The 133,830-nt window shown below is 47.9% G+C and overlaps 3 protein-coding genes across 5 annotated transcripts; 1 reads left to right on the forward strand and 2 right to left on the reverse strand.

The window, feature by feature from the left end:
* Positions 1 to 1,846: 1,846 nt before the first annotated feature.
* Positions 1,847 to 76,208, reverse strand: KCNAB1 (potassium voltage-gated channel subfamily A regulatory beta subunit 1). The gene is given in 15 exon segments (XM_050902452.1): positions 1,847 to 3,331; positions 3,985 to 4,073; positions 5,244 to 5,364; positions 6,921 to 7,015; positions 7,719 to 7,839; positions 8,984 to 9,069; positions 14,159 to 14,245; positions 17,931 to 17,974; positions 18,623 to 18,667; positions 19,887 to 19,931; positions 20,803 to 20,882; positions 22,359 to 22,396; positions 28,766 to 28,809; positions 75,938 to 76,127; positions 76,130 to 76,208. Coding segments are annotated over 15 exon segments (1,254 nt in total). The 3' UTR covers positions 1,847 to 3,241.
* A 14,694-nt stretch (positions 76,209 to 90,902) lies between these two features.
* Positions 90,903 to 119,518, reverse strand: GMPS (guanine monophosphate synthase). 2 transcript variants are annotated; one of them, XM_050902506.1, is made up of 16 exons: positions 119,441 to 119,518; positions 113,377 to 113,558; positions 109,646 to 109,760; positions 107,925 to 108,022; positions 106,795 to 106,898; positions 104,891 to 105,084; positions 104,418 to 104,583; positions 102,707 to 102,858; positions 101,881 to 102,054; positions 100,166 to 100,271; positions 99,006 to 99,121; positions 97,925 to 98,050; positions 96,671 to 96,786; positions 94,861 to 94,991; positions 93,079 to 93,251; positions 90,903 to 91,455 (listed from the first exon to the last, which is right to left on the reverse strand). In XM_050902506.1, the coding sequence occupies exons 1-16, from the start codon at positions 119,465 to 119,467 to the stop codon at positions 91,354 to 91,356; spliced, it is 2,082 nt and encodes a 693-aa protein (XP_050758463.1). In that variant the 5' UTR covers positions 119,468 to 119,518; the 3' UTR covers positions 90,903 to 91,353. The 2 variants fall into 2 exon arrangements, with proteins under 2 accessions (XP_050758463.1, XP_050758465.1); XM_050902508.1 differs by lacking the exons at positions 109,646 to 109,760; positions 113,377 to 113,558; positions 119,441 to 119,518 and adding an exon at positions 109,092 to 109,153.
* A 1,754-nt stretch (positions 119,519 to 121,272) lies between these two features.
* SLC33A1 (solute carrier family 33 member 1) lies at positions 121,273 to 133,428 on the forward strand. Of its 2 annotated transcripts, XM_050902455.1 has the most exons (6): positions 121,273 to 122,027; positions 126,725 to 126,915; positions 128,021 to 128,205; positions 129,175 to 129,292; positions 130,165 to 130,380; positions 132,065 to 133,428. In XM_050902455.1, the coding sequence occupies exons 1-6, from the start codon at positions 121,274 to 121,276 to the stop codon at positions 132,230 to 132,232; spliced, it is 1,632 nt and encodes a 543-aa protein (XP_050758412.1). In that variant the 5' UTR covers position 121,273; the 3' UTR covers positions 132,233 to 133,428. The 2 variants fall into 2 exon arrangements, with proteins under 2 accessions (XP_050758412.1, XP_050758413.1); XM_050902456.1 differs by lacking the exons at positions 126,725 to 126,915; positions 129,175 to 129,292.
* The last annotated feature ends 402 nt before the right edge of the window (positions 133,429 to 133,830 follow it).

A 133,830-nucleotide genomic window follows, 5' to 3' on the forward strand; every position in this document is an offset into this window, starting at 1 on the left:
ACCTAATTACCCAGCGCCTGCTGACTATTACACTGCTGCTCTCTTCAGCATCCTTTGGGACTGGGGTTGGATGAGGATCTTCAGTCTCAACTCTCCACTGCATAATTTCCTTTTACTTTGCTTCCCAGTACTGGTAATACTATTCATGTGCTTACATCATGAAAATTCCAGTGGTTTTGGTGCACTTCAGAGCTGCCATTAACTTTTCTGTTCAGTCGTTTAACACTCTTCAAATTAACTTGATTGTTTTCCCTCAAAATAATACGTGGATTTTTCTTTATTGCTTCTGCCTGCTTATTTGCTACTGAAAGGAGCCTTTCCATATTGCTTGCATAATTTTACTTTCCTTGGCCTATCCTTTATTATAAAGGATGTAATTTGTATGTATTTCAGTCTAAGTATTTAACACATGTAAAACAAATTTCTAACAAACTTCTATAAATGGTCAGAATCAAACATGAGGCCAAGTGGACCGCTCTGTAAGCAACAGGACTTCAACATTGCTGTTTTGCTGGTCACTGGTGACTTGCTCAGCTCCTGCCAAAAGTACACAGTTCTTTAATTCAGGCACATGAACAGATGACACGAACATACTCATTTTACTTGTCAGCGTTGGTAGGGATAAGAGTGCCCTACCGGGCATTGTAGAAGGCGGCAGGCGTATTTTCCGGGAAATCTGCCATCTAGAGAAAAGTGATTTGAAGCAGCGCTTTCTTCTGCTATTGCTGTCAGTTCGCTGAGTCTTTTATTAACAGCTTTTCATCTTTCTCACCTTAGTTTTTTGGTATTGACAGTTGCTGAGCCCTGGAGCATAGCATGTGTCAGAATTTTTCTGGAGAGAGAGCTTTGCAGCACTGACAGCCTGAAACAAAAGCGGGTGGGTGGGTGGGTGGGTTGGGTGGGTTGTTTTCTACAGAAAGCCTCGTCTTTTCTGTAGAATTCTTCACAGAGAAGCGCTGGGGGTTTTTTTTGGTTGTTGCTGTTTTGGATTTTTGTTTGCTTTTGAGGTTGGTTGTGTGTTGGTTTTTTCCCTTGCAATCCCCACTACAAGCTGCACCCAGTTTCTTCAGTGCAATGCTGAAGGTTAGCCTAAAGCTAGGCTGCTGCTTGGCATCCCATTGCCCTCGGTACTAGGCAAGCTGACTTCTAAGCTTTTGCCCTAAGGAAGGGATAATGCCATCTCCTTTTCAATTAAAAAAAAAAAAAAAAGGTTGGGAATTAATATATTTTTAATACATTGTTGGATTCCCGTGTGTCTGAGAAGGGGAAGAGAGAACATGAAATTGTACCTTCAGAGGTAAGAAAAGGAACTAGTCTGCTACTGGGAAAATAATTACACTGTTAAAATAATAAAGCTGTTCACTGTATAATGGTCAAAGCCTTTGTGCTGCCCGTGAAGCAGATTTTAAAATACTTAAATAGTTAATTTTCACAGCTAATACTGCAGCGTTAGGGGATGTGGCCCAGGGCAGTGAAAATAAGTAAGAGCGGGGAGGCGAGAAGCGCTTTGGCGGATTTCAGCGAACTGTCAGGAGGACATTCACGCTGTGTTTGTTTCAGGCCAAAATGTTGTATAGGACTGATGTCTGCCTTAGGAGACTTAACTTCTAGAAGTACCTTCTCCGAGATGCGCAGCCAGCCCAGCCCAGCCCTTCGCTCCCCGGCTGTACCCACTGCTCTGGCCCGACGTCGTCGTCCCTCGCCCGACACGGGTACAGCTGCAGATTAGTGTTTCCCTGTGGAACGATACACATCCATTTTCAACGTAAACCATCGCTGTTTCAAAATCAGTCTCGCTCTTAGTAACGGGTCTCTTAAGTAGAAATTAGATGCACAAAATGCTTTTTATTGTGTCTGAGCAGAAGTCAAAGTCAGACTGCGTTTCTGGATATACAGCAGCTAAGTTCGTTTACACATACCATAGCTCATTGGATTAAATACAGCAGACAACTCAAGTATTAGTATCTGTTCACGTGGCCCATGTGAACACTGCACACGCTCTGCAGAAATCCTGGAGTTAAGGGGACTAGAATACAAGGGTCCTACAAATACTGTACAATACTGTACATACCCCCTAGGAAGTATGTATGTGCCCAAAGTACACGATTCAATACGAGTGAGAAATACTTACTGAAATCATCGGCGCGTTTTACAAAGCAAACTCATGGTAAAATATGACGTGGTTCTTAAGATGGGCAAATTAATATGTAAGTGCTTGCTATCAACTCCTGTAGAGGGATGAAATGCTCACAAAAAACTACCTATTTAAAAGGTGTCTTAAAAATACTATGCATTTACTTATGCCCGATTCCAGAACAAGTTAAAGCAAATGTGACCTTCCACCAAAGTACGCACCTGATTTTTTTCTGGTATTTTTCAGCAGCTATATATGATATATAAGTATCTATATCCTTAAAAGCTCATGAATATTGAAATTTGCAATAGCTATGTCTACAAGCAGGCAGAAGTAGAGGCAAGTTTCTATAGATGCAAAACCCAATATTTTATCATGGATTTCTTGGTTTAAAGTTTATGTAGAATTAGAATTTTGCAAACAGCCGTTGTTTTTATTAACCTGACATGCGTGTTTGGGTTTTCTAACTGTGCTCTTCTGGCTTATACTCAGAAATACTTCCCAGGAGCACTCCACAGCTGAAATAATTGTATAGTTAGGAGTTGAGCTATCTAATTTCTAACTAATTCTCTGTCTTACATCCTTTATTCAACTACAAATGAAATCTGAAGCATATATTCAGCATAGAAAAGAAAACAGAAAATTTGAGCTCGCCCTTCTATCTGTTAACCTGAAGAAACTTTATAGTTGAGATTTCCCAAATGTGGTTTTATTAAAACCTTAAGTTGTATCTGGCTTTTCGTCATTGAAAAAATAGATCTGTACATCCTTCTTTAATTACCAAGTACCTGAAGGTTATAAATTATTTTTTGCTTTACGAGTGTTTTTCACAGCACAAGCATGAGGTGCTAAGAGTAAAGTAAAAATTAATGAATTCGGTCGAAGGTAAGAAAATACAAGATTATTCTTGGTTAGAAGAGAGATCAACTGTGCTTTTAAATTTCACTGCAGATTAGTAGCAACAGCACACATCTCGAAGGATCCAGTGACAGCAGACACCGAGCAGCAAGCTGCTGAATGATTCTCATAACCGGATTTTAATTCGGGGCTGTACTTCTGTACAGAGCACTTCTTAAACCATGCAGTCCAGGGAATTCATGCATTGCATTATGATCTGTAGTCCTTCTTGCTGTAGGGCTTATTTCCCAGAATATTATCTATTTCGTTTACGATATGGGATGTCATCTTTGGAAGGACCTAGGGTAGAAGAAAACTGATGTTTAATGGAGCTTCCGTTAAAGGTTTTTCCAAATTTAAATCTAGATTTTATCAAATAATGTTTCCTCTGGTTTTTTGTGTGGCAGATGTTTAAACATTCATCTAATACCTTTCTCCTTTAAAGGAAAAACTACTGTAGTATCTTTATCCTGTGAGAGAATCACAGAAGTGCTCCTAAACTTTATGTGCACAATATTGCTCAGCTGCAGCGGAAAGCGAGCTGGCGGCAAGAACATCAGAGGAAGCTCTTCTCGTGAAAAGAGAAGAATTAAGGTGGGTGCAAGTGCCGTGTGCCCTGCGGAAGACTTAGCGCAGAACATATCACAACATGTCCTGGAATCAGGTTGCTTGCTTTTTCAGGTACATTAAACCTGCTGATGCCACCGTCTTGTTGCTGGATACGGCTGTAACTACCACAAATGGTGGTAAGTCATGGTGACGGCACCGTAGGTTTGCCTAACGAACGTGCATGACTAGAACTGGAAGGCGCCTGAAACAAAATACAAAGTATTAAAACTATATTAAGAGGAGGAAGGCGCTAGTCTCAAGGTATGCTGGTGTTACCCCCACAGAGGGCTGGACGGTAGCTGACCCCCCACCTCCGTTGAGGTGCCACCACCACCTACACTTGCCTGTATGGCTCCAAGGTTCTCTATCAGCTGCTCTGGGTTGGAAGATCCTAGAAGAACGGAGCTCACCCCCTCGTTTCTCAGGCACCATGCTGCGAATAAAGTCACAAGATGGTCAGGAACATAGGCTTCACGACAGGGCATTACTCCAGATCCTAGTGTTTGTCAGAGCTTCTATCTCTATTTGCAAAATAATGACAACATTATTTGTCTCAACCTCCACTTTCCTCCTCCGGCACTACCAGGCGGAAGATGCACAGGTCAGATAATGAACCGTATAGCAGATCTCCAGTATCCCGTCTGACGCTGGTCCCTGGCCCAGCAGTTGTCTTAATTGCGGGGTTTGGTTTTTCCCTATCACGAGTCACAAGGATTCACCTCTTAGCTATTTGAACTGGGGATCACTTTTCTAACAAACAGACGTGTGGTATTTTTCAGCCTTGGCTCTCAGCAGCACAAAGATAATTATCAAAAAAAAACCCCAAAACCTCTCTTTTTAAAAAAAGTAGCATTCTCTCGTGTCTGTCAGCCCAGCGTGCTGAACAACTGATGGCTTCCACCCGGGGAGGGACCGTTCAGAGAAACAAGCAGGTCGGGGTTGGACCTCTGAGGATGGCCCAAGATACACTAGCCCTCTTGTCAATCAAAGCCTGATGCTGATGCTGGAAACGATCTTATTTTAAGTAATTTTTAACTTTACTGCTCAAAAAAAAAAAGTTATTTTTGTGTGAGACTAACGGACCAGGGTTGCCTCAAAAGCAATACATGGCATTTTAATATCCTACAGCATGTTTTGGTTTGTTCTTCTACTGTGTTCCTTGAAATGCGTTAGCCTTCTCCTAATGAGATGTTGCATTGCCCATCTTCAGTCTTTCCGTGTTTCTGGCGTTTTGTTCCATAACTCCTGATAGTAAATGATCATTTAAACTTTTAAAATAATAAATAGATCTATAGATACTGCAAAGACAAAGCCATCCTTTGTCCTATCTGAAAGACGACGCGTCTTCTTCTGTGTTACCATTTACCTAACCATCACTGATACTTAAACAGACGATGGGAGCACTAACAGGGTACCTGCAGCTTTAGGGGTTTGTACAAGATTTCACCCGCACCCGTCTCTCGACAGCCCGTAAGGCACAGACTTTCTGCCTGCACCTCCGAGCGTTGCCCTTCGCGCTACGGGGATGGGAGCTAGGCGATGCATTTGTGACAGCAGCGAAGGGCGAAGGCGCAGTGACGTTCGTCCCCGTCCCCTCACCTACCGACGGCCAGCTGAGGCAGCGTGCACCCGAGGCGCTCGGCGATGGGCGACAGGTCTTTCAGCTTCACCTGCTGCTTTCTGCCTTCCTCGCTTATGATTTTCTCTTTCAGCCACTGGTAGCACTGGAGATGAATTACATTGCAGCCGACTGTTAGCTTTAATCTTCCGCAATGGAAAGTTCAAGGCAATTGTAAACAGCTCTTAAAAAGCCATATCCAACCCAGGAGGTAATGGAGGCTGAATAACACAATGCTTTGCTATCCGAAGCAATTACGACAGAGCCAGGATGTCTCCTGTCAGAGCCTATGCCTGTATCTCTCTGGCTTTATGCAACTGATGGACTCAGTCCGGAACCTGGAACCTCCTCGGTTTTATTTTTGGACCGCTGGATCCCATCACAGAGCAGAAAAAAGTGAAATATTAGTCAACTTGAGAAGATTTTGACACAGACTCCCCCCAAAAATTGTGAGAGAACATCTGATCTTGTTCAAGATTTAATATTACCATTCAAGATTAGAAAATTAATTAAGTGGAGCTGAGATTTCAGTTCTCCCAGCTCCAGATTTAAAACTTGATTCTGCTTCACTCTCATCAATTTAATTTGGATGCCTCTCTGCAATGCTACCTGCTTAGCTAGCTTTTGCCAAATATTAATAATATATTTTATTTTGGGAAAAAATCACAAAAGGAATGAAATACCACATTTGAAAATGCTGCCCTTTGTAAGCAAGTCAGCGTAGACTGCATCTTTCCTTTAAAAAGCACCAAGCTGAGCAAAAACCAGCACAGGGATGTACGTCAGCCTGCTGGCACTTGTCAGGCGGCATTGGCTTTTGCCCATCAGCTGACACAGAGGCTCAAATACCGTTTTGGTTGGGTTTTTTCCCAAATCCGTGACATTTTAGCACTCTGCCATTTTTCAAACTATAAAATAATATGCCTGCCACAGGCACAGTATGGGAGGAGACCCCATAACCCCCAATAAGAATAAAATCAGGATAATCATGGGAGAAACCAAGCGCTGTGGTAACACCGCAATGCTAGAACCTGTTAGAGAGGGCTGCTGCCCTGCCCGGCAAAGGGCAGGACCACCGAGGACCCACAGGTTTCATGGGGTGCTGGGGTCTGCCCTGCCTGCGGGGCTCCCTGGAGGGATGCTGCGGGGCTGAGCTCCCACCACTGCTCACCCCTTGCACTCGCTGCCTGGTAGGCTGGTGCCCAGGGAAAGGTGGGCAGGAAAGTAATGTCCAAGTCTGTTTTACCCGCTCCGCATGGTTCAGAGGGTTTGAAAGTCACAGCAGCTGTATGGATTCATGGCAGCTGGGGGCATCAAGCACAACAGAAACCCTGAGCTTGTGCCTTCTCGTTGACTACATCTTGTCAATGTAAAGGTGGCAATAGCATCCTTCTGCAGACCCCCCCAGAGCCTGGCTCCAGTCGCATGCTGCCCCACAACCAGCTCGCAGCCATCAGCTCGCTGCACTGGGGAACCTGAGCGTCTTCATAACCCAGATTCTCCCGCACTTCGGAGTATGGTTGCCAGAGAAACCAAGCTGGTCTATCAATACAGCAGCACACAGGCCAGCCTTCTCATGAGGGATCTATTTTCCCTTTGCTATTTTCCTGCCCTCACAAAAGCAGCACGTCTACTTTTCTCAAACATGCGACAAAAAAATACCTTTAGCGCAGCCCTTGAGCTTTCAGGGACCCCGTTGCCGTATTTCCCTGAGATGATCCCACAGGCTAGTGGAGACCACGTCATCGCTCCGACCCCTGCAGAGAAAACAGAGGAGAAGATTTTAGAGGACTGGGAGAAATCAGAGTTGTATCAAGAATAGGACTTCCAGTTAAAAAAAATAAAAGCAAAACAATTGCTGCTTGTTTCTGTTGCCGCTGGCAGTGATGTTCAGCCGGTGTCTTCCAGGAAGATGCCCTTAAGGGCATCAGCAGCATCTTCCTGGAAGACACCGACTAGGTTATTCATCCAAAACCTTATTGTGAGAGCTTACAGCCCCATCCCGGCTCCTGCTGCAGCAAAGTACCTGAACTCCTGACCAGGTATCTCCTATGCCCGCCCTGCTTTACACCATCACATCCTTCCTGCATTGGTCCCGCTTGGCAGGGGCACCAGCTCCCACCCCAGCCCCCCTCAGCCTGGTCCTCGGTGCCACTGCTCTGGACACCACAGCAAGAGATGCACAAGGAGGCATCAGTGCCTTCTGCTGCAGGGGAGAGGTGGCACCCACGCGGTCCGTGTGAGGTTCAAAGAGTAAGCAGCAGCCATGGCAATTAACACCTATTTCTATCAGAGGCACAGTAAGCTGGTTTTTCTTTTAGGTCATTAGATAGATACTTGTCTGTCCCCTTCAGATCCAGGGAAGGGGCGTGCTGTTCCCGTCTAGAGCCCCGGGTCAGCCTGCTCTGTATTTCTTTCTGGAAATGAAATAGCCGAAAGGCACAGCAGTCTCAGACTCACCGATTTTGTGATATAATTCCGGCAGCTGAACTTCCACTTTCTCTCTTTGGAAAAGATGGTATTCAGCTTGCTCACACACGGGCGGTATCATGTTAAACTGCCTGGCTACGGAGTAGGCTTCCTGGAGAAAAGAAATCAGTGGATAAAATACTTCATTAAGTAAAAGCATCTTGCGGGACATAACCTACCAGCCAACACTCCTTGAGCGCGCGGGTGCCAACAAACTCAAGTTTCGCTATCCCTTAGCAAGGCCACGCACATCCCCGTGAACGCCGCCGTGCCGAGGCAGAAATGCAGCCCCATCCCTGCCTGCGCTGCTTCCCCCGCTGCAGGGCACGTGCCCACCTTCTGCCTCCTCCAGCCCCGAGCTGCTTCAGCGCCAGCGCAGCGACAAGCCAAATGACTTCCCAGCCGAGATGGTTGGTGCCGAGCTTGTTTCTCGCGTTTTGACCCCACCGCAAGAAGCAGAGCCCAGCAGGATGCTCCTGGCATCTCTCAGAATCACAGAATGGTTTGGGTTGGAAGGGACCTTTCAATGCCATCTCGTCCAACCCCCCTGCAACGAGCAGGGACATCTTCAACTAGCTCAGGTTGCTCAGAGCCCCGTCCAACCTGATGTTGAATGTTTCCAGGGATGGGGCATCTCCCACCTCTCTGGGCAACAACAAATGCTTCTGACAAAGCATTAAGGATGAGCTGTCAGGACGCTGGTTCCCCCAGTCTAGGGTTTTCCAGGTAAAGCCAGTTACGAGGTCCCTGCGGCCGAGCAGGGATATTTCCCATCTGCACCTCTGGACGTGACACGCACAGAGCAGTGCCGCCCGCGGGGGCTTCTCCCCTGTGCAGGGACCGTTCCCACCGCAGCAGCAGCTCCGACGGCCCCGCGGGTCACGGAGCTGCTGCCCGGAGCCCCGTCTTAAACGGGGCATCAGTGGCCACGGGCACGGACATCAAACAGGCACTTTACCAAAAGTCTTGAAGTCAGCCGAATAAAACCAAAATGAAACAAACCCCAATTAAATGAGCCGAGACACCCAAACCCCCAAACCACTAGATCAGCCCATCTTCTCCTGATGAACATTGGGCTCATTCTGGAACAGGTTTTAAAGTTATTTTAGGTGAAAAGGTGCTGGATGGAGTAAAAGACAAACATCCCCAGCCCAGACACACGTTTGTGGTTCAGCTCCCAGCGTGGCTTTCAGCAGACTCTGCAGCCTGGATGGAGAATTACCAAGTGTCAACGCTTTCCTAAAAATCAGCTTTACCATGATCTCCATAGCGCTCCAGCGTGACGTTCCCCAGTACATCGCCATGCCTTGATTTATTACATGTGTCATCGCTCGGACAATTTCTGAAGGAGGGAAAAAAAGAAGGATGAGAACTGCACAGAGGCCAATTTTTCAGCACCAAATCCTCCCAAAGCCACATATAAATGCCAAGTACACCGACAAGCCTGAGCAGCTTTGCATTAAACACTACTGCTGCTGTGTTCTCTTGCTCGAGCAAGAGAAAAAGCATTGATGGTGCGAATGTAAAGACATTTATCCTGCAGTTGTTTAAAAACTGCTTTTACCAACTGGCTATTGCCTACCACCGCCTTACGATAATATTTCTTTTAAAACTTAACACAAGAGGGCAGCACAGTCGAAAAATAAAAGATAAATTTATTTTAAAATCTGTTTACTAAGAGCAGACATCTGGTCCTGCTTCTTTTCACTAGGAATGTCAGGATGCTGGGGATAAAGCCGCAAAACTGGGTGACTGAACCCCGCTCCGCCGAGGGCCCCCCGCCCGCGGGATGAGCAGGCGGCACGCTGCAAAACCCGGTGCAGCAGTCCCATGGTCCTCGCTTTTCTTTGGGAAGACAGAAGCCTGCAAAGCTACACACGCCGGGACAGGATCTCTAATTTCCATCCATCAGACCTTTGCTGAGCAGCCCTGCCTTCTTGCGGGGGGAAAAAACCCATCGTAAACTTCAGTTTGCAAGAAAAGGAGAAAAAATTGTCTATCCCTCATGGTTGCCCAGGAGGTTACAGAGCCTGGTAGGACGCCTCGCTAATGCTATAAAGAAAATAACCCGGCTTACTGTTTGCAACTCATTTTAAAGCCTGATTTCTCCCTGGGAGCAGCCTGCTGGGTACGCGGCATTGCGGGGGGCCCAGGCAGTGCCCATCGCATCGCTGCTGCAGAGGAGCCGGGGACTGAGCAGTGTCCCCAGGACTGAGCAGTGTCCCAGGCGAGAGGTCCCAGGGCAGGAGGCTCTGGGGACTGGCGGGGTCTGCAGCCCCAGGGACACAGTCCCCGCGGGCAACCATGAGATCATAAGTAACTGCCCCGGCTGCAGTAATAAATTCATATTTCTTACTGAGCTTCGGCACTCCCTGCCCTTTGGAGCCGAGCAGCGACTGCCAGGGCACTGGCAGTACACCGGCCGCTAACAGCACGTCATTTAAATGGACAAAAATGGGCTAAACTGGCTCCGAGAGGCAAAAAAAAATGGTACTTAGTCACCACTCCCAGTGCTGCCCAAGGCACCTCGCAGACAGCGCGCGCTGCCACATCTCAGTGCGCTCTTCCCTTGGGAAAGCGGCAGGGAACCGATACTCTACACCTGCACCATGAATTTTTGACCCATCAAACTACGGTGAAGCAGCTCCGGTCGGAGGCAGGGCTGTGCGGAGAAGCCCTGTGTGTTTATTGCATCCCTTGGCACATCTGCTGTTACTTGGACAATGACTCCGGGCATCGCTGCCTCAAGATCAAGATGAGCTGCCTTTTATATCATGAGGATTCTGATCCTATTTATGGGAAAAAAAAAAAAAAGCTTGGCAGAGGGGAGATTACACTGCCAATCTTGACGTTATTGTGAGATTTCTTCCGCAGGCGGCGACAAGCAGCTAAAGATGATGAAGTCTCCATTTATAACCTCGGAGGGCTGTACAAGAGACACCGTGCCTCTTGCGCCGGGTTTCTGCCTTCCCACTGAAAAGGCAGATTTCCTCTCGAGAGAAACATTGGCTTGAGGAGTTTTCTCCCTGATGAAGAGTAAGATGCAAATGCCAGATATTTTCTTTTTTTGCCCCTTCTTCGTTTTGGCCAAAGCCACGCTTTTGTCTATTTCTAAGTATTTTATTCTCAGGCATGTACTCGTCCAACAAAATGCCCTGCGTGCTGCATGTGACGGGCAGCTGTACGGCAACCCCTCCTTCCTCGGCAGCGCCCGCTTCTCACTGGGTTTAGTTTTCTATTTTTGCCACACTACCGTTTAGGAATTTTGATAAGCATTTCATCATACGCCTCTTACACATTTCAGTCCATGGTTGTTTTCATTTCTCCCACCTCTACTCCTTTCAAGAAAAACTGAAGTCAGCTCAGAAAATATATGTGTATATATATATATATATTTATCTTCTTGTTTACCAGCGACTGCTCCCATGGGTATGGCGATGGGATGGTTTGTGTAGAGCACATGCCTGGATCGCTCGCTTTGCCAGCTGGATGGCACAAACGGCATCACTTGAGAAGGGGAGATTTTTTTGAAATATAAATGAATGTTTCAAAACCTGAAAAACAGCCTCCAGCAGTGCACTAATAATTTTGAAGTACCTTAAAATTCCCTGATAGGAACCATGTCACCTTCCCTCCCTGCTTGCCAGGGCTGCAGGCTGGGGGCTGGCCGTGCAGTGGGTGCCCGGTCCCCTGGCACGGTGACAACGGCGGGGGGGTCTCACCAGGGGACCCTCCTTCCCTGCAGCCGGAGCTGCCCTCCTCATCCGCTGGAAAACCCGCTCGGGATGAAAAAAAAAGCATCTGCTAACACACTTGGAGGATCAGATCTCCGGCCTGGCTAACGAGGCATGAGACTCGCAGAAATTCAGGAGAGAAGCACAGATCCTTCCCATCACCCATCTCCCGAGCTCCCCGTTCCGGGGCGACCGCACAACGGCGGAGCCGCCCGGGTGCCGGGGGCAGGATCGCTCCCGCACACGGCCGATGCCGGGGAAGATGGCCCACCCCAAGGAGGACAGCCCCTCGTCCTGCCTGCCCCGGCAAAGCCGATGACCGGGTCAGGGGCGAGGAGGGACACGGCTGTCCGGGCCAGGGAGCTGCCAAACCTGACTGCAGGGTTATGCAAAGAGCTTTGCGCAGGGTGCTCATCTCCAGATGTTCCTTGAAGCCAATATTGCATTGCTTTTACAACGAAAAGATATTTTCATTTGCTCTGAGACTTTTAAGAAAGGTAAATACATTTCTGATTTTTAGATTAAGCAAGCTTTGCCTGCCGCTTTGGGGACCAGAGTCACCTACAATAAAGAAATCTGTATTAAATGCTCATCTTCTCTTATTAGCTCTCTATTACCCACGCCTCCAAAGGCAGCCTGAGCTGGGCCGTGACCAGCCTGGGGGAGCGGGAAGTGATTCTGCTCTGGCTGGGTGGACCAGATGAGAGTTTTGAAATTGCTGATCCCTCGCCTGCTGATGCCCGCAGACACACACACGCCACAGCAGATGGAGGAGCCGGAGTGACAGCAGAGAAACCTCACCTGCCTGCATGCAGCAAGCGAAGAAAACAAAATGAACATTCAAAGTTTATCCTTTGATGTATTTGGTTGTACCTTACCGCATACAACCGCTTTATTTGCTCGAGCAGGACCCTCACGTATTGGCACGAGTAGCACAAGCAGGGAAGGTTTTAAGGTTACCTACAAATCACGCTCCATTGGAAGCAGCTATTCGCTCGTGGGAAAAGCATAGGCACATCAGGAGATGGAGCGGGGATTGTGTGTCTTATGAAGGTAGCTCAGCGCTTATTGTGCATGCCAGATAGTGCAGAACCGACAGATGGTTCAACAGATGCTCTGGGATAGAAGTGGCTTAGTAGGTGAACCATAAAAAAAGCATGAAGTACATAGAAAGAATCAACACCACACCATTCATAATAAAAATGTCCCTTTTTTCACCCTGCTCAAAATCGCACCAAGCACCACAGTTTATACCTTATTGCCAAGCTCCAGCGCTGCTAGCAGTAGCTGTAGCATCTTAAAAGCTGCAAACGCCTGAGATCAGCTGTGCTGTGTGGGCGTGGGAAATATATTCAGCACTGCCCCATTAGATGACAACTGACTGAGCAGAGAGGTCATTTCTCCCTCCAAGATACAACATGTCATCTTCCTTCACCTCATCAGCTACTGCAAAATCTGCACTGCTCCTAAAATCCCAGGCCAGTTCCCTGAACCCGTAGCTGCTGGCACTGGTCGGCCGGGGCAGCGGTGCTGCCATCCATCCAAGGTTCGTGGCAGGTCGCACAGCCCCGCGTTCGTTAAGAAAATAGGTGTCATGACCGCTGAAAGTCAAGCCAGGAGCTTCGAAGGGGCCTGTCAAGCTCCAGGTTTGTTTGATTTACATGTACTCATCTATGACAGCTTCTGCAGCCTGCAAGTCTTTCTTCTTGCTATTTTTTATTTAGCTGTGAAGCTAATCTTCTGCCACACTGTGAAGGGTTGTGTTAACTCCGATGGGAAAAGAGAAGGAACGGGAGCTGGTGCCCATTAAATAGGGCACTAACCTCGAAACGTATTGATGAAGGTTCCTGGATAACTGGGCTATACGGCCACGTACTAAATGCGCATATATGGTTCTCAGCAATTATGAACCATAATTAAAGCGCACAGATACTCACAGGTCTTGCAAGTTCCTAAATCCATTCCCTGAATTTAACAGCCTGGATTTAACAAGGACCGTTCCCCGCCAGGACCGAGGGGCGGGCGGCTGCGGGGCCGAGCCTGAGCCCAGCCCTGGGCAGAGCATCGCTGCTCTCCGTGCCCGGGGGGACCCCGCCGTGCCCCGGGGCGGCCGCGTCCTCGCACGGCCCCTCGGCCGAGCCCACCAGAGGCTCGGCTTGTGCTGCTCATGCACTGGGGGCAGTGAACCCTAAAGCTTGCCGGTTGTTTCTTGTTTCGGACCATGCATTGGATCGCACCCCTGGTTTTAGCTCCGGGAGAAGCACGTGCTATCCGGGCAGCCCAGGGGACGTGGACAAGGATGGGGCAGCAGTGCTGGCACGCTCCCCTCTCTAGAGCTGACCGCACCAGGGGCAGGGATATACAGGTTTCATTTGACACAAAGAAGACCTGCCTTAAATGCAAACACAAATTCACTTTGTCTGAAGGAATCAGGAAAAGGAAATAAAAACCGAAACAACGTTAAAGCCACCACTGGGACATAAAGGAAACTTCAATTTCCTTCCAAGAGATACAAATTCATTTCATTGAAGTGTAAATATATAGGACTCCAGGATATCATGAATGAGGTATTTCATATTTAAGCTGCCCCACCTGAATATTTAATAAAAAAATGTTTTTCATTTCCTACCCTCATCGGTCGAAGCTTGTAAGCCAGGATCCGTCACGTTAAAACCTTTAATTCAAGCTTCCACTAACCTTCCATGGGGGTATTATTGTCTGGCCGGTTGGCGAAGACGACGTCCACGTACTCCAGCTGCAGCCTCTGGAGAGAAGCCTTTAGCCCTGGAAACAGCAAAGCAGAGACAAGAACCTGCACGGTCAGAGTGCGGCGGCACAGAGCTGACAGGTACAAAACAGCGCCGCATTAGGACGAAAACAGAGCTCGTTGTATTTTTATATAGGTATTTTTTATATATATATATACAATCATGTAGCATATGAGAAGGATGCTGCATAATGTTGTCCCATATCTATGCAGCCATATTAAGAAGAAAAGACCAGTTTGGCCACATGCAGAGTCCCCCCTTCCACGAGAACTTGCTTTATTTTTTAATTACGCTGAGATTGGGATTGGAACAGACACGGTTACCACGCAGTGTTGATGGCCAGCCCGTCAGGAGGCAGCTGCCAGGGACCCACTTCAGCGCTCCGCTTCTCTTCAGAGTTAATTTAATGTAAATTATATCACAGAGCCTTTCCGTGCAAGCCCGGGGCATGCCGCCTCCGTCCTGTCCCACCTAACGAAGCCCTGCCCCAGGGGGGCCTTCCAGAAATGCAAGCCCGGGTGGGAGGACGGCGGCACTCGGTTAGATATTATCGGTGAGCCGATAAAGCACCACGGAGGGCTTTACCCTCTCTGCAGGGAAAGCGAGCTGTGCCCGGCAGCACGTTGCATAGGGCAGAAAGAGTTTTGCAGAGCAAGACAAGGCACTGTTTTGCAGCTACAGTCCAGAACTGCCCAGGCTTCGACAGCTTCTCTATGAGGAGCTGATGGGAGATGGCATCAAGAGCCTACATATATATATATGTGTGTGTGTGTGTGTACGTGAGAGAGAGCAGAGGATTTCTAACACTTATTTTCTATGAATCTTCCCAGGAACAAAATGTTTTTATGAATGTTCATGAAGAATGAGCCAAAATAGAGCAGTCTGAAAATGTTCGCTGAATTTTGGGATGAAAAAAAAGGCCATTTTTGCCAAATGTATTTATAGAAAATAGCTAACATTGACCTTAACATTATTTGCTATGTGTTCTGTGAAGTTATTTCAACTGCTGCCAGTATTTTTCTACCATTTCGTGAAGTAGCTCCACAAGAAATGGAAAATGGATGGGTTTGGACCGCCTGTGACATGGCTGCAACTTCCCCTGGGTCTCGTGCCACCAGCAGCCGGGACACCACCTCATGGCGGGGTTATTCAAATGAAAGTTCAATAAAATGTTGCTAAAAAAAACCCAAACCAAAACAAAACAAAACAAAAATCCTTTCTCCAGCATTACCTTAATATGAAAGTCATATCCTAATGTAGCTGAATTCTGCAAATATTAAATAATGAAAGCTTTCCAGGACAATCCCAGACGTACGAGCTGGTTACTATGAGGCAAAACGGAGCGTGCTCCGGTGATGCTCCTGATCGCAGAGGAACAGCTCCTTTGAGATGGAAGACGACCAAACCTGCATCCCAGGGAGGAGGCTGCTCGGCTCACCCAGGCTGCTGCTGACCACGTTCATCCCACCTCACCCGCTTGCAACAGTATTAGCCAGGGTGTGATGCAGGTGGCAGTGACATCCCAGGCGAGGGGTGGATAATATAAATATGGTAATAACATTTTCCATACGATCTGTGTTTTAATGTATACAGAACAAATCCTGGTTGTTGACAGCCGTGACAAATGGGCCATTGCACATTCCGGTGATAAAACACGCGAATGGCCAAATGCAAGATAAAGCTGCCATTTCTGGCGGGCAAAACCCGATTCGCTGCAGACGGATGCGACCTTCTGATTAGCAAAGACCAAAGCATACCTCCCGCCTATTCTGCAGTGTGAACTGTGAACAGGCTGGTCACCCCCTGCGCCATCAAACTACCGATGCCACAGCACACTAGTAATGTAGATGAGCCTGAATTTTTCTTTTCTAATTTGTCTTGGCAGCAAACATTAGCTTAACCAACCACCACTGTAAACAATTAGGGCTTATCTCATAAATCAAAGAGGAGGCTAATTACCCCAGCATACACAGTGCAATAAAGACAATCACTTTTCATTGCTGCAGCCGTTGTGGCGTGTTGGTTTATGGAGGGTGCCGCTCCCCCGAGGCTTCAGCCCTGGATTACCCAGGCTGGCATCGCCCGGTGAGGAGGAGCGGCTCCCCGGGGAGCAGCGCTGCCCTGGGCTCCCCCAAGGACCTTGGCACAGAGCATATCATTTCCTAGTAACCCAAAGAACACATTTTGCGCATCCCTCCGTGGCCGCGGACAGAAGTGGGTCAAACAGCAGCAAGAGGCGGGCGGTGCGAATCCCTCTGCAGAGATCCGAAGCACAGGTACCAAGCCTGATGCTCCCCTTCTGCCCCGAAGGCTTCCCGGCCCCCGAGGAGCCGGACACCCCCAGTAACTCCCTTCCGCCGCTTTACACAGCTTTTCTCCAAACCCGTGCTAATTTTACTCCGGTTTTATATAGAAGACAGACCCAGGTCCCCGTGCTGCTGGTTGCTTTTCTGGGTCTGGGACCCACTCGTGATCTGCACGGGGGGGGCTGTCAGCCCCAGGGTCCTCCTGGGGGGGTTTTGGGAGTCTGCTCCAGCCCCTGTCGGGAGCCAGCCCAGGCTGGCATCTCTCACTGGGACAAGGTCATGGCTGACATTGCTGATCCTTAACATGACAGAAATGTGTCTTTTTATGGGCGCTGCTCTATTTGTGTCCTGCACGTAAAATCCTGTGCAAGTTATAATCATGCCGACGGTCACTGCGCCTGGGTGCCTGACCCGACACCCAACAGCCCTCCGGAAAGAGCCAGATCGGGTGAAACACACTATCCATATAGAAAAATGTATGTGCTCTCACTCCCTCTCCAACAATAATGTATCTGAGAGAACAAAAAAGCAATCAGAAGGAAGATGAGGAGCATGCATTAGACCCAGCAGAGACTCGGGTGAATAAATCCCGATGGATGAGTAAGGTAGCTCACAGCATCACTCAGCGGGATGCAGGACCGGATGCAAGGAGCCAGGCAAAGGAACATACAACAAAACTGAGGACCCGAGAAGAAACAGCACCGAGAGCAAACCGCAGCCGGCTGCTCGGCGGATGGGGCCTGGCACCCCTCCAGAGGCTATTTCTGCAGGCTGACATCATGCCCCGCATCCTCATCCCTCCCTGCTCCGCCAAGGGAGCCCACGCAGCCGCAGCCACGTCTGCCGACCACGCGCTGCTGCCGACCGCCCTGGCCCCTCCGGGAAAGAGCCGGGAGGTATCAGCAGAGCAGCTCCAGACCCACTGAGCCTTCCTGCCTCCTGTCATCTCACGGCAGCTGGGATCGGGGCCGTTCTTGAGGACAACGGTGCAAAGCTGCCGGGAACCCGTGCGAGGCAGCGAGTGATGAAACCCCGGCGTGGCAAACCCCGATTGCCGCAGATAAGCGATAAATCTGCAAGCGACGCACACACAGCCGGCCAAGGACAACACGCTTGCTTATTATAGCAAAAAACCAAAAGGTTATTGCTGCATAGAGGTGCGGTAAAGAAGGCTTCTTGTGTGCAATAAAAATCCTTTGGTGCATTTTGGGCACTTCACAGCCAAGCTTGGGAACTGCCCTGTGCAGGGCTGGCACGGAGGAGCAGTGAGCGCCGGGGTGAAGCAGATCTGGCTCATGGGAGAGCAATCGCCCTGGGCTCCAGCTGGCTGCATCCCACTGTGCCCATGCCAGGGCACTCGGGCACAGTCAGACCCCCGCCCTGTGCAAAACGTACCTTCAATGATGTGTTTTCTCGAAAGCCCTCTTTCCGTTTCAGCTCTGCAAAGGAAAAACAGGTACACGGCTGTTAGAGATCCAAGGTGCTAACAATCAGGGAGCACGAATTTTGTATTCTAGTTTAAACATCCCAAAAATGAAGTTGCAACTCATACAACAGAGAGACCCTGAACCTCATTTGGGTTCCCAGTCTCAAAGACAACAGCATCTGGGACGAGTAATACCCCTGTTAATTTAACAGGGTAACAGCCCTGCTATGGATATTGCCTGACTGTAAAGCTGCTGTCCGACGTTTCTAAGCAGAGAGGTAAGGATGCTGGCAGGGCGGCAGGGCCTGCCGGGGGCAGGCAGCGCGGGGATGGGGCTGTGCCCCGGCTGACCGCCCAGCGCTGAAGCTTCGTTGACACCCTCTGCAATTTCGCAGCGAAGGCAGCCTTCGCTCTGCTGGTTACAGCTCCCGGAGCCGCAGCGATGCTCGGGGCGGGAGCACACCCAGCACGGCACCCCGGCCTCTGTTGGGGGCTGCCGCCTCTGCTAAGCTCTGACACCTTAAAAAACTTGGCAAAATGAGGACAAAGAAAACGACAGCAACCAACCACCCCTCCAAGGTGCCATTAATCCTGGCTGTATGGCTGTAAAAGGGAAAAGCACGCAGCAGCAAATGCCATTACGAGTAACTGAGAGACTTACTTTCCACCCCAGTACAATTTTGTTGTTATGACCAGACTGGACCTCCTGCAAACAGAACAGAAAAATTATTGTTGTTAAAAGGAATTATAATATAAGTAACTAAGGAGGATGCTGCCCATCGAGAAGCAGCAGTACTCCGGGTTCCCGCAGCGGCGGCCGTGCCTGGTTTCGCAGCCCTGGGCTCAGAGCGGGTGCTCGCACATCACAGTAACCCTTTTTACGACAGGCCACTTCTCCTCCCACGCTCAGGTCCGCTGCGGGCAGGGAGTGACCATAGGCTGGTGTCCAGAAACCGAAGCTAATTCAAGTGAAGTGACCAAAGAAAAAGATACATTTTTAATCATGGAGTAAGCAATCTCCAGAGCCCTTAACCAAGGGCTACAGCACTATTCCTTCCTGGTATCCAAGTCCAGTGCTTCTCATTATCATGCAGTATTCCCAGAGTTATTAAAACTCCAAGAGTGATACATTCACTAAATTAATCTGTAAATTCCTATATGATATTAAATCAAAGATTTATCATTCGCAAACTACCTTGCTGCATAACTGTACGTGTACAACACACAATTTCTCCAGCTTTTGCTAGACAACTTTTTTTCTTCTGCAGGATCCAGAATATTTCTTACTGAATAATCATCCCCCTAACACAGGGAATACTGATTTTGGAGAGAGCACTGCTAGAACCCATTCTTCAGTTGAAGCCTGAATATGACACACACGGGAGGTCTTTAAAGATTATGTAAATGCTCTTGAAACTACACAACATATGCTAATGTGCATCATTTAAATTAGGTATCATCTCCTACCAGGCTACCCAAGATGAAGGCCCATCACAGCTTTGCATCCTTAATACACAGCCTTATGTACACAGATAAGGATGCCGACGCACAAATCATCTGTCTTGATACACCATGCATGGCAATGATGATGGATATGCTCAGAAGTTAACTGTGCCATGCACAGAGACGATGGTCTCGTGCAACGGTCGAGGCAGCACCGCAGGCTGATGATCGCAGCCTCATGAAGCCGGTGTGCACTCCCAAAAAACCAGGAGAGCCTTTTTATTTGGCGCTTGAAAGGTCTGGCTGCTCTGCGTGTGAGCATCGCGCGTGTGAGCTCCCGGCACCGCCTGGAAAGAGCAGCACTCGCTCCTGGGCCAGCATCACCTAACACGCATCATTTTTAAAAGCCAGAAGGATTCTCATATGCCCAGAGGTCCCACTGGTTTGCGGGTGGCAGGGAGCACCGTCCGGGGGTACAGTACCTCCAGCCCTTCTTCTTCAGGATGTTCCCCAGGATGACCTCAGCCCTGCGCAAGAGAGAGAGCCCCGCGTGAGGGGAGACAGGAGGATGCTCGGCTCCAGGTACACCGTCGCGGCTGCCATCTACCCCGGCTTCCCCGGACAGTGCCACCCAGACGCCAGCCTGCAGCACTGCTCTCAGCTGCGCTGCTCCCCCCTCCACGGGTGATGGTGACCTGGCACCGGCTGGGACAGGGTTGGCAGACAGCCCTGTCACAGGGGACGGTCCCCTCCATCGATACAAAGCATCTCGCCCACCCACTCCCGCGGGGACGGCCTCCAGCCCCGTGCCCTGCGTCCGCTTGAACCTGCTCTGGGAAGGCAGAGACGCTTTGTCCCCACACCAGGGACGCGATGTCCCAGTCCACCTTTTACACTAAATACAAAGCTGTATAAATCAGCCAAAGTCAAATATATTATGGATGGATATTTTTCCCCCCCCCCCAGTTCCACAGTGACACTAAGAACATTAGCTCTGCTGCAGCCAGAGCGGTTCCCCGTGCCAGGACCTGCGCCTGGGAGCTGTCACTGGCACAGGCCATTCATCACCATTAAGATGCACGCTGACTTTTCATTTATTCAGGACATTTTTCTCCCTGTGCCAACAGCAAGTGGCACGAGTGATACATTTCAGCCTTCAGCTGGGTACGAGAGGTTTTGGTTTAATTTTTTTGTTTGATTTTGGTTTTTTTGGTTTTTGGTTTTTTTTTAAAGAATGCTCCAAATACAAAGTTTTTTTGGTCCCCCCTTGGGGAGAAGGGGGCTTCCCAAGCACCACCAGAGCCAGAGCCCTATCCATCGTGAGTGACTGCCACACAGGGAGGAGCAGAGCCAGGCAGAGGGACCCCAGGGAAGCGGAGCAGGACGCTGAGCACTCACTTGCCGGCTGCGTACACCTCGGCCGTGTCGAACAGGTTGACGCCGCTCTCGTAGGCAATGGTCATCAGCTGCTCAGCCACCTCGGGAAAGCAGAGACGGAGAAGTGAGGGGCAGCAGACCGCATCCCGAGCGGCCAGCAGCTCGTCCCCCACCGGGAAAAGCCCCTGAAGATGCAGCAAAGGGGTTTCAGCGGGGCTGGGAGGGGTGCTAGCATCCCCTGCCCGGGGGCGAGACCCTTCGGCGAGGCACCCGGGGGTTCGTGTGCTGGCCTGAGAAGCACCAAAACACAGATTTACATCAACTTCCCTTTGACTCATCCTGGGAGGAATTAATCTCTTCCCATAGGAAAGTCTTGGGCTTTCTAATAGGAAAGCGGCCAAGAATTTAATAGGGTTATAGAAGATACTCTGCAAATCTGTGGAGTTTAATACGGAAAGGATATTTCCATGACAAGAGTTTAATTTTTTTTTTTGGCTACCCGACAGGCTGTCCTGCGGTTCTCCAGATGACTTCATGGGGTATTTAAACAGCCAAAGGTCATTTCGTGCAATCCCCATCAGAGCCCCAGGAGTTCCACTGCTCCCTGGGGGGATTCTGTACCCAGAGGGGGCTGGCAGCTCCGGGGGGGCCAGCACCCAGCCAGGGCACCCACGCACGGCCAACGTCCTTAGGGTGGCGTCCCTCAAGGACAGGGCTGTGTTTTAAGCCCTCTTTTTCCACACATGAACGCTTTGCATTGACTTATTCTAAGCGAGGAGGGCAGGAGAGCCAGGGAGCAAATTTATAATCGAAACAACTCATCTCGCTTCAGCCTGCAACGCCAAGAAACAGGAGTGAACTCAGTGATCCGCTGTCAGCAGAAGAAATCCCACCAAAGATCAAGTGACTTAAAAAGCAAAAAAACCTTTGAATTCAGACTCCTGGCTGTTTTCCTCCTGCCAAAGTTATTTTGGGGTTTCTGTCATGTACTAGAGGGAAGGCAGCCGGGAGGTTGCTCTCCTTTTGATGACTAGCATCTGCAGTGTACCTGAGACAGAGGGAAACCCACGTGCTGCCCGGCACTCGGGAGGATTATTAACCGAGATTAAGAGCCATCTGGTATGGGCAAGGGTGTGTAGGAAACCCAAGCTCATCTTCATTTGTTTCATCTTATTATGTAAAAAATAAATCATCAGGCAGCTCCTTGTAAGCCAAGCCCTGCCTGTATTTATGACTGCTGCCGATTGCATACATGATGCAAAAATACTTTCCAATTTCTGCTCCAGGAACGGTGCCACTGCCAATGGTAAGGAGGAAATATCGCTCCAAACAGCACGGAAAACAAGATCGCTTTAAGGGATAGATGGGTTTTTTTATTAAAGGTGATCTCTGGAAATGTCAGATTCATTAAGGTTTCTTGTAGCAGAAGCACAAGCTTTGTATTGCTTTGCATAGTAACTCTGCCATTTCCTCGTACAGAAACAGGCTCCTCTGATTTCGGTAGCCATGGTTTCATTTAAAAATATCTCATATTGGTTTTTACTTCATGCGTTATACTTACACCAAGCATTACTTACCTCGTCTGAGATTTGACCTCCAAAAGTGACCCATGTCCCTAGAAAGAACAAAATAATCTGTTACTACGAGAGGTTTTTACCAACAAAAAATTCGCTCCACCAAAATTCAGGGTCCTTGGGATTAAACGGGTTTAATTGGCTCAGAGGCTGCTGCATCCCTGAGCGAGAGCTCCTGCAGCCGGGCAGGATGGGCGCAGGCGCCGGAGCACCCTCTCCCAGGGGGACAGTGGGGTCGGGCGTGTGGACCCGGGACTGGCACATGAACCCCCTCAGGGAAGCGGCGGGAGGATGCTGTGCTGCCAAAATACACGGTTTTATTGAAATCCGAAGCTCTTTGCAAAACTGAGTTCGTTTTCCAAAGCTTCAATTTGACAAATTGGAAAAAATTTACGATGCTGCCGAAACATGTCATTTGGGGAATGAAACTCTTCCTACATTTGTGCTTCGGCATTTAGCATCACACAAGTCAAAATTAGGGGAAGAAAAAAAAAGAAAAGTATTTCTATTGACATGAAGTATTTAAAACCCAGAGTGACTTTTCCCCAGGAACTTTTCCATAAAGCCAATGTCCGACACCAGCGCAGCCGATGAGCAGCGCTTTCGCTAGCTGGCTCAAAAAGTAGCTGCTGTTCAGACTCAGTTGCAGACTCTGGTCTATTATTAGGAAAAACTTGGGGCATTATTTCTTTATGACCACTGCTTCAAAAAAAAAAAAAAAAGAATATCCTGTGGTGGAAGCAGCGTGTGGATTTAACTGGGTATTCCTAAGCTATAGGAATATTATTTCCTATATATATTTTATATGTATATATATCGGGAATATATATTTCCGAAGCCACTGGAAGCAAGAGACGGCAGCGAGCTGGAGAAGCGCCCGGTCCCATGTGGGACGCTGATCAGACGGCGCATACTCACCCTGGCAGACATCGCTCCTGCCCTGCTTATCTGACCTTACAAAACACGCCGTGGCAAGCGATGCCGAGACACAAGAGAGCAGGCTGCGACGTTACCTGTGCCTTTTGCCAGCTTGTCACAACGTCACTTTGATCTACAGCACAGCTTTTCCCCGCGCTTTTCAAGACCGACACGCCAGCTACGTACAAAACTACACATTACTCATGTAATGGATGCGTCAAAGCTCACGTGGCTCACAAAAAACTCTCCAGAATTTAAAATTCTGCCTTATATCATCCCTCCATAAGGAGGGCAGAGGGGTTCAGGCCCCGAGCTGGAAAATTCAGCGCGATTTGGGCAAGATGGAGGAGAGACTGCGGTGCCCGGGAGGGGTCGAGCTCTGATGCTGCTAAGGGGGGAAAAATTAAATGCTCCCTGCCTGCTTGCACTTGCAAAGGGCCTGGTGCAATAGATACGTCAGCGCTCCCACACCTTCATTAAAAATGTATTGGTTAGCTCATTGCTCACAGCAAGCGTGGAAGATGAACCTTGAGCAGGAGTCAGAAAGCAAAGAGCGTGCCTGCTGCTAAGGCTCGGGCTGCTTTGATCAGTCCCTGGTTAGAAACAGAACAAGAAGAGTCGGCCCCGGTAGGAGAATCTTGCTCTCTTTCCCTCAAAAAAGGTCAATCTGAATTTTTTTTATACATCAGGTTTCTCTGAGTAGGATTAAAGTTGTTTTTAAAGGCGTGTGTTTACTCTGTATTTAAACTGAAACTCTTGATTTCCTGCAGAACAACCCAAGCTCTGGAAAAGCCCGGTTTTCACGGATCAGAAACGCATAATGCAGCCAATGCTACCGAAAGAAACAGAACGAGCAAAGAGCGCGCGTCTTCCTGATTTTGCATTTCCTTCTGCTCTCTCTCAGGGCAAGAATCGGGCGCCAGCGGCGGCCGGCGAGCCCAGAGCAGCCCCCGCTGCCGGCAGCCCCCCCGCCTGCCCCTGCTGCCCCTTGCTGGCTATAGACCTGGGGAAAGGCACCTTCTCTTAGCGTTGGAGTAAAACGCTCTCGTCCTGCACAATGAAGACAAAAAAATGAAAATAGCTTTCTAGTTTATCATTAAGCTTCTTCGTGCAGACGAAAAAAATCCAAATGAAGCCCGATTTCCATGTTAAAGCCTCAGAAGTGTTATTTTTACAGGAATACATTAAAATGCATTTCTACTGAAAAAATGGGTTGAGATTGTTTATCCCAGAGTGATTTTTTTTTGCTTAAGTATGCAAACAGGTTCCCCAGCACAGGTGAGAAGAAAAGGAATTATTTATACAGCTGCTTCATTGCCCATCCTCTCTCGGATTTACGTGACTACGACCTTACCGCACAAACCGTGCCCCACCGAGCAGCAGAGCGTAACCCAGAGGCAAAGTGCTCATGCATTTGGGCACACGGAGAGCAGCCCGAGAGCTGGCAATGGCTCATGTAAGAATAACGAGCACTTTCTCTCTTTAAATACAAGTAGTAAATCTATGTAATGCTGGGTATACCTGCCCTGGATCTGCCTGTCTCCCCGCTGTGCTCCCAGACCCCGGCTGGGGGAATGCGAGGGGCCTGGGACCCCTGAACAGCGAGCATCATCGGGACCACATGGGTGGGGAATCCTTGGGGTATTTTTTTTCCTTGATAATTGCAAAAAGCAAGCAGGGAGGTGAGTTTTTGCTCAGCAAGGTCATCTCTAAAGCGTCAGATGCAGTCGGGAAAGCCAGATGCTCTGGTACAGTCCCGGCCAGAGCCAGGAGCAGGGAAGGCAGCGCACGAAGCCCCCTGCCACGACCACCCCCGGGCAGTCAGCGCGGGTGGTGGTGGGCACCCGCACCCAAAGCGGCCGGGGCAGCTGCCGGGGCTGCGGCATGGCATGGCACCCGCTGCTCAACTCGGATTAAAAAAAAAAAAAAAAAAAAGAAAAGAAAAAAAAAAACCACTCCAGAAAGCGCAAGGCGCACTTGGCATTTCAAAAAAAACAACTGAGGATGATTCACAACCACAGCCAACGGGAGTATTTTGGAAGAAAAATACACTAGAGAAAGGTATATATTTTTAAAATCATTACTTTTCCCCTTACCAAGTCACTGTCTTTCTCTTGTCTACCCCAATTCGCTGTTTATAAACGCATCCCCCCCACGACTCCGCGTGACAGTGGCAGATAGACCTCCCACTCCTGCCCCTTGCCCATCACGTTGTTCCCTTGCATTGGAAAGCAATTTCCCAGCTGGATATCCTCACCTTCAATGGAGGAATTTCTGTATTAAAACTGGATTTGGCTCCATTTCCATCGCATCCCAGAGCCTAGCAAGGTGTGATTATTAGTGGGTTATCTGCTGATGCAAAATTCACCACTCGATAATGTCATTGCCAGCAGATGTGTCACCTCTGCAGGAAAAAAACAAAAGTGTTCCTGCCTGGAAGCCAAAGCTTCGCCTCTTGCCAGTACAATTTTATCCCCGGCTTGCTCCTGGCGAGGACGATGCCACACGGAGATCTGGCACGTGGGGTCCGCTCTGGCGCTCGAGCGATGAGCAAACGCACAGCCCTGCATGCTGCAAGTTCCTGCGTGCAAATCGGACCCCTTCGCCACCGTCCCAGGCCAGCGGATATTTGGGGTTGGGTTTGCAAAAGCTTTTCCCCCGAGCAAAGCGCCAAGGGGCAGTGGCAGAAGCTGACCCTTTTCTGCTCACAAAACGTCTATTTTTGTACCCGCTTGTGAGCACAGAGTATCCCGCCGGTGGCTGCAGGAACCGCTCGTTTGGGAAGGTTTCTTCTGTGCTTTTGTACACTGAATTGGATTTGGGGGTTTGGGATGGCTGGTTTCATCCTGCTGCTCGTTTCCTTGGAGTCAGGGCTAATCACCTTGTTGGAGGCTGTCTCAACATTTTCTAAAAATCAACAGGCAGCCTCCACAGGCAGAATTCGCTCTGAATTAACTACAAGAAAAACGTGACCTTATTTTTTCCCCTGCATTGCAATCGCGTTTCAGAGCCAGCATCACAGAAAGGGCCTCGTGCCAGCCCGTGCATCTGCCGAGGGTTAGACTATTAAGATTCCTCAATTAAAGCCTCGCCTGGCCTTAACTTGCTCAAAGGAGGAGGTGAAAGCCCAGCCCAGCCGGGAGCAGGGCTCAGCACCGGGATGCTGCAGGAGCCGGGTCCCGGGGGAGCTCAGCCCGGCAGAGCGGTCCCGGCTCTGGTGGGAGGCTCCGCGACCCGGGAGCGATGCTCAGCCACCGTCACAGCAACCCTTCCCAAATGTCTTTGCTTGTGAAACACGCTGCTAACACGCCTGACCTCGTATGCTCACTCAACACTTCTCACACTGCAAGCAGCACCCAGCAAATGAATTAATTAGAGAGTGTGAGCTGTGAGAAGCAGGACGTAATTAAAGGGTACGCATTGCCTTAGCACTGCCTGCCTTTGATTTCTGTCCCACTTCACATTTTCCTCCACTTACTTTTTCATGCTACAGGATGAAGCACACTCCCACCTTGCTGAGATTTTGGAAGGCTTTTAAGGAAGATTGCTGAGCCTTCAGAAACTTTAGTAAACCTTAAATTAGGTGTTCATGCTGCAGAGAGTTTAGGGAAACACATTTATCTTTTAGGGAACTACGAAAGAGAAGCTATTTAGAAAAGTCATATAAGCCGGCACTCGAAGCAGACACCTGAAGGATCTGCGGTGGGAGGGGAGGATGAGCTGTGCCGCAGAAGAAATACCTGTACATTCAAGAGAAGGAGGCAACTGAACTTCAGGCTTTCCGCTTCTCCTCTCCTCTCCTCTCCTCTCCTCTCCTCTCCTCCCACGCACACAGCAAGGGCTGTAGGGCTCACTGCTCCTGGACCAGGCTGAGATGCTCAGCTCCGAGCTGATGCCCAGCAGCTCTCCCCCAGCTCTGCCCTTGCCCAGAGCAGCCACTTGCTCCCTCCTCAGCCCCCACTTATCCCGTGCAGCTGTGCTCACAAAGGCTCAATATATTTAGATGCTGCTGCAGTTCCACATGCTTGAAATTAAAGAAAAGCTCTGCAAAACATTTTTTCCTGCTGCTACTTCCTTCCCATAGCTTTTCTCCACCGCGACAACATTAGCTCTTCGTGAAACTGTAAGGATGATAAATAAAATCTCTGCACAGATAAGAAGACAACTCCTTTCAAAGCCTGAATCTATTTTAACCAGAAGAGCTCTTCTTGGCGGAATAGGCCTTATTTATATGACTTGTGATACAGGGTGACTTTCACATTTCACTCTATTTTAAAATAACCAAATCTCAAAGCGTGCTGGAGAAAATGAGGTAACCCCTCGGGCACCTGCCCGTGAGCACAACCGGCAGCAGCTGGGGATGGAGCAGGGAGCTGGAAGGGGATGCCCGTAGCCACAGCAGGCACCAAACGCAGGCAGAGTCCAGGTCCTTGCCCGCTCCTGCCTTCACCCACTCGCCCCTGAGGCAGCAGCACGGGAGCCCAGCACACCCAACCGCTTTCCTAAAGACATGCCGGTGCCTCCACCTCCCCGTGCCGGCACCTCTGACCCCCGGGGGAACAAGGACCCCCCTTTAACACAGGGCTGGAGAGGCCCCAGCAGAGCTAGGCATCCATCCCTGGGGAGTCTGTGCACGTCCCTGGGGCCTTCACGCTCCTGATGTCCCAGCCTTGCACCACGGGAAGGTGCTTGCAGCAAGAAAAACGGCCGCCTCCTTTCTACAGCGTTTAGGGGTTTTTTTAATATGTGTGTGTATATATATATATATATGTACTTTTAAGCATTCTTCACATGAGCAGTTCAACTGCCATCAAAGAAATTACTCGCATGAGTAAAGCCATCCGGAGCTGCTCCGTCCATCGCACACGCACTTACCGGGCTACTGAAGGCCAGCAGCAGCGTATCGAAGCCTGCAGGAACCGCAGCATCACTATAGGACCTGCGGGGCCCGCACGTATATGCCACAGTGCTTATAGATGCTCTTGTTGATAAAATATTGATAAGATAAAATATTGGTAAGACATTCTTTAGCTTTCAAATCAGTATGGAACAGAAAAAAACCAAGGTGCACACACTGGATAAAATAAAATAAAAATCTGCCCAGAGCCCAGGCAGATTGCTGTCCCCCAAGGCTGGAGCTCTGACACTTAACGCCCTTGGGGCATTCACAGACATCTCAGATGTGGTCTCTGTGGGCTGTCACTCACGGGGATCGGGTCATATTAGAAGGATTTTATGCCATAAACCCTCGTACAGTTCCACTCGAGCGCTATGGGTGGAAAGCGTCACCTCACGCCGTGGGCACGCGCCTCGGCTGATGCACAGAGCTGTTATTAACACACGTAAGGGCTTCTGCCACGAGCCATCTGCAAGCCTGAGCGCAGGCTGGGGCTCTGAGAGCACATTTTTTTTACTGAAATACAAGAGCAGCTACCGCTGCTCCAGGGCAGTGTGTGGCTGCAGTAAGTGCGGCGGCCGCGGAGGTTACTCACCCAGCCCCAGGCACGAGACTCTCAGTCCGGATTTTCCAAGGTTTCTAGAAGGAAAAGAAAATAATTAGAAAATATTGTTAAGTCCTGAAGGGACACACAACTTCAATGACCCCATGGGAAATGAGCGGCCAGGGCAGACACATCCCTGCTTTTGTCCAAATCATCCGTTTTCCTCTGAAAGGGGCAGACTCTCCCTCCGCTGGGATGCCGGCTGCCCGGTTTGGAGCAGGGTGGATGCGCTGCCATCATCCTTTGCCTCACTAGGCTGTGGGAGAAGCTCTGAGCGCTCACGGGGTGAGGTGGGGGAGCAGGCATGGGGCTGGGAATAAACCCAGATACATTCAGATGTAACTCACACCTGATGTGGTTAGGGGTCCCACGAAGAATTTCCTTTTGCTTATCAACATCGGTTAGCATTCATCGTAGTAACACTGATTAAAGCATTCGCCTTATTCAGCTTCGCGGGTTTTTTTATGCACCCTCACACTTGTCAAAAACATTCGCATCCATCACAGCAGAGCCCCGGTCCGGTTCCCACTGGGGCTCCCAAGCTTGTGGATTCCCCCTGAACGAAACACCCCGCGATGTCCCAGCCCGAGGGGAGGCACCGCCTTGATCCCTAACACCGGCTGCTTTTCAACATCGGCGAGATGAAGTTATTACCCTTCTCCCCACCTCCCAGAGCCGGGCTGGAGACAACATAATTAGCCCCGAGGCCATGAAATGTGCCATACATTAAACCCCTACCCTAACTTAAACGTATCGCTGCAGTACAAAATACCCTTTTAATTATACCCTCCTGCTTTAACCTTTATGTTACAGTGGATCTGTGCAATTTTTTTGCCAGATAAAGGTATAATTTAGGGACCATCTATCTACCTTCCACTGCAGAGCGCCGCAAACAGTCACTGCACTTTTTGCTGCTCCTGATGAATTATTTAAAGCCAAATAAAAACAAAAGAAAGTCCTGCTCACCCACGGGCAGGGGACAGCGAAAGGGGTCGGCCAAAACACCCAACATTAGCGCAGGTCGTGCCCTGCTCTTTCAGCTCTTTTTTACACGCTTGATTTTGTGGCCATTTCAGGTATTCACTCGTGTGGCACGATTTCCCACGTTGGAGAGCGACCGAAGGCATCCCCGGGGAGGTCAGCCTGACTGCAGCAGGCAGCCCTTGGGGCAGGAGCACCCACTCTCCCACCCGTCCCCACGGCCCCCCAACACCGCTGCTGTACCCAAAAATTGAGCGCTGCTGAAAGGAATTTAAAATTTTGGGAGAGACAGGAATTTGTCCTCGAGTAGCTATTTGAAAAGCTGGAGCCGCATTTCCAGCACCACAGGCCCGCCAGGCTCACAGCACTGACCTGATTTTTTTTTCTTTTCTATTTTTAATTCTTTTTTTTCTCTTTTTTTTATTATTTTTTTGAGCGAAAGCACAGCTGGACCCCTGCGTAACAAAACCCATCCATGCACAGAATAGCACAACTGACGCCAATCCTCCCCTGCTCACCAGCACAAAGTATCACTCTTAAAAAGTTCAAAGGCAAATACCCGGCAGCTGCCTGCGTGCTCCGGACAGAGCTGCAACACTTCTGGCAGGAAAGGGGAGCCCGGGCTCACGGGATTGGGATTTCCAGGCTACTTCTGGAGACAGCCCACCCGCTGCATAGTGCTCTTTGGAGAAGTCAGGTGCTACCATGCCTTTCCAAACAGTTTACGCTTATTTTGTAGGAGAGTTTTTTTACGTCCTGGTTCTCACCAAGCTATTCTTTGCCTTTCGAAGTCCGGCTCTGTCTCTGCACAGGCACACGGCTGTGAGGGCACAGCTTGGCCGTGGAGCTGCACCCCTCTCTCTACATGGATACAAATATATACACACATACATATACCCTTTATATGTACGCATATATAAATGCATATATATACACACATATACATATAGTGTGAGTGAAACCCTGTGGTGTTTGCATGCATTTATAGGGTACACCGGTCCCCCCAGCAGCGGGGTCTGTCTCAGGATCTCAGCCCAGGTACCGGCTGGCTGTCCTGTCCTCCTTCCCTGCAGGTCCCCTGTCCCCCCGTGCCACAAAGCCCCGTCAGGGCTTGTCCCTCTGCACGCTGGGGACCTGGGGGGTAAAGCACACACACAGAGAGGAGCCAGGCTTTGCTCAGGAGAGCGATAACCAGCTCTTTGCCGAGTCTGGTCCACTAACGAATCTGGACAGAAATACTGTGTTTGAATTTCCAAAGCTGTCTTTGCCATTTACTTAGCGTACGTGTGACCGGGGTGCTTGGAAAATTTTATGTCTATAGTCAACAGCCGACACTGAAAATGCCAAGTCTTTGCAGTGCAAGATCCCTCTTGCAAAATGAGCTCAGAAGCTGCTCGGGAGGAGGTCACTTCAGCCCGCGGTCCAGCCCGGAGAGCATCGCCAGGTCACAGCCCCCAGCTACTCCCACTGTTACCAGCCCTCCCTTTGCCTGCGAGCACTTCACTCAACTGCACGCTCTAATTAACGGGCGGGCAGCCTGAAGGCAAAGTGGCCACACCAACACATGGAACTGCAAAACCAGCTAAAAACTCGGCCCGCTCGGGATGGCTCGCCTCCCAGTGTGGACCTCGTGCTGCTTAAAAGCACACAGCCACTGATTTGGTTACTGGTCCTACGGCAGAGCAGTAGTCTGTCTGAAAGAGCAACAGTTCTTGAGACCTGGTTCTCCTCTACCCCCCTAAAAAATGGAACAACAAAAAAAAAACCCAAAACCACCAAACAAAAATATATGTATGTATACATTTGTATCTGTTTTGCAGCTTCCAGGTGTATGTGTAGATATATTACACACAGACATATATCTACACACAGACACATGCCTGGAAGCTGCAAAATTGCCAAGTAAAATCAATGGTCGGTTTCTAAGTAACTGGACAGTAAAAGCGCTTTGTGCTTCCGTTGCACTGATTCCCAAGTCTGAGACAATTAGCCAGCTCAGTCCCCAGAGCTGAACCGGCAGCAGCCCACGCAAACTGCCGAGGACGGCTGCACTGGCAGCGGTGGCCGGGATAGCAATTGGGATGGCAAGGCGAGCAAACCCTGACTCTGAGGAAGCCCGAGGTGCCCCGTCGGCATCGGCTGCTCTGGCCGTGCACGGGCTGAGCATCCTCCCTGGGCAAAGCTGCTGGAGTGCCTGTGCCCGCCGGTACCGGGGCAGAGTACCACCGAAGGGCTGCAGTTTCTTTCCGCAGGGAAGACCCCCGTGCACAGGGTGCGAGGGCTCCGGAGGGATGGCGTGGGATGGGGGGGATCAGCTGGGAAAGGGGGGGTCTGCCATTGCCCTCCTGAGCGATCATGGACAGCTGGGGTTTTCCTGGGCCGGTGGTGGAAGCTCTCAGCAGTATTTTCAAGGCCAGAAACTATCTTTTTATACAAAATAATTGCATGAATTGGCACTCAGCTGCTGCCGAGCTGACACTTGGCATGCTTTCCCTGGGGGATGCTGAAGCACCTGGCCAGTGCTGTACAGAGGCCATTGCCCCCGCAACCCAAGGCCCGTCTCACCCACCGCCCCGCTCGGGCCGGATCCAGCGAGGCTCTCTGCACGCCCTCAGGGCTTTGCTGCACGGGACGCGGTGGTCGGGCAAAGCCACGTCCCACCGGCAGCACTTGGCTCCAGGAGGAAAGGGGAAGACGGTGCCTTCGTGCACGTTTTTGTTAGCAATTATCAGTCAGTGCATCGGCGTTCTGGCCCTGGTCGTCCACCTTTATTCAGCATTTGCTAATGCCAGGAGGGGAGGAGACGGCGTTCCCCCATGGACAGCCATGAGCATCCGCGAGCGGTGGTATCCGACATCCCGCTTGCACCGCAGCCAGCGCCGGCAGTGCTATTCGCTGCCATTAAACAAAGTCCTGAGCGTGTCATTCCATCTCTGAGCCCCGACCTTTCCTGCCCGGAGCGGGCAGCCCAGCCCGCCTCCCAGATACCTGGCACCACCACCGCTCCCGGGGGTTTATGCTGACGCTATTTAATCACTCTTTCAGGAGGGAAAAAAAAACCTCTTCGAATTGGAAGTCAGAGCTGCTGAGGGATGAAGTAGCCATTAAAAAGGACATTGCAGGAGCCTCCAGTCTCTCAGGATCGCTCTGCCTAACCTAGAAGCAGCTGATTAAAAATCAGCTCTCTTACACACGCTTCCCCCCCCCATTAGCACAGCTATCTTGCTTCTCCTCTCACTGATATTCAGCTTCCCTTGCACTTTGCAGAACTGGAGCAATTGCACCGCTCCCCACAAATCACTGCCCAACCCCGCCATGCGCAGAGAAGCACCAAGAGTTTTATCTGCTGCTGTACCCGGCTGCCTGGGCGACCTGCAGCCGTGCAGCTTGGCACAGCCTCCTCCAGGACCGTGTCCCTGCAGCCTGCCGTGGCACCTTCCAGACGGCTTCTAGTTGCCAATCTGAAACCAGCTTCGTTTTATCCCAAACTTGCACCGCAAGCAAGACCCGAAGGTATTCAACAGCTCGCCCCTGAATTCTTTTAAAACCAAAGCCTAAAGCCAAACACTACTGCATGCTACGGCGTGCTGCCCAAAGGCAGCCAAGCCTGGCCGCTGGAGAAGCCTCCCAAGAGAATGGGATGGGGAAAGGCGCAGGGGAGCAGGGGCAGCCCCCGCTGTGCAAAGGATGCGGTTTTGTGGCGGGGGCATCGGGCAGCCCCGCTCAGTGCCCACGGCAGGAGCCGTGCAAACCTCACTGAAAGCACCCGGGTCACTGAAACCCTTAATAAAGGACATTGATAGCCACGCTCATCACATCGAAGGCCTTAGGGTGCTAACTTATTTTGTGAAGGGAAGGGACACACCATACTGTTTCTAGCTCTAAGAAAGATGCATTTTAAGTTTAACTTTAAATCTTTCCAGTTTCCTTCTCCAGGGAGCAGGATTGGGGCAGGCGAGCATACCACGGCGGTGTTGCCCTGTCCCGGTGCCTGGGATCGAACAGGGCAGGGGACAGCAGAAGATGTGGGGATGCAAAGCCCCCGAGAGCCCAGCCTTGCACGCTGATTTAACATAGCTGCTCTTTCCTGGCGTAAACCGAAGGTGACATTTTCCCTGCGCAGCCGGGAGTTTGAGCTAACACAACCGTCCCCGCAGCACCGGCGGCTTCGCCAGATTGCGCTGGCTTAACGAGCGCGGGAGATGAATGCCTGATTCATTGAAAACACAGCTTGCAACTCAGGGATGTTGTTAAAAATACACCGAGGTACCAAAACAGCGTGCGGGGAGGGATGACATTTCCCTTGACTAGGCTTTTCCAAGCAGAGGGCACATCCATTTCCCGAGGAAGCACGGGTTCTTGGCAGTGTTTGACGGGCAGCGCCGCTCTGAGACACCGGCATCCGCGGCAGCATCTGTGTACCGGCAGCCTCCAGGAGCGGCTGCTGCTGCTAAATGCCAGCCAACACCACGCGAACAACCGGGCAGCACGTGTGAACGGTCCTGGCGGGAAAAGGCTGGGAAGGAGGCGTTAGCCCAGCGCCTGCTGGGGCCGGGAGCCTGCGGACGGCAGGGAATGGCACCTTCCCGCTGGAAAGGAGCGACTCGAGCAGCAGGACCCAACCAGGCGGCACAGCCGCAGGGCTGGTTACCAATCCCTCTGCCACTTGGCAGGTCTTCACCAAGAAAAGCAAGTTCTCGTTTTCCTCTTGGCTGGTGGAGAGAGCTGCATGTACACCACATCTGTGCCTGCTCCTTCCTCATCCTCCTCCGTCATCCTCAGGCTCAGAGCCACAGTCCCCAGCGTTGTAGGGATTTTGAGCTCGGGTTTTTTGGCCGGTGGTCTGGCAGGCAGCACCCCAGCTGAGCAGGGATCAGGTCTGCAAGTGAAGGGTTATTTCAGCCGCACAGAGACCTGGAAAAATCTTTGCTCAACTGCTTGTGCCTCTTCCCAGCCTGCAGCAAAGAGCAGAGCCTCTGCCTGGGCAGCAGTTATCAGGTCCCTGTGACTCAAGGGCACAAAAGCGCTCTCAGATTCGCTTCTGTGACTAATTCCTATCTCCCTTGTTCCCAGCAGACACACTACTCCTTATCGGCGGCTCCAGCGCCGGCTGGGGACCAAGCGTGGCTCCCTGTGTCCCACCACAGCTGCTCATTTATAAATGGAGAGAAAAAACACGACCAAAACCCCATCACACAGCTTAGGTTTTACACACGGAAAAAATTATACTCAGAAAAGATACTTTGGTTCTGGACCTGCTGTGATGCTGAATTTTTCTTGCTTTGCTAGAAAAAGCGGCTCCGTGAGATGGGTGCTCACGTGCTGACACCAGTCCGTGCGGGGACGTGGAGACCAGCCGCCGTGAGCACAGCCTGGATCCAGCCCTGCGTACACGCTCGGGCTGCAAAAGCCTTCAGGTCCCCACAGCTCGGGGGGGGAAAAAGGCATTTTGCTTGTTAGCCACTTTGCTGTGAGCAAAGTTATGGGCAAAACCAAGGAAAATACTAGATAGAGAGATGTATCAGATTTGAACGATGGGTGAGAAGAGGTTGTTACACGTCTGAGGAGCCAGGGTTTGACAGGCACAAGAAAGACCAAGGCAGCAACTTTTGACTTCAAGAGCTCTTTGGTTCAGCATCAGGCAGTCAAAAAGTGACACAAAGGGAAAAAAGAGGACTAAAGCATTCTGCAGAAATACAGAGGGGCAATGAGAGCAACGAGAGGCATCTGGGATAAAGCCTGACACTAAAAAGGCAGGGGAAATATTACAGTTTTTCAAGAGTCTCAGGAGCAAAGGAAGGTGAAATCCATTCCCAGGGGATTTTTCCTTGTAATGTGGCCATGTAGGAAGATTAGATCGTGTCTGAAACGTTAATTTCAGTTAAAAAAGACAAGAACCCAAGGTTTAAAATTGAGATGAATATTTGGCAATGAAAAGTGAGAATAATTTCACTGTGCAGCAATTCTAAACCCATTTACCTCCTTCTCAGGAAGGATATTTGATGGGAATAATATTCTAGAGCATTGCTGGCTACCTGCAAGTCTGAAATCATTCTTCTAATGACGAAGGAAGGAGACTTGCAAGTCGGTTGGAAAGTTTTCCCCTAGTTGCCAGTTTTGCTTTTAAAAGCCTTATTCAAGCTACCCTGCAATCTTCCTAACCGCCCCATGCGGCGGCAGCACCCCAGGGCATGCATGGGTATCACTAGAAATGATTTAAAAATTCTTTCTTTGTCAACATAATTCTGCATATAGGAAGTTTCTGCAGTATTTAACCAAATTTATTTGTTAAACCAATTTTACTTCCTCAATTCCACTCCATTACACCGTTAGGAAAGCCTTTTCTCTGGAAGAGCTATTTGCAAGCCTCGTCCAGATCTCCTCTGCTTAAGCCAGCTTTTCAAGTGACACTAAACCATTTCTTGCTGAAAAAACCCTGTCTCTCCCTGTGCTGCTGCTGTCCCAATTAATTGACAGGGTAAGTGGGGGGCGGCCAATTATAATCCCGTGGTCGTTAGGGGCTTGCCTCACCAAGCTGAGGAAACCTTTTCAAGTGAAATTGCATGTAGATGAGAAGCACACAGTCCTTGCCTTAACCCAGCGGTGCCCAGCCTAGCTCCCGCCTAAACCTCCTTTAACATGGGACAGCAGCGAGGATTGTGAAAGACCTGCAAAATTCCCCCATCCTCATTTTGCCTCTTGCGCTCACCCGGTGCCTCCTTAATGGCTTTTACGGTAACTTTTAGTTTAATTGTTTCCTCGGAAGGGTAAGTGCTGACAGTGCAGTCAGAGCTGAACAAGACCAAAAGGAATATATAATTTATATATATACATATAGATATATATATCTTGCAGGCAGCGAGACCTGCGCAAGCCTGCGCAGCCCTGCCCCGTGCCCTCCTGCCTGCTTTTCTGAGGCGGGTTGCAGGCAGCATCGCAAGGCTGAGCCGGCTGCCCTTGCAGCAAAGTCCTGCTGTCAGGCTTGGGGCAGAGGCGAGTGTTAGGAGGGAGGTGAGCAGGGGGTGGGTGGGATGAGCCTGGAGCAGATTGCTCCCAGGAGGAGCGGGCACAGGGATCCCCGGGAGCCACGAGAAACGAGAGGAAAGCCAGAGAGCAGCGGGGTCATGGGGCCCTGGGGAGGATGAGGCTTGGCTCTAGTAGAAGGTATCCAGAGCGAGGATTTGGTAAAAAAACTCCACCACGGTGACATTTTTATGACTAGCCCCTGATGAGGCAGCACATAACAGCATGGCCTTGCACCCCTCGTGACACCCCCAGACCTTGCACCCCTCCAGCGAGGCACCTGGGTGTCAGCACAGGGGAAGGTCCCTGTTTCGTGGCCGAGCACTTCGGTCTCCCCCAGGCTGGGCAGTAGCTGAACCCACGCCAGGCCAGGCTCCGTGCACCCAGGCGGCTGCAGGACGGGGCTTTAATGAAGTGCCTAACTCAGCTCCTGCATTTGAAGCCCCACGTTTGGATGGGTGCCGGGTACCTCCCACAGGCATTGGGGTAGAGGGGCCCCCCAAAACCATGCACAGAGACACCCACGTCCTCCCACACTGCTGGCAGGGCTCCCATCCCCAGCAGCAAAGCATCGCCGTGGGCCACGGCCGGGTCTGCCAGCGGCACCGTGCGGGCAGTGGCGTGGCACACCAGCACCCGGTCGGGTCTGGGGGATTTCAGAGCTGACAGTCTCTTTAATTAAAAGAAAAGGGGGAGAAGGCAGGGGAGAAAACGTGTCTACAAAGCAGCCCATGCCATATGGCAGGAATGGTATTTGTCTCCTGTGGCACAGGGCAGAAAGCGATTGTAATTATTCACTTTTAATTAATTCTAGTGTAGGGGAATCGGTAAGAGAGCCCATCAATGGCAGCAAATGCTGCAGCACTGAAGGCAGCCGTAACGCTGGGCTACAAGGAGCCACGAGCAGCCACCAAGCTCGGTCCCCGTGCCCCTGCAGTGCTGAGCACCCTTCAGTCACCATTGGCAAGTGCTTTCCCCATCCCTCCAGAACATCCAGCAAGGGGGGACCCCAAAACCCCACAGACCCAGCTCCCCAGCTACCCCAACAGGAGAGAGCACCTACCCCCAGCGCCCAGCCCTGGTGTAAAGCAAACCCATTTCCCCTTGCACTTCAACAAGCAGTGGGGAAGAGTAATTCCCTTCTTTAAGACAACCTTCACCATTAATCTTCCAGCCCCACCACAGCATCACCCGGGTACCAGATGCTTCCCATCGCACACAGCTGGAAGAGCAGCAGCAGCAGCTGCTTGAGGAGCATCACAAGCCCCCTGCATGAGGGCACAGCCAGCCGAGCCAGCACCCACCACCCTCCCGGCAGGGATTTACGGTCTGAGCTACCTATGCTGCTTAATCAACTCATTAACCCACAAGTGGTTCCTCCTATCGTTAAGGGACAAAGCAATTACAAGAAAATACATCCTGGTTATCCAGGTAGGAGATTTGTTTCGCTGCTGCCCTTCATTGTTCAGAGCTGGGAGAGTTTGGGTTTGGTCGCTTCCATTAACACACACCTAAATCAGCCCAAATCTTCACTCCCCGGTGCCAGGCAGGGCTGCAGGGCTGCCGCACCGTCAGGTATCTGAACCTGCATCGGCCTCTGCCTCCATAACCCCACCGGGTCGCGGTTGGTTTGCAGAAGGGGACGTGGCTCCTGTTCAATCCAAAACCATCTGCCTCCACGTACCGGGTAAACTGACACCAGGCTGAGCTTACCTGCTGCATCATGCTTTAGCGAAGCTAAAGCTGATCCCAGCCAGGATTCCAGCCTGGATCAGGTGTGGGTGCTGACAGTTCCCCCTTGCCCTGCATCCAGCCAGCCTGGAAAGATCTCCAAAACAGCCCTGTGTTTGGTGGAGGCTAAAACCAAAAAGTTTAAGATTTTAAAGCAGTAAGTGACGGTCTGGCTGCTTGGAAGCCGAAGCTGCCAAGCAGCTTTGCCTCAGTCTGAGGTGTGCTGAGCAAACCCTGCTTTAAGCTTATCTACTTCCAATAGTCCCATCTGTACAATGGGATCAGGATAACCACCCTATCTGTCTGTCTATCCATCTGTCTATCTATCCATCTATCTGTCTGTCTATCCATCCATCTGTCTGTCTATCCATCCTTCTGTCTATCCATCTATCTGTCTATCCATCCTTCTGTCTATCCATCCTTCTATCTGTCTATCCATCTGTCTATCCATCCTTCTGTCTATCCATCCTTCTATCTGTCTATCTGTCTGTCTATCTATCTATCTATCTATCTGTCTATCTATCTATCAGGAATGAGAGAGAGAAAGAGTGAGAGGTTTTTCTAAGGAAAAACATAAGTTTTAAATAAAATCTCTGCAATAACACATACAATGACTAAAACATTTTCGACTCCACACCCACAGAAGAATCATCAGGCTTAGAAGAGCTCTACAGAAACCAGATAATGCTGGTTTTTGCTTGTTCCAACCCCAGTTTAATTGCCCTGTGTTGGTGGTTTTGCCCACAGAAGCCAACCTCTACCAGAAATGCAAAACCAAGGGGATGGATCCTGCATGGGTCGGTCCTACCGAAGCAGCCCCAGTGGCAGATGACCCCCAGGACCCCTTTTCACAAGACCTCGGGGGCTGCCAGGGAGGGAGGTGCCGGTGGGTGGGGGGTCCCGGGTCCGTGGGGGGATCGCTCGCCCCCCGTGCGGGGCACTGCGGCTCCCGGTGCCCACGCCGCGGTGCCCACGGCCACGCCGACAGCCTTGGCATCAGGGAAGCGTGCGGGGGAGGCAAAACCCGGCACTCCCCAGGCATTTCTAAGTATTCCGGCATGCGAAAAACATGCAGAGAGCAATAGATGGAGGGAAGGAGGCAGGAGGGGAGAGAGGGGCTTTGAACGGAGCAGGAGGAATCGGGAAGGGCACAAAGCCAGCCCCTGGGAGAGGCATCGGCATCTTCAGGTGCAGAGACCTGCACGCAGGTGTCTTCATGGACGTCCTCCATCTCTGCTACAGAAAGGAGGGGTTGGGGCACCCCGAGCACGGCGCAGCCCTCCTCGCACGCCTGCACGCACCCTCATGGCTGTGGGGAGAGCCCCAGGGCGGTGATACAGCCCCCCACCCATCTGATGAAGCAAAATTGGGGAGACCATGACACGGTTTTCCTGCATATAAACTGCAGATAGTTTGGCTTATTGCTACAAAAATGTAAAAAAAAAAAAGTCACTGTTCCTGAAGCTGGCGGTGGGAAAACAACGTTGCTTAGAAACATCCCCATTAGTGCTCCAGAACTGTTCCTTTCTGCACAGAAAATGAATAAAATATGTAATTTGTTCCCTGAAAAAAAGAGGCTGTTTCAAGTAACAACAAAAACCTGACAAAAGTAGAGACCCTTTCCAATTGCCCTCTCCCGCTGCAGCACATCTGACGTCCTTTGCCTGTGACCTGCAGAGTGGGGAACAACAAAGTGTAATCCCGGGCTTCGGAGCCGTGCTTAGCCTTAGTGCTTCTGCTTGCTTCGTACCGTACGAAACCCTCACCGGTTCGGCTGCTTCCCATGATGATGAACCCTCCTTATCACACCCTGCTTCTCTCCCCCCTCAAATGCCAGTGAGAGCCACCCTGCACCCCCTGAGCAAAGCGAGCTGGTGCCAATTGCAGACCCCGACCCCGTCCCTGGTGCCTGCATTAAAATGGGCAACAAGGGGCAGTTGTGGCTCCCCAAATTTCCCCGCTTGTACCCAGCAAGGCGGGGTGGGACCCCCCATCCCTGCCCCGTGGGGAAGAAGCTGCCCCTCACACCAGCAGAATGTGTGTGGGGTCCCCAGGACACGGGGTGCCCTGTGTAAACCAGCACGACGTGGCAGAGTGGGGAAGGGACAGGCAGGAGAGGGGCCATCCCTCTCCCGCCCGGTCGAGCTCTCCTCTCCACCATCACCGAGCCTTTCCCGAGCTTCCTGGTGCAAAACTGTTGGAAGTTTTGGGTGACATTTCTCTCGGATGCTCCCAGAGCTGTGACGTTGGAGAGACCTACCCTTCCAGCACCGACCACATCTGCAGGGCTTTTGCTCCCCTGAACTCCCAAGACACACACACAAACATCTCCTTAGCCTGGCAATGCCGAACCAGAGAGCAGCGTGGATACGTCACAGCTCGGGCTGAGCAAAGGCACTCCATATTTCTGAGTGCTCTGGGAAAACCCACCATCTCCATGTCTCCTCACAAGTTTCTAGGGTGACCTGTCAGCATCTGCTCGGGCTCCCGAGCTCCCTGCCTCCCCAGGGGAAGATGCTCAGCTCCTCCTAACACCTCAGAGCCATGTAAATGCTACTTTTCACGATTCATCGGGCTGCGACAGCCCTCCGTGTGGCTTAGTCTTGCTGTGAACCGAGGGCGAGGCAACACGGAGGTGTTAATTCTCTTCTTTAATTAACTTGAGTGGCTTCCTGCTTTTAAAGTTGGATTTCATTTTGCTTCATCAGCTCAAAAAGACCTGCAGATTTTAGACAATCAGTAGCTGCCCCTCTAGCAAGCTCCGATGGCAGGAGGTTGTCTCTAAGTGGTGTGGGTGAGAAGAAAGAAAAATAATGGTTTCTGTCTCCCATTTTGCGAATAAAACACTTCACAACACGCACAGCAGTTTCCACTAAATTACCGCCTATATTAGCAGCAATTGCAGTGATGCAGAATCCCGGCTTTCCACTGTTTTATGTATTTTGAACCCATCCACATGTGCAGAGATAACAAAGTGAGGGAGGTCTGTGTGCGGCTGGGACACCTGCACATCCTGGGCAAGCTTTGGTTACGGGCAGGTACAAATCACTGTACTCCACTTCGTCTTGGGTAATGCTACAAAAATCGGCGCAGTGCCTCCCCAGCCCCTTTCGCTGCTTTCTGTTGATGCTTTCAACCGCCTGTCAAGTCAGCACCGCATTCTACCTAGAAAATGGTTTATTACAGGATGGGTTTTAAAACCTTAGTCCTTGGAAAGCAAGAATGGGGATTTTTAACCAAAGTCCTACCGAGTATCTTTCCTTACTCTAATACAAACTACCTTCCTGCTTGTCCCTCAGAAATATTCCCCGTTTCTAAATGGAAATTGCTTCACCTTAATACGAGTTGAAAGGCCACCCTGCCCTGCGCTCCCTGCCACAGTAGAACGGGGAGTTGGTGACTATCCCCACTGCTGCAGCAGTGATGTTAAGTATTAGGTCAACGATACAAAATAGGAAAAAAACCCCTGCTACTAGTGGAATAGCTGTAGAGGTAAAACATGACAGTATTGATCGGCTGAAAAACAACAGCAGCAAAGCCAGGAGGTGGGTCCCAGGCAATGGAAACCCCAGCTCGGCGGCAGAAGGGGCAGCCAGCCCAGGGGCGGACGGCGCGAGGGGACAAGCAGGTGCCTAAATGGCATCTGGCCCCCGTTTCTTGGCTCTCCTCACGCTTTCCAACTCATCTCCCGTACTCGTAGGGCCACCGGGTGTGTAGGTGGTCGCTTCAGCTGAAATTCCCCAGAATTTTTTTTGGCTGCATCCTCCGAAAAGTTGCAGATGACGCATTAAAATGTAGATAAGGCAAAATAGATGGGCCGCAGCCAAGCGCAGGGGCTGCCGCGCGTGGCTCTGGCAGACGTGCCGGCGTGCTCAGCCTCCCCGCGTGGGATCCGTGCCATGAATGAGGCTCCCGCATGCGACGCTCCTGCCCACTCCCTCCCTCCTGCCCAAGCTCCCGGTGAGCCCGGGGAGCTTGACAGTCTGCCGGGCGACTGGGTGCCAGCACCGGAGTGAAGCCGCTTGCCACCCTGGGGTGCAGCTGGCCCCCCAGGGACACACGCTGCCCGGGTGGCCTCTCGCCCGCAGCCAGAACAGAAATGGTTGCGGAGAGTTTGCTGCGACGGCAGCAGCTGCGCATCTCTATTCCCAGAGCTGCCCCGGCGGGGAGCGTGGGGTGGGGATGCCGGAGCGGGGGCAGCGCTGGCACTGCCGTTCCCAGGGGAATAATTCCGCTGAGGGGGCCCCGATTCCAGCAATCGCATCCTGGAATGATGCGCAGCCCACGGCTCTCCTGCACCCACCGCGTTTCGTCAGCCCTTGGACCCGAGGATGACAGAGAGGAGAAGAAAAAATATTTGTCATTCGGCAGTGATGCTTTTAGAGTGCAGAATTTCAAATGCCTGAGGGAATTATGTTATCCTTGTAAAAAAAAAAAAAAAAAAGTTGTTCCTAAAGGATTTGAATGAATCAAGTCATTTCCAGAAATAAGGGAGGACCAGGGAGCTCTCCATCACACCTATGCATGGGCTAATCCACAGCTTCCCCATCACCCTTCAGTGGTACCCAGCCCCGCAGTGCTACAGATCTCGGAGAGCTGGACAAAGACCTGGCAAACCCGGAACACGTGCCTGACCCTGTTACACTGACCACATCGATTCCACTTTATACAGGTAGGAAATCAGTAAGCAAATCATACCTGTGTGCAGGGCGCTGACTATACTGTCACTAGTCAATACGTCCCATAGGGTTGTAAATAACAGATACCATTTTCTCTCATTTTGATGCTACTTCAGACTGAAAGAGGCAAAATAAAAAATGTAAAAGCCTGTCATTGGTTTTTCCTTCCCCTTCCCTTGACCCACCTTGGAAAGTATTAGTCATTAAGCTGACGTGATTGAATAAGCTGAAACTGGAAAACACGTATTTTCTCCACAGGCAGGAGAGGCTAATTTTGACAAAATCACAAGACTAACGAACGGGAAGGAATCTGAGCAGCCCTGGAGCAACGCTGGGCGCTCAGTGCAGCCGTAAGCAGCTCTGCCCCGTCTGCAGCCGGGAGCATCCGCAGCAGGGTCAGCCCGGGAAGGGGAGCCTTTCGCTTTGGAGGGGCAATTTATCCTTGCATAAATACTTAGGTAAAAGCTATTTGCATGAACCATTCTAAAAATAAGCAGGCTGAGGCAAGGAGACCACTGTGAAAAATAACTGAATTTTTGTTTTAATTACTGTGCAGGACTTTTACCCTTTCAGAGAGAAAGGACATTTTTGGCAGATTTTAAGTACTTCTGAAATCAGTTGCAGCACAGTTTCGCAGCCGGTGCACCTGAAGCTGTGACCAGGCAGTCCTTGTTTTTTCTGGCAAATGTAATGCCAACAGGAAAATATAGGTATGCCATGAAAGTTTTACAGCTCCATACCCAAAATATTTCTAAAGCAGCTTGTTTACATCCAGGGCACATTTTTTGTGATGACTTACACAACCCCTTCACGAGCAACGTGCAAGCTGGGCGTACGCACCGGCAATCCTAACAGCCTCAGCCCCGCTATCACCTCTCTCGTGCCCTCCCCGTGCAAGGCGGCCATCTCATTTATTGAATCTGAGGTTCTCCGGACGCCTTGCAGCCAGCTGCATTCAACCCGCCGGCAGGCCCTGCAATAGACTCTCACACCACTCTTGCACGCTAGGCATGTAAGCAAAAACCAGGCATCAAACACGCGCTAGCTTTTCTCTTTGGGAGCTGCCAGAGGCAAGGCACCAGGACCTCGTTGGGGTGCCACGTACAAAGGGCCTCCAGGAGCTTCAGGACCATATTTTTCAATAAGCTTACTGCTTCTCCTGCTTCTCAAGCCCTGTGTCCCATTGATTATTTCTGTTTGTTCTCCGAGCAGAGCTTTGCCAGAAAATAGCTCCCGAAACTCTTTAGCGTGGTGCCTGCAGAGCCCTGACCGAGCACCCGGCCACCCTGGGCAAGGCATCTCGGACACCAGGCACTGCTCCTCACTCCCACCCGCCTGCCGGGAGCTTTTATAGTGCTACAAAAATAGTTTGAGAAACATTTCTAATACATTCAGATACCGTGAGGAGCAAGTCTCGGTTTGCCAAAGGGACGATGCTGCATCTCCCGCAGGGGATGCTGCTGTGGCAGCGACTCGCTGGGGAGTAGTGGGAGGGCATCGCTGCGGGACGGCAGTGCTGTGTGTCCCACCAGCCACCCGGAGTGACCCCAGCACACAGCAGACAGGGCACAGCCTGCCCCAAAAAGCTGCGATCTCTCCTACACGCCCAGGGCCACCATGCTCTCACGGGGGCTGCTGTATTCCTTCATCCTCTCTGCCTCCTCCGGAGGCATACGCAGTGAGCACAACAGTGGAGGACACAGATAGAGAGCGGCTTCTGATCAGCTTCTAAACCGGGTTTGTTCAGGAGCAAACACCTTCGAACCCCTCCAGAGGCTCCCACCAAACACTGCTCTCACTCCCGCAGAGTGATGGGAAGCATCGCCCGGACCACCCCGAAGAACAGGGCTGGGATAAGGGACAGGACACAGCAGCCAAATCCCTCTGTGCATTAGCAAGATCCATCCAAACCATCCACTGATTTTACATCAGGTATCTACCCACCACTGAGTGCCACCAGACCTTGGCTTGTTGGATATTTTCCAAATACTGAAATGCAGGGAAGTTTCTCTAGAGCAGGAGCCGTAGAAACAGCTCCATGAAGCCGTCCCTCTCCCGCCACAGTGCTCAGCACACGCTGAACCCCAGGCGAAGGGGAGATGTCCACTGACTTGCAGCAGGGAAAACGTCACCCCAGCTTCAACCTCTGGGCTCACACCAAGTCTCATGCAGAGCGTTTTCTTTTGCTTGCTGAGAATTAATTTCTTAACAAACATGTTTTACAGAGGGCGGTTTATAATGGTAGTCTAAAATAAAAATAAGCGTGCTCAAAATTCAAATTGGATTTTGCCAAAGCAGCCATGCTAAAATAATACATTTTAAATATCTTAAACTGTGTGCTTCACAAGTAATTAAATTATCAGTGTTTCTGCATTACATCTTTTCTTCCATCCATTTAAGCATTAGATTAACGCTGTCATGCAGATTTTAAATGGAAAGTATCACGCTGCGGGGAATGGTTCGGGACGAGCAGAGCGGAGCAGGGTGAGATTTAGCAGCCGGTCGGTCAGGAACCTGCTTCAGCCACCGCCGCGAGCCAGGGAGCTGCCCCACGCTGCCTCGTGCCAGGGGGACAGCCACCAGCCGCCACTGCCCCGGGAGAGCGGGCCCCGGGTCCGGGTGGCACAGGGAGCAGCAGTGCTGGGACAGCCACCCACCAGTGACGGGGACAGCCACCCACTGGTGACAGGGACAGCTGCCCAGGCGGCTCCCGTGCCCTTGCACCGCTGCCCTGTGCCCTGCATGGCTCAGCCGCTGGCGAGCTTCGAGAGGCTGTGCAGCTCATCACCAGGATACGATTGCATTATTTAAAAGCTTCCTTAAAATATCATCGTTTTGCTTCTGCTTAACAAACCCCGCATGAAAAGCCTGCTCTTTAAAACACCATTTGTCCTTGAATTCAATCTTGTTCTCCTTAGCTCATCGCTCTCTCTTGGGATTAAAATGGGGGGCGGGAATCGACGGCAGACCAAGCCCTGGCTTGTTGCCATGCCCTCCCAGTGCCACCAGCATGGCAGGACAGCGTTCCTGTCCCCAGTGGGACACAGATGCCGGGACAGGCAATCCGGCATCCCCAGACCTTGCTCCGTGGGGTCCAGGACACCGCGCTGGGGGGATGAGAAACAGTTTGCATGCCACGCTCGCCGGGGAAGTGGCAACCATCACGGCATAGCTGGGCAGAGGAGATGTCAAATGGTGACACCGTCCTCTGTGTAACAGTCCCCCCTCTGCACTAACACACGAGCCAGCGCCACTCCAACCGGTTGCGTATTTGTCCCTGAGCGAGACCTCACTTGAGGAAATATAATTAAGATGGTGGACAGATGTTTCCAAAGTCCCTAATAAATTAGAAACATTTTTACGAAGAATATTAGAACACTTGGAAATAACACTAAAAATCCATTTTTCAATTAACTAAAGTGCATGTCGGAGCTTTTTGGCCTGGTTGGGTCTCTGGGAGAGAGAGGGGAGAAGGAGAAACCCTGAGCAGAAGAAAGCCCTTCGCTGTGCCCGGGGGAGCGGAGATGGGGGCAGAGCCTGCAGACACCGCAGGGCTGGCCATCGCTCCTCTGGCGGCAAAGCCACGCGGGGAGAGCCGGGAAGCAGCCACCCTGGCCTCTGCTCAGCCGGGCTGGCACCATCCTTGTAGTCTACTTCAAAAAAAAAAAAAGACGACTTTGCTCTATCATCTGAAACCTGGAAGAGGAGATACGTTTTCAGTGCTTACACTCAGCCCAGGCATCTGCAAAGTCTTGGTTTACTGAAGCCATGAAAGCCAGGGAGTGAGTACACCTTTGACAAACTCCATGCACTACCATATTTTTAGAGTTTGCACAGTAAACTGTTGGTTTTAACATCGCGATGTTAAACATGGCTTTTGCATCAATGTAATGAGATGAGAAAAATCCAGACCACACCGAACCCACAGCCTTACTTAGCAGCTACAAACTCCGGAGAGCCATTAGGAATTTGAGAGCAGCACAAATCAGCAGTTTTTGTTTACTCAACCGGTTCCTTTTTCTCCTTCTTTGAGTTATTCCTGCCTTCTTTGTAGCCATTATAAGCTACAGTCCTGGGGGAAAAACCATTGTGAATTCACTGTAAATCAATCCTGTTCACTGGATTAGTCTTAATTTACAGAAATAAAATGAAGATCAGATGATGAGCCATAAAAAACAACCTGATGTGGAGAGCTACCAAAATAATATGTAATTTCATATCAAAATAATTTTGCCATTTGCATGTGAGTGCTTAAAACTACTCATAATTGCAGCAAGACTTAAATAAATCATAGATTCCTAAATATATGAGGTAGTTATTACGGTTAATGCTTGTAGTATGATGCGAGGAAAAAGAAGACACAAGTCCTGAAATACTGCAAAGAAATACCTGCTTTCGCTTACACCCCTCGAAAAGCATAAGAGCTTTATCTTCTGTTTCCAAACTAGTCTTGCAGCCCAAACCGACCTGTGTGTTTTTCCAAACCTGGCAGGTTGGAAGTTTGCTTTTGACTCCCGTGAGCCCACACTTACACCGGCTGTACAGCCAGGCATGTTGCATGGGACCTGCATACAAAGTGTGCTTTACAATGCAGTTCTAGCGTTAATAATAGCACGCTTCTACATAAGAAATTTGCGCTTTAATTAAAGCATTGCAATTCTTGCTTCTAGCCCACGGGTCACCCGGGGAATGCTCAAGGGAGTGGAAGAAACCGCCGGCGATCAGGGAGGCGAAAGTCATTTTCCTGATGGTAATCGCACGTCTCAGACGTGGCTCTGGGTCTTTGCAGGGCTCCGTCCCCCCCAGGCAGCGGTTCCTCCGCCTCTGCAAGCACTCAGCAGCTGTGCCCAGGACCTCTCCAGGGAGGGGGAACGGCTGCGGGATGTTTTCCAGGAGCAGGTTTGCTCTTCTCCCTACCCTGATGACCCTGGGAGGGAAGGCGCTCCAGAGCATCGCTCCCCTCTGGGCTGGGACCTGCCAGCCCACAACACCGAAAAGGTTTGAGTTAACCATAGGATTTAGAGTTTTATACTTGTTATATACCTTAATTATGTTTGCCAGCGGATATTTATTGAGGCAGAAAAGTGGGATGAGGAATTCTTTGTGCTGTAGTATTTTTATTGTGCCTTTTAATGTCTGTAATTGGTGTGCAGAGCCAATGGAGCGCTGCTCTGACCCTGGCTAAGTCAAGCCCGCGGCCGCCTTTCCAGGAGAGGGAAGAGAGACATCCCACCGGAGCCATCGGAGAAACACACCCACCGCTGCGATGCAATGCATTAGCAGTTCTTTATTAATGCACTTCGACAATAACCCACAATTTCAGGCACACAGTGAAGAAAAACGCCTTCAAACTGCTGATGAATTTTTAGCCGGCGGGATGTGATGACCTCCGCTGGAATTTGGCCAGGGCACTGCCTCGGTGCCACCGGCGATGCCGGACGGTCCCGCAGCCTGCAGCCTGGCAAGCAGCGGCACCCAGGCAGCGAGCCAGAAAAAATCCCGAGTAAGAAAAGGATTGATCAGGTCACCCTGCACTGGGCTCGCTGTAAGGGCAGGCACCCACAATTTCGAGATGTACCCGTTGCTCCAGGAGAAGGGAGCAGACAGGCAGCAGCGCCGTGTGTCTGGCCAGCTTGGTCTCCTCCAGACCCTTTGTGCACATTCGGGTTCACACGGGTGCTTTGCCCTCCAGAGCAGCAGCTGGTGCTGAGCGGATGGCTGAGCACTGCAGCACCGGCTCCGTGGAGAGCTCGGCACCTCCCGGGTGGCCAGGAAAGGTCTTTGGTTGCTAAAGCTGCTCCAGACCTTGCAAAATGCGACGTGCAATCCTTGCATGCCCAGTGCTCAGTGACTGCAACAAACACCATTTCCCCCCCGGTGCCTGCAGCAGCAGGGCATGTCCCCTTGCAGACCTGAGCGAGCAGGGACGAGGTTTGCAGGCTGACCTCTCCGCACGGGCTGTAATTACCGCTGCCTCCTTTACAGCTCTGCTAGCCATTACTAACACCCATCCTCAGAGACCTCCACAGCGCAGGCAGGAGCCCCAGCGTTGCGGTGGCATGGGCATGGTGGCCATGAGCGGCTCGTGAGACGGGGCTGGGCATCCCACGTCGGGCGGGAGGGAAGGGTTTCCCCTCCGAGGGACGGTGCCCAGCCTCTCCGCACCTCGCCCCAGGCTCCGCGCCGGCTGCAGGGTGAGCACGGACTATTAACTCCACCAGCTTGCCTTTGCAGTTAAAAATTTTTTGTTAAGGCTCGCACTGGAGTTAATGGTCAAAGCTGCTGCCATCAATTATTTATGAACACAAACAGATAGATGAGCTTTGTAAACTGGGTCCCTCGTGCCCCTGCGTGGGCAGAGCTCTCATAAAGGGCTATTTTTGAACTGCTGATGGCCCCGAATCGGCAGCACAGCGGCTGGAGCTGGAGCTGAGCCCTGAGCCCCACACGGCTGAGCTCCCTGCCACGGAGCATGGACCAGGCTCGTGGGGAGCCGGGATGCTCTGGGGCAAGGCTTTGCCCTGCTGCATGCGTGATGGCAAGGCTGCCAGTACGAGCATGGGAAGGCTGGTACAAGTCTCAGTTTGAGAAGTTGTTCTCTGTAGTAGCCGTGGCACATCCCAAATAGCCCCGCGCACCAGGGTCAGGGCTGGACCCACTTTACTTGTGGGTCTTTATTGACAGCTTGAATTGGGCTGTCAATAAACTTAAAAAAAATAGGGCAAACAGGAGGGAGAAGAACCCAGGCTGTGACCTTCTGATGGTCCAAAGCAGGTGAAGACCCAGCCTGCCAGCCCTCCTCCCATGCTGCGCATCGGAGGGATGCAAAAATACGTCCTTTGTTTTCAGCAGCGGTGCGGCAGATTGCAATTTTCCAAGCCAAGCGCTGCAACTACATCATTTTCAAGGAAAGACTTGAAGTGATCCCAAATATTCTCCCCGAGCCTCTGGGCAGGCTCACCCGCGGGACTGAACTGGAGCATTACAAAGGATAAAAGGGAACAGCCCCTCTCCCTGTTTCCCTTCTGCACAGCGGAGGCGGCTGAGGCTGTCCCCGGCAGTGACAGCAGAGGTGATGTCTGGGGACGTCCCGTCCGGCTGATGCCACAGTCCCACAGGGAGGATACAAAACGAGATTTAGCAAGTGCAAAGCAGAGGTTCGCTCGACACGAACGCCGCAGGAATGCACCTGAGTCCTAATATTTGCAGATGTTCCCCGACAAACATATTTATGCCCGTAAACTTTGTCTTTTATATTCCAGTTCGGTCTCCGAGCTGGAACGCATCCAGAAACATGTCGTTCGATGAAAAGCCCCCGAGCTGGCTCCTCTCCCGCCCCCACCCCTGTCACAGGCGTAGTCGCTGTCTCTCCCTTTTACATAATCCCACGGGCATCAGGAGCGCCTGGCAGCCGGGGGAGGCAGCGCCGGGGTCGGGAAGCATCCCGGGAGCGGTGCGGGAGCTGCGGGGCAGCCCTGCCAGGGGGGCGGCAGCATCGCTTGGGGTCTAAGGGGGGAGCGGGTGTCAGTATTTTTAGCGTAAAACAAGGGGCAGCTTCGCTAGCGCTTAGTAATTTTAAGCAGCGCACACTGTATAGCTTAGCACCAGGGACCTGATTCAAGCAGAAAATGCATTGGGAAGGACTTCAGCTTCAAATGTAAGGGGGCTGAGGACTTTACAAGATTATTGCTGCAGCCGTTGGGAAAAGCCTTTGGCTTCTCTGGGCGCTGGATTTCCCTCGGACTGAGGAACCAGCCCCAGAGATGAACACGAAATATCAGCTCCATCGCCGCTGGTAGGCGTCTTCCCTAACTAAAGGTTATCTCATTTCAGCAGCATCACAGCTGAGCCTGGAGGTTTAGTCAGCTCTCCTCCAAATTCCCCTTCGCTGCTTCTCTTGGGGGAGAAATCAGCTCTAGATATGGAGAGATTTGGGAGCAGAAACAGGGATTAGTCATAAAGATAAAACATCAGCCTTGTCACCAACGAGATACTATTCCTGATGCAATTCCCCAGGTCTCGGGTAGCCAAAGCCAGGGAAGCCGTCAGGGCTGTGCTGAACATCAGCGGGAGAACTCAGCCCTCGATATTGAAACCGTATCTAGAAATAAGCCAGAGAGGATTTACAAAGGCCCAACTTTGGAGGCTGCAGGAGCGTTTGTGTCATGTGGGCAGCAAAGAATTGCAATTACCCGGCGTGTCGGTACACTGATAGCGCTGGGAGCCCGCGGGAAATCAGCAGAGATAACTGCTGATAATCAGTACATGGTCTATAAGCCTAAAGAGCAGAAGCCACGACTTGGTAACAGATCACGTCTCTGAACGACATGATCAAAGACACGTCTCCCATAGATGTGCTTACAGGGGAAACTGAGGCAGGGAGGTGCAATGGCTTGGACAGGGCTGCAGGAGGGCAGAGGGGTCACAGGGAGCTCCTGGCTGGCACCGCTCCACCGGCCCCTACTCCACGGGGAGGCTGTGGGCATCTGATTAAAGAACAAGTTATATTGATTTTTGAGAGTTGCCTCTCTTCGGGCAGGACCCGCCGCCATCCCCCAAACACTGCCTTCCCCGCAGCCAGTGCCAGCCCGCAGCACCCAGGACCCCCCCGGAGCACTGAGCCTGCCCCACCATGCCACCCCCCAGCACCCCGTCTGGCTGGGACCTGGCTCCGGGAGATATTAATCAGCATTTCTGCTCTCGCCACAGGCTCGCTACGGGAGCACCACCCGGACCGCTTCTCCTGCTGACACCGTGCCAGGGAGCAAGCGGCGGGAGCGTGCAATGCTCCTGCCAAAAGCTGGTCACGGCGGAATGACAGGAACAAGCAGTCAGAAAGGCCGGGCTTCCACTTGGGCAAAGCCTCCGTGTTATTTATCAACCATTCAAGCAACTCACAGCAAATTACACCTGAGCATCCCATTCACTCTGCTTCCATACGCCCCGTCTGTGCCGTTCCTGGAGAGTCAATATTGAAATTTTCAGAACTACAGGGCTGCCTAAACCAAGCCCTGTGCTGAGCTGCACGCACACTTGAATTTTGTGGAACGATGCTAAAGCCAGCTTGGCTTTGCATCAGTCCCAAGGACCATAAAATCAGTGTCATTGCAAAACTGCGTCCTCGCCCCGTGCCGCTCCCCCAGAGCGGGTACGGCTGGCTACGCAGGAGCGTAGGCCGTTATTCGATGGGCTTGGAACAAGCACGGCTAAAGTTATCCGGAGCCCTGCACCCCTCACCGCCCTCCCTGCCCGTGGAGACCCCCCCGTGCCGGCCGCCGGGCTGCTCTGCACAGGGCGGCTCACGGAGGCAGCAGCTCTGCCTCGGGCAAGGGGTGCAGAGCATCCCCAGGCTGTTCCCTTCTCCCAGTCCCAATAACGTCACCCATTAGCTGCTGAAAAGAACATCCTGAACAAGCAAAAGCCAACCGCCAAAGTCATAGAAATCCTTCTCATTTGCTGCTGAAGGCATGACAGAGAAGCTTATCAGCTGCCCACACCGAGCACTTCAGACTGAAGTCACAGCCGTTCATTATTTTTCCTGCCTGGGCTAGGAGGAATAAAAATCTGTAAGATGCATGAGGCATTTTATAAGAATGCCCATGATTTTTTTTTCTGCATTTCACCTAAAATTGGCTTTGATCTCATCTTCACCAAGTGAACCAGGTGAAAAGTCAGTAAGCGATCACCACGATGAAATGGTACCCAAGGCAGATGCTTCTTTTCGCTCCATACAACATACTGCAAATGAACTTTTCCTGTCCAGCCTCAAGCATGCTTCGCTAATTGATTTTTCTGCTCATTAGTACCCATATAAGTTATATTGAGATCTTAATAGAAACCATCTTAACACCGCTGTCGTCAATTCACAATGTTGTACACAATCTACCCAGCCAAGTGTTTTTTGTATAAAATCACAAATACATATGCCTGCAAAAACATTAACGCCCCAATGCTATTCGGTTACGTGCGAATTTAAAAATCTATTAATAACCTTAGTAGAGAGCTCCTCTGCAAAATCAGATGCATCCAGGCAGGCAATTCTTTAGAGGCAAAGTAAAGAGCTATTACACTGCAACGGAACAAAGAACGATACCGTGACCATACCTATATTTCATGCCCGTTTGCTTTGCGGTGGATTCTTTTAATGAAATGTGGTGCTGCGGGGTAAATGTCCCCAAACTGCGAGCAATAATAGCCACTGTCCGAAATTTTGCCCGGGCTGCATTCACTACGTTCGGGGTAGTGGTGTTCTGCTTGCTGATGAGTCTGTCTTCACCATTTCGACTCTTCAAGTTGTGCTCTGTGCAGGCGATGGACACTTGCATCGCGCCCTCGGTACACCTTCAGTCACCGTCCGGGTCGCAGCCAGAGCCCCCGGCCGCCCTGACGCGGGCCGCGGGCTGCCCAGCAGCGCGGGGCTCGGTCCCGAACGCCGCCGAGGAAGCCTGCCGACCTTGAACTCACAGAAGTAGCCGAGGCAGCGGGGGTCTCCGGGAGAGCCGGGCTGCCTCCCTGCGATGCCAGGAGGAGAGAAGCCCCGAACTTGACAAAGCAATCGCAAGAGCAGATTTCAGCTCGCCCTCAGATCTCCCCTTGCAATATTTGCCGCTGCTCAGACAAAAGCATCCATCCAGTCAGGTGCTTTCAGAGACATAAAGCTGTTCCTTCATGATGAACCGTCAGCAGCAGCCGCCGCTCTGTCTCGATGCAGGCTGGCTTCTGGTTGCCGGTTTTAAATCAATGCAGGCATGCTGCAAGCACTGGCTCCAGCACCCGCTGGACCACGAACTGCTGAACAGGCAGCCTTGCCGGCTGAAGCACCATCGACTCGCCAGCCCGTCTCTAAGGACCGGCAATATCCATCGGTTCTCCTTTGCCCAGACGCAGCAACCCGCTACATCCCACCCATCGCAGCCCGCCCGAGCGCCGGGGCTGGCAGCGGGCGCGGGGGGCGGCACGGCCACGGCTCTGCAGCGGCTCCCGGGATCGCCCCGTCAGGAGCCTGCGGGAAGCATGGGAACGGGCCTCCTTTGTGCTCAGAGGGAAGGCAGGCGCTTCAGGCAGATGCCTCCCGCAAAAATAGCTGCCGGCATCGCTAAGCAAGGAGATGACCTCTGAGAGCGGGGAAAAATGCGATGTTCAAATGGGCTAATTATGGGGGGGTGGGGAGGGGGAAGAAAAAAAGGGGGAGGGGGAGAAAAATCGCTCTGCTACTGTGTGCCAATGAGTTAACACGTTAATCCCGTGTTTCTGGCACCCGGAGCCGCTGCCTGCAGACCCACGCTCGCAGCAGTGCCAGGGTTAATCCCTTCTCCCCCCAGCATCGCCAGCCGAATAAGCCGCAGCGCAAAGTCTTTGAAGCAAACCATCCCCGTCCCTTGCTGCAGTCGGGGCTGCAGTCGAAGCAGGGAGCCCAGCTCTGAGCCGGCAGCTCGCCGGTGCCCACCGCCGTGTGCCGCCTCTCCCAGGGCGCCGGCTTTGGGTGCTGAGGGCAGGGGCAGCCCGGGGACCCCTGGGCTGGTGAGCGGCTCACCGGAGCAGTGGGAGGGGAAGGCAGGGATGGGGGGGGGTTGGAGTCACCCCCAGGACCCCTGCCCATCACTGCCACCCAGCAGAGCAGCCCTGGGGGAGGACGGGCGGTGGGGGGTGGTGAGGAGCGGTTTGGGCATGCCCTGGGTGCAGACCCACAGGAAAGGGTGCCCATGGGGTGTGCATGGGTGGCAGCGCAGAGCGGGCGGGTGGGCGAGGGCTGGGGCTGTGGTCAGCCGCTGTGGGAAATGGTCCACAGGGGTTCCCCACACCCCACTCCTGGATCTGCCCTCAGACTCCCAGGAGGGCTGGGGTGAGGGTGGGGGCACCTCCGAAGGTCCTCTCGCCCACCTCCTGCTCATTGCCCAGGACCCTGTCCCTTTGGGGTGCGAGTAGCTCCGAGGCTGGAGACCCCCCAGCCTCTCCGGTGACCTGCCAGGCCCTCTCCTGCTCAAGGCACGCAAAGGTGGAGCAGGAGCAGTGGCAAGAAGAGAGAAGCTGGATGTGCTGGTGTGGCGATGACGACTTCTTTTGAAGTCAGGATGCCAAACCTTTGATTTCCTCCCCTGCAGCGGGGGCACACCACAGTTCCCCCTCCCCCCCCATCCTGCTGAGGAGGGGGAGTGCAAGAGCGGCTGGGTGGGCAGCCGGCAGCCAGCCAAGGCCACCCACCACCCAGGGTGACAGGGTGACTCGCTTCTGACGACCTCTTTGCAGTTCGTTTATCTAATGCCTCATTAACGCTTATACAGGACATTTCTTTGAGAATGGAAGGCATTGTATCAGAATAAAGAAAATTACTTTATGATATTTTCCGAAAGATGATTAACAGTTAATCATGCAGCAGACCCACAAACTCCCAGCCGTGAGGGGCCCCCTTGGACTCGCCCTCAGGCGCGGGTTCGGGGCAGACAGACCCCTTGGCGCGAGGTTTGGATGGAGGGAGGGCAGGGCTGATCTGTGGGGTGGAAGTCAGAAAGCTAAGTAATAACTGGCTGAACTAACCGCTGCAAAACTCTGTCTCAGACACGAGATTTAGCTTTGAGACAGTTTCCAGATATCTAATCAGTGAGTTAGTATTACAGATCACAAATAAACGCTGTTAAATACCCAGAAAAGAGTGTGCCATCTGGGGGCACGAGCCATGGGGTCGCTGACACCAAGGTGCCCCACGGTGGGGCCTCGTCCAGGACATCCTCCGTGTCTCCATGGGGCTGGGGATGTGGCTGGAGCGTTGGTGGTGGCACCCACAGGGCTCTGCCTTGACAGCGCAGCCAGCCCCACACACGCTAAGCACCCGCTCGGCTTTTGGAGCCCAGCTTTGCATTTCAGAGCCCAAAGCAAGGTTGACAAAACTGGGATTATTTCTCTCTCTGATGGACATACAGCATCCTCTTGCTGGGCACAGATGTTTCAAGATGTATTTTTACATCTTGTTCTATATGTGTCTGGAAAGTTCCCGCTGTAGCCAGCAGCTGGCTCTGCCGGCGCTGCCGAATGGTGTGGCTTGGTCCTGGGGACATGCCGAGGTCACTGTCACCCAGGTCCTGGTCACTGTCCCCGCTGCCACGGCTGCCCATGCCCTCGGGTGCCAGGGGAGGGCCAGGGAGGGGACAGAAAGGGACAGTCACGTTCTGCACTGGCACATCCCACAGAGCATATTAACTCAAGCCGCTTAGCTTCGGAGGGGTTACAGTCTCTGCCAAATAAATATGTATTTAAATATGGGATTTATTTCATTTGCCTGAACAAGATAATCACTTCTAGACTAAAACATTAGAATAACATAATTTTGTATCATGAAAATCCTGAGCTTATAAAACAAGAGGAACGTGACAGCCTCGGCGGAGGACGGTGCTGGGGTGCGGTAGCAGCTCAGGCTCAGCCACCAGCCTCTGGCCAGGCTCTCCGTGCCGCTTCAGTGCCACCAAACCGCTACAGATGCAGCTACTTGCCAAGATGTACATATGCATTTCCCCCCTGAGGAAGATGACAATCGCTCGTTAAACAACTTGCTCAAAATGCTTTATCAAGCAAATCTGTTTTAACACAGACGCTCATGACCACGCTGGCTTTGCCTTTCCTGTGATCCCTGTTAGCCCCCGCCCCAGGAGCCACTGCATCTATGCGGGGGTTCAAAATAAAGACAAGAGCCAAACACAGACAGGCAGGATGCTCTAGGCAAGCGCAGAAGCCAGGAGATGTTTTGCTCCTACACAAATACACTTTTCAATGCCCTGGACAGTCTGTTTCTTTGCCCAGGACCTTGCAGGGGCGGGATGACGCGCATCGCTGCAGCGAGCGGAATGGAAACCTCTAAAAAGGAAAAAATACTTTATTCAGACCCGGTCTGGTCCCTGCGGAGGCACCGAGGGGAGCTGGGGCCATGCAGCTGAGCGGGTGATGGACAAGCCCTGCCCCGGTGCTCCCCGCACGGAGGGCTTGCAGTGCCGGCCGAGCCAGGGACGCAGGGGCTCTCCACTCCCCGGGGCCGGGCATCAGCATGGCTCTTGCTGTAATGAGCAGGAAAAAGATGCTTCTGCAGCCCAAAACGTAAAAATAAAATGAGGTCCTTCGGTCTGCGTTGGATGAAACATTTCAAGCTGATGCAGACTCGGCCCTGTGGCACGGCTCAAGCTGAACACGCTGCTTTCTTCATTCCTGTTTTTGTTTAAATTTCATCTTATAGTGAAGCAACTTTGAACCATTATGCCAAGTCTGGCTTGAGACTTTGCTTCTTGATGGCTGCAGTCATAGGCTATTTACACTAATTACTCTGCTGTGCCATTCTACCAAAGCAGAGCATTCCACTGGCCAAATATCAATTAGCATCTTATTCATTTCATTAAATTGAAGCTGATTGCCAGCTAAACCTGTGTTTTCGGCAATGCCAATATGCTGCATATAAATTCTGGCAGGCTCTGTCAATCTTTTAAGACGGCAGGTCTTAATTTCATGCCTTCCTTGTGCTCAGACCTCGGCAGCAGGCTGTACTTGCGATAGCCACGTATGTTAATTAAACAATACGCACTGCACAGGCAATGAGGCTATGTCGGCTGGTGAGCATGGGGTAAAAGGTAGAGCAGATTGCCTCTGCCTCCATCCTTGTGCTGTTCATGCTTTACCAAGTAAATACTTTCAGTGTTCTTTATAAAAGAAAATACTTTTTTTCATCACCAGCTGCAAAGTTCATGTTTCTACCTAAAAAAGTAAACTGCAAATTTTCATTGATCTATATAAAATCTTATCTTTTACATAAATAACCTGAGGATTTCTCGATCTTAACCTTAATTTCTTACAAAATTGTCTTTTAAATTTTGAGTGCTGATAAAATGAATCTGAAGAGCTGATAAAACAAATCCATCCCAGTTATCTCCCTGGGACGAGGTGATGCGGCTCCACGCCCGAGCGGGTGGGCACCCAGGAAGGCTGCCCCACATACATACACTCTCTGCACCACCCCTCACCGCTGCAGGGACCTCGGCAGCTACCCGGCTCCTCTTTAACCCAAATAACCCATTTTTGCTTTGTAAGGGAGGCAGGATTGGCACATCTGCAAGGACACATAGGGGCCGTGAGCCGGGCAGCGACCCCGGGATGTTCCCAATGAATCACAACGTAATTAGGGTATGTTTTCACCTTATTTCAGTCGGGGGTTTATGCGCCGTGGAAGGCACACCGTGCTGTTTGGCTGCAGGTTGCGATACGGAGGAAAGCTGGACACCAACCACATGCAGCCAGTTACATAAACCCACATCCCTGCATGCTAACCAGCAATCCAGGTCACCAAAAATGATGCCATCTCAGCAGGTTTAAGCTCTTTAACTCAAATTCTTCAACGTCGAGAGAAGACAGCAACTTAATACAGCAGCGAACATAGCACCCGTCAGCACCAATGTCAGATGAGCCCCTCTGCAAAGTTTCTTTGCTAGAAGCCTTCCTTTTTAGCAATGCATAATATTATTTTCAGTTTAGCTACTTTTTTAAGTTGTGTCTGCATATATGTCGCATAGTGGGGGGGGAAATGGTTAACAATACTTTCCAGTGCACTTGGGGGCTGTGCCGAGAGCACCGGCTGCTCACACCAGGTTACACTTGTGCAGCCGCAAGCCTCTCGCAAGGGCTCGTGGAGGGAATTTGCCAAGCCCCGTGGGTGGGCCGGTGTCCCTGCTGGGTGTTGGGGACCTCCTGGGAGCTGGGGACAGCGGGTGCCACCAAGCAAGGTGCCTGGGATGTGAATCTGGAGGAGCCGTGGGGTCCCAAGCACCCCATGCCTGCCTGCCAGGGGCTGTGTGCCTGTCCCCCTCAGCAGAAGCTTGTGCCGACCCTAGGGCAGCATTCAGACGGCAGCTCCTGGCAGGTAAAGGGCATTTACTCCACGGCACAAAGCAGCCGTGCGCTCTTTCTGCTGGGGGTTTCTGGTTGTCTGAGTCCCATCTCTTCCAGGGCACCCCTTAGGCCAGCGCATTTCGACGTCCCCACCAGCCCCGCGGATGCTCCCCGAGGTGCTGCGGGCAGGCACGCAGAGCTCTCGGAGGGGAAGCCGCTCAAGCTGCTTTTGTTCCCGATACCACCGCAATGCTATGCGTAAGCAGAAGTTTACGGTTATCGTTGCTCGCGATGGCAGTGCAAATGATCGGCTTTGCATCACCACTGCGTAATTGCACACAATGTTAACCGCAAAGGCTGAACCATTTTCCCGGTGCCGCAGACACAGCCTCTCCCCGCCGGCAGCCGCCCGGGGCCGGGCTGACAGCAACTCTCTGCGCTGCCTTACGGGACCTCAGCCGGGCATCTGCAGAGGAGATCCCACCAGCGCTCTGCACACCAGCAAAACCAGCACCTAACCTGGCTCTTGGGTGCAAAATGCAGCACAGCCCTGAAGTTCCAGCCGCTGCATCGCCCTGTGGCTGCCTCTGCCCCGGCAGCTTTCCCTCTGCTCCGTACGGGGAAGGGACCTGCCCTCTGCACCCATGGCCAGAGCAGCACCGGGGACCGGTGAGACGCAGCAGGACAGAAGTCGTCACCGCTTCCAGGCTAAAGGCACATTAAAAATATGATTTCAGCGTTCGTGACAGAGTTTTAACCACGTTGGACACTTTGACAGGTGCTCAGTGGGACTTCGCATGCAATGTAATCGGATCAGCCAAACTTCAGAAAGCTGCATGGAAGCGCTGAAAATGCAGCCGGCAGTGCTGTGACGGCAGGATCCCGCTCCACATGCGGGGCCTGAGGAATGCAGAGTTTTGCCCTTGGAGCTTTTCCACCCGAAAAATGCCCTCCTTTATTTTATCTAACAGAGCAGACCTCGCTACGGCCACCGCAGTCTGTCCACAGCTGCCTTTCCAAAATCCAGCGCAGACGTTTTAGGCAGTAATCTCCACGACTGGCCTTCATGAGAATTATCTTAATATACTGTCACAAATCCTTGATTTTCGGACTTCCACACGATAATTCTTCTGCAGCACAGCAGGACGCACTCAGGGAAATTCTGTGTTATGTCCCAATAAAAGTTTCATTGGGCCATAAAAGCTCACAGCCCGTGCACATCTCTCAGCCATTTCACTCCATCTCAATAGCTGTTTGAAAACGGGTTTCCTGCTGGGCTAATTACTTATGATTGCCGCAGTTCCGTTACATCTCCGTAAATTGGGCTGATATGGACACTGGCGAGATAACGAGCGCTGCCACCCAGGAGAGCGGGGAGAAGAGCCCGGGAGCGAGCTGGCCTTAGGATGCATCTCCCCAAAGGGCCTCCGTGGTATTAATTTCAATTAACAGCCGAGGGCCTGCTGCAGCGGGATGCTTACAAGCCCAGCTGAGGAGCGGTCCTGTCTGATGCAGCAGCGACGAGCCCCGCAGCTATTTGTAGCTCTTTTGGGTGTATCTAAAGCCACGAGGAACGTTTCTTTTTGATAACAACACTGGAAGCTGGGCCAGGAAATGAGCTGCAGAACAAAAGCACTGTGCTTATCTTGCAAACAGTCATCATATTTTCACTGGTTTCACATGAAAAACTTAATTTGCATTCGTAACTGCACTTGAGGAAGACCAATCAAAATTCCCATTAAATGTTGTTCAGTTAAAACACGTCGTTGTGGCAGGTTTTCAGCCAGGCTGGCTGCAGTGCCCAGCCCGGGCTGCCTCTGATAGCACACGAGATCTGTTATCAGCTCCAGCTCCGTGCCCGCCGGCCGGGCTCCGAGGGCTCCATCCTCCCAGAACGGGCCAAAACCACCAGCGTAACAGCACGGAGCAGCGTGGGCAAACGGAGCCAGGCTGCTGGCTCTGCTAACACATGCAATGTGTTAAGGCCGGGGTATAAATAAGGCAGCATTGTCCCAGCCCCAGGGAGGCACGCTGTACGAACTGTAAACGCTGCCCTGTTCTTCTGCAGGGATAGTCTTCACGTTTGCCTTACAGATCCTTCGTGATGTGATGAAACGATAAACAAATCAAAACTGGCATGAAAAATACACTAGCTTTGCTTAATTCTATTTAGGATTGAGCCAGATGCGAGCAGGGTAATAAATGTGCGAGATGGCTTCCCTGCGGGCAGCGCTGCCGAGGGTTTCTGCTCTGCCCGAGCGGGAGCTGAGCCCCCAGAGCAGAAACTCTGGGCTACGGCCTCGCCACGGCTGCACCAGGTCACCCTGCAGAAAAGGGGGTTTAAAAATAAGCAGCACCAAAGGTGAAAATTCGCCTGTTCCAACTTCCCAAACCCACCCAGTTTCAGAGCCCTCTTTTTTTTTTTTTTTTTGCATGCATTTCTATATGATGTATGCAATCTGTACATCATATAGAGATCTGCTCATGAGGAACTCATGAACAAACTCCCACCTAATTTTCAATCCCCCCAGGTATCCAAGATGCCCGCTCACCAGCCCTGCAGATGCTCATCGGCTGCACTGGGCGCCGGGAGCCGGCAGCCCCCCCAGTACAGCCCCCCCAGTACAGCCCCCAGGCACCGAGGGAGCCACCTGCTACCAAAGAGCTTTGCAATAGTTAGCCAGCTCTATGTAACGTTAAATAAATTGTCACTTAGTGTAATGTGAAAGAATCGATACTGAAACTGAGACCCAGAGCTTTCCGTGCCTTACGAAGAGGATGTAACTTACCAGGCGCCCAATTCAATTAATTAGTCACTTATCCCTGCGGATAGAGAACATCCACCAGCATATTGCCTGTCGCCCTATTAGCTGCACTACTCCCCACTCCAAACCAGGTAATTTAATTTTTCCATGTTATCTATTTCATTTCTCAGCTGACTGAAAGCCAGCAGCTTACAAGATGGGCTCCAGAAACGGCCATTATTTTAATGTATTGTAGTACATTGAACAGGATTAAACATGATTAAAACACTTAGAGCTGCATGAAGCTCCATTGCACAGTACAAGAGGTTTTCTTAGGTTTTTTTTCCCCTCAGACAAGGCTGGAGACCCTGACACCGGTATCCCGGTTACTGAGCAATCCATCCCGGGCCCAGAGGAGAGGAGCATCCCCGGCAGCAGCAGCGGGATCCTGGGGAGCCCAGCGACATCCCCAGGCATTCGGGGTTGCTGTGCCAGGCTTGGGGACACCGGACAGCACACGGCCGCAGGTTGCTCAACACTTTTGTCACTTTTGTGGTATTTCAGGGGTTTTCGAGGGAAGCGGCACCAGGCCCCGCACATCCCCTCCCGGCGCAGCGCGACGGGGCAGAGCCTGGACCAGGGCACTGAAGGAAGCGATGTCGGCCCCAATGCCTGCCCCGAGCACAGCCCGCGGCTGGCTGCCGGCCACAAACCAGCCTCCCTGCAGGAGGGGTTAAACAACAACTAAACGTTTTCAACTGCCACCAGGTTTTCTACCATAAAAATATAAAATAGCTAAAGGGAGGTGAAGAGTTAGAGAAACGCGCCGAGGTTGGCAGCTTACGGCGAACAAGTGGGTTTCCATTTTGCCACACTCATATTCTAGACTGCGCATACAGAAAGTGCAGATTTTTCCCAGGTGCTTTGCATAACCTGAATGATAAATATATTCCAAATAAAGCTCAGCCCAAGCTATGTTCTTCCTACTTGGCTGTGCTTGTTGAATAGTAGACTTTAGGCAATTACGTATATTACTCTGTTATCCATACACGTCAAATATCACCCAAGCATTACTTGTAACAGTTGTACTTGTAACTCTAAATTAACTTATATGAAGAAATATGTTGCTAAGGTCTCGGTCTTGGATGCTGAATAATACACAACTCCATTCTGCCCTTTTCCAGGATGCACTATAGCAGATGGATGACTAATTATCATGCAATAACTTCTGATTCTTTGAGATGAGCTGGCAGAGGGTCAGAATAAAGATGAGCTACAGCAGGCTGCATTGTTTGCAAAACTTTCTTCCAATGGATACCCCTTCGGCAAACGTCCCACTCACCCGGGAACCCTCAGCTTTCGCTTGAGCTGCATCCTTCTCCGGCCGGCATGGGGACCTGCACTCTTTTGTGAGCAAACTAAATGAAAGCTGAGTGTCTCCATCAGTGATTATCTTATATAAACCAATACTGAATAATAAGCACTACTAAAATATCATCTTCCCAAATAGTATTTTTTTAAAAAAGAATTTTAATTCTTCTCCTGAGAGTCTCTCTTTCAGCTGCAGCAACATTTCTAATTATTAAAGTGAGTGGCACAGGGTAAGAATCCCATCAGCTACATCCAGCAAAACTGGCACAAGACCTCCCTCCCTGCCTTGGAGAGAAAACTCTTCACATTGACCAGCACTCCCAAAATAATGAGCAACATCTGCTGGAATTAGTCATTGAGGACAATTATCACATCACCCAGAACAATGTCATTTGCTGAAATGCAGAGATTACTAAAAAATGATCTTCGGTCCAATTAATTTTATCATTGCCTTTTCACACTGCCAGGCTCCTCTTTGGGGAAAGCGATACAGCAAAAACGGTTCCGTCAGCACTTCCTCTGCCACTTCGTTACTAGCCTACATCGCCAGTTAAAAAAAAGAAAAAATTATCATTTCAGGACTTCTGGAATCTGCTTTTTACCTGAACAGGGCGACTTCTCCCACCAGGAGATCTTGCCGGAGCAGGCTTTGGGACCTTTTTGTGTCTGCCCAGGGGTGCAGGCAGAGCGTGCTGCTGCTGGGCAAAAGCCAGGGACTGAGGGAACTCTTTATCTCCCTAATTTTTCCTCCACTCCCTTTGGACTGAAAAGAGCAAAAATATTGCTCTTTTCACGTACAGACCGCTCTGCAAAGACTTGTTAATTCTTTTTTTTGCACGCGAGGCAGGAGCACGACATACCTCAGAAAGGCGTAATTTCATTTCAGTAAATTAAACACAAGGCGCTCGCAAGTCTTCAGGGGATCTCCAAGCACTGCCAAGCGCTTCCAAGCCAAGGATCCGCTGTACTGCCCAGGGCCAGTGCTGGCCAGGCAAGTGGTCCCTGATCTCCGAGCGCATCCCAAACAGTATTGAACAACAACTTTCATACTGGAATGGCGCCTATTTAATTAACAAAAGGATTTGCAAGAGGATCGTTACTTATTGCCAAACGCATAACCGCTCATTAAGTCCACAGGGGAAAAGAATAATTACTCTTGCAATCTACGGGGTGTCTTTTTTTCTGCAGTGCAAAAACGTGCATTTCATCACCCCAGCTGGGATGGGCAACCGAGGGCTGGCGGGGGGAGCTGCTTACCCTGCCTGCGGCCGGACAGCTGCAAGCAGCTCCCCCCAACAACCTCATCGTGCCTGTATGGACACGCTAAGGACCCCCACGTACTTCACAAACACCCCGGGGAAAAAATAGCAACCGTGCTACTGGAATTACGGAAACGCCGTGTTGTCTTCTGGAGTCTGTCTGGCACGGGGATGAAGCCAAGCAACTATGAAAATGCACACCGAAAACAAGGGGGAAAAAAAAAGGCTTATCAGGCAGCAGCAGGTCTGCAGCAGGCAGTTTAGCCGTGGGGAAAGCTGCCTTTCAAGTCAGCCTCCCCGGGCAGCAGCACACAGCAGAGCCGGGGGGAGCCCGGCTGCCGGCAGTGCCACCCGCGCATCCACGGGGGCCTCTGCCTGGCGGGGAGATGCGGGAATACAAAGGTGGTCACCTCAGGATGGGGAAAAACACAGAATAATAAAATTTCAGTTGATCATTTTGGCTTGCTTGAACTGGAAAAAAAAAAAAAAAGCCACTTCTGATTCAAAGACCGGTGCAAAGAATCGCCCTGCTGAGCTCCATCACCCGCTGAGCGTGCAGGGGTGATGCTGGTACTCCCAGAGCATGCCTAACCCATTCGTACTCACACCAGCACGACAGACTGCCCAGAGGAGGGGAGACTCATTGATTGAAGCAGCATTCCCAAATACTGTCGTTACACCTAGTATTTCACAGCAGACAGCACTAGAAAGTATATCTAGAAGTACCGAGAGCAGAATCCCCAGGAGATCCCCCATCCCGGCGCTGCTGCGGGGCACACGCTCCAGCTTTGCCCCGTGTCAGATTTGTTACTCCCGTGTTATTTACTGCAGTCGGTCCCGGGAAGCAGCCGCAGGCTGGGACCGTGCCATGGGGCTGCCCCACAGCGGCACCCCGGGACCTGGCACCCCCTCCTCCAGGGCTGGCATCAATCGTAACCGAAATCTAATCCTAATCCTAACCTAAATCTCCATCTGCTTCCCTGGCCCAGTAAGTATTTCCTGATGCTAGAGTAATTCTGAGGAAGAGGAGAAAACTGCAATTTGACGATGAGGGGTCCCTGCGCCCGACAGGTCTCTGTTAAAATTAAGCTTGACTGGAATAACGTTTCAGCTTCCCCTCCTCTCAGACACTTACACTTCAATTCTGCCAAATTCTTCCCGATATCCCCAGGTCTCAGAAGGGCACTTTTTATCCGAAATGTTTTGCCTTTGGAATCTGCTAGACTGGATAAAGTATCGCGTTTCCAGGAAAGTTTCCTCTTTACATTACCCCAAGCTTGCAAGCCCTGCAAATCCTGAATGCAATGCAATTAATAATCATTAGTGTACAAACTAGGATTAATAACCAAGAGAGAAAATCAAGGGAATTCTCTAAGCACAGACTGGGCCATAGACCTGCGCTGCCAGGGCTGAAAAGGGGCATTTTCTGCTCATACTGGGAGACCTGCAGTGGGAGGGATGGGCGTGGGGCAGGAGGAGTAACCGCAGGGAGGGAGGAAGATGTTGCACTGCCATCGCATTTGGTTATTTACTCCAGTTAAGCAAAGCAAAAGAGTTGCTATTGCCTCAATACTGGATTTGTATTGAAGATCGAAATCCATTTTTATTCCACCGGAACCGTGGCCATCTGCGATGCCAAGCGCAGAGTCAGCATTGCCGGAGCACACACACCACGCTCAGCGATACAGAGACGTGCCCTCAGCCTGGCATTGAAGCTGACCTCTCCAAAGCCTTGCCAGAGCCTGGTTTTGTGATCATTTCCTACAGGATGGAGCTTTGAAACAAACCAGCATCCCTGACAACTGCTAGAGGAGGTTTAGCTGGTATTTTCCTGAACTCAACCCTCCTCGACCCACCGCTCACCGGTTTGTGTCAGTGCAACGCATGGCAAGGTCCCAATCTCAGCAGATCCCAAAGTCAGCCCAAAGACTCCCAGGTAAAACCTGTTTTAACCAAGACCGCACGGGCTGAGTTTCATCCCAGGGCACGTACACAGACTGCAGGCTTCAAATCTGTATATAAATAAACCCATAAATATCCCAAACTTTCAAGTCAGCCCCCTGGAGAGATGCTGGATACGCCGATGCCGCTGCGGGGAGCGGAGAGCGGGCTCAGCAGGCAGCACCCTGCCCACGGAGCTGGTGAGTTATTCAGCATCTGGCAAGCGCAGGCTTTCAAGCTGGAGTTTGACAGGAGCAGAAGGTGCGCGAAAAGCAGTAGCAAGCGTGCAAATTCCTGCTCGGCACCGGCAGGAGCTGCTGCTCTGCACGCAGCTAAGGGTTAGCTGGGATTTATTGCTGGGGTGGTGAACTGGGAGGACAAAATTTGCTTTGTCTTCCACCTACGGCATGGGGAGCTTCCTCGCAAAAGGTGCGAGTAACCCTGGAAGTACCGGCGGGGTGGAGCTGAGCTTTTACACGGCTTTGTCGCTGTTGTTGAGGTCCTTATACTGCAAAAGGAAGCGTGTGTGCACGTGGGTGTGCGTACACACGTGTGCAGGCATGCACACTCGTGTTTCTGGCTGGCAATGACAGCAACCAGACATCAGCAGGATCAGGGAGCCAGCATCGTACGAGCAGCTAAAGAGCTCCTCCTGCTGAAACCCAGCCGGGGAGATGGGGCTCACGCTGCACACAGGCTATATGTACCATTCTTCCGAAGGAGTAAAATGGGATTTCTTACTTCGAGGAGGAAATACCACTCTACAAACACCGTACACACGTGCGGATACCCTGTCCACATCCTTACCCACACACATCCCCTGTTTTCATCCCGTCCTCCCCGACTCGCGCATGGTATGGGCCAGAACCCTACAGAAATAACACAAAAACCAAGGAGCAAGTGGAAACTGAAATCATTTGTAAAAACGATAGATATGGGAATATCTGCCATCGCCATTGCACTAGATAGCAGGCCGTATAGTTTGAACAGACTAAAAAAAAGAGAAAAAAACACTTATGAAAAATTACGCTGGCTGTTAAAAAAAGGACACAGCTGGATGCGGCTCTATAGATCAATCTGCAGAGGAAATAGGGAAAACATTAACGCTGTAAGCTATATCCCAATAAATATAATGCAACTGTGCTCTGAACTGAGCAGATTAGGGTGGGATTACAGTGCAGGATTATAGGACCACATCAAGTGCTCTCTTATATTTTGCCATCTCAAGATTAGATATTTTAAAGCTTCGATGCATGAAACGAGCCTGACCAAGGGAGCCTGCAAAAGCAGCTATGGCAAAGTGATCATTCCCAAATTCCCCTCCTCTGTGGTAGCCCCGTAGGGCTATAAACACGAGCCCAGAAGAAGGGACGAGGGCTGAAGAGTGCGATCTGCCTGCTCACCCCCGGCACATTGACCCATCTCCTGTTGCACGCTGCAAGCGCAGCCGTACCGGCGCGGAGCAGAGCATCCCTGCGGACCAGCCACACAGCCCAGACAATGTCCAGGAGCAGGGCCTGAGAAAAGATTATAAAGGGACTGAACACAAATGCAGGAACGCCTTTCCCAGTATATCGTCTCAGCTTTCTGCCATCTGCCATTTAAAAATTTGCTGTGCTAGAAGTTAAATCCACTCCTTTGTGTTTAATAGCTTTTGATGGCCTTGCCTGATACCTAATAACATTTTGAACATGCTTACACTTTCAGCATCCAAAACATCCCATGACAGCGAGTTCCCCAATTTCCTTACAAGATGCAGGGAAAGTGTTCCCTGTGTTTCAAACCTGTTGTCCAGAAATTTCATTTGCATTCCCCCTCGTTCCTGCGTTATGGGAGACAGTGAGTTGCTCGCTACAGGCTGCTCCTGATTTTAAACACATCTGCTGTAATCCCTGTCAATCATCTTTTTCCTAAGCTAAAAGCCTGTTTAATCACCCGGTGCAGGGACAATCCCATCACTCGGAGCCCTCTGCTTTCTGTATCCCGGATTGTATCCCCAGTAAGCCCAGCTTACTGTATCCATTTGAAATGGGATGGCCAGCACTGACTGCAGGATTTGAAATGTCAGCTCCCAGAAATTTATAAAAAAACCCCAGTATTTTACTGTTATGCATGTTACACTTCCTAAAATGGTGTTTGCCTTTTTGTCTACGTAACTCAGGGATGGGGGGGACTTTTCAGCAACAGTTCTCCTGCAGGACTATTTTGTCTTTTTGCCCGTGCTGGTCAGTGCCTTCAGCGGTCCCCACAAAATCCTGGTACTCACCAAAAGCCTTTTGCTATTTCAGGGTTTGATCCTGTTACCCAAGTGCCATAATTGTCTCGGCGAGGTTACCAGACTGGAGAGCCTTTCTAGTAAATTCAGCGTGTTTGATCTCTAGTAATACTTAGAAAGTAAGTAATGATGTAGTTGAAAAATGACATTCATTCTGGCGCTGCAGACTGCATATTTCACTCCCTTATTGCTTTTCGTGACACAGACTTGTAGCAATGCAAGACACACACCAAATTAGACATACAAATCACAGCCCTTTTGCCATCGGTTTGTCCCTAGAGCTCTCTGGTGTTTCCTCTTGCTGTATTTAGCCACAGTAAGTACTTCCATTTTTCAGAATTAAGAGATATCAACTATCTGGTCATGGCACTATTTTTATCACCAGCACCTCTGCCCGCCGTGCACCAGCACGAGCCACCTCCTCCTCCTCACGAGTCAAACGAGACCGCAAGTGATTCGGGGTAAAAGAAGAAAACCGAGTGAGGGTGAGTTTTACCATCAGTCCGTCTCTGACGATTTGCAGGTGCCCTCTCCTCCCCGCCGCCGCCGTGCCCAGCTCCTTGCTGCACCGGCTGAGCGCTTGCTCTGCGATGGTGACGTTTCCCATTGCAGTCAGAGAAGAAAAGAAAAAGCAGCCCGTCCTGCAAAGGGCTACCTGCTGGCCAGTCTTTGTACAAGAGCTTCAGCATGACAATCCTAAATTTTGAGTTTTTAATTAGCTTAACCCACAAAAGCAGCATAAACTGGGCAGAGCATCCCAGCGCTTTCTCAGGATGCAGGAATTCCTGAAGGTTTCCTGCAGGACAGCCTGGGAGAGGGCTCGCTCCAAATGAAGCGAGTTTGCCAGGGGCTCATGTGCTGCGGGAGGAATTCACCCTCCTGAACAAAACCTCAACTAAACATAAAGTAGGTAAAATACAAAAAGCAAACCATAGCCCCAGCGCAGAAGGCTGCTGCGTGGGTTAATCCAGCAGCGCCTCAGGAGTCCATGACCTCCATAAATACTTTCCACCTATAACATTTGGCAACAGCATGTTTTGCAAAAGTTGCCAGGGTGCTTTTGCAGACATATACATATAACATTTCACCTCCGGGCTCTCAAACTGCAGCTGCCCAAGCGCAGAGACGCTATTTTAACCCTGCCTAGAGCAGAATATTGAGAAGTTTTACAGTCACAGCTTCCCAGCCACGAGGACAGACCCAGCCTACATAGTTCGGTCTTTAAGAGCTCAAACCCCAGCAAAGTGTGCATGGGAGGAAGCCGTGCAATGAGCACCCCGTTGGATAATGAGACACCAAATTGGCTTTGCAAATGGCGTTTCGTCTGAGAGAAATACCATTGTCGTCAGAAACAAACTAAGCTCATGCACTGCTGCACTTTCGGTTATTCAGTAATAGGCTGAACTAAGCTGTATTTGTTAAAGCAATGAAAGGAAAAAGAATTAATCATCCTATAAATAAACCAGCTTATGAGTATTTAGTAAGTGTTTCTTGTTAACAATTCATTACTTTCCACACGTAATTAAATAGCTCTTAATAAAAAAGGGGTTTTTATTGTGCTGTCTTTAGACTAGACCTATGGATAGCTGAAGAAATGTCTGGAAGGCAAAATAAGCAATGCTGGAAAAGAAAACGTTCAAGCTCACAGTAAGACTAGAAAAACCCCTGTACTTCTAAAGCTAGAAGAGCAAAAAACCTATAGAAAGCAGCAGGTGATGACTGCTGGAAAATCCCTCCCGCTCTGCAGCGGAGCCCTCTGCACAGCTCCCTCTCCTGCAGAAGGCTTCTTTCTCCTGGATATGATATATGTGAAATGCAGTATGTTAAGCTGTTTCTGTCAACTATGAAAAATGCACGTACTTAAAATTAAGCATATGCTTAAATCCATCAGCTTCAATAGAAATTAAGTGTATGCTTTATTTTACCATGACTAAAAGCTCTGATGAATGAAGACCACTCCATTTTATAAGCCGAGAATCAGAGAGGTGTATGAAGCTATTTGCACAGAGCCCATGCTAGAGCTGGGTGTGCAACCACAGCCCTTGGCACGGGTAAAGCCTCAAGGCCGACACCAACCAGCCCTGGAGCACAAGACAGTCCCAGAATATCTCATTAATTACATTTTTCAGTGACTTAAAAGCTCATTCTCCAGCAGGTTTGGGGATTGGGTATTCATCCCTACAGAAGTTTTCTCCCCAGCCTCTTTGCAGGTTTTCTGCTCCAGGCTGGGCACGTTTGCTGTGCAGCAGCAAGTAGCGACCAACATTGCTGCCCGGTTTTGACCAACGCATTTTTGAGTCAGCAGCAGCCAGGTTCAGGACGAGGGAGGTGTCTGTACGTCAGGGTGGTTTGCAGGATAATCTCCTGTGGAGGAAACGTAAGACACCAGATCATAACTGCTTTATGGGAACACCGTGTGACTACGACATGACTTGTGCTTCTCAGCGAGGCCACAGTAAGCGTTAAACTATTTCTGGAGTGGACTGACACCACAGAAAGTGCAGAATTAGCAGAGAAATAAGATAAACGGGAATTTTCGCGTGTGTACTAACACCATCCGTTTCAAACACAGCTGCCACATGGGATTAGGATCATCAGAAGTGGAACAAAAGAATTTCTCATCAGGAGGGAGGCAAGCTTCCAGATCCGAAAACCCCAGTTAATCAGAGTATCTCGCTCGGAGACAGCATCGCTCCTGCTAACCCAGAGTGACACCAGGGATTACTTCTATCATAGCTCCGCTCGGAGCATGGCATCCCTGGGATGCCGTCCCATTGCCTTTGGACATTTTCCCTTTTCATCACTCGAATGCTGTGGGCTCAGTTCTCTACTTATTTACATCGGCTTTCAAGGCTGTGTAACCCCAACTTGCTCCAAGGATTCCCAGCCGGCGCCGGCAGAGCAGAGGTACAAAGCTCTTTGCCATTTCTTCTGACGCTGGCTCCAAAGCACTTCTTTCACACACTCGGTCCTCCCTGGACAGTGTCTCCAAACAACGGCAAATTTCCCTGGCCAGTGGCTAAAGCTGACACACAACTGTGCTCTTTCCATAAAAGTAGTAAAAGTGTTGTCTTATTTCAATTTTATGCTCAGATTGGCCATGGGCAAAAGTCAATCTCTTGGGAAAGCAAACATTTTGAAGAAAATTTTCTTTTATTAGAAGCACAGCGAATGTGTCTACTTTCCATAAGGGACGTCATCCTTTTAAAATGAATCTCTTTTGAAACAAAACAAAATGACAACTGACAGACTAAGCACACCGATGTCTTCGTCGCCCGTCGTCCCCAGCCTACACCCTCTTTCCCCAGGCTTTCCCAGCTCCCTGCATGGATGAGGCCCTCTCCCCTGCACGCTCTAACACACAAGCCACATGTTTCACAGCCTGAACCCAGCCAGACTCTGGTTCTCAGGCTTTCAGTCCATTTGCTCCAGTTTTATGGCAGAGCGAGGACAGACATCACATCGAAGCACCAGCCACAGTCAGAACACCTCTATTCTCCATGTTTTCTGTTTCGCTGTTCAGCTGTTATCCTTTTAATGCACATAAATAAATGAGTTTTCATTAAAACATCAGAAAGAGTAAATACTTCTACCCAAATTTAAAAGAGGCAGTTCCGTAGACGGGCACAAACAACTAATGTTAGAAGAGAAAAATCAAATTCAAAGTGTTAAGAGACTCGGTCACACGCATTTACCTTTGCTCAAAGTCATGCTCATTCTTGCAGTGCTCAGAAAACTTGGAGAAGAAAAGCTACGAAACCAGACAACGTCTTCAGATTTTGTAAGCCTGCCTGAAGGTGTGCACAGGTTGCTCAGCCAAGGCTCCCGTAGTTTTAGCTGTTTGCCGCCGAAGAGCCAGCCCCCAAGTACCCCAGCCCGGGACACGCAGAAGTACCTGTACTTCATTCCCGTCTCGGCTCGCACGGTCTCTTGCAGCGACAGCCCATGCAGGTGCAGGAACTTCTCCAGCTGCTTCAGCTCGGCGGCTCGGCTCAGCTTCCCCGGCCAGCCCGCGGCGGGAGGGCAGGCTCTGGGAACCACACTTTGCTTTTTACCTTTCAGGAGCGCTTCGCTCGGCTTCTGCAGGCTTGGCTTGTGGGGTGGGATATCCGCACAGGAGGGCTTGTACAAATGCATGGTCCGCACGCGGAGCTGCGAAGAGACCCTCAATGCCCAGCAGCTGCTGGAGCGTGGGGTCCTCAGCAGCTTCCACCCTACGCTCTGCTGAGAGGAGAGCCCAGTGCCATCACACTCCCACCAGTACGAGATGGTAAGAGCTGGGTTGTGTTGCCCAAGAGGACCACAGGACTATGGAGCAGTATTTTTCTCCCAGCCTTTCTTTATATTATTGCAATTGGCTCATTTTAATTGATGCCCAGGATGGATTCTGGCCAAGATCAGCAATCTTGTTCATCTGCTGAAACCTATAATGGTCAAGTACTCCAAGGGATAAGGACTGCCAGTGGGAACAGAGCACTGACCCTGTTTCCCAGGTCTTATATTTAGATAATGAGAAATATTTGTTTGGGATTCAATCCAAGGCCAATAAACGTAAAACAAATATTCTCACAGGGTTTATTTCAGGCCTTGGGCTGGACAGATGAATGCTGCAAGCATCTCTTATGCAAGTCATTAAAACATTTTGTTTCCTCTTAGTCCATTGTGCGCTCTCACAGCTCAGATTACCTGGGCTGTAAACTTCCCCAGTATCTGCAGCCTCCTGGGGCTTTGACAATTAATAAGAAAACGAAGGCTACGGAGCAGTCAAACACCGAGAAGAAAAAAAATAATCTAAAAACAAACAGGCAAGGGAAATACTTGAGAAAAGAATGAGCTACGGGCATCGGAGCCGGGGCAGGGAACGAGCACCAGCTTTCGGGAGGCTGTGTGCTCCCGCAGGAGCCCGTGCGTGGACGGAGAGGGGCTGCGGGAGGGGAGCCGGCAAAGCCCCCGAGATGCCACCAGCCGCTACAAAACCTCCAGCTCCACAGAACCGGGTGCCTCTCGGCACGGGGCAGCAGGCGAGGACGCCAGTACCCGTCTGAGCACTATGCCTAAAAATAAACGTACCAAGCCAACAAACAGTTATTTCACCACTGCTAAACAGCAAACAAGAAGTCTCTGGTTCTCAGGGTCTTCATCCCTGAGGGGTGATGGGAGAAACAGCACAGGTTTCGCTGCATCACCAAAGCCAGTGCCCGAGGCATCCAGCACCCTCCGGTCAAATAACATCCAGGAGGACCACAGTAACCTTTTCTGGCCAACACCAGCTCATAGCGAACAAATCATGACAATGCATGATACACCCCACGGAGGCAGATTTCTGAGGCTCTTCTGTTTTAAAAACTCAACCCATTTCCTGACTGTCATTTCAATCCCAAATACATTGGAAAAATAAGTTAAATAATGAAGTGATGGATGTATCATGAACTCAACTAATCCTTAAATCTTTCAAAACAGATAAACAAAGACTGATCCCAAACCCAGAACATATTTTAAAAGATTATAATTCAATGTCACAGAGGGGAGTTTGGCGTGGGCATTTGGATTACCCAGTTATTCTTTCTCTGCAACTGTTGTTTCAGGCCCCTGAGGGCACTAATGGACCTCAGTGTCCCCGACCTCCCAGGCTGGGGTGGTGGGAGAGGTCCTGCCCTGCCACCCCGGGGACCCCCAGCCCCGTGGTACCCTGACACGCTGCTGCCCGAAGGTGGGGGACCCTCTTCTCATGGTGCTGACCGAGCTGAACCATCAACAGCGGGGTGCTGGTGATGCTTTCCAGCTCCGCTCTTTGCAACACAAGTACACTCGGTGGAGGGAAGCGTGCCCTGTGCCCGCAGCCATGCCTGCCTTGCAGGAACCGTAATTTTTCCTCCCAGCAGTGTCACACCGCAGGCTGTAAGCTGTGATCTCTGCTGCAGCTGCCTCTTGTTTTACCTCCTGTCAGATCCACCTCTCTGCTCATCTATAACGCCAGGTGAACCAACGGCAAAGAAATATTTCCGCAAGCTCTTCTGAATTGTTTAGACATAAGAGTTTCACTGGTTTGGAGTTTTAGGGGCTTGTATGGATCAGCATCATTACAAAATTAGTTTTCCCCAAAGTTATTCCCCAGGGTTTTGCTTTTATAGTGCAAAACATAAGTTTTATAGTGCACTATAGGTTTAACACCACAGGTGCCTAACCACGGGCTGGCATGGCCAATGAGGACTGTGCCCAAGAAATTGCTCAGTCTTAGTCTACAGACCCACTCGGATTCCCTTCACTGTGCTTGTTAGACATTTCTGCACTTAATAACTACTTGCTCCGTCTCTCATAGTTTTATCTTGTTTCCCTTTCAGTTATCCTGTCTCTAATTTTTATTCTAATGACATTTTTATTAGTTTCTAAACCCAGCGTGACTGCAAGATCTCGGTTTGTGCCAGGCACTTCAGGCACATCCCCCTTCTGTCCGGGATTAGGGAAGATTTCACCCGACTTCTCAGCTGAAATCCCTACTGTTACTGATGCATTTGTGTATTGCTGGGCAAAACACTGAAACCCCCTTTGGCCGCAGCCCTGTCCCTCGAGGCGAATGACACCCATGTCCTCCCTCCGCCAGCCCCGCAACTGCCCCGAGCGAGCACGGCCGCCTGTCCCCGCGATGCTGCTGTTCGGGGACGGCAGAACTGAGACAGCAACACCAGGCAATTGGTAATTAGGTTCCTATTTCATTAAGGGTCTTACTCGGCGCGGGAGATTAGAGATTCGCACGTCTAATTTCCGCTAATACCAAGATCCCCTTATATTTTTTTAAAGGAGCAAGATCAGATTCTGGAGTCTGCGACATTTAAGGTCGATGGAATTAGCAATTCAGCAGCTGCAGGTTTCCCCTCCTGAGTGGTTTGTTCACCGCTGCCCGGGTCTGGGGAGGGAAGGGGGAGACGGGGACCCAGCAGCACCCAGCAAAGGCTTTCCTGCCCTTTTCTCCTGTCACCCACACGGTCCCTGCACAACAGCAGCAACTTTTCAACTAAATTCGAACGAAATTACAGCCACTTGGACAAAACAGCTCATGAGAAATAAGGCTGAAGAACACAGGCAGTTTGTGCTGAAGAAGTTACAAAAACTAAGAAACAAGTTTGCAGACTTTTCAGCTCTGTAACACACATCCATCATGGTGCAGGGAAAAAAAAAAAACAAATAATCAGACAAGTCAGACTTGTAAAGCCAAAAAGCTTTCTATTATTATTATTATCACCACCACCATTATTTCCTGGAGTGCAAATTGCTACTGCCTGGACCGCCGGCGGGGTACATACCTGTGGGGCATCCCAGTGGTGTAGGCGATGGTGTACTCGTGGGAGAGCTCGCAGACCCGCAGGTACCAGTTCATCTCCAGCTCCCGCAGCAGAGCCAGCCGCCGGGCACGCTGCTGGGGCTGGCCGGCCCGAGCTCGGCCCTCCTTCCCGCTTTCCGAGGAGCTCTTCAGGGCTCTCTCCCTGCTCCCAGGGAAAGCACCGACTGCTTCCTCAGCTTCAGGGTTTCCTCAGCATTTTTATTCCCCACAGTCCCCGTGCGTGCCGCCAGCATTTTGCGTCCTGCCTCGGTGCGAAGGCAGCACCCCCAGCACTAAGTCGCTGCCCTCAAATCATTTAAACTGATTTTCAGCACGCGCTTTCCTCCCTCTATAACCTCATGCCGGCCACAAAGCTGTAATTAGATATGTGTCTGCGGGGCTTAACCAGAAAGAAGAGCTGCAACCTTCTCATGGAAACATCTGTAGCAGCTTCCCGCTTGCCGGCGGGCTTCGCTTTGCAACGAATAAGGAGGACGGTTCTTAAAAAACAACATATAAACACATGCAAAGCAGCACACCTAAATCGGACTCGTACAAGACAAGGTATTTAGATGGATAGTAGCAGAAAAAAAAGGTCCAGGTCACTAAAGCTGTAAACACCGGAGGGCTCCAGCCAGCGCAGGTGAAGTCACACGTGTGCTCCCCTCGCCGGCAAACCCGCAGCCACGTGGGCTCGGCCGAGCAAATTGCAGCACGGTTCCTGCCAGACACGGCCTCGGAGCATCGGTGTCTTCACCAACCTGGCCGCGTTAGAGCTGAGCCAGCCGGTCCATCCCTCCTCCTCCTCCTCCCACGTGCAGTGCTCCAGCTCCTCGGGTCACCCCGTCTGGCAGGAACTTCCATTCTCCAAGGGATTTGTAGAAATTCGGGGATTTGATCACCCTTAAGGTGAGAACAAAGTTGTGACTTTTCCTGATTCATTTGCTTGCTGAGCAAATGGTGTTTCGAGAAAATGTATGAAAGAAGCAGATACTAGAATTGAATTAGTTTCCCTCTCCGGTTTGAAATGTAAAAGCTGATACAGAGATTACATCACTAATCACAGCAGCCACTTTAGGAGCACAAACATATCCTTGTTTGGAGAGAGAGGCTGGCAAAGAGGAAAAAAGCCCTCTAAAGACAAGCAGGATTTTAAAGCCATTGCATTGAAATGAAGAGCAATCACCCACCCGTGCCCTGCGTGGAGGACGCGTGTGTCTCACAAGGAAAGGCAACTTGCAAGCAGTTGCAGAGGGATCAGGGGGCTGGATGAAGAGCTTCACGGAATCAGGGAGCTCTGGAGGTCTCTGGCCCCATCTCCCACTCACAGCAGGTCTGTCACTGGCCCTAGACAAGTTTTCCCACTCGAGTCTTGCAGACCCCCAAGGCTGGAGACTCCCCCAGCCCTCCGGGCAGCCTCTTCCCACGCCGCACCACCCTCTGCTGAAAAAGCTTTTCCCAAGGTCCATCCCGAAGCTCCCAAGCTCCAAAGCTGTGGCTGATGTCCCTTGCCTTACCACCTGCCACTCCCCAGGAAAGTTGGGGTCCACCACCTTCCTGCCTCCCCTCCCAGCACTCCCAGGCTGCTGTCGGGTCCCCTCTGGGCCAGCCCGGCTCTTGCCACCCCTCCTGGACCTGGGTCCCTCCAGCCTCTGGCCACCCGGGCAGCCTCCGTCGGGTGTCCCCCCCCAGCCTTCGGGAGCCGGGGGCCTCCCGAGCCAGACACGGTCCTGGGTAAGGTCTGCTGGCCATGCGGCCCCCTGAGGAGCCCGGCGTGGGGATCATCCTGCTCGCAGCAGCAGCACTCCGCTGGCTCACCGTGTTTCAAGATGTGCCACAGTAAAAAAAACCAAAACAAAACAAAAAAAAAAAACCCAACCCCTTTTTAGGTGCTTTTTAAGAAAGCAGTTCCGTTCCCTTTGGGAAGAAGTCCTATAAAATTTACTTTCCACAGAAACTGGTGCTATCCAACCTATTTAGCAGAGGCGGCACTAAAACGTTCTCTGGAAATTTTGCAGAACTCTAGAAAAATGACTCAAAATTTCAGCTGTTAACAAACTTCCCAAAAAGGAAAAGCTTTCCAGCAACTCCAGGAGCCTTTAAATCAACCCTGAGCAGCTGAAGCAATACATACTTATTTTACAGATACGTAATCTCAAGCCTTATAAGATTCTTCAAGTTCTTTCACTTGGAAGTTGGCTAACAAAAGCAAACTAAAGTTCTTAAACAGTTGTATAAAAGGCATATTGTGCTTACTCAGCCTTCCATGTTTACCATTTCCTTAACCACAGAAATACCCTGTTGTTCCCAAAGACCTTAAAAGGTATCAGTCACCTTAAAAGTAAACTAAATTAAAAGCAGATGCTGACAATTTGTTCCTCTCTAAATGGAGCATTGTTGGTCGTACAGCAGGCTATTGTGAGGGGAGATGTTCCCGTGATGTCCCATTTAGGTAAGTAACGCTATCGGATATTGTCTCTTGGATGATTATATATTCTGGCAGGTAAGGAGACCCTGGCTCACCTTATAAAAAATGCAGAAAGATTACTTTCCTGAAAGCAAAGCTAGCCAGCTGGCTTTAAATATTGATACTGCATTTCTGCGGCTGTATTGAAATACTCGGCTCCCTTACCGGCTCGCCAAGGGAGGGTGACCGCACCGTGCCGGAGCGGCACGGACGTCCAGCCTGGCTCTCTGGGGGGGGCTGCAGGCAGCCCTGGGGCATCTCCTGGAGGGGATGAGCCCTCCGCCCCACGAGCATCTCGCCCAGTCCTCCGCAGCACCAGAAATCCTCTCCCACTTGGCTACTAACAGACCAACATCCCACACAGGAATATTGCTAGACAAAGACTAGTCAGCCCCTACGTTATTTCCCAGATGAGGGCTGGTGATTAATCACTAACCAGTTTTCCATGAGCTCCCCTCCCCTCCGGAGCAGGAAAAGAGGGGAGACGGCAGCGCCCAGGGGGACGCCTCACCCGGCACCCACCGTGGGGTGCAGGACCGGGGTATAGGGCTCCGGAGAGTGAAGCTTCAAACTGATCCCGGCTTAGGGCTGGGGGCACCGCCTTCCTTTTACATTGCTTTTTCTAGGCAACCACTGGTTAAAGTAATAAGCTGTTCTGATTATAATTATGTATTTCTAACGAACGTATAAAAACACGTTTATGAGGCCTGTACTTGCAACTTATTACAAGTTATAACTTCTTATTAATACTCTTACTCCAGGCTTTGAAAATTTCTACAGCTCTTCTTTAAACGCTTTATAAAATTTGATTTTTATTCCAGCTGCTGTCCCTAGAGTTAGACAGGCGATACGGAAAACATCTCTGCCCCGCTCTCCGCAGAAGCACCCCCACCAGCCGCTCGGGTCCCCCCCGTGCCCACCCCTGGCACGGCAGGTCCTGGCCAGTGGCCCCGGGGGGGTCCCCAGCCACAGCACGGCCCCCACTGAATCCCTCCGTGCCCCAGCAGCCGCCCAGCCCGCGCGGGTGGGTTAATCTCTCCGCTGCCGAGCGTAAAGCCCTGCACTTATCTGTATTAAACACACAATCCCGAGCTGTCTGGAGTGAAGGGAGGTTGCAGCAATAACAAGCAGTGCAGAGGTACAGAACAGCCATTAAAAAAAAAAACCAAAAAAAACCAAACAAAAACCACCCAAACAATATTGTTCGTGTCACCAGTTTTAAAGCAGAACGTTCCCGTAACACCCAGCCTCACCACCTCCAGGATCAGAACACGGGTTTAATACATTTTCCTCTGGCTCTGACACCGTTTTAGTCAAACCTCCTATTTTTCAGATGTAAATACGAGAAGCGCTTCTAAAAACCTCCAGTAGATGTTTTCTGCTCAGAAAAGCGTTAGGTTCGCATGGTGAATTAGTACACTTCACATCGTTTGCATTTTTAAAGTTTTTTTTTAAATCTTTTAAGCAGTTTTCTGTCAGGATGTGCATTTCAGTTAAATCCGTGTGCTGGTCAACAAGTGCCTCACAATGTTACGCAAGGAATGTCTGTCCTGATTCTCTTCACAACAAATTTATTTTGCTTCATTCCAAACTAGAGGAACGCAAGATGCAAATTCTGATCCAGCAATTCTCCAGCAATTCGACTAAAACTCATTTAAAATTCATCCTCTTTTACAATGATCTTGAAATCCACCCTAGCTTTTCAGATTCCACACTGGCCTCTTAATAAGTGTTCCCCAAATTTTTTCAGCTATGTGTACACACATTTAAAAATCTATTTGCATACACAGATATAGCTCATCTCAAGCAGGATAAATTAGCAGCAGTTAATAACCTGGAAGGTCCTATTTAGAGGTTTTTAAGCAGAAAAATGCAAGCCTTCCGCAGGTACAGATTGAGTTGGAAAATATCTGTAAGTGATATCTAAGTAAACATATAGATTTCGTCCCATAGAGGCACAGTAATTTTCAAATGCATGATCCAATTAGCAAGAGTCTAAACGATAGCCTTTAGGCTAACAGCACTCCTGCTCCATACCGTCTTCTACTTAAGGTAGGTGAAACCCCATCAGGGAAAGATTCATTAAGGTACTTAATTGGTTGTAAGTGGTTCACCCTGCTCTGACAGCACTTCAATGTAGTGACTTATGAACAGCAAGACCAGGGAAAGCCTTGACTCCCTCCCACGCTGCTTGGCCAGCAGCAACCGGCTCCGTGCCCAGGACCGCTGCTTTCCTGCCCTGCTCTGGGCAAGGAAGCCTGCAGGCAGAACCTGCTGCCTGCTCCGGGCAGGAGGCAGCGCAGCGTGGGCAGAGCTGGACAGGAGATGCACGGGCATCCTCAGCAAACGTGCTTTCCCCACGGCACCCGCAAAGAAAGCCCGAGGGACGCCTCCGAGCTCCCTGCCTGAGCCACCTTCATGATTCTTAACTTCTGGAAGTGCACTGGAGTGACCCCTGTGCTGTGGGCAACGCTCGCATCCCTGAACGCGACAGGAAGGATCCCAAATCAGCCATTTCAGTGTGCTTCCGAATATAGGCAAGCTCTCCAAAAAATTCCGCATGGCAGGTCGGGCATTCCCTACTGTTTTCATTTTCTTGGAATAAGCTGGAAAGGGATCCAGCATCCCGTCAGCCCTCACGGGATGGAGGAGCAGCCCTCCCTCGTTCATTCCTCTATTCACAGCAAGCAGGCACGACCTGGAAAACAAAGAACAGGTTCAAAACGATGTTTAAAAAAAATGCTATTTATCTGCATCAGGTTTCATTTAGTTTTTAAAACTATTCCTTGGCTCCCCCCTCGGCGCTCTGGTTCCCCAGCCGTGCCAGCTCTGCGGGTTACCCTTCTCCGCAGGTCAACTCGCCCCCAAAAACCCTAAGTAAGCAGCAGAGGGGGGCCAAGACCCTCCTGGCTGCTGGGGAGCAGAGCCCAGCAGTAATGTGAAAGACATTTATGAGCCCGCCGCGTTGCTTCCCCCGCAGCACACACTGCCCCTCCAGCCTTTTGCCCACGAGGAGCGTTGGACGGGCACCGCGCCGCCCCGACACAGCCCCTGCGGGGTGAGGAGCCCGGGCACGGTGATAGGAACAGCATTTGGGGAGGAAAATGGGTGAAAACAGCTGCATCTCAGGCGTTACTGGATAACCAAGAGTTAGACGTATCTATATACTTCAGGTTTTAAAGAGAAAACTCAACACGCAATACACCAGAAATTGGTGTTAACGTATTTCCACGTATCCAGCCCTCTCCTGGCAGGGAGAACAAAAGCATTTAATCTCCCGGCTCGTGGGAGAGCCCCGAGTTTTGACACCCTCTTCCCATCCCGGGAGCAGGGAGCAGACCATTCCAGGTGTTTCTCCTGGGGAAGGAGCGTCTGGTTTCTCCGTGTTTCTCAGACCTGCTGGCAAATCTTCCCCCGGCACGTGGGGGAATGGGAGCCGAACTGCCTCCCCTTGGATTTATCACACTGGATAGAAGCCTGGTGCCATTAGCGGAGCCGGGGACGGGCACTCCCGCACAGTCTGAGCAAGCCCAGCTCCTGCAATGAGCTCGGCGACCGTCGGGCACTGGCTGCCCACAGATTCCATACTGATGCGCTGGGAGAGCAAGTCCAGCCCCTGCAGACAAGCAGATCTCGGATCAGCCATCACACCCCAAACCAGCTGCGTTGCCTATTTTTGACCCATTTGCTGACCAGCACAGGAGGGAGAGCAGGACTGCCCGCTCCGGCTGCCGCTGTGCCCACTCTCACCCAGGGCCGGTGCCGGGGACGGCATCTCAGCTGGCCCGCAGGCAACTACAGCCACTTGCAATTTGCTGCTGTATTGCTACATCGCTGTTCCATCCAGATTTATTACATCTGATTGAAAGACCACTGCAATTAAAAGTGGTAGAGGGTAAAAAGCGCTCTGTTTCTTCATGAAATGGAGGCGGAGCTGTTGCATGTTGCAGCATACTCCATAAATCCCAAAGGCAGCCCCGTGGAAAGCTCCCAGCTGCACCCTTGAAGGGCGTAAGGGAGCTGGGCAGCTCGGAGAGCACAGGGTCACGTTCAGCTTCGAGCGAGCCAATCTGCTGAAATTAAAAAACTGAAGTGGAAGTAGGCTCTCTTCAGCCTTTTATCTTCTCAAATAATTTTTAGCTACGATCTTGGAGCCAAATACCAGTCCTATCACACCCAAGCAAAAAGAAAAATTCCTGGGTATGTTAATTAACATATTTTTTTTCCTCCTTGCTGAGTCTTCAGGGAGATCACTGACGAGCAGCTTTTCTGGGTTTCCTTTGGATTGCACCGAGAGCAACTAGTGATCGAGCAATCCATGATTAGAAAGGGGAAGATTTTCCAACGTCAAGGGGAATTCAGATGTTCAGACCTTTCTGGAGGCGAGCGGTTGCCCAGGGCAGGCAGGCGAGGGAGGTCGTGCCTGGCTCTGCTCTTGGACACGTGCACCAGCCTTTGAAGCCTGACGATCCCCCAATCGTTCGGCATCTGCTTTCAAACGGTACAAAAAGGTGCAGAACCACCCACGCTGTTCTGTACTTTTCCGCATAATTTTCAGACAAAAAGGCTGATCCGCTTTAGTCGACAAGGTTTTGAGCCGTTAATTCCCTGCTGAGCAGCTTTAATGCTCCAAGGATGCATTTAAAATTCTTCCTGGACAGGTTTGTGTGCTTGGAGGATTGCGTTTGGTTTCCGGAGGCGGAGAGCCCCAGGCAGGGGAGGCAGCAAGCCCCAGCTCTGACTGTAAGCCGAATCCAGGGGATGGACCACACATGGGACATTGAGCTGCCACCTCCCCCCCAAAAACCGTGGCCAGGAGCCCTGTCCCCACGCCTGCTCCTCCTGGTCCCACGCTGCTGGAGCAGTGCAACCAGCACATCCATCGGAGAACCCACACGATGCCGTTGCGTTACCACGGCAATCAGCACTACAGAAGTGACTAAAAGTAAACACCGGCTCCGCAAAACACCAAAGATCATCCTGAATCCAAACCCTGGCTCAGCCACCTTCAAACCCAGGTATGTGTGGCGCCGGGTCCCTGCCCGGCAGCCCCCCGGCCTTTGCACAGCGGGGACATTCCCCCCGTTCCTCTGCAAAATTCAGCGCAGAGCGGCCAGCTCCCTGTTGCCCAGGTACAGCATTTGCTTCAGTCCTGGTCCACCACTGAACTCTGCCACCGAGCTCCGCAGGAGCAGGCGGACACCTCTCCAGAGCCCTCACAAGGCTGCGGTCATCAAGGAAACGCCATTTTTTTTTTTCCTCTAAAACCCTGCTGATTCTCACTGCATTCCCAATGTCCTGAGCAGCATCCCACCTCCACACCAAGAAACCCGGACAGCTGGGCAAGCCCCAGGCAGATCAGACATGAAAAGATAAGCTGGGCACTTTATAAGCGACTTGTCGCATGTCACCCTGTCCAAACAATAACAAAATTAACCCACGGAGCAAACTGCAATAGCAGCACTGCATCACCAATACACCCAAAGGATAAAAGCTGCACAAGAACTAAGTCCTGGGCATAAAACCCAACGTGCGAGCGCTGCACGAACAAGAGCCAAGCACCGCCTCGGGTAGGGCTGCAGGACCGGGAGGCCACGGCAGAGAAACGCGCTGAGCTTCCCTTTCCCCTGTGGCATCGCAGGTTTCCACCGGTGAAATAACAGCGCAGGGACTCCGGTGTCCGTGGCCGGGTCACGGTCCCCGCAAGCCCACGGTCGGATGGCAGCCCACGTCAGAGCGCGCTAAATTATGCATGGCAGCTTTGAATTATTTCTTCTTCATTAAGGAAAGTGTGCGCACAAATATGTTGGCAAACACCCTTTTCTGCAGAGGGGCAAGCCTGGCTCTCCCCGGGGAGCAGCAGTGGGGCCGGGGGCTCGGCCCGGGGCAGCCAGCGGGACACACACACGAGGGATGGTCCCCAACCCCATCCCAGGCACAGCCCCTCAGCTTTGTCACCCACTACGGGACCCTGTAAGGAGCAGAAACTATTTCTCTTTAATTAACATTTCTCTTAATTAACAGACGATTCAAACTCAGGCTGTCCATGAAGCTGACGCTTACCCCAGAACATTTTCCCATGTTGTTTTTTTTTTTTTTACCCTAAAAAACATTTAAAAAGGAAGAAATCCCACAAGCAGCTTTATATTGGCCTTTGTATCCCAAACCGCTCTGGGGAATGATCAACAAGAAAAATATCCCAGCTCTAAGAGGGCTCTTGAACATACATTTAAATCAACGATATCCATAAAAAAAAAGGAACCTGTGGGAGTAACAGGGCACAACGTGCAGCTAACAAGCCCGAAGCGAGGGCGCTTGCAGAGCCCGAGGTAGTTGCAGCTTGCAATGGTGATGTGGGAAGCACTTAAAGCGTGCCCTGCTTCCCCACAGCTACACCAACCGCTGGAAATGGAATTATCTGTATCGTTCCCACTCCCTCGTGCTGAAAACCTACAACCCTTCCTCTGAAGACACCGGCAGCGAGGCTGAAGATGGGGGAAGCACAGCCCCGGTAAGGACTTCCCGTTCCAGCTCCCTGTCACCCACCGCCACTGGGATTTGCTTCTCTAGAGACAGGCAGCAACAGGATTAGGGTAAGAGAAATATCCCACCCAGCTCCTTCGTGTCTGGGCTCCCCCATGTAGCCTCGACGGCTCTGCCAGCACTGCGGCTCTCCAAGGGACAGGGCAGGGTGCCCCCGTGTTCGCAGCCCACTCCCCACGCACCCATGGAGGGGGGGGACAGTCCCTGGGAGCCATGTGGCGTGAAAGGGGTTGTAGTTGGGGTTTATCCCCTCGCTAATGAAAGCATTTAACGAGCCTGGAAATATTTCCTAGCAGAATTCCCACTGGATGCCTGGTTCCTCCGTGACGCGTACGGGAACAAAATCAACATTTCTGCACGTGGTTACGCACCCCGCTTTGGGGTGGGTTTGTCTGGGGGTTTTCTCATCTGCCTGACCTTTATGAGTTTATGTCATCTTTAAGGGCTGCCTTTGCTATCTTCAAAACCAGCGCGAGCAAAACCATAAAGGAATCAACAGTGCAAAAGCCAGCCAACTCCTTCAAATGTTAAAACTATTCCATTTTATAATGAAGTAATTAAGTTACAGCACTGGTTCAGTTTTCTGCAGTTCACGTTCAGGCAATTAAAGAAACAGAAATAATCCATTCTGGTTGACGGGACGCAATTCACCTCCCAGCACTGCACTTCCACGGAAGCAGTTATCCTCAGGACAGCAAGAGCACTTTGTCTCAAGTTCTTGTCTGTGACGAGACGCAAGAAATTCAATGGGAAATTAAATTTTAGAAGGAAGAGTCGCAAGGGACTCTTGATCTGATCTTTAGGTAGAGACACGGAAATGGTCTAGCTGTGACACTGTGCTTCACGATCCCACTTTACTCCTTTACATATAGCTTTCTTCACATTTACATATTAGCCAAGCGGGTTAATGGCCTGTATCTCATTCAAGTCAGTTGCAAACAGCTATTACATCATTGCACAACAGTCTCTTTGCAATCTGCTTCTAATTCGGCAAGGAAACAAGCCAGAAATGAGAGCAGCCCCACAGCAAGCGCTGGGGAACCGCAGCAGCACATCCGAGCAGTGGGGAACCCCAGCCCCGGCCCGGGCGATGCCCGACGGCCAAGCTGCAGCCGGCACCATGCAGCGACTGAGCCAGCCTCAAATCCAAAGTTACAAACCTCGCTTTGGAGCTGTGTTCACTGTAAAATGCAGGAGAAACGTTTTAAGATGGAAGCTTTTTGTTCAATTAGAAAGATCATTACTGGACTAAGGTGAAGCAAGAGAGAGAGAAGAATAAGGATTCCTTTAAATAAAGCCAGCACAGGGCAAGAACAGCAGCCCCCGAAATAGGTGCCCTGCTATTTAAAGTAACTTAACTGATATAACATCACTAGAAAACTAATTGAAGTCTTTTTAACTGAGGAAATGAAACCAGGGGAAACTCCAACATGGCATAGAGGGTACCATGCTGCAGCGTGCAGGATTGCAGGAACAGCCTGTGCTGAAAAGGTAAACAAACTCCTTCCAGATCTACAACAAAAAAATCCAGCGATCCAAATTCCTTTTCCATTTTGTGAAGTTTCTGAAAAAGCTTTTGTGGAACATCACAATTTTATGAAAAACATTCTGACTTTGTTTCTGCAATCGTTCTTTCCCTGGCTGCTTTCACACTGCGAGGGTTGCTCCCACTAACATGTTTGTTCCTGTAACACGGACCCCGAGCACCTCCACGCTCCCTGGGTGGACGTGGGGCTGCACCCAGAGCCGGCGGGATGCGCTGGTGGCACCACTGGCGCTGCTGCCGGGAACTGGGAGGAGACCCCCGAGGAGCATCCCTGCTACCCGGAGCCCCGGGCTCCACAACGAGCCCGACTGCGCAGCCGTCGCCTTGCTCAAAAGCACCCCTGCTGCGTCCCCAGCTCCCAAAGCACTTCGGGGTGACGCTCAGTCAAGACTTGCATGTCCTCCTTACCTTGGATCCTTCCCGCTGCTTTTCTGTGAAACCCCTTAATGCTCTCCTGAAAGGCTGGAAACTGCACAGAGGGTTTTGCCCTGGAGTCTCCATCGCTACTGAGCTACGGAAGAAAAACACGCAAAATGAGACATCCCTACAGGGAGAAAATCCCTCCAAAAAAGCAAAGCCCTGCAGTCTCTGCGAGGTACGTGGGTCCCAAGCATTGGGGTGACTGCTGCAGCTCCAGCTGCCGAGGCACAAGAGGAGACGGAGCAGAGGGCTGCCAGCAGCACTGCAGCCGCTCAGAAATACTGCTGGGGGATCTGGATGAGAACAACTTGCTGTTGCGCTCTTTGGGGGATAAGGGTTTATTTACATCACAGATCAGGGAGCAGATCGTACGCAGTGGCTCAATCAAACCCCGCTCCCACGGTGCCCCCGGCCCAGCACAGGCGCTGCCCACGGAGCCAGAACCACCACAGCGCTCGAGGCCAAATCATTTATACCGGAATCACGGCTGTCAGGTTTACTTTGATTACGGAGTGTAGCTTGTGCACTGCAAGAAAGGATCTTTAAGCAAGATAAATGACCAGTGCCCACTCACGCTCTCTCCTGCCGATGACGGCAACTCCTTACAACTGTACAGGAAGGTTTTGTTCTTAACTATCATCTCAGCTGCCTTGTTCTTTTTTAGAGGGGAAATTTGCACGTGGTCTTGGAAGCTGTCACCTACTGCTAAAAACAATTAAACATCAGCAGCAGAGGTCGGCCACAAAAAACCAACTGCAACCCCAATGCAACAGGGTGCTGGAGGAGTTTCCCACTGGGATGCCGCAGACCCACCACCAGCACCCCGAGGGACAGAGCAGCCTGTCCTCGTCTGCGTGGGCATCACCAGCTTAGGTTAACTAACAGGGCTGCGAGAAGAGCGCCCTAGAAAAGGCTCTATACACATTTTTAGAAGTTACATTTGCTATAGCATATCACAGTACAAAAGCACGCAGGGGGCAAGTACCACAGAGTGCCCCGTGACTCTGCAGCGGGGTGTCCTGTGCTGTGACACGGCAAGGGACAGCCATGCCCCGGCAGGGACGTCTCCTTACCCCAGGATGGTCTGCAGCCAGAAAGCACCACTGCCACAAACCAGCTTTTTCAACCCAAAAAGGACAGCCCATTTGTAATGTAGTTTCTACATGTAAGCCCTAAAAAATAAGTCACACCCATGTTCAAACATAATATTTTTATTTGTGGATAAAAATTAAGGCTCACAGTACTTTATCATTTCACAAGCAGAAAAATGTTAAAAATTGAGAATGATGGGGAATGCCCCCAATACAAATTCCTCTAACTGCTGACATGTTTTACTGAAGACTCGAGGTGAACAATTGTACAGGGCAGCTACAGTTATTAGTTTGTAAACTAGGTGCTAAATATATTTTTTTTTAAGAAAGGTGAACAGAGTATTATTTTTCTCTCCACTTCTGGCTGTCCAATACACACGGATTCCATAAAAACACTCAAGAACCGCTGGGATGATAACACCAACCTTCCTAAGAACAACCCACCACGTCTACAATGCATGGCACAGGTGTCAAACAGGGGGAAGAGAGCTAAAGATCACAAATTTCATTTCGGTAAGACATTTTGATTATAGTGCAATAGTTTATGCCTAAAGTTTTCAATATTCCACTTTCTGGCTTAAAAAGAAAAAAAGCAAACCCAAAGTATGTTCCTAAAAAGCAGAGGAATTGCTGTCAAGCTCCATTTCATTACAGACATGAAAGCAACCCAGGTGATTAAAAGATGGTAAAAGTGTATGTCAAACTTCAGTATACACGTAGTATACAGGTATACATCGTACCTATAGTTAAGATGCAACTCCAAGGACTTCCAAGTGTGCAACGTGCAGTGAATAAAAGATTTCTGTCCAGGTACGCTGCAATTTGTGGTCCAGAGGTACAACAGTTCCTGTAACCCCCCCAAGGGGCATCACCATCGCCACGCAAGTTTTCTTGCGAGTTACATCATAACTATGGGACTATATACTGCAGATTTATTTACATGGAGATCAACTAAGTGTCTCAGTCAAAACTGAGAAAGGTTTGGCTTTAAGAGGTGCTCTATATTCTTTGCATTACTTTTTAGTAATTCCTTCTCTTTTGCCTATTTGCCGTCAAGGCAACACAAACTGGTGGCGGCAGCAGCAAGAGCAAGCCTACTTACAAAAAGCAACAACTGCTAGAGCATTAAAAGGCTGAAGGATTTCTGCATCACACCAAAAAGATTCATTTCTTCTCATTGCACCCTTTACGTCTGAGATACCAACACAGTAATAAAAACAACTATCCTCAGCTTTTTCTGACAAAAAGTTACAATGTACTCTAAGGCCATAATTTCGTTAGGGAGCTTTCTTTTGAGATAAGCTACAATTTGTTTTCAACAGAACCCATGCCATAACAGATTCTGCCACAGCAAACACCGATCTACAGTGTTTTTGACCAATAGCTCTTACAGATCACAATCCAGTAATAAAAAGAACCTTTGTATTGATAATACTTCACTTACGTCACAAAAACCTCATCCAAAGGGCTCAAAGAGGTTACGGTAGATGTGGGTGAGAATTACGACCCCCGTTTTATAAAGGAGGCAACTGAGATATCGACTAAGATCAATGCGCCCTACAAAACCTGCCAGGAGCAGGGTTGCGAGGGGGAGGCAGTGTTCCTGCCTCCAGATGACACCGCCACTGGTCCGCTGCTCTCCTGCACGCCCGTGTCCTTGCCAAAGGGTTTCAAAGAGCAGAGGGCTGTAACACGCCATCTCCTCCCCCAAGTGAAAAACCACCGCTCAACGACACAGGCAAAAAGAATAAATTTACACAAGTTAGCCGTTTCCTATAAGCAGGAATTAAACTAAATTTCCATAACGCGTAGGCAGTAAGTGTAAGAACAACAGGAAAATGTGTGCAATCAAAAGAAAACAAACACTTTCAACCATTATTCCAGTTCACAAATCTATGCAAGTGGAAATATAAATAGCTACAGCCATGAAATACTCCATGTTCCTGAACAGTTTAAAACAAGTATTTTACCCCATAATACTATGGTAATCTTGCAGCTGAATGAAATGCAACTGCTTAAACTAAAAAAAAAAAAAAAAAAAAAAAGGATAAGAGGGATGAGCCTGGATACAGAGTTACGGTTCCACTGGTGGAGGCATCCAGCAGGCACTCGGCAAGCTGCTCAGGTCAGAATTTAACTGTTACTTTCACAGACAGCAATCGCAGGACATGCTCAAAATTCTCAGGTGGATGGAAATAGCTTTGCCTCAATACATCAGAAAAGCACAGGTGTCCAAAGCAACCATCTCTCAAATTATTGCTTACTTAACTACATAAACAGCAGAATACGAATGACAGAAGGGATCTATATGGATTGGGTAAGTCACCTCCGATACCATGACTCCACACTAACGACTATCGTGATCTTAAAGATCAAGCTATGTACAATACATAAAAAAAAATTCCTGTAAAAGCAAACGTGTAGAAAATAAACTGTCATCAAGTATAAGGAAAGCACATCGGCAGCAGGCTGCAAAGGGACTGTTGCGCAAGCGTCGGAGGACAGAAACAGGATTCGCAGATCCAGTAGCTCTGGTGCAACAGCTTTCCACACCGCACTCCCGTTTTTACGCTTCTGTCAGAGTCCCCAGAAGCACACAAAGATACTTCACTGTCTGGAATTTGACATATGCATACATGCAGTAAGTGTATACTCAAGATTAGCTGGCATGTACACGTCTGTTACCAACACGCGCACCTACCGAGCGATGCAAGAGGGAGCGAGTACAGAAAGACAGACAGAGGTAATTTCATAATATTTTAGCATTGCTCTTTTGGAGCTCAACGTTATTGCCATGGGCTAATACGTCAAACAATATAGAACAGGCTAAACAGTATACAACAGATACACGGTAATTCCACAACTCAACAGTACCCACTACTCCATTTGGCAAAATATTTATTTATAATAAATCCGTTCAAAAGCAGTTGGTCACAAAGAATTCATTTTACATTTTTAGGCTGTAACAATGCTTTTGGTAGAAGTAAATAAACTGCCTCTTTTTACACAGTGTACAAAAACAAAGAGACATTGAAATGACAGTTAACAATAAAACACATGAAAACGGGAAGAATTGGTAAGACAAAGGCAAAAGCAATAGGAATCTGTCTGCGCACCGGCAATGCTGCCATGATTATTTACCCGTACAAATCCTCAGCCCCACTTAGTTATTATTCCCAGCACAGCTCTTAACTGCAGGTTTATGCTCCAGGAGAGGAATCTGATGCGATGTAGCAGCTCCAGTCACTCTTTCACAGTACTGCATGTCAACACTGGGAATGGTTTCTGATATGATTTAGACTGCACACAGTACTTTAATAGAAAAAAGTTAATTACTCCCACTCCGTAGTTCCTGGTGGCTTTGATGTCAAGTCATACATCACCCGAGAAATGCCAGGAATCTTCTTAATCTCCGCCACCATTTTTAACACAACCTATTGTGGAGGGGAAGAAAAAAAAAATAAAAAAAATCAGAAGAAAGCATGTAAAACAGACCTGATGAAAACTATCCGAGAAAAGCTTGAAAAAGGAAAACTTTGTTCACACTAATCCTGTTATATACAAGAGAGAAAGAGTCTATAGCTATTAGCATATTACCACCAATTAAAAAATAAAATCAACTTAAACAAAACCTCTAGCTTCATGATATCTGCAGTTACATTTGGAACTTGCTGATTTTTGGCACTGATAATAAACAAGGGTGTTGATCGCAATACACTTCCCTCAAGGCAGCAGCTCTTCAGCTTCAAAACTATTTCTTGAAAGTTCAGCAGGAACATATGCTGTTATGTCTTACTATCGATCATTTTCAGACTTTTCTCAGACCATCATCTCCAGCTGAACCACCAAACACAAAGCAACAGCCCGAGTGAAACCCCTTGCAAAACAAAAAAGGGAGCTCTAAAGGTAAAAAAACAAAAAACAAACCACACCAAACCAAAAAAACAGAGAGAGGCATCCAAAGGAAAGTTTCCACTGAGAGTTATCCTCCAGAGTTCACAATCAATTCGCGTTAGCAAAAGTATTCTAGATGAGAATTTGCTGATCCTTAGAAGTTCAGCTTCCTTAAAAATCCCACCGTTCACAACAATGTCACTTCCATGACATGCTGTTTTATAGTACAAGCAGAAATTAAACAATGCATTGCTCTCCATCGAAAAACACAGAAAATTTTTAATCAAATATGATTATTTTCCCCATAAATACAGGCATTTTCCACAACCTCTAATATTTTGTTACCACATTATTACAAAGTCTTAAAAGCAACCATTTTACATTTTGAAGAACGTCGGGGGCTGGGGGGGGTGTTCGGGTGTGGTTTTTGTGGTGTTTGGTTGTTTTGTTTGTTTTTAAACACAAACTTCAAGGTCAAATGAATCCTCATTTTATATAATGGAATAGTTTACATGGTAACTTAACCTTGAATCATTTCTTTTTAAATGGATAATAGGCTGCCTTAAAGTAGAAGACTTCAGTTACATACAGTTACTAAACAATGCCTATATGCTTTTAAAGTAAGTTTAAAAAAAAAGTCAGTCCTGTTCTTCACCTATACTGCATTCCCAGAGAGACAAAGTACTTGAAACTGGACATGGATAAAGTTTCCCGGAAAAATATGCCTGAACTTGACTCCTAAATCCTTTTAGTGACCTAAATAGAAAACAGCACACCGAGATGTTAAACAGCAGGTTCCAGTAAAATCAGAAGTGGCCATCAAGGGCAATTCCGTAAGTCAGGACATTTCCAATTACTAATGCAAAAAATTAATTTCAAAATCCCAGGAATGGTTGGGGTATTCTTTCTTTTTTAATTTATGGTATTTTGGCTCAACTCTGCAGAAAGCCTTTAAGTCTGTCATACCCATCTGCCAGCTTCTCATTTTGTTACCTTTTTTTCCCAAAACACCACCATATTCTTCCTAATGAATACTATGAAAGAGACAAAAAATTGCAATAAAAATCAAACTCAAGGCATGCAATCAAGAGAGGGAAAAAAGTCAAAACGAGTCATCTACAATACTAGCTCATGTTCAAAAGAAACTGGAAAACCCATATTACCTCTTCTGGAACCTCGTTACCAGGAGTCGCTGCAATACCAGTCATAAAATCACTTGTAATAAAAGTTCGAATGACCACAGATCTTTGACAGGAAGGTTGCTTCTGTAGGGGGTCCCGATCAAAATGTAACGGTGTCAGTATTATTGGCATCTGGCTAATTTTTCCGGCATAACCTTCAGAAAATAGTAGTACAAAGTACATTAATTCGGTTTAAAGACACAAACGTGATAGAAGTTTTACAGAATTTCCCACATGTACTTCAAACTATATACTAGGAGCCACATTTACACCTTCTGGGATCTTTTCACTACTGCTACCACACCCCAGAAGATCACACTCAGTGGCGCATACACTAAAACTACTCAAATTGCCACCTGAAATGATCTTCAGGCACGCAGAACAAAACCAGATAATCTCCATTATCCCTGTAATTCACTGTGAATGCAATTTAAGATCTGCTTTCCTTCCAACATAACCATGGCATCTTATCTATCTGCATATCAAGCCCAATAAAGAGCCATTCACAAGTATCTCTGTGTCTTGACATATTTAAGAGAGCGCTCTTAAGTATCCCTGTTGCTGGTGGTTGATAGGTAACTCCAGACAATCATCTCTCACTTTTGTTTTTTTTTTTTTTTAAATACCTCCTTCTGAAGGCCAATACACAGACCCCTGAATTTCACTGTTTAAATGATGTAAAAGTTTGAGATTCAGGTGCGTGGCAGCCTGCGGAGCCAGTCTAACACCGATGCAGGCTCTCACCCTCTGCTAGCACCGGCCTGAGCTGTTGGTACAAGGAGTCTTTTTCACTGAATGATAACTCAAGTCTTATTTTTGGGAGCAATTCATTCACACAAAGCCAAGTGTCACCAAAAGTTAGCGAGACACATCCACAGTTTTACAAACACAATTGACAGTGTTATCCTCAGCCTTTTGAGGCTATTTTTGTACAAATTATGGTAAGACAGCCTTGCAAACAGAATATGTATTTTCAAAAGAAGAGATATCCTTTGTAATTTGATTTATACAAAATGTAGGCAAGTCTGATGAACTGCTTCCCACACATATCACATCTTCAAATGTAATAAGTAAAAAAAAAACCAACCAAACAAACAAAACCCTTGAACCTCAGAACTACTATATTCTAGACGCTGCCTGTGTACCATATCACAGGGTATTGAATGCTCCTTGGATGTTAAGGGTTTGAAGTATTATTGTCTGCTAGCCTGCAGTGGTTGGGTTTACAAATACAGCTTTTACTTTAAGTTAAGAAATATGAAACCACCACAGGTAGCGAGCATCATCACCATTAGAAACTCAGTATTTAGGCTCCCTTCTTTCCACAAAAACCCCATGATTTAGAAACTATGTCAAGTTTCTTTACACAGTTTATTTACTCCAGGTAAATACTGATGACCGAGATCATCAAAGAGAAGTAACTCGGTTGACCTTCAGCTGGCTAAGAGTACTTTTTGCAGAAGTTTGCACTGCAGTGAAGCACCACACCTCTGAGCTTTGTGACATGTCAGAGGCAAGCCTCAATCCCGCAAAACCCCCTAAAATTAATTTTGCTAGCAGAAAGGCTAGCAATTCCTGTCCTTTAGCTATCAGCTTCTAAAACTTGCAGAAAAGCCTCTTGCCTGCCATGCCACTAATTTATCACTTTTTTGGAGATATCGAGAAGCTTGCAGATTTTGACAGTACCACTATAACTATACCCAGTTAGGTTCGCAGGGATCTTGAAACAAGAGTCTAATCCATGGGACAAGGCGAAGTACCTACCAGACTCCCTGAGAATATTGTGAGCCTCAAAATCAGCTTGACGTAAAGTGCTGAGGACTCCTGTTGTCAGGAAAGTGGGGGTGACATCTGTAGGAGGTTCTTTGACTGGTGGACCGAACACATACACAACTCTGGAAAACAAACAGGATGGTAGAAAAACACATTTTGTGTACACAGAATAAAACAGATTGCCTAAAGACTGCATCTTTAGTATTGTAGTGAGAAAATAAAACTAGGAAAAAAACCGTAATATTTGATTCTGCTCCTTAGCTACTCACTAGAGCTTAATATACCTTCATGCATTATATTCTATAAACATGACATGCAGACTAGCTTTGGAAGTCAGATGTATTAATTTATTTTGGTTTGTTAGAGACTAGCAATAGCCCCAATATTACTTATTCAAGAGAACAGTCCTCTGAAGAAGAGAGAAATACTAACTCAGCGGTACCACAAAGGGTGTTTTTTCAATTTTACTTTCATGTCAGTAATAGTTAAGATTATTCTAAGAAAGCTACTTAATAAGTGCTTACAATTTCTATCTTCTCTCCTAATAGGAAACTACCAAAAAATACCATTAAATAGTAAACCTTATTGTTAATGAATAGCTGTGTTTTCAGCACAGGGCACTAACACTGCAATTTATAAATCTACATAACTACACCTGTAATAAAATATCTTCTGAATTCAAACCAGTCACATCAGCTTTACCTTTTTAATCTCATTCATTGTGTTTTATATGTTGCAGAACAAAAAGTAAAGTATAATAATGTCTGACGGGCCTCATACAAGGATTTACTACGACGTATTCACACAAGTTATTTGAGTTTGTAGATACAAACCAAGAATACTTGTCTAAAATCCAAAGCAGAAAAATATGCAAGCTTTGCACTCTATATTTTTGTTTGTAATATAAAGTCTGCAAGCATAGCTGGGCAGAAGACCAACTATTTCAGTGCACTCCTCACTCAGCTATAAACAGCAATGAAAGATTCTGAAAACATACCCTGGTACAGCAGAACTCCCAGAGATGTGGTATATTCAGGAGGGTAGTATTAAATCCAAAAGAGCTTAAAGAAGACAGCAATGCTGTAAATCCAGCACATACTTTGAAATTGCACACGCAGTCCTGATTTTATGCCCTCTTTTGTTCCCTCTGCATTTAGTTTAAAGTAGTATCTTGCAATTCAAGATCTCTCGCCTTTAAGAATAATACCTCTTTTGGTAGAGGTCACTTATGTGAGAAAATTAAGTCTTGCTATAAGCAATTACAAGCAGTTTCGTCAGAAAATCTACAGTCAGGCAAGGAGGATATGCATTCTCCAGAACTGATTTAATATCTAAGCAACTTCAGCTGCTAGAAAAGTTATGGAATCAAGTAGCTAGAAAATGCATATTCACAAGAGAGCTCAATTAAGATTAAACTGCCCAGCTTTGGAGCTCTCCTATGTCCCGTTAGAACTGACAGCCCCATGTGAATTCCCTTTTTGACACACAGCAAAAAAACACTGCATGACACCACAACTCATCAGCAGGCCTGGAATCTTTCAAAAAAAGATTTTGCATAAGCTACATTGGATGTTGTCTAATCAAGTGCTTAAAAAAGTGAGAGAGGCTATCAATTTCTTTTTCAAGCCAGTAATTCCAGAAATAAACTTATGTTTTGATTTATTGTGTATTTGTAACCTCTGTATGATACACCTGTCCAACATATAAAAAAATTCTACCATAGATTAAACACGAGAATGCTTGTGCATGCTAAACTTCCATATATTGAGTAGGTCATTAGAAATTAAGTCAAAATACTTACCTGTTTATGTTGTGGCACATGCGTGGTATGAGCCTGGCAAGAAACATAAGAGACTCCCAGTGTGGAGCATCTTTACTAGAGATCCCACAAACATAGCTATATGAACGACAGTCACCCTATAAATTTAAAAAAAAAAAAAATTAACATGAACTTTGCTGCCAAAAGAGTTCACAATACTTTCCCATTCATCCTGTAGGTTACAGGACCATATTTTGTGCCAACATTTAGCAGACACTAAGCTGGCGAAATCAGTATGCCAAGAGATACCAAGTGAATGAGAAAACACAGAGTAAGACGACAGACCCCTCATGAGTTAACAAGAGTGTATAAAAGGAAAGATTCAGAATGGAAAGATTCATATAAGGTGACTAGAGCATAGGGACTGATTGTGTATTGGTACTTTCATGACACCATCTGAGGAAGGCCTGTGACAAAGTATAGAAATCTGCTGATGACACTGCTTTTTAAAACAGTAACAGAAGCTGGCTGCAAAGAGTTAGAGAAGCGACGCACAAGATCAAGCAGCTGATAATAAAATAGGAGATGTAATTCAATATTGATAGGGCAAAGAAAGGTACTTTACAGCTATGACTACTCAGTAAAGAAATCTTCCAAGTTATTGCATGCAATTCCATGAGAATGCCAGCTCAGCATTTGTATTTGGTTTGTATTTCTGTCACCAAAGGACAGCCCACAAAAATGCGCATGACGTTAGCAAAGGAATGAAAGGAAAAGAGAACACTATGCCACTGCAGAGATTCAAGTGTTCCCGTATCCTGAGTAGCCTGCACTGCTCTGGTTCCTTTCCCCTCAAGGATAAGGATATAGTACAATTTGAAAAAGTACAGGAAAGGGCAACAAGCATGTTCAAACGTAGGAAGCAGGGGGTTTTGGGCAACTTTGTCTAGGAGTCCTGAGCCTTAAAGGGGGCAACAGGATTACAGCAGAGGTCTACAAGATTCTGAATGTCATGAAGAAACTGCCTATAAGTGACCAGCATTATTCAACCTTAATGATATCCTCAAATACAATACCTGTCATTTACTCAAGTGTCTATTCAGATATCTTGACACCTTTGCACTACACCAGCATTGACAAATGACAATAACATAGGTATCACAGTCACTTGAAGTTTATGTTCTCGAGTCAAACCCTTTATTTTCAATCTTAAAGCAGCAATTATTATGCTTCGCTGCAGCCTGCCACACTGCTAGGAAGCAGCTTTCAGAACATCCCTGGAATGAATCCATTTACCTGCACTCCCACAGTTTTGATAGGTAACAAGAAGGCATTCAGTGAATGTAGGCTTGTAATCTGCATCAGCTTCTCCTGGTCTTCTTCACTTGTACACGCTTTGACCCTTTGCAGCAAAGTATGTGGCTGTGCAATGACGCAGAAAAATAAACTTTAATTAAATAAAGCCCCCAAGCACTCAAACAGAACTTAGACAGCACAAATAAAATTATTATTTAAGTAGCTGTTTGCTTAAATTTAGTCCACATTTACCCCTTGGAACTATTTAAAAAAATACCTTTCATTTAACAACTAAATTTTACCAAAAGCAGTTTTATTCGATTGGACTGCATGCAGTTCAAGCTGAAGCTCTCCAAGGCCATAGGTGAAGCTCTTTTCCTATGCTCATTCTCTCTGTCACAAAGCTATACTTTTCATTTTTGTTGTTTATTCCAGATACAGAACAAAGCAATATCCTGTTACGCTATGCTACAATTCAACAAATTTTCAAGGAAATACTCCCTTCAGTGTTTTGGAAGTAATTTTGAACTTTGGACTTGGACTTAGAGCAGGCCTCTGCTAAGGACTTTCCAGCCCCCTGCAGTTTAGTTCAAGTGAGCCTACAGTAATCATGAAGGTCATAACAGTTAAGAGACTGAAAATTTAAAACATTATCAATTAAAAACTTCAGGTTTCTGTTCAGGACATCTGGCGAGCACCAGTTCCTTGCTCCTGCACTTTCCTTCAGACATTCAGTGATTGCTAGGGCATGCAAATCTAGAAAGTTACAGTTATTTCAGGGAGGGAAAAATCTCCAGAAATCCTCATCTGCACAAAATTTAACTAAAACAAAATTTATTTACTGTATGAAATGTATATAAACTTCCATTTTCCAGAAATTGTTTAACACTTGCACCAGTCATGGCACAAAAAATCCTACTGTACTATATTGAATGGCTTCAAGTGAGTTGTATTGGACTGCATTACTCCTTAAGAGCACAAACAAGTAGTTTTAAACTTTTAGCAGCTTAAAACTCATTGCAGGCCACTACAGAATGATCATACTACTTTTATGCATATTAGAATTTAGCAATGTTGTTACCTTCTTAACACTTGCAGAAAAATCTGCAACTATTTTCAAAATGTTGTTTGTTTCAGGAAAGTCTTTGCACACATAAGGCTCTTCAGCACATATCACTCTGATTGCTAGACCAGGACCTGCAATGCAAAGTTGAAAAAACATTATACTAAATAACAGGAAAGCTGACTTTCATCTAAAAATATGACAGCATCTGGAACAGGAGGTCAATCATTGAGTACAGTACGCTTTGCCATTGTATCTATACTTCAATCATCTTAACACCCTACAAGACATAAAATACACAAGCAGTTTATTCCGGAACGGTCTTTCTGTTTGGTACATTTCAGCATTATTTACCTACACCTTAAATTGGCTGGTTGTGTAAAGCAGCAGTCAGTGGTGATGAAGTGTGGCGGATGGCAAGCCAAAGCGAACAGGAACCTCCTCCTTCCCTTTGCTAGGCAACTGGGATGAAGGAGTTGGTTATAACATACAGTTGAGTCTCCATTGTTTTTAAAGACCCCTGACAGCTATTTGACCTTTTAGCTCCTTAATACAAAAGCATGTGTAATTTGCTGGAAACGTCTGAAGACAGCTTCTTGCATTTCATGCGATTCTGGTGCATTAGCACAACAGCCTACGCGCTCTGCCAGTGACTACTACACACCCTGCAGGACAATTTTAAAACACGTGGACAGAAAAACATAACCCCCTTTAAAGGACGTGGGCTTTGCTCTATTATATACTTTGATGTTTTCTGGTGGAGAACTGTTGTTATTCTCCACGCAATCACTTTCAAAACAGCAAATGCCCCTTAGAAAGGCAGGCAGATATAGGCCAATATTTCAAGTAAGATACATTTGACAGCTCAGGCAGCATTCAGCTGCGCTTCACTGATAATTCTTGCTTTGCCTTATACAACTAAACAAATACAGCTAAAAGCAAACTCAATTATAAAACTTCTCCGTTAATCACTATACATAATAAAGCTGCTCTCAAATGTTCTTTTCCTGAAAAAAGATCCTGCTTAAGTGAAAACTCATAAATCCATCAATTTTTCTCCTGTTTCGAGGTTAAGTTTTAGGCTCCAACATAGATTTACTCTACAGGTTAAGTATATTCTAAACAATACTGATGTGATCCATAGCCCTTCACTAAGTAGCACAGACCAACTCTCATACCTGGGAAGGGATGCCTCGAAACCAGCTCTTCAGGAAGACCAAGTTCTCTCCCTAGCACTCGCACTTCATCTTTGTGAAAGTCTTTCAGTGGTTCTATTACCTTACCCTTAAAAAAAGAAAAAGCAATTTACACTCCAGGTTACACATACAAACAAAATGCCTCAAATGTTTAGGTTATGGCAGTCAAATTGGCCTGCTTTTCGCAGCATCGGCTGCCAACACTTGCATAAACACTGGAAAGAAAAGTACATGTGAATGTGGGCTTTGTAAAAACAAAATGGAAGTTTGAGGAAGATGAGGAAGTTTAAGTTCGTGCCAGAAGTATCTATGGCTCAGTCAGTGTAGATATAGCTCTAGGTCAAGCCTGCTCTGACTGTCTTCAGAAATTCAGACCCTTCTTCTCCTTCCTAGATGTTCAAACCAATCTAAAAGCCTTGAAAATACTTTGTACAGTACTACAAGTGTGGGTCAGTAACAGTTACTTTCTCTCCTATGGTTGGGCACTTACTGAGCACCTTCCAACAGGGTTATGATGTGATATCTCATGTGTTGATTCTTTCCCCTTTTATAACACAGTTAGAGAACTTACCATTCTAATGTCAGAAAAGGCAAAACAGGACAGTCTCGTACATTTGCTTCACATGCTAATAGTTAAGAGCTCTGCACGAGAAAGGTATTCAAAAAGCTTTTCTGGACTTTGACTAAACAGACCGACTGGGAGTGCAATCAAAGGGACAGGACTCGGGCTGCTTATCTTCAGACAGTTCAACCTCCTGTGTTCCTACCATCCTCAACCTCCCAGTCATCATTCATAGATGTCCATGTTGGGCCGTTTCAGAAAGATTTGTGGGTTCTTAAATTGACAACTGACAAACAGATTGTGTGCCACCAGCATACTGCTGGCAGACAGCCGATCAGGTTACTAGTAACATGATGCAGAAGCCACATAAAAACAGAAAGAACTCATCCCTGTAGGTACCTGAAGGAACTACCCCTAGATTTCAACCCATTTAAATGTATTATTCTCATGCTCTCTCAAGAGAGAGGAGAATACTACGCTAAAATGCTGAATGTTACTAGAGGTTCAAGACAAGGAGAATTTTTGGCCCTCTCTCTCAACAGGAGCTGATTATCTTTTCACTAAAGCACTGTCACTGCTCTTGCCTGAATCCATAATGTGCCAGATCTGGACTATCAGTACCTAAAGGTTAGCCATTGACTAGCGTTCAGAACAAGATACAACAGAAGGAATAAGTGACCCGTTACATCATGAATTCCAGCTGAACCAGAATAAAGTTGTCTGAGAAGTCTTAAACTACTCTCCTGCTAAAGGCATTTGACATTGCTCTGCTTCCTTACCAGGAGTTTGTTTTGAGGGTTAAAAAGTAAAAGAGTGAGGAAACAGCTTTCAGCTTGCAGTTGAGAACACCACTGTTCACACTGAACGAATCCACGTTCAATCTGTTGACATCTTCCTCAGTATCCAATGCTAGACAATACTCAAATAAGTTTGACTACTTTGGGAATGTAGCAACTAGAAAGAAGTGTAATAAATTGCAACATATTACAATAGAATCTAAAGGGCCTCATCAGAATAGGGTCCCATCAACATGGGACAGTTATACCAGCAAAACATAGAAGTTGTTCATTTTTGATACTCAGCTTCGCATCTGCGAGAACCAGAATGATACACCAGTATCCTCATTTTCATTTACCTCTTCTCTTAACTTTCGAATCAGCTCTGTGTCATTATGATGAGTTTTGATGACTTCAGCTTTGCCACTTGCAACAAGGGAAGCACTTTCAATGAGATCAGGTCTGAGGGTACCCTGAGCAAGAAAAACCTCTTCCGGTTTCAGATTCATTTCTCCGATAACTTCATTGGCAATCTAAGATGGAGAGAAAAAAAGAAAAGTGTTCCGATCTACTTTTTGGTTGTCAGGGGTCTAAAGGAAGATAATGGGTTGCCCAACAAATGCTACTGAGCTGCAAAAGCACAAACAAACAGGAAGACTAATTATGACATGAGCCCACTGCTGAAATAGTCCTATAACCCCATATTTTGTTGAACAGAAAATGGAAAAAAATATCTTCAGACTATAGGAACATCACTGCCTGTTAAATGTTACATTCTCCCTGCATCACCAACACTGATTGCTGACAGATGGAAAATGGCTCACCTTCAGCAAAGCAACAGAAGCATGCCCCAACTCACATTACCCATCAATTTGGTGAAAAAACATTGCATGGAAGTTTACGCAACAGAAATGAATGGCCAACCAATATAGCATATCTAAACATGATGGTGGATCTAGCACAATGCTTGTGAACCATGTTGTGACCATTGACTGACTGCCAAAAATTTTAGGCTTAGGGTAACATACCAATGGCTTCTTAGGTCATCCACAACTTACAAGACCACTGATGCTACTGAGCGCACAGAGCTTTAGAACAAAACAGTCTGACATAAAAGATGTATCTAGAAATCATTTTAAAAAAAATCAAACAAAAAAACAACCAACAAATAATTATAAACATTACCTTAACAAAGGTGTCACCAATAATTTTTCTTTTTTCTTCAGGACTTGTAGTCATATTTAAGGTCTTGCTAATTCTTTTACGTGGAGTTCTGTCCTCATCCGAGATGGGCAGAGTTGTTGTACCATTATAGAATGAATGAGCTGCATTCACCACTGCATGAAATTACAGGAATTTTTTGGCAAAGCCAGTAAAGATTTTTATGCAAGATTGCAAAAAAATAAGTTTCACTCTATTGCTTTAAAAAAAGGAAAAAAAAAAATCATTCCAGTGCTTGGACCATTAACTGCATTAAATGGGGCTGTTCAATATCTCAAGAATTAATTGTAACAAAAGCATTTTATTTCTCTTATTAACCTGCTCTAAAGGGCAATTTTTTTCATATTATGAGGCTAGGCAACCGTGTGAAAGTTCAGTTCTTGCTTCCCCTCAGATTATAATTTACTTGCTTTAGTTAAATAGTTTACAGGACGGTATTTCCCCAAGGCCTTTCTGCAACCAAAATTAAATGATGCACTACTTACTCATGGTACATTATGCCTCTTAATTTAGAGAGGCTCTCAATGCAGAGATCAGCTAGGAGGCTCTTTGGCGTCTTTTACCAGCACTGAACTCCATGACCTACAGAAGGAGCGTTTGCAGCAAAGGGATTCCCTCAATTTGTTACTCTGGCAGCCTGCCAGAGCCCAGGTTTATTGGTCTACAGAGTGCAAGAATAAGACATAGATTTTCCACTAAAAAAAAAGTAAAAATAAAAATAAAAAAAGATACGTGTAGAACAAAGCTTAGACTTGGCTGTATCAGGATACTGCAGCCCAATCTGCAAGATGCTAACGTGCAAGCTCCCTGCGCTGTTTCACACTGTCAGGCTAGTGGAAAGCATTGCTCACCTAGTGCCACGCTTCCTGACCAAAACACAAGAGAATCACTTGACAACAGTACTTACGCACAGCCCCAGGAACAGGCAGCTATTACTCATGAAATAAATCAGCCGGGCAGTATAAAGCAGCTTTCATTGTTTGCACAACTCATACATACATAATTTGTCTTATCTCACCTCCTCGTACTTCACGTACCGAAAAATCTCTAAACCTTCTCATAATCCATGACAAAGTACCTTCTGCTCTCTCATAATGTATTGCTTCCCAACAAGCTACTCCAAAAACAACTAAAATGCACCTATTTAGAAGCCAGGAGAGTGAAAAAAATGCCTTGAAAAAGTAATTTTTGCTATAATAGCATTCAATCACCCAAAATGAGCTCATAGTTTAAAAAGAAAGAGATCCAGGACAAGAAATAAAGGCCCAGTGGAGGACTGTTAACCAAGCCACTGAAGAAAACTGCAATCACATGAGTTTTGCAGCAGCTGAAAAGGATTACTCAACCATCGGCAGAAAAGTGACTGAGCACCAGTGACTGAGGCACATCTCCCCTGCTTTGCTGGGCCCCAACAGCAGATAGCGGATCTCAACAACTGAAGAGATGGGTCAGTTCACTGTATGCTCCAATCAAATAAGTAAGGCTTAATATTTTAGGTTTGAAATTTTGTGAATAGGCCTAGGTGGTTCCAAATTAGCAACCATGCTTTGGTATGTAAAGCCTGAGAACTGCAAAGATCAATTCAAATCAATGAAACAAACCACTAAACGTACTAATTTTAGGAGACTGGCCACATCATTAGTGGTATCAGGTATATTTAACAAAATTATAGTACCTTTAACTTGAATCCCAAGTTTTTTGAGTGCCTCCTCCACAGACTGACTCTCTCTTTTGCGCATAAATCCATTATCTATGTGTACAGCTATGACCTGATCTCGGTTCAAAGCTCGGTTCAGGAGAGCAGTACACACTGTTGAGTCCACGCCACCACTGAGTAATACCTAAGGATGAGGGAAAAAAGGAAAAAAAACAAATTTTGGTCAGCTGTCTATGGGGAAAGCGTTAACAAATAATTCAGATACAACTATGAGGATCAGAACAGACTACTGACTTATAGTCAATGATTTGGAAGATAACAAGAAGTCAAACAATGTATCAACCCAGTTGTGCAAACTTTCTAAAACCTGATTAATGTATTACCCAAATCGTGGCAATTTTGCATTTTTCAAATTAACCTGAGTGACTCTAAGTGTCGGTATTTGTCAGGCTTTTGCAAATAATCTTTCAGCTTCAATTCAATCTACTTACCAGGACTTTTGATGAGCCCACTTTCTCTTTGATATCTTGAATGCACTGAAGTTCTCTGTTTTCCACTGTAAAGGTACCACTGCATCCCGCAATATCATAAAGAAAATTCTTCAGGATCATTTTTCCATTCACTGTGAGGCTAACTTCAGGGTGGAACTGTGCTCCATACAGTTTTTTAGACTCATTTGCTATGCCTTCATCGGTGCAAAGAAATGAGCATGACAAAAAAAAAAAAATTGGAAGTGAAATGCATACCCAAGAAAGTCAAGCACACACTTGAGTGATTCATTTTGGCACAAATCACCAACCAAAACTAAAGATTCTGGTTAAGATTAGGAACAATGGTACTGTTACATATCTAGAACACACAATCCCTCAGAAACCAAGGAAAATACTCAGACATCCTAGGAAAACCATTGTGAAAACAGGAAATCAATTACATTAATTTTTTCCTCACCACGTGATACCTCATATAACCCTGCAACCAAGCCACACTGACACGGCTGCATCCACATTAAAAGGGCTGTGCTGGTCAAGCTGTGCAAGCGTCCCTACAGGGGTACGTTTGTAAGCACCACCGCTCTCTTTTCTAACAGTCTCTGGAGGGTTACTCTGTGTAATGTGCAATACTGCACCTCGCACCAAGTAAGTCTTGGTCAGACTGGGATTAAAAAAAAAAAAAAAAAAAAGGTCGGGAAACTGCCTAATTCCACTGACCTGCGTTAGACTCCCAGGTACGCTGTATCACTGTATTTTCTTTCGCTGCTGGAAGCCTGGCTACCACCTTACCAGCATTTCTTTGCTTCCTTAGGCACAAGGAGCCACAGGCTTTTGTAAGAGCCCACAGGAAATGGCACAGGAAAGCGTTGCAGATGGGAAAGGTATAACTCTGTTTCTAATGCCTCCATAAAGTGGGGTTAAAGATATCAGAGCTCTGGTGGAGCTTGCACACTGGATGCAGCAAATTTCACATAGCAAAACAATTTATAGAGCTATCTGAGTAGGCATGAGTTCTAGATCGCTTCAAAGGCAAGCCAGAATATAATGAATGCTCCGTTTAATCTTAACAGTAGTTTGGAAAGAATCTTTCCGTAACAAGTCATCTTTAAATCTTTTAAAAGGTCACTTCTTCTCAAATTAGTTACCTGTCTGATTTAAGAGCAGTATCTCAAGCTTTTTTTTTTTTTTTTTTTTTTTTACTTTAAATGAAAGATTTAAAATAAATCAGGTGAATACTTTGAGATCTTACTAAGTGGCTCAGCAAACTTAAGACCGCTCCAGGTCTCCCATCTCCTAGGAAAGAGATTCAAAGAGGCTGTTTGGCATTCAATAATTTGAGTAGCTTTCAAAAACCAAATTCTAAGGTCCTACACTTTTCTATGACAATCTGTGTGTAATGTTTGAAATGCTGCTTTCAGTACCAACGTTATTTTTGCTCAGTTGAACATTCATGCAATAATATTAAATACAATAACAAGTTAATCAAGCTTTAATAATTAAACAGTGTTTGACCTGTACTATTACAGTGCAAAAACCAAACACCACTTACACTGCACACTACAGTACATGTCTTCCTCTCCCCTGCCTTATGGGCACACAATATTTTATTTCAAAGAGAAACAACACATGCATACTCTGAAATAACATAAACCATAAAAAGAGTTAAATTTTCCTTAAACCACCAATTTAAAAACAAGACCATTCACTTTCATGCCTATTTCTTTCTTTATTATCAGGACAGCAAAACATGCAAGCAAACACATACCAGAAATTGTTAAAACAATTCACTTATTTGGCAATTAAATAACGGAGATAGTCTGTTCCCATTTGGGCTAACTACTGTCTGCCATACTCTTTCTTTTAATGAATACTATCAAAAGACAATTTTAGTACAAAATAAATACCTGCTATAATGTTCCCAGACTGTGCAACCACTTTGAATCCATCAGCTACTTTGTCCACGCTGTCTCCGTGAGTAAGGAGCACAAGCTCTTCCTTCTGAAGGCCTCTAAACAAAGATTAAAAACTAGAATCAATTAAAAAAAAAAAAACCACACACCAAAACAAAACCAGAGACCTCACTACCTGCGTTTCCAAGAGAAGCCCTTACGGATCCCAGTAAAAGCACATCTCGATTTACCAGGCCCATTTCAAATATGCAGTATTTCCTTCCCAGAAACAGTCATCTCCAACTCGGAGATGCCTCCATTGGAAGCTGCATAAAGTTCTTGTACAATACATCCTTCATGCAAGAGGTAACTTATCTTAACTCAGAAGAGTGGGGTTTTTTATAAACACACCAATAATGAAGTATCCCCTCTTTGACCTGTAGAGCCATCTAGAGTCAATCAGGACACTTGGAGTCCTGCTTTTTGTTTCAATGAAGTTTTCTTGCTCAAAACTAAGTGTTTTCAGGACAATTTGGGCACCTCAGACTTTAGGCAAGGTATAAACTTCTGCAGTAGCCATAGAGGGGACGATTAATAAAATTGGAACACCGGGTATGAGTAAACTGTTAAGAGTTATTACAAGGAACTTGAGAGGCACTGACAAAATACCAAGAAATCTAATTCTGGTTTTATAAAACATCACAAAGCAATTTGAAAGGAAGGTAGAAAATGAATGGTTTCAGATTTTCTATTACCTTTCAAAAATTGGATGGGTGCCAGCCAATACAAGAGTAATGCACTGCACAGCAAAAGATGACAAGAGCTTAACAGGAAGATTCTCATGACGTAGTACGCTTTATGGTGTCTCAATGAAGATGTTCTACTTTGAAATAAGGGGTTTACACAATATTCCAAGCAAATATATCTGCATTTCTAGGGTCAATTGAGAAGTTATGCCTAAGTATTTGTTTAAATGAGTAACTTGCTTACTCATGAACACAGCTGTAAAAGTTTTATTGGAAATTATCAGATAAGCATGGGTGCAATTTCACTATTTTCTTTAAAATAAGCTTCCTCTCATCCAGACACCGATTTCGAGACTGGTATTTCCAATATTGTTTTGATAACTTAAAACGTCTATGTACCTGAACAGTGAACATGTGTTATCCAGAGTAATGTTGAACACTCCATCTTCTCTAACACTCTTCTTGTGCACCGTACCTCCAAATACCTTATTCATCATCTGTCAAAACAAAAATACTACATGAAAAAGCACCACACAATCTAGTAGCACTTTATACCTCAGTCTGCCTATGACTGACAACAGCTCTAGCCCTCCAATACATACCAACCTAGTTTTTCATGATTATACTCATTTAATGTATTGTTTCGCAAAACGATAAGAATTCTCTTCAAAATTAATCACTGTTCTGTATTAGGCTCGTTCTCTTCTGCCGACCTTCTGCCAGCATAGCTGGGGACCGCTGCTGCACACAGCGAGCAGCAGAAATCCACAACAGTAAACAATAGGTAGAGATTTGCAAAATAGTGCACATTCAGTAGTGTACATCTACTTGCACTTATAAACAGCTGCTCTGCAAATCAGCTAAGTATCTGAGGCCAGTTATTACAAAAACAGTTAAGCTGATCAACAAAAATCTGATTTATCTATTCTTTAGCTAAGGGCCCTCCGATAGGCTTAAACTTCTCAAAATCTGGCCGCTCAGCTCTGGAGAACCAGACAAAAACTTGAGTCTATTCCCTTAGTGTTATTTTTGTGACTCTTAATAATCCGTGCTGTATCAGAGTAGTACAATTCTCAACCAGTTTTTTTTCTTTCTAAAATCTCACCTTGTCATTTGGAGTAGGATATCTGCATTTTAGATTTTGGAAGTCTCAAAATAAAGATTTTTTTTTTTTTTCTCCTTGCAAATATAACTGGCAACTTAAAAAATATTTTCAGAGCTTCACCTTCCAACTACTTTAATTTTCAGAGATTTAAGGCTTCATTTTAGACCTAGTTTGATATTATACTTCTGCACTTGACTGATTTCAACCTTTTATAATGAAGTAGTAGTGCGTTAATACAGACACTTGATTCATTTCCTTAAAGTCAACCTTAAGGAACTCCCCTGCTTGAGGCTAGCTAACGTGGTTTTCAATTTGCTTGGCATTTTAAGGCACATTTTAATATAACACACGTTTCCCTTTAGAACAGGGAGTGCCAACATTGTTTCCGTAATTACCAGCCTTTCTAAAGCAGTTTTTCCAGCCATTATTCAGCACCTCTGAAGGCCTAGTAAATCACTAACCCTGGCAAAAACCAAGATGCTCAAGCAGAAGTCACGCATCTAATCCATCCCTTGTCTCCTTGGAAGTTTGTTTCTTCACTCAGCTCGGATCTACTAGATCACTGCAGGATCACCACTCAGTCCTAAGGTAAATAAGTGTTTTGTCGGGGGGAGGGTTTAAGCACTCTTAAGAACTATGCTAGAAACATTCCACGCTTGAAAACGAAAGGGAAAAACTATTTCACTTGTTTACATGAGGGGCACATTTTCCAATACCAACTAGACAGAATCAGTTCATGACTGCCAGGTGACATTTATAGTGACAAAAAAAGGCAGCGTGGAACTCAATTCACAGCAGTGAAGCAAAGAAAAAACATTTATGCTATTGAAATGGCAGAGCCAAGAGAAGAATACACAGTATGCTCAGTTTACCAATTAGCACTTTAAAAATATCTTTTGCATAGATGGCATACTGCTTATATTTGAAAAGCAGGTCCTTTAGCAGTTCCTCTTCAGTTAGTATCAGAAATGAGGCCTAGAAGACGGCTGTAGACAAACATATCTCTCAACAGCACCTGCATGCCATAGCAGATTCCAAGAACTGGTTTTCCTATTGTAAATATTGCTGGGTCGAACCATGGTGCATCTTCTGCATACACAGAGTTTGGTCCTCCAGATATAATGATAGCTCTGCAGACAAAAGATAAAGAAAGCATTAACTCAAATATATCGTTTACTTTAAAATCTCTTTATTTGCTTTAAACATTGACATTGTCTCATAACACTCTCAGAACTCTATACATTCTAATATAAATTTTAACACTGATATCCTAACATATAGCTTAACTTTGCTATGCTACAGCTGTCAAAACCAGCGGCTCACCAGAGAGGTATTTCATCAGTTTAAACAAAGTCAAATATAAAACATCTTAAAAAGTGACTGTATTTTAAATTCCTCATAGCCAAGTGTCAACTACGAGAGAAGCAAGATGGTTAGGATCAAATGCAGAGCATTAGCATTATGATATATATACTTCATGATGTCTGTGCAACCTGGAGGGGAGTTGCATTTGAAAAACAGACTCCCAAATTTCTAGAGCTGCTGAGAAAATGTCGCTTAATCCACCCTGATTACAAAGTGAGACGGCATTAGCAACAGGTTGTGAATTAAAAGTCCAATACATCCAAGCATATATGGTTTGAAGTTAATACTTCACACTATAACAGAAAATTAAATCTTTTCAAAGGGGAAGAGAGAGCTTTTGCAAACCTTGATGATTTGCAAGATCGTGAACTGCAGAAGCACCAGCCGGTTGGGCAATGCTTTGTGGCCTTGGCCCAGGATTGAACACGGGTGTACCAGACCTTGGACTCACGTACTGTTTATTTCACAGAGAACATCAAATTCGTTATTCAGAGCGAGAAATGCAAAACGGGACGAGAGAAAAGTTGCATACACAGGATTAAACGCAGCTAATAAAGCTTTCTTCTAGCATTATTTAGAGTATTTGTCATGCAAGTACTGACAAAATAGAATTTTTCTATTTTTAAGCAGCAGAAACGGGCAGTGCGCTTACAACATCCGTACCACCGGCAGAAATAATCATGTAGTAACAAGCCCACATACCGAACGCAACCTCTCAACTGCAGTCACGCAGAGTACCTGCTCCCACCGACACACAGCGAGATCTCCCCTGCAGCCCACCTCCACCTCCCCCAGCCCCGGCTCCTCATTTCAGCGCAGGGGACAAGGCAGAGGGCTGGATGGGGGAACCCCTCAGAGCCAAAGTACAGCAGCTTGCGAGCTGGAAGAGGCAGCATTTATGTCTTTCTATGTCGGGATCTACAAGTGAGCCTTGGAATAAGCATACAGCTAGCATAGGTGTAGTTTTACACTGAGCAATCTTGACAACTAGCACCTGCTGTACATGTACAGGCACTTCTGTTCAAGTCGGAGACATGATGAATTTTCTAAACTCAGACACTGCTAGAAAGAGCCTGAAAACTCTTAATGCCTGGTGGTATTACCGCTTCTAATAATTCCACGTACAGAAGCATTTGCTTAAGTGCCGTATGTACAGACCACTATTTAATACTAATTAAAGGAAATACAGCCACACCTACAAATTGAACATTCTTACGAGAAGTCAAAATAGTTATACTGTCCTATTCAACAAGTAGAGTCTTAAAAATCTGCTTTTTTTCCATACCAGTTAATATCCCACAGAATACAGAAAGGTTATCAAATGTGCCCAAGTATTAAAGAAAAAAATTATGAGCTGAGGGTGAGAGAGCAACCTGCATCTTCTCAACTGTCCAGGAGAAATTAAAACTAACATGGGATGTTGATTTTCAAAGTTTTACTGCAACGCCATGTAATTTCTTCCATACCTTCTTGCGTTGGTATGAATACACCTTTTTCTGGTTTACCTTAAACCACTTCCAAAACAACCTGACCTAGCTTTGGAAAGCCTATTTGCAATGGATTAAAGGCACATCAGGAACCACGTAAAAATACCGAGAGTAAAATGCGTGCATTGATAGCCCAACCTCAGGACTCGCGCCAGAGCTCAGACAGTGCCAGAACTCAGCCTAACACCAGCGCAGCCCCTGACTGTGGCACCTCCTTGGCCCAGGACCACGATCTTGTGGAAAATGCTAACGTTTACGTCACATTTAGATGAAACTTGTCTCTAGAGATTGTTCTGAAACTATGAAAATTGAGGAGCTGGCTTTTTAAACACAACGTGAAAACAGAATTTAGCAAAACGTTCAGTCTTGCTGCCTGTCTCAAACCTTAGCACAGACCAAAGCGCAGCTCCTCGGCCCATTCAATGCATGAGCTGCAACACAGAAACCTGACTATTCCCATGACACGTGGAACACATATCAAAATCTTGCAGTAAAACCACATACTCATTTTTACAGCGGTCACTAAATAAAGGCACCCAACAGCTGGCATCAGTATTTGTTGAGCCTTCCTGGACGTAAATGATTGACTGAGACTGTGGACACAAAGCTTATTGACCCATCTGGGTAACCCATAACCTGATACCACTATCTTAACCTTGGGAAGTGACCTTTTGAATGAAGAGGTTTTGCCACATTTTAGAGAGCAATTATTTGGAATGACAAGTCCAACATGTCTAATCATGAGACTCTGAAGAACCTTCAGCTGTGAAAAGAAAGGAGGAAAAGGTCTTCCCACTACAACCCTGCATCAATACCGCACAGGTCTGAGACAAAACACCATTAGTACTATGACCCACACCTCAAATCCAACACACAGGAGATGCAGGAATTCTTTTTAAACCAGTAATTAGGTATGTTCATCTTTTAAAGACTTGATTGTTGGAGAATTATAGACAAGATCTGACAAGAGAAGGTATTTTTCAGAACATCTCTGAAAGAAATTCTTCACACAACAGCTACCTGATAGATCCAGCAGTTCCTGGCTTTTCTGTTCTCTGCATTTCCAGAAGAGATCAACAAGTTCTTATTTGACTTACTAAGATATACTGTTTACTGGTTCACTAATTATCATTGATGAGAAAAACGCAATTCTGCAGCAATTTGTCTGTCTTATCTGTTGTCGGGCACAACCGACAAGCACACATGCAGTGTATTTCTGGATTTGTACTAAACTGACAAATAAGGTCTTTGATGATTTGTAGACTTCAGGGTATTTATTTTCCCCACACAAAAGAGAAGCATACCCTGGTAAGCCTAATAAAACAAGAAAAAGAAATGTACAAAGTATTAAATAATTGTGAGACCTTTTCTTGCTGCAAACAACAAGTGGTAGTTCCAGTTAGTTTTTTCAGTTGCCTCCCAGAAACAGTTTGGCATGATTTACCACAGTATCTTTGGTATCCAAGTTAGTTATTTATTATTTTTTTTAAATTAAACTAAGAAAACAATTTTTAGAAACTCACAAAACTTGTTTTCTTGATTAATAGCTACCCTAGTTTAACAGGTAAAACAGCAAGATCATCTAAATTTTTGCAGATACATATTTAAAATGCAACCTCTTAAATTATACTTACAAATGGAAATGATTAAAATGACATTAAGGCATTAAGAAGCACATACACAAAATTTATATTGCTGTGCAAGTTTCCCCAGCAAAACTCAGGGATTTCTGTGGATAAGCTAAAGATGCAATCATTAACACCATGACAATGAAAGCTATTGCACATAAAAACCCAGGCAATTACCACTGCTGCCAACATCCACAGATACCGTTACACCGAGAGGAGAGAACAAGCAGAACATACAGGCAGAGGCATTGCAGGAAACGACCTACCGAAACCCTTGTTCTCTGATTGCAAAGGCTGGCGTTTCCAACGGGAAGATCTCGGACTGGACGAACAGCTCGCGCACCCGACGATCTATGACCTTCCCGTACTGCGCTCCGGCATCGAGTATGACGACGGCTCCCTCGTAGTGGTGCTGCCCATCCTTGAGCTCTCCTCCGGCGTTCTCCGGCTGCGAACATCACTCGCGTCAGCGCTTTATGGTGACACATTGCAGACTGCAGACTTTAAGCCAGATCTCTTAAACAACTAACATCTGCAAAGCTTGCTAAGGTTGCCTACATGTTAATTTATGATTAAAATTATAAAGACTAGCAGAGAAACTTCTAAATGAAAAAATCCTCAAGTTTACAAGGACCAGTAGATGCACTAGCAAGATAAAGGGGCTATGCATTAACACAGCACATCCCTCCCAAGCAGCTACACAAACATGACATCCCCATCCCCAAAACCAAACATTGTACCAATTAGGGAAAAAAGTGCTAATAAGCTAATGAAGGCAGAGCTTTCCATAAATAAGAAGTCATATGCCCTGCTCACCACTACAGCCACTCCAGCTTTTTCCATTCTACAGTTCCATATAAAAGCCAGCACACCCTATGATAATTAAGAGCATGTGTCTTTTTCTCAAGCAAAACAGGACAGTAAAAAGTCAGAAGAAAAATGTTTTTCCCCATCGCACTGCCTCATACGCTGAACTTTCACTTGCATTACCTCCTGCAGAGAATAAAAAGACGAAATTGAGAACAAATGTCTCTGCTAAATGATTTAAAAAAAACCCAAAAAACCAAAAAAACAACTTTTGAATGCAGCATTCAAGCAGATTGCACATCGGAACAAAGGAATGGTTCTCTTTGACCCCGTCACATTTGAATTGGTTGGCCAACTTCAGCTAAATCTGAAAGAGAGCTAGAAAACGCAAGGACAAGTTTCTTCTTTTTTTAAAAGAAATTGTGAAAAGAGGCAGGATCTGAACACAACCGCACTGTAAGACACCAAGAAATTCATACAGAAAAAATCCTGCTGCTTAAAGAAATTGCTTACTTTGGGGGTGTTTTTCCCTTAACTTAAAGCTTACACTGTTTCCTTGCCAATGTAGTTTGATGAAGGAAAAACTGGGAAGGGTTTTACCTCGGCAAACACTGCCTCAAAACACATCGTGAAGCTTACGACCATTTCAAGTTTTAAATATGGCACGTTGGAGTTGTTCTGCATATTTGTATCGGGCAACACATCCTTCGACCCCGGGCTCACAGGAGGCTCCCACCAGGGCTGCTCAGGCTCCGAAGAAAGCTGGGGCAGCCTGCAGCGTGCCACAGAATTTCCACGTGGGTCAGATAATCACCCTCACATCAACCAGAGGTCATTCTGGAGGAGAGCATCATCCTGCCGGGACACATTCTCCCTGACAAACACACGGCAAAGGCTGCCTTTGAGCTTTCTTCCTCAGCTACCAAGAGACACCTCAGATAACTGTCTTCAAATTAGTCAAGGAAGGCAAGCACGCTGGAAGCTTCCAAAGTTTACACTAGCTGGAAAAGGTTTTATCTAAATTAAAGGACATAAGCAGAAAAAATAGTGCTAAATCCCTCAAAAGCCTAAATCCAGGTTAGAGTCAGTTACTTAAATTTCTTTCCTTCAGCTGGTAGCTGAGCATGCCTGATGGGAGCTCTTAATGACTTTTTAGTCTTGGGTTACACAAGAAGGGCACATGTTGGAGGAGAGCAGACTTCAGCAGCAAACGCCCCTTCAAACCACCCTGGTCAGATGGAGAGAGATCACCAGAACTGTCTTCCCTTCCAGTGGAAGGAAGGGAATCGCTTTTAGAGTAATTCTGGGCACCTAGCAACTTCTAAATTAGCAGTTCTTACGAGAAAGACCAACATCCTTACTCCTTCCTGATCCCATTGCATGGCAAACACTATTCCTTGCAGTGCTATTTCTTATTAAAAGTCTTCAATTGTTTCAGAGCACGTGCTGTAGCTTGTACCATGAAGGGACAGAGCTCTGCAGCCCTCTCGGCTTAGTGTCTGAGATTGTCCACTTCCACCTGCAAGAGACCAGGGTGGGACGTAAGCAGTCCCCTCCAGACCCCCGGGCAAGCCACGGGTGCATGGCCAGCCCTTGCACGGATGGGTCCCACCTGCCAGCAGTGCTACCCTAACGTTTCCCACCCTGCAGACCACCCCTAAGAACCTGCAGAATGAGCAAGAAGAAAGCAGTACAACTCTGTGAAGGCAGCTTTTACACTTTACAAGAAAAAAGGGCTAAACCCAAGTTATTGTTGGCATCAGCTCAGCTGGACCGATGGCCAAGCATTTACATCTGTAGCTAGCACATAAATCTCATTTTCAGTGCCCTACCCTGAAGGCGCCGAGCTGCTTTGAGCAGTCAGGTGTAGTTAGCTGGGCCCAAGCAACAGCTCTGGGGGAGACATGCACATGAAAACAAAAAGAGCTTGAAGTTACATTGGAAGTAGTTTGAGAAACATTGCATAAGGCGGCCTAAGTAGGTCTGTATCTCAAATAAACCCGCGCCTTCCTTAGTTCTCCTCAGCAAAAGCAGGACAGTGATACACACCCCTTCATCACAAGAACGAACCGGACAAGCCTCTGCACTGCAGTCACCCAGATGTGAGCGCTCGGCTCCTGAGCTGGCAAACCCCTTCGCTGAGCCGTCCCTGCTTCTTCACTCTTGCAAAGTATAGCATCATTTTGCACAATGATCAGAGGAACACTTTCACAGATAACCACATCAACATTAGAATTACTTCTTAATCGTTTACGTGGCCCTGAAAGATGGCTGTTTAAGGCTTCAAGTAATAGCTTATTGCCAGAGTTTCACTGGGATTCCATTAATACCCTCCCAAAATCTCAAAAGCCAGTGTCTAATCATAGCTCAGAAGGTTCTTCCTCAGATGATGCTAAGGGCATTCGGGCTAAAATCCAGTAAAAGCACTGCATCCACTGAGCAACACAGATCTCCTTACGGGGAACACGTAAGATGAGCAAGGCAACATGCACCTCACCAGGAAAAAAAAAAAAAAAAAAGAAAAAAAATCATTCAACTGGTGGCCTAATAACTCGCTGCTCCCTTAGATGTGGGCTTAGAGTAAACCACAGGCTGAAATAATTTTCTCCCAGTACTACACAGGGCACTGCCCACTGTCCTTTTCTCTTGTAGGCAACCTTGCAGCACACCCCCAGCATACGTCCAAGCAAGCCCCATCCCGGGAGTTAACGCAGGCGACTATCACCACACAGACTGCGTCAGAGGAGTTTCTGTACTTCACTTTTGAGCTAAAGTAGAACTGTAAGGAGGTCCAGCTCTAAACAGAGCCCAATAGAAACACTACCATAAATCACATGGAAGAGGAAGGAGAAAGCCGGTAAGTCAGTACAGGATCTGGCTTTATTTATTTAAAGGCACAGTTCCAAGGCTAGAGATTTTGAACCCAAATTTAACAAGGGAAACTTCATCTAATAAAATCAAAAAAGGAACAGATGCTGTTAATATGCAGCCAACATTGCAGTTTAGCTCATGCGTTTGTATACCATACGCATGCCAGGAGAAAGATGAAGAGGATACCAGAAAGCCCAGCTCCTGCAGGGACAGGGTTTATGGAGCCAGCACCTCTTCCTAGTGGGGATTCTACAGTTTCTAATAAAAGCTCTTGTCCCCTCAGTAGGGGTATAACTAGAGTTCCTCGTCTTCTCCTGGTCTGTTTTCACAAAAATCTGGAGAACTTGCTATTTTTCAGAATTTCTGTCGAAGCTGGTTTGACAGCTGTCCAAGGCGGTTCAGGCGTTGGGGCAGAGCAGACAGAGGCACCGTTCCAATGTCCTGAGAGCAGGACTAAAAACAGAACGGAACTTGTGTATGCCCAGAGAAAAATGGAGGAAAAAATTCTATATTCAGCTAATTTAAATCACAAGTCACCCTGAAAACCACATCATACTTGAAGGATTCCTACTGTTCTCTACGACTGGTGAAACAAATAAAGCAATTACACTATCAAAACGCTGTATCTCCAAGGCTGCCGTTTGCCCGCTGTTGCACAGAACCGAGACCTGGAACCGAGGTCCCGAGTGCCACCTGAACCGTACTGCCACCTCCGACTGCACTGCCGTGGCAAGGGTCAGCCTCAGTCCATCATTTCAGCTCTACCAGCTTGGTAACACTGGAAGGAAAAAAGCTTCCATTGCTGCTGGGTTTTTTTGTGTCCAAAAAAAAAAAAAAATTTATGAGTTCTATAATGAGCTGTGGTAGGAGATGTGCCATCAGGCTTGCATTACCAGCTAAGGACACCGCATCTCTTATTCCTCGGTGTACCTACCTAGTGCTTTAAACTAAGTTTGCAGGTTCCTAATAGCCCACTTCTGCAGAATCAGGGAATTTTTCAGCATTTCACACACCCACACGCTCGCAGGATTTTCATTAATGCAATTTATAGAACACATTAACATACAGAACAGTCATATTCTGGAGTACCAAGAAGCACCTGGCAGAGCCCGGTCTGCAGCAGCGGCCCCTCTGCCTGAGCCCTCAGCCCTGAGCTTTCACCCACACTAATAACTTAGGACAAGCCTAGACCAGGAGCCTTGATCTGGCACTTTCAAGCCAGCGCGGGTTTTACAAGAATTTAATTGTTTCCCTGTGGTATTAAAATTAAGCAGGTATAAGAACACTTACGCATATTTTTTCAAAGTATAACAGGAAAGTAACTCCTTCAAACTCAGGCAATCCCCAAGACTGATACAAGAGCCCCCAACCCGTTACCTCAGACACACTTTAATTTACATAAGTTGCAAGCAGATTTCCAATGGCTGCTGGGACCCGGCCCCCTGCGGAAACCGCTCTCGTTAGCTCTCGTTACCCGCTTCCTGCGAGAGCAGGGTTTGTGGAAGATGAGCTTCACATCACATAGCTAGCTCTGGGTGCGACCACCCCAGACAAGAGTAGCCCTCAAGAGCAGCCCCGGCCAGGAAAGGAGATTGCTTCGATGGTCAGGGAAAAGCATGTCAGAAAACTTAAGTAGGGACCAACTGTGCACTTAAAAAAAAAAAAACCCAGAGTCACGTTTTCTTGCAAACTAGATAAAAAGTCTAGAACAAGGCTTTTATCCTACTACAGAAGCGGCTTGAGACAACTTGCGGGGTTCTGGTTCAGAAGTTGCATTATCAAGAAAAAACTTCAACTTCATAAAGGCACACGAGTCATTCTGTCACCCCGCCATGCAAGAGCTACGCCGACACACATCTTTTTTGCCACTGTCACTGCAAACTGGACACGGGGCGACGCTGAGGGAGCAGCGTGATCCCGGGGGGGGTCACCAGGACCGAGGCAGCGGGCCCTGCACAAGGGCTGGTGGGGGGCAAGCCTGCCCGCTTCTACGGCAATTAAGCAAACCAACTTTTCTCTCAAGTTGGCTGAACGAGTGACCGTTCTCATGGGGACCTGACGCCCAAACAGCGTGGCGAGCTGCCAGGAAAGGTGCTGGTCGTACCCCCAGGGAGCCCCGTTTCGGTTTCGTCCCCGCGGAGGCAGTGCAGGCCGTGCAAGGCACTGAACAGACCCGGCCCAGGCGGGCTCGGCCGCACCACCAGCCAACGTTTAAAAAAAAAAAAACAACCAAAAATAAAAAAATCCTATCAAAATCCAGATTGTGAAATCAATTATTTTTCTCAGAGCAACCGCTGTTGTGACCGAGCGGGCAGAGCAGGGGACGTGGGCAGCTGCCCGCGCAGGGGACAGGCAGGCACCGGCCCTCCGTGGTCCCCACACCCGCAGCCACCCGGCCGCGCTCCCCGGGCCGCCGCCGCCACCGCCGCGGACCCCGGCCTGCTCCGCGCCGCAGGGCCGCCCGCAACCCCCGGGAGCCGGCCGCGGGGGAAGGCCAGGCCCCGCCGCGCCATGTGCCCGCCGGCCGAGGCGGCAACCAGGCCAGACCAGGCCGGGCCGGGCCCGTGCAGCACAAAGCGCCCGTCAGGCCCGAGCGGGAGGCGGGCAACGTCCCGTACCGGGCCGCGGTGAGGGGAGCGCGGCGGCACTGACCTTGGCGTCTCCGTTGCAGAGGGCCATAGGGGCTGCCGGGACGCGGCGGCGGCACCGCCTCCGACCGGCGGGAAGCGGCGGGCGGGCGGGCGGCCCCGAAGCGGAGAAGGGGGAAGAAAGGGCCGCGAGGAGCCGCCACCGCCGCCGCCACAACCGCCGCGCCGAGATGAGCTAATGCCGCCCGGCTGCGCCTCCGCCGCGGGTAGGAGGAGCCGGCCCGGCCCGGCCCCGCTCCGGCGGAAGGGGCGGAGCGCGGGGCCGGGGCCGGCCGGGTGCCTTGGGGTCAAAACCCTGGATTTAGGGGCTGGGCAGAACAAGGGAGTCGGAGGACAGCGGCGGCAGCAGCAGCGCAGCCCGGCGTCCCCTCCCGGCTCTGCGCGGGTTTAACGCCAGGGATGCCCGCACCGCTCCGGGAGCTCACAACCGTTGTGCGCATCCAGCCCAACTAAGCCCGGCTTACGGTATTTGAGCTCCTGGGCCTACGCTTCGGTCCGTTTTAAGGGTACAAATGAAGGTAGCAACGCGGACTTTACAGTAGGCGTTTTTCCGTGTGTCAATATTGTACGGGATAAAGCGTGCCTTCTGTTTCTGCTCAGGTGGAATTTCTTAAAAGACGCTGAGGAAGGTAACGACATCAATGAAAGTCTCCCGGTAATGTTCCCAAAATGTTTTGGAAACCCTTCTCTGAACTTCAAAATTATTAGTCCTCTGAAAGAGGGAAATGAGGAAAGGTGCAAGTATAAGAATTCAAGTTACATATGGAATTACAAACCAGTATCTGGTTCCGCTGTCAGATTCCAAGCAATTTTGTCCTAAGGATAATATCCGTGTGTAACTTTTGTTCTAAATGTTTTAATTGCATTATGGCTGTGGTGCATCTTTCAAGAATTCAAAAAAAAAAAAAGGAAGAATACTTTAAGCATTAAAAAGAGAAGTGAGACACACAAAATGTGTTTCTGATGGTCTAATTATCATGTATCTAGAAATAATGGGTAAAAGAAGGGAGAGGGGAAAGTAACATTCGCTTACCTTGGTTCTTACTGATTTTTATTTCTGTTAGTATAGGAGAGCCAAAGGGCAAAAAAAAAAAAAAAGTAACTTAATTTTTATTATTCATCTGCTATTTACCGTCTATTTAACACAGTTGTTTACCAGCCTGGGGTGGGCGCACACTCGCCGAAGAAGGTCTGAAAGCACCCGGGGGGTTGGTGTGCCCGTTGCTTATAGCCCCGGTATCAAATACGCCGAACACCGACAGCTGCTCTAGCCCCGCAGGGCCGGGTTCCCAGCAGAGCCGGGGCGGCTCCGGGAAGCCCGGCAGCTCCCCTCTCCGCCCCGAGCGGAGCAGCTCCTTCGCCTTCCCTGCGCTGTCCCACCGCCAGCGTGCACCGTGCTCACCGCCGAGCCCTGAAACTGCCTCCCGGACGGCCCCGCCGCGGGCCTCTCCCGGCTCCGGGGGGGTCCATGCCGCACCACCGTCCCTGCGCGGGGCCCAGCGCACACCGCGGGCTGTCCGGCCAGGGCCCCGCTCGCCGCCGCGCTGCCCCGGCTGACTCCCGCCCGGCGGGACGAGGGCCGGTCTGTCAGGATTGAACGGCAACGGGGCGGGGCGACGGCCTGACGCAGCTGTGCGGCGCACCAATAAGGCTCAGCCACGCCTGCCGCGAGCGCCCGCGTGCCCGGAAGGGGCGGGGCAACAAGCGGTTGGCGGCGGCCGGGCCGGTTGCGCGGCGTCTCCTCAGCGGCGGGCGGCGGCGTCCGCTCCCGCCTCGGCTCCCTGGGGACGCAGCACGACCCCGGGCCGCCGCCGCCGCCACCGCCGCCGGTGGAGACATGTCGCCCGCTATCGCGGCCAAGGAGGGCGGCCGGCAGCGCCGGGCCGGGAGCCATCACCACTGCCTGGATGTGAGGAGCGAGGCGCCGCCCGCCCTGGCGCTCTGTGAGGACGGGCTGCCGGGTGGTGAGGCCGAGGCGCTGCTGCCGCCGGAGCCGGGCTCGCGGGGGGCGCGGGGGTGCCGGGCGGAGCTGGGCAGCATCCTGCTGCTGCTGGTGCTGTACGTGCTGCAGGGCATCCCGCTGGGACTGGCGGGCAGCGTCCCCCTCATCCTGCAGAGCAAGAGCGCCAGCTACACCGACCAGGCCTTCTTCAGCTTCGTCTTCTGGCCCTTCAGCCTCAAGCTGCTCTGGGCCCCCTTGGTGGACGCCGTCTATCTGCGGGGCTTCGGCCGCCGCAAGTCTTGGCTGGTGCCCACGCAGTACGTCCTGGGGCTCTTCATGATCTACATGTCCACCCAGGTGGACGTGCTGCTGGGTGACGGGGAGGGCCGGGGCCCCGACGTGGTGGCCCTCACTGTGACTTTCTTCCTCTTCGAGTTCCTGGCGGCGACGCAGGACATTGCGGTGGATGGCTGGGCCCTCACCATGTTATCCAGGGAGAACGTGGGCTACGCCTCCACCTGCAACTCCGTGGGCCAGACGGCCGGCTACTTCTTGGGCAACGTCCTCTTCTTGGCCCTCGAGTCTGCCTCCTTCTGCAACAAGTACCTGCGGTTCCAGCCCCAGCCCCAAGGGATTGTTACCCTCTCAGGTACTGCCTGGGTACCGCCGGCCTGTGTGTGCTGATGTTGGGATGGGGATGCTTCTTCCCTGAGCCTGGACCAAAGCTCCGTTCAGAGCGAGCAGTGGTTTGGTGCTGTGTACCAAGCAGGTTTGGTTTGTCCCCTGCCCATGAGAAAGCACAGCCTGGAGGGAGGCTGGCGGTGTCCACTGCGACATGCACTGAACTTCCTGGCTTCTCTGGACTTAAGAGTGTGGGAAACCTGCCTTGTCATTATCTTGGCTGACCTAAGCACTTTGGAGAGAATTTTCTTTTCCCCTTAGTTTAATGACCACGGAATAGATTACTGTTTTAAAAAAACCCAAACAAACCAAAAGTTTTGCCTCTTTTTAAGGAGGCCTTTTAAGAACGTCTCCTTCTGGGAGGAAGGAAAGGGGAAACTAAAAAAAAAGGACTCTTCCAAGATGCTGTTGTTCACAGAAGTAGAAATGACAAGCGTTCAGGGTTGACCACGTAGCCTTCTGAAGGAAGGCCTTATTTTAGTAAATTAAGGGGGATTTTGTTTTTTCTTTAATGAATTAAATGGTGTCTGGTAATCCAACCATAACTAGCTGTTAATGTAGGGATGTCTTCTGTTTGGTGTTTTTTGGGTTGTTTTGGTTTTTTTTTTTTTTTTCAGAAAGGTTCTATGTGGTGGTTGATGATAGACATATTGCCTAGAAGAAGCTTAAAATGCACGTTTTGGTTGCAAGGTTGAGTTTAGCCAGCTCAGCTTATGGGAGGACAGGAAAAACTGGCAGCACTTCTGGTTGCAGTCTCGAAGTGACCATGGCTAGCAATGAAGAGTAAATTCTCATGGTTTTAGTTTCTTTTCCCTCTCTTACATTGATTGCTCTGCCTGTACCATGTAAGAGAAAAGGTATGTCAAAACTGAATTGAATTGTTGTTTAAAGGCTCGTTTTTGCTTTCTGTCCGGTACCTATCTTATTGATAAATCCGGATATCGGTTTCCAAGACTGCTGTACTTATTTTGTTAGCAATTGTGATAGCTGCATAGACTAGTCTTCCTCTTTCCTTCCTGTTGATAACCCTATGTCTGGTCTATATGTCAACAAGCATAGAGTAGTCCTCAAAGTAACCCTGCTGGTTTATTGCTTTCCTTTGTTTTCCCTTACTGTGTAGTTCATCAGTGCTGGCATGTCTCTTCCCTCTTGCTGCATTGGCAGACTGACATCTTTTACTGCTGATGCAACTTGCAAATCACTGGTGTAGTTAAGAGAGCTTGGTTTGCCTATACTTATCTCCGCTGTCCAGGTTCTTTGTTGTTTTGGTTTTTTTTCTCAGTACTGTTTGTGTAAATGGATTTGTACTATTAAAAAGTGCTGTCTTTGGAAAAAAAAAAAAAACCAACATCCAAACCCAAACAACACCAGCACAACCTGTTTAACTTGTCCTGGAGTACTAACCTGGGTAGAGTAAGAAAAGCAAATAACTCTGACACTGTAGTTGCAGGATATGTCTTTTTGGGTAGTAGAACTGGCTGCAAGAAATTTCGCTTCCCTTGTTCATGTGACTGTATGCCACAATTTGCTGTGTCCGCATTTCTCCTGAAGCAGCTGTAGAGCAGCAGTACTGTAAACCAGCTCACTGAAACAAGGAGAGTGGCCCTCCAGTCCTAGCACTGGTTGTAACGGGGCTCGTGATGAGCCGGTTCGGGCAGTTAAAGCAACAGAAAACTTTACAGTTTGAAAAGGTGAATAGTTTTCTGCCAGTTCACATCTCTGAATACTTTTGTCATAGGCTGAGTGCCGATACTCGGGAAAGAACAAGTCAACACTTCATGATCCCAAGTCAGCTTCAAGTTGTTGAGAAGCAACAGCAGTAGTCGTTCTCATTAACTTTGGGAAATAATATGAACAAATGTGAAACCATTCATCAAAACAAATGCTGTGTTACATTGTTTCAGGCTAAAGTTCTAGAGAAGAAAATGAGAAATAAATTTCATTGGGCTTGTTGATTTGTGCTAGCATGTACATGAGTTTAGCACTTTACTGTTAAAATGACTTTTTTTTTTTTTTAAAGGGGGGGGTGGGAAGCTTACTGGCTGTGTTTGTTGATTCCTGTCCAGTTTGCCGTGCAGTCACACGAATGCCTGTTCCAGCATGAAGGAAGAGAGGTAAAGTGTGAGTGCAGGAAGAAGGTGCCCCTTCAAGGCAGCCCAAGCTTACCTGGGCCAGTGACTGTGGAGCACCCTTTTTCCTGGGAGGAGATGTGTAGCTATAGAATTACTTAAAGCTGTGTCCTGGTTTCGGCTAGGATAGAGTTAATTTTCTTCCTAGTAGCTGGTACAGTGCTGTGTTTTGGATTTAGTGTGAGAATGATGTTGATAACACCCTGATGGTTTTAGTTGTTGCTAAGTAGTGTTTGTACCAAGTCAAGGATTTTTCAGCTTCTCATGCCCAGCCAGCAAGAAGGCTGGAGGGGCACAAGAAGCTGGGAGGGGACACAGCCAGGACAGCTGACCCAAACTAGCCAAAGGGATATTCCATACCATAGGACGTCATGCCCAGTATATAAACTGGGGGAGTTGGCTGGGAGGTGCGGATCGCTGCTCGGGAACTAACTGGGCATTGGTCAGTGAGTGGTGAGCAATTGCATTGTCCATCACTTTTTTTGCGTATTCTAATTCTTTTAGTAGTAGTATTGTCATTTTATTATTATTAGTAGTAGTAGTAGTAGTATTTTCTTTCCTTTCTGTCCTATTGAACTGTCTTTATCTCAACCCACGAGTTTTTTTTTTTTTCCGATTCTCTCCCCCATCCCACTGGGTGGGGGGAGTGAGCGAGCGGCTGCGTGGTGCTGAGCTGCCGGCTGGGGTTAAACCACGACAAGCTGTTGTGATGGAACGCCTGTACCCCCATGCACACCTTGTTGATGGTTATTTTCCAGCCTGGTCCGTCCCTGATCCAGTCCGAAAGTTTGCTTTGCCCCAACACAGTGGTTTATTTTGTTAGTAACAGTGTAGAGGCAGAGACAAAATAGGGATGGGGGGAGGCAGCAGTGGTGGCACCAGAAACTTAGTGCTAGAAATTCCTTGTGTAAACTGTAATTTTAAAGTTCTTTTACTTGTAGCCTGTTAGTGGACTTTACTGTATTTGAAAGGAAGTGTACCTTCTTTTCATGTAAACCGCCTACAACCACAAAAACATTTTTCTTATCTGGACTATTATATATGGCTTTTTTGTTCTTTGGGGTTTTTTTTGTTGTTGTTTTGTTGCTAATGCAGCCATTGCATTGCTGTACTGCAGCTGACAGGGCTGACCTGATCAAGCATATTCATGCAATGATGCTCAAAGCTATTTCTATTCCCATCCTTGCCCTGTAGGTCTCTCACTGCAGTGATAATGCTTAGTGCTATTATTAGAGTACCACTCCTGTATGTCTTTTGTAGACAGTAGCTGTGATTAGCATGACACTGAAAATTCATCTTTTACTTAAAAATACATATTCAGGGTACCTTTTTTAACAGAGGAGAAAGCAATCCGACAGCATTGGTTATGAGATCCTCTTTACTTTAGAAAACGAAAAAGTAGCTGGTGTGGAAGCAGCAGAAAATGGTTTGAAATGCCTTTTCTTCTTTTACATTAAGAATGGAAGGATATACCTAAAGTAGTCTTTCCTTGTTTTCTTCCGTGCTTGTTGTGCTTGTTCTCTTACTGTGCATAAGAAGCAGCTAATAATTGACTAAACCTTTGCACTGTCTTTGCCCTTTCACCAGCCCTCGCTGCTTATTTCAAGTCACCGTGAGGCTTCTGGAGTTGCTCGTGACCAGGAAGATAAAAGGCTACTTCTGTCTTACCCTCTGCATGTTACTGAGTTCTTTCTTGCCTCTCTCATAAAGGTAGAGGATAGGATTGTCTTAGATTAATCCATTCACTAACTCAAAAAGTACTTGTCGTAAAGTATTGGCGTGTTTTTACTATTGCTGCCTTAAAATCCACAATTTAGCAAATATTATATCTGCTTAAAATAGAGCATTTAAAAGTTAGCAAGTATAATATCCACTTAAAACAGACATATTTGAGTGACTCTTTACAACTGTGTAAGAACTTTCATCAGGCCATCTTTACACTCATAAGTATAAATCTTTGTTTCCTTCAGATGGTAGATAGATATTATATAGGGAGTATAGAATTGAGGCACAGAATAGTTACGTGACTACACAGTAAATCAACTGGAGAGCTGTGAATTACTTCTTCCTCTGAAGTTTTTTCCCCATCTTGTAACTATTAAATGTGTTTTTTCCTCCTCTATCAGCTTTTAGTGGTTGTATGTGTAATCCTTCAAAATTTTTATTTCTGTTTCTCCTCCAACGTGCTCATTGTGGCAATAATACACAGAACGCCAGGGAAGGGACCCGGTTTGTTGCTGCTCTTCTGTCTCAGATCTCAAGCAAACGTGGTTATAGAGTGAGGGGCAGGGAAGAGCTATGTCAGTGACTGTGTGTAGCTATGTGTTTGTGGTTTGCTTTTGTTGCTCGTTTTTAGGAGGGTCAACGAGTAATGTTTTTATTTAATTTTTGATTATTAGGCTTATATTTTTGCAAAATAACTGCATTTTAGATGATGTAACTGCATTAACAATTCAGTGAATTGTTAATGAAGTGTTGATGATGGCTGCTAGAAAGATTTTTTTTTTTCCTTAATTTTTATTTTCCCCCCCTCCAGATTTCCTGTTTTTCTGGGGAGCTGTCTTTTTAATTACCACTACACTGGTTGCCCTTTTGAAAAAGGAAAATAAGGAAGTAACACCAACAAAAGAAGAAACAAAAGGCATCACTGATACATACAGGCTGCTATTCTCAATAATCAAGATGCCAGCAGTTCTTACTTTCTGTCTCTTGATTCTGACAGCAAAAGTAAGTAAATACATATATGAATTGTTAGATGCTGATGATGTCAGAGTCTGAAAGGTTGCTAAGTCCTCTGATGTAACTTATTTTTTAGTTTTGCTAGTGGTTGTCATCAGAGTTCTGAATTTTCACATGAAATTTGAAATTGCTTATATCATCATGCTAAACAGCGCTGTACAACAGAAAACATTTGTTTGAGCTTTTGTGTTTACACAAGCATTAAGGAGAAGTTTGATTGCAATCTAGTATTAAAGTAATTTGGTTTTAAACATTTTTAAACAGTTAGGCTGTTTGTGTAGTCTGCAGTTAAAAGGACAGAAAATGTTTCTTTTAACCTAAATACTATTCCCAGAATCCGCAACTCTGTACAAACTAGGTTTCCATGGCTTCTTGTTGGCCATCGTGGATACCAAGAGAATTGGTAGCATGAACGTCATTGCTATGTTTAATGTCCTTGGTATGGTTTTGGCACTGATGACAAGAAGAGCGTGCAAGTGTAGAACATGTCTCGGAACTTATTTGGAAATCAAATCAGAGACAGAAGTGACTTGTACTCTATCGCATTTCTCAATTTACTTAATACCGAGTAAACTGAATTTCTAGCCAAACTATCACTGTGTCCTGGTTTCGGCTGGGACAGAGTTAACTCTCTTTTAGTAGCTGGTACAGTGCTGTGTTTTGGATTTAGTGTGAGAATGATGTTGATAACACGCTGATGTTTTAGTTGTTGCTAAGTAGCGCTTATCTTCAGCCAAGGACTTTTCAGTTTCCCATGCTCGGCCAGCCAGCAGGTGTGCAAGGAGCTGGGAGGGAGCACAGCCAGGAGAGCTGACCCGAACTAGCCAAAGGGATATTCCATACCATATGACATCACGCCCAGTATATAAACAGGGGAGAGTTGGCCGGAGGTGCGGATCACGGCTGGGAACTAACTGGGCATTGGTCGGTGGGTGGTGAGCAATTGCATTGTGCATCACTGGTTTTTTCCTTTCCTTTCCTCCTCCTCACCCCACTGGGAGGGGGAAACGGCTGCGTGGTGCTGAGTTGCTGACTGGGGTTAAACCACGACACACTGCTTTCCTCAGTTTATTTTTTCTAACTTATATTGCAGGTTGGATTTTCAGCAGCAGATGCTGTAACAGGACTCAAATTGGTGGAAGAGGGAGTCCCGAAAGAGCACTTAGCTCTGCTCGCAGTTCCAATGGTTCCTTTACAGATAATACTGCCTCTGATTATCAGCAAATACACAGCAGGCCCCCAGCCACTGAACACATTTTACAAAGCTATGCCTTTCAGGTAAAAACAAACAAATCTCATTTTATAGAAACGTAGTAATTTGCGTATTCAGATCAAGTATAGGATTTCTTGTGCAACTCTAACTTCCAGATACAAGAACGTACGTCAGAATTCTCATAGTAAGTTGAACTCTGTGTCTTGTGCCTTGAAGATGATTCATGTAGTATCACATGTAAGAAAGCAGAACACAAGGTGTTTTCAAGATGCATGTACAACAGCATTAGAGCAGTACTCTCCTGCTCTTATTCAGTGTCGATAGTTCCTTATTCGTGAATGGCTCTGACTAGATCTGGGACTGTATCCGTAAAATTACATGTGCTTCCCAATGTAAGCGTGGCAGAACGCATTGACAAGTCATTGGTGCATCTGCTGGATGTATGCTTTACTGAGGTAACGGAGAGGAAAAGAAGCTGAGTTAGGCTGATACAGAAAAGGAGACTTTTCATTTCTGTGTTAAGTCTTTTATATAAGAGTTTGCTTATGGAATTCTAAAACCAATGAATCCAGTAAATTACCTACTGCTGTTACTCAGTAAATCATGTACCATGTCTGTAACAGGTAGCTGTTACTTTAACGTGTTCTTATGCAACTATGTATGTTTTCGCCAGAAAAAAAAAAAAAAAAAGAGTGGCTCTTGCTCCAGCTGAATTTGGTTGGGTATCTTGTGCATTGCTTTCTACAAAATAAATTTCTGCGTGAAGGAGCAGGGGAGAAAGCTAGTATAGGAGATCTGGCAGTGAATTATGTTTGTATGGAAGATGGAATTGTTTAGGTATAAAATGTTTACAGTTTCAGTGCTTGTCAAATATTTAATATCTAATTCCATCTAAGATAGAAATAGTTGTAACTATTTAGATATGAACTATTTTAATGTATTCTGTATGTATAAATGTTCGATAGTTGCTTTGTATCAAAGAAACACATGGGAAGAATTACTTGAATTACAAATTATCTTTCTTATTCCTCCAGATTACTGCTTGGTCTGGAATTTGCTTTCTTGGTATGGTGGACTCCTAAAGTAAAACATGAAGGAGGATTTCCTGTCTACTACTACGCTGTAGTATTGTTGAGTTATGCTTTACATCAGGTAACATACACTGTACATGGGAAGGGGAGGGGGACAGGAGGGTATCTCATATCAGTCAACTAGACGACTATAAACGCTGTTATCTGCTTTTGTCCTTAGTTACACTAGAATTCCTCTAAGTCTGATGTGTGTTCTGTATATTACTGTATTGCTATATTTACTTTTGATACTCTTGCCAATATTATTTCTCCCTCTTCCATGTGTTCCGTTGGACATCATCTGTGGAGTTACTTTTAGTTGACCAGATCCACTTTTGTTTCCCAGATTATTATTTTTTTTTTCCCCCAAAGCCAGAAGCTCAAAAGCATGGTGGAGTTGGAGAAATCCCAGCATTCTGACTGAGTGTCACAGGCATGATGATGATCGTGCTTATTGTGCAGATCCATGAAGTTATGTGATCCTGGTCCTAGAAAAAAATACTTCCTTGATTTTGGAGGAACGTCATAATAGCTCTGATCCAAAGGCCTGGGAAACAAATGCCTGATACAAACTGGGCTTTGGATCAGAACTAAAATGTATGCAATGCCTTGAGAGTTGATTTTAAATGCAAAAGTGTTATTTTATAGGCTGTTTTAGCTGGCCGCCTTATACTTCAGGTTGATAACCTGAGTCATTCGAGTGCATGTGAGGCTGGGTCCATTTCAGCATGACTTGAGACAAATGGCAAGGCTACTCCTTGCTATTAGTAGAGAGACAGGCTGCAGAAGTAAGTTCTCTCTTGTGCAATTTTAAGCTGCTGGGATTATTTTTCAGTCAGTGTTGCTAACTTCAAGTAATCTCTTAGAACAGTTTTTATGTTAGGGTTTTTAGTTGTCATTGTCTGTTACTGGGGAGACCTCACTGTCCTGTGGGTTTTCTTAACTCTTCTACAGATCACACTGTATAGCATGTATGTTGCAATAATGGCTTTCAACGCCAAAGTCAGCGATCCGCTGATTGGAGGAACCTACATGACGCTCCTAAATACCGTGTCAAATCTGGGAGGGAACTGGCCTTCCACCGTTGCACTCTGGCTTGTGGACCCACTGACGGTGAAAGAGTGTGTAGGGGCCCGGGAACAGACCTGTGGAACTACAGTTGCTGCAGAAGTAAGTTTTGGAGGCTGCGAAGGTCTCTGTTCAATTGTTTCTCGACGAAATTGCTTCTCTTAGTATATTTTTTGCCTTTGAAAGCCTTTGTAGTGCATAGCTTATGCTTAAAAATTCCCACTGATTGAGCTAATTTTCCTGATAAAATTAAGTCTGTTTTTATCTGTACACTCTTAATAACTAACATCTTACCAAAGATTTGCAGTTGCAGAGTAGCCATCCATTTCTTTCTGGGCTGGGATGAAAAGCTGGTGGTAGAAGCACTAGCTTGGTGCCACATTCTCTGGGGTGTAAGGAGGCTGTAGTTACATTTTTGAGAGTAAGCCTTGCTAAGTTCAGGGTTGTGTAATTAGGCGCTCTGTTCTTGGCAGGCTGTCTGTCCTCCAAGTCTCTTAAGTTTTGCGGTAGGTTTTTGTTCTGTCTTTCTGGAGGCTTCTTATCTGGATACCTTGATACCTTCTCCTGTGATGTTACTTTGCTCTTTGTCTTTCATCTTCACTTCCCACGTGAAACTGAGCGGTGTGACTGTCTGCCTTCCCAGTTCTGGGGAGCCCTGTGGAAAAGAACAAAGAACATGCTGTGCTACTGTACACTGATCAAACAACAGGACGCAAAACTGCCTGGAAAGCAAAGTTTCAAATTCACCTCCTCATGAGCAGATGAGAAATTTCAGCGTGACTGTTTGGAAGGGTGGAAATGTTTTGGGTTTGGCTTTTTTTTTTTCCTGTACTCATGACTGAGATTTATTTCACTCTTGAATGCCAGGACTCTTTGGGATGTGGAGGTTCTCTAATGAAACAAAGTGTTCTCGGAGTCAAACGTGACTTGTTTAAACTGGAGTTACAGTTTTTCCTAGTTGCAGCGGGGAAAGGGCTTCCGCAGGGTGTGCTTTTTCAGCCTGTCCCTCATTGGCTTGCCACTAATCAGGTTCCCTGGGCCTGGGCCTCTCCTGAACTTAAGTCCTTGCTCCTTCACCTCACTCCTCTGATCTTTTTTCACATCCTCCCAGTTGGCAATGTTCGTCCACCACCACCACCATTCCCTTCTTATTCCTAATCTGATCTTGACACGTCTCAGAGTAATGAAAATGCTGGCAGAACCTCAACTCAGAGGATTGATTTATCTCGGGATTATAGCAGTATTGAAAGCTGAACAATAGCAGAAACGATCGTGTGCTATACACTTACCCTTTAAATGCTGGAGTTTTTGTCTTCCAGTTCTGCAATTAAAAAACATCCTGGGCATGTTTTTCCCAGAAATACGCAGCATTTTGTACTGTTCATTTGCAGATTCAGTGCGGTGAGATGCTTCTGAAGAAGCAGTTTGGATGGCTAGAAAAAAAACCCCAAACAACCTTTCTTCATGGGCTTAAGAACAGTGATTGCACCTCCAGGCCAGCAAGAGACAGCTGGACAGTTTCTGTTTCCTAGAGTTAGCCCCTTGGGCCAATATGCTCCATTTCCCAAATGTTTCATAGCAGTTTTGTTACTTTTCATACTGATGGTAAGCTCGAAAGCCTCTCTTACTAACTCCATAAGAAACAAGGAAGAGTACACAAATACATTTAGTCGTAACCAAGAGCAAGTAAAAAACAGTGGATATCTAATACCTACTTTCTAAAAGTCTGTGTTTCTGTATCTCCCCGAGAATACTTCACGCATCAGCTTCTGCTTCTCTGTTGCAGCTCTGCACAAAAGCTGGTGGTTCCTGTGTTACTACCTTGGACGGTTACTACGTGGAATCCGTCATCTGTGTCATTCTGGGATTTGGCTGGTGGTTCCTGCTTGGGCCAAAACTTAAAAAGCTGCAGGACGAAGGACAGTCTTCGTGGAAGTGCAAGAGGACCAATTGATGCAGTTTAAATACTGGAGGGACTAGCAAGGTCATTTTAGTTTTATTACAAAGACATATCCCCTAATCAATAAACAGGAATGTAGGTATTTTTAAATGCCGCATCACTGAAAAAATGGGTGGCTGAGACGGTGGTATGTTTGTATGTGATACCACTTGCCCTCCCAATATGAAAATGTAAGTTCAGAAAGTAATTGTTAAAAAATGGCACCTATGTACTACATACATGTCCCCGAGCTCTAGCTTCAGAGTCGTGGCTGCTGGTGTAACCAAAGTCTGAATTTCCATATGGGAACTATGGAAAAGCTAATTGTGCCATGTCGATCTAAACAGCAGCATTGCCAGCTAAGTTCCAACTCTATTGTCAAACAGAAACGATCTGACCCGGGGAGCTGACCCAGGGAAGGATGTCAAAGGCATTTTGACGTGTAGGTTAAGCGTGTTGTACTATGGAATTCCTTGTGGGAAGATAAACGTACAATGTCTGTGGGCTTTGTTTCTTCTCACTTTCTGAACTGTAACCACACCTCAAAGGATGAAATGTTTCAGAGATTCTTTTAAATGTATTTTCTGGCTTTTATAAGCTTTAAAGATTTATAAGAAAATATTTTTATAAACAAATTACATTTGTTTAATTTATTTCTGCTGTTTCAAAGCATTTTGATTTACATTCAAGGTACTTCCTTGATGAAAAATTGCTGTAAGGTAGGACTTGAGTAACGCACAATACTCTAAGCCTTGAGTCCTGAAGATGTAAACTGGATAGTGTAGCAGCTAGCACACAAAAGACAGGCTTCCAAAGGAGAAGGCGTGCAGGCCTTCGGAAGGCGGTTGTTACTCTGAGGGAATGAATTGATAGTGGTGGTTCCTCTGTGTCACTAAAATTCAGACATTCAGATTGAAGATCAGTGGAAAAAAATGTGACTATTCCCAGCTCGGGGTAAGAAAAGATGCTGAGTGCCTTTGAAAGTGGTTTGGTGATGACAAACTTGCCAAATTCCCAGCGAGTTGGTGTACGACTTGCTGTCACATAAATCAAACAAGCTAAATCCCGTGGTAGAGCTGCTACAGAAATTAATTACCGACGCCATGTAGGGGAAACATTCCCGTTGCATTTATCAAGAATGACTTCCCTCCTGAGTGCCTTAGTGACGTACAGCAGGCATACTGTACGCCTAGAGAGAGGGCACTTGGACATTGTTGGATGTATATGGTACATCATTATTAAAAAAGAAAACTATTAAAAATACCTTTGGAAGGTAAATGATTTTCTTTTCCATTCTGTGTTTCTTGCCTTGTCAAGATTTGACTTTTTTTTTTCTCCCAACCCTATTTTAAAGTGAAATAATTTATTTTTTTGAAGGATTAGAATTATTGTAGACTTAAACATCTTTAACATAAAAATAACTTTCTAAGAAGAAAGAAGCAACGCAACCTCTTCCTCGAGAGTCTGTTACTAACATGGGAACTGGAGAAGGTGCATGGTACCAGGTTCTGCTATAGATCCCTTGGTTACTGCAGGGGCTTTGTGGTCCTACGTGGCCTGAGCGGGCCCGGGGCGGGCAGATGTCTGTTATCTCTAGCAAAAGGGAAATGGCA

This window comes from Gymnogyps californianus, chromosome 10 (genome assembly GCF_018139145.2).
Source record: "Gymnogyps californianus isolate 813 chromosome 10, ASM1813914v2, whole genome shotgun sequence".
Taxonomy (NCBI): domain Eukaryota; kingdom Metazoa; phylum Chordata; class Aves; order Accipitriformes; family Cathartidae; genus Gymnogyps; species Gymnogyps californianus.

Bases quoted from the DNA above. Each gene is read 5' to 3' on its own strand.
- GMPS (XM_050902506.1), bottom strand. From the start codon at position 119,467: ATGGCCCTCTGCAACGGAGACGCCAAG. The intron at 105,085-106,794 runs GTATTTATTTTG...GCACCGATGAAG, and splicing joins GTCTGGGAACATTATAGCAG to GCATAGCAAATGAGTCTAAA. The intron at 91,456-93,078 runs GTAATATGGGTT...CCTCCACAATAG, and splicing joins GTAACGAGGTTCCAGAAGAG to GTTGTGTTAAAAATGGTGGC.
- SLC33A1 (XM_050902455.1), top strand. From the start codon at position 121,274: ATGTCGCCCGCTATCGCGGCCAAGGAGGGCGGCCGGCAGCGCCGGGCC. The intron at 122,028-126,724 runs GTACTGCCTGGG...CCCCCCCTCCAG, and splicing joins AGGGATTGTTACCCTCTCAG to ATTTCCTGTTTTTCTGGGGA. The intron at 130,381-132,064 runs GTAAGTTTTGGA...TCTCTGTTGCAG, and splicing joins GAACTACAGTTGCTGCAGAA to CTCTGCACAAAAGCTGGTGG.